The sequence below is a fragment of the Chenopodium album genome, chromosome 5, assembly GCF_948465745.1.
Source record: "Chenopodium album chromosome 5, dcCheAlbu1.1, whole genome shotgun sequence".
Classification (NCBI taxonomy): domain Eukaryota; kingdom Viridiplantae; phylum Streptophyta; class Magnoliopsida; order Caryophyllales; family Amaranthaceae; genus Chenopodium; species Chenopodium album.
In genome coordinates, this window is record NC_137838.1 from 11,183,198 (window position 1) to 11,327,376 (window position 144,179).

At 37.4% G+C, this 144,179-nt stretch overlaps 6 protein-coding genes, 2 long non-coding RNA genes and 1 other non-coding gene across 9 annotated transcripts; 7 read left to right on the forward strand and 2 right to left on the reverse strand.

Moving 5' to 3' along the window:
- Positions 1-8,286: 8,286 nt before the first annotated feature.
- On the forward strand, positions 8,287-16,842 carry LOC145631882 (cysteine synthase, chloroplastic/chromoplastic-like). The gene is made up of 10 exons (XM_081684104.1): positions 8,287-8,609; positions 9,802-9,911; positions 10,246-10,303; positions 11,427-11,690; positions 12,635-12,772; positions 12,952-13,003; positions 13,087-13,166; positions 14,159-14,218; positions 15,044-15,124; positions 16,509-16,842. The coding sequence occupies exons 1-10, from the start codon at positions 8,391-8,393 to the stop codon at positions 16,596-16,598; spliced, it is 1,152 nt and encodes a 383-aa protein (XP_081540230.1). The 5' UTR covers positions 8,287-8,390; the 3' UTR covers positions 16,599-16,842.
- Positions 16,843-20,961: 4,119 nt separating this feature from the next.
- LOC145630431 (short-chain dehydrogenase/reductase 1-like) lies at positions 20,962-27,992 on the forward strand. Its single transcript, XM_081682688.1, has 4 exons — positions 20,962-21,173; positions 21,665-21,929; positions 26,232-26,417; positions 27,477-27,992. Exons 1-4 carry the CDS (start codon positions 21,139-21,141, stop codon positions 27,870-27,872), a joined length of 882 nt encoding a protein of 293 aa, XP_081538814.1. The 5' UTR covers positions 20,962-21,138; the 3' UTR covers positions 27,873-27,992.
- An 11,984-nt stretch (positions 27,993-39,976) lies between these two features.
- On the forward strand, positions 39,977-40,083 carry LOC145633389 (small nucleolar RNA R71). Its single transcript, XR_014112717.1, has one exon. It is a non-coding gene; the product is annotated as a small nucleolar RNA R71 (small nucleolar RNA).
- A 7,396-nt stretch (positions 40,084-47,479) lies between these two features.
- LOC145630432 (uncharacterized) lies at positions 47,480-49,886 on the forward strand. The gene is made up of 2 exons (XR_014112051.1): positions 47,480-47,647; positions 49,332-49,886. It is a non-coding gene; the product is annotated as an uncharacterized LOC145630432 (long non-coding RNA).
- Positions 49,887-50,741: 855 nt separating this feature from the next.
- LOC145630433 (uncharacterized) lies at positions 50,742-53,582 on the reverse strand. The gene is made up of 3 exons (XM_081682689.1): positions 53,347-53,582; positions 53,110-53,247; positions 50,742-51,120 (listed from the first exon to the last, which is right to left on the reverse strand). Exons 1-3 carry the CDS (start codon positions 53,473-53,475, stop codon positions 50,932-50,934), a joined length of 456 nt encoding a protein of 151 aa, XP_081538815.1. The 5' UTR covers positions 53,476-53,582; the 3' UTR covers positions 50,742-50,931.
- A 1,202-nt stretch (positions 53,583-54,784) lies between these two features.
- Positions 54,785-63,855, reverse strand: LOC145631883 (uncharacterized). The gene is made up of 13 exons (XM_081684105.1): positions 63,525-63,855; positions 62,109-62,987; positions 61,594-61,694; positions 61,377-61,491; positions 61,172-61,249; positions 60,886-60,978; positions 59,971-60,054; positions 59,670-59,768; positions 58,489-58,551; positions 58,291-58,321; positions 57,979-58,025; positions 56,368-56,426; positions 54,785-55,215 (listed from the first exon to the last, which is right to left on the reverse strand). The coding sequence occupies exons 1-13, from the start codon at positions 63,567-63,569 to the stop codon at positions 54,981-54,983; spliced, it is 1,929 nt and encodes a 642-aa protein (XP_081540231.1). The 5' UTR covers positions 63,570-63,855; the 3' UTR covers positions 54,785-54,980.
- A 13,484-nt stretch (positions 63,856-77,339) lies between these two features.
- LOC145631884 (T-complex protein 1 subunit beta-like) lies at positions 77,340-86,638 on the forward strand. Its single transcript, XM_081684106.1, has 12 exons — positions 77,340-77,479; positions 77,648-77,712; positions 77,877-77,933; positions 79,922-79,987; positions 80,089-80,200; positions 80,618-80,746; positions 82,541-82,612; positions 82,702-82,817; positions 82,999-83,075; positions 83,416-83,901; positions 85,386-85,701; positions 86,168-86,638. Exons 2-12 carry the CDS (start codon positions 77,707-77,709, stop codon positions 86,312-86,314), a joined length of 1,584 nt encoding a protein of 527 aa, XP_081540232.1. The 5' UTR covers positions 77,340-77,479; positions 77,648-77,706; the 3' UTR covers positions 86,315-86,638.
- Positions 86,639-89,510: 2,872 nt separating this feature from the next.
- Positions 89,511-106,259, forward strand: LOC145631885 (putative phosphoinositide phosphatase SAC9). The gene is made up of 14 exons (XM_081684107.1): positions 89,511-89,816; positions 90,038-90,108; positions 91,272-91,870; positions 93,707-93,839; positions 94,495-95,702; positions 96,658-96,765; positions 96,898-97,068; positions 98,296-98,538; positions 100,207-100,587; positions 101,214-101,999; positions 102,786-102,983; positions 104,072-104,530; positions 104,648-104,881; positions 105,778-106,259. The coding sequence occupies exons 2-14, from the start codon at positions 90,096-90,098 to the stop codon at positions 106,054-106,056; spliced, it is 4,812 nt and encodes a 1,603-aa protein (XP_081540233.1). The 5' UTR covers positions 89,511-89,816; positions 90,038-90,095; the 3' UTR covers positions 106,057-106,259.
- A 617-nt stretch (positions 106,260-106,876) lies between these two features.
- Positions 106,877-108,195, forward strand: LOC145631886 (uncharacterized). Its single transcript, XR_014112427.1, has 2 exons — positions 106,877-107,167; positions 107,826-108,195. It is a non-coding gene; the product is annotated as an uncharacterized LOC145631886 (long non-coding RNA).
- Positions 108,196-144,179: the final 35,984 nt, after the last annotated feature.

Below are 144,179 nucleotides of genomic sequence, written 5' to 3' on the forward strand. Positions count from 1 at the left end.
AAAATTAATGTGGAATATCATAGACTATAATATCACGACTTCACGTATTTACATGAAGCAAAAAAACCAATAATCATACAAAAACACTAGGGCATCTACTTTCTTTCAACGATGAACTAGTTTGAGGCTCGGGCGATGCCCCGGGTCATTTTTTTTATATAATAGTAAATTGTTTTAAAAAATAACTTTAATAAATTAAAGTGAAATCTATTGATGGTTTTATAATTTTTTTTTTTTAAAAATCATATTTTTTAGTAAATTTTATTAAGCATTAACAAAATTCATTATCATATTAGTTTGTTTTATCTGTTAAATGAATGAGCAAACGACAGAATGAGGATTAAAAAATTAGAATTTATGAACATTAATTTTTTGTGAGGAAAAATTAATGATTAGTTTTAATATGACATGAATCACATGACCTCACATCATTTATCAATTCATGACGACACGTGGCAAAAATGATGACAAGTGACATGATTACAATTCTTGCCTTGGGTTTTAATATATATATAGATATGGATTACAATTCTTTCCTTGGGTTTTAATATATATATATATATATAGATTTCTCTTTTAACGGTAAGAGTTTTAACAATTCCTATCTATTAACTAATATTAAAACAGAAGTTGCTGACATCATTACTGTCCACGTGTCGCTTTCTCAATAAAAAATTTCCCGCCTAAATGCAATGATGATGTCATTTTTTTTTTTTGGAAAGCTACCATATTTAACATTTTTGAAATTTAAATATTGGAAGTTTCTCCATTACAATTAAAATTTATCAATTTATCGTAGGAAATTGAAATAATTTTAAAAAGCACACTAATAAATGACCTCCTACATTGAACTATGAATTAAACAATGTTGAGCCGATACTATATCATAATTTTGATTAAAATAAAAAATTTTAAAATTACAAAATATACGTGAATCTTATTTATATTCATGTATAATAACGATTTATTTTTAAAATGTATAAATTAAAAATAGGCTTTATATAAACCGTGCATCGCACGGGCTCTAACCTAGTATACAATATATGTAGTATCTTAATATTAAAATGAGTTGGCTAGATTGGAAAAGAACAAAAAAAAAAAAAAAAAAAAAAAAAAAAAAAAAAAAAAAAAAAAACTGATTTGTTACTACCTATATGCTACATCCACCTAGGATTTCATTTGACTTTACATACGGAGAGCAAGGAGTCAACTTCAAGAACAAGAAATCCAACCATGTGGCCACGTTCATTTCGTACAAATAAATAAAATCCTCGAGATTTTTATGTGATATGACCATTAAAATAGGGCCAATTAACAAGATTGGTAAATAAAAAAGCACCTAGTGACAATTTGGTAAAAAAAACTTAGGCCCTGTTTGATTCACCTTAATTTTGCTGAACTGAAATTATTTTTACTGAACTGAAATTATTTTTACTGAATTGAACTTATTTTTACTGAAATGAACTTAATTTTACTGAACTGAAATTATTTTTACTGAACTTAAATTATTTTTACTGAACTGAAATTATTTTTACTGATTTTCTATTATAATTCTTCTTTAATAAAACTGAATTTTACTGAACTGAACTTATTTTTACTGAACTGAAATTAATTTTACTGGACTGAAATTAATTTTACTGAACTGAACTTATTTTTACTGAACTGAAATTATTTTTACTTAATATTATTTTTTTAAGGTGAATCAAACAGGGCCTTACTCTGGCGATAATTTGGTAAAAAAAAAAAAAAACTTAATTTGACGATAATTTGGTAAAAAAAAACTAACCTTAAGCGACAATTAGATAAAGAGAAGGTATTGCGTTAGTCTCGACTAAAGAAATGCGAATTTTTGATATGCTCATTGGCGGATATCCTTATTGGCTAGATGATATCCTCTACTAACTGGATGATATTCTTTATTAGTTATATGATATCCTTTATTGGCTGGAGGATTTTTTTTTTTGTATTTTATCACATAACTAGGTTAAGTCCCTTGCCATGCACGGTAATTTTTAATACTTAATACTTATCATTAGTCTAACACTATTATTTAATTTTAAAAAATTATACCTAATTGCAAAATAGGACGAAAGTTCTGTAATTACAAAAAAAAAAAAAAAAAATTAAAAAATTTATAACACTAAAGAAAACAGAGACAATAATATATGTACGACTAATAAAAATAACTATGAATTACATTACAAAGTTATAAACTATTATTGCATTTATTGTATAAAAAAAAAAATATCTTTGTTTAAATGTGTACAAATATAATATACTTATCAAATAGGAAATGAAATATTATTGCATAGTTTGTATTAAAAACTTCTCTCAGAAGCTTTGGCAAAAAAAAAAAAAAAACTTTTGGAGGGAAAATTTTTAACCAGGGGATGACATGTGTCATTCCTTTGTTTCGCCTTTAGTATAAAGTTATAGATTAAAAAATTTATCACACTAAAGAAAACAGAGACAATAATATATGCACGACTAATAAAAATAACTATGAATTACATTACAAATTTATAAACTATTATTGCATACTATTGTATAAAAAAAAATATATCTTTGTTTAAATGTGTACAAATATAATATACTTATCAAATAGGAAATGAAATATTATTGCATAGTTTGTATTAAAAACTTCTCTAAGAAGCTTTGGCAAAAAAAAAAAAAAAAATTTACACTTTTGGAGGGAAAATTCCTGGTTTCGCCTTTAGTATAAAGTTATAGATTAAAAAATTTATCACACTAAAGAAAACAGAGACAATAATATATGCCCGACTAATAAAAATAACTATGAATTACATTACAAAGTTATAAACTATTATTGCATACTATTGTATAAAAAAAAAAAATATCTTTGTTTAAATGTGTACAAATATAATATACTTATCAAATAGGAAATGAAATATTATTGCATAGTTTGTATTAAAAACTTCTCTAAGAAGCTTTGGCAAAAAAAAAAAAAAAAAAAAAACTTTTGAAAGGAAAATTTTTAACCAGGAGATGACATGTGTCATTCTTGTTTTCGCCTTTAGTATAAAGTTATAGATAGATTTTATATTATAAAACCTCATTTATAATATACATATAATGACTTGGGACATTGCCCGGGCCAAAAACTAGTTGGTGTTTAAAAACACAAACCACAAATCACTCCTATGCCAAATGTCACTACAAAACACTTATATGTCATTTGTCAGCTCTCTTAATCTTTATATTTAACTAGGTTAAGTCCCGTGCCATGCACAGTAATTTTTAATACTTAATATTTATCATTAGTTTAACACTATTATTTAATTATTAAAAATTAAACCTAAAATAGGATGAAAGTTCTGTAATTACAAAAAACAATTTTAAAAATTTATCACACTAAAGAAAACAGAGACAATAATATATGCACGACTCATAAAAATAACTATGAATTACATTACAAAGGGGTGTAGTAGCAAATTAGCCCCAACACTTTTATTGCAGGTGTAAAGTAACCCCATAACTTTTACTTGTAGCAAATTAACCCCACAACTTAATATAATTGTGCAATCAAAACCTATACATCAAATTTGAGCAAAATCACATTAAAATATATAAATTTCATAAAATATACTCTAATAAAAGACAAAAAAAAAGTTAAAAAAAAAAATTAATTACATCCAAAATATTGTGCATATACATTATCATACATATTAAATAAATACTATAAAATATAGAAATTATCGACACTGAAATATGACAAAGGGCGAAAAAATTAACGGAATTTAGCAAACCATCATACTTGATTAATCTCTTCAATTGCTCACATTTAATTGAAATGGTAAGAAATATAACGCATGTATAATACTCTTAATGCTTATTATTAATACAAAAAATTAGCATGTTTTGATGAATTTATTGTTAAATAATGATGCTCAGATGTACGTTGCACGATATGTTAAGTTTTGGGGTCCATTTGCTATAATTAAAAGTTAAGGGAGTAATTTGAACATAGAGTTAAAGTCTTGGTGCTAATTTGCTATATTTTCCCATTACAAAGTTATAAACTATTATTGCATATTATTGTATAAAAAAATAATAACTTTGTTTAAATGAGTACAAATAGAATATACTTATCAAATAGGAAATGAAATATTATTGCATAGTTTGTATTAAAAACTTCTCTAAGAAGCTTTGGCAAAAAAAAAAATAAAAAAATAAAAAAAAATAAAAAAAAAAACTTTTGGAGGGAATTTTTTAACCAAGAAATGACATGTGTCATTTCTGGTTTCGCCTTTAGTATAAAGTTATAGATTATCAATAATTTTAAAAAACTATGGGTTAAAATATAACATGAAAATTTTGTAAATAAAGAGATTTTTTAAAAATAAATTTATTTTTAAATTACCACCTACAATTATTGTTGTTTTAGCAATTACCACCTACTTTACTTTTTTTTTTTTTTTTTTTTTTTTTTTGAACTTTACCACCTACTATGTTTTAAAACATGAAAACTTCCCCCCTGACTCTGAACTGAAGTGTGATGTTATGTAGGGCCCACTAACTACCTTCTCACCCTATTTATGATAATTTGGGGCTTCCTCGTAAATAAGTATGAGACCCAATTACCCAACTGTAGAAAAAGGTGATCTGAAATACTCCCTCCGTTTTTTAATTGTAAAGGCATCACTTTGATTTTTGCATTATTCACATATCATGGTTGACTTAATTTTTGCACGTCTATAAAATAAATAAATTAAATGTTATCGTTAGATTCGTCATAATGTCTAGTTTCATAATATAATTTTGTTATAATTTTTTTACTAATCAGTAATTAAATATATTAATGGTCAAAGTTGAGTCTCGGCAAATGTGCTAGTCAAACTGATGCAAATTAAAAAAAAAAAAAAAGGGAGTCAATAGTATAAAGAGTACAATGTATTTTAATGCGAAAATTTATCAAACTATATTAGGACGAGGGATCAAGAAAAACTTGACTCAATTAGAGCAAGTTTAGCCCCAAGTCTTATTGGGGTGACATCATCATTTTAATTCTTAAGACTTATAGTTAAGACTTTTCCCATTTTTCTTCAAAAATCCCAAACAAGTCTCAAATTGAGTCTTGAAATTTCAAGACTCAACTTAAGACTTGAGATTGGGGCCCACCACTCCCACCTCACTTTTATTTTTATTATCCCTTTTTTTTTCTTACACTATTCTATATATAATATGTCAAATATTTAAGTCTCAGGGCTAAGTTGATAAATTTGTATAAGTCTTAGTGAGTCTTAACAAGAATTTGATGACATCATTTTCAATGGGGACCACCAAAAATAATGTCACATCCAAGTCTTAACACTTGGGGCTAAAATAGTAAGAGTCTTACCTCGGTTGATGAGTGTACTTGGAGGTGGAGATCCTTTTACCTCAATGCTACTCCAAATTAAATTATAGTTATAATAACTAATACTACGTATTTTTCCAAAAAAAAAAAAAAAAAAAAAAACTAATACTCCGTACTACGTATAATAAGTTCACATAAAAATAGATGAATATGAAGTATCCGAGTGAATGAACACATTACCCAACCCTTCATACTCATGCCTAATTTCATCGCCACCACCAAGCTTATTATAACATGTCGTGTCTGTTAGGGTTTGGTGAGTCCGACTCACCGCGGAAACAAACCCAAAAACAAGACCGCACTCGCAATAAATAAAACCATAAACATAATTAAATTAATCACAAGATTAAGATAAGCTAATTACCTTTGACGCGTGCTTCGCTCTAAAATGAGCTCTTACTTGAAAGCTTCAAGTCCCGCTCACACGGAGACCTCCAACGAAGTCCACCCGCACCAACAAAACCGACTAGGTCCAATGTCTTGGGGTTAGCAAGACCCGACCAATAAAACCCGAGTAATTATATTGAGTTCAAAGGTTTTCACTAATTGTGATGCCTTTTTCAACTCTTACTCAAGCATCATTCCCAATGCCCATACTTGGGTATTTATAGGAAATGATGGGAGTATCATTTACTCTCCCATCAATGTGGGATAGTATGATTTTTCCATTTTATTTTAAAGCTAAAATAAAATTAATAATCAAGCTAGTAATAAATCAACAAGTGGCAAGCTCATGTGAGTGGTTAGGTGAGGACCACTTGGAGAAGGGGGGGACCAAACTTGCTCCCCACTCCCTCTCCCATAACCGGCCACCTCACTCCACACACACTCAAGGACCACAAGCCACATGGCACCCACCCTTGGGCACCAAGGCAGCCAAGGTGGGCTGCCATGTGCTGCTGTCCGTGGCAGCCACGCCCAGCAAGCCCAGCAGGCCCAGCACTCGCATGCGGGCTGCCAGGCGCTGCTGGCCAGCAAGCCCAGCATGCTTGTGCGGGCTGCTGCTGGCCTTGTGCCTTGGCCAGCGCTGCTAGGCAGCAAGCAATGGCCTAGACATGCTGCTGCTAGCTGTGGCGAGCTGGCGCGCCTAGCGTGCTAGCTGCTGCAGCTTGTTGCGGCATGGCTTGCTAGCCATTGCGCGCACAAGGCTGTGCCTAGCATGCTAGCACGCACTAGGCAGCGCCTAGCCTTGCGATGCTAGCATGGGTGCGCTAGCACGCACCAGCCAGCCTAGGCTCGACTTGGTGCGCATGCTAGCCACCATGCTAGGCCATACGCCCTTAGCACTCGGTTTTCTTGGGCATTCCGATGCTAGGGGTATTTTGGTCTTTTGTTGATTTATTACTATTTCTCGTCTCGTCTTTCACTATTTTTCGACTCGACTTCCGACGCTCGGTTTCGACGCTCTAAGCTCGAATTTCCGACGTCTAAATAAATATTACTCGGTCGACTCATTAATTCCTTCCGAATTAATTCGTCGTTTCGGTTTGTTGAATGCTTGGGTGTGACCCGAAGGGTTCAGTCAAGATTAAGCTGTATTATTAATTATTCATTAATATTACTGATCGGAAGCGGCCTCCACCCAGGCATTCCGATCACTTGACCTCACTGAATATATTAGCTTTCTAATAATTCTGAACCCACTAACGGAATAGTACACTTGTTCGAAGGACACCATTCCTTTCAGTGTCTCGTCAGCTCAATTTTTTTACTAGGCCTAATGCCTAAATACTACCTCCGTTAACTTTTGTTTACAACTATGGGGTATTATTTGTGAGATATAAAATAGGAAAAATTAGAAATAATAATCTCAACTTTGCCGAATTTCGTTTCAATAATCCCAACTTTGGATTATTCTGAAATAATCCGAACTTTGGGGGTTGTTGATTTTCTTCAGTCCCTAACCGGTCAACAAAAGTCATTGACCTATTATATCAGGTCACTTGACACGTGTCAAGTCCTGATTGGTCCAAATTTTTTTTAATATATATATATTTTAAAAAATCAGCTAGCTTTCCCCACCGATCAACCCAAACGTCCACCATCACAACCAAGCCCACCGCCCCTCCCCTCGCCGGACCGTCACGTTTCCCACACCTCTTGCGTCGCCGGTTTCTCCTTCCCTGAAACCCCCTCCCGTTCCTCCACGCAGCCACCGAAACCCCAAAATGTCAGCCACGAAACCCCAATGTCGCAGCCATGAAAGTGACAAAACCCCAAAATTGCAGCCACCAACCACGAAAACGGAGGTTTAACGGGTGGTTTAGGTGTTTTCGGGAGTAGGGGAGAGGTTTTAGGGAAGATTCGCGACCGGTCGGCGTACAAGTGGTCGGATTTGTGGTTGGGGGCAATTGAGAGGAGTGAGAAAATGCAAAAGGGGTTTCGTGGCTGGGGGCAATTAGCCGGCGGGAGGAGGAGAATGGATTGGCGACATTGGGAGTGGTTTTCCAGGGGAAACCCGACGAATTTGGGCGGCCGACCAGTGTCATTGGGAGGCTGGCCGGATTCCTTGGTGGTGGCCGACGTCAAGAGTTTTCTGTTTTTTTTTAAATTTTTTTAGCGAATTAACTTGTGACACGTGTCACTTTTTTTTTTTTAAAAAAAAAAACCATTCAACCGGTCACTGGTTTATGGGATTGAAGAAAATTAACAACCCCCAAAGTTCAGATTATTTCAAAATAATCCAAAATTGGAATTATTGAAACAAAATCCGACAAAGTTGGGATTATTATTTCTAATTTTTCCTATAAAATATTCCAAAGTTGCAAATAAAAGTTAACGGAGGTAATAAGTAAATAGTCTATGCGTTAGTCCGACTTGATCCATGCCCAACTCACGCCACTAACTCTACAAGATTAGGACCACATCGCGGTCTACAGATTATGTAATTTGCGACGACAGTGAATATAGACTGAAAGCGAGGCATATATTCGAAGGACAACCACCATTTCCAAAGAGTGGAACACAATCGAGATTAGACAATAGAAAGAGAAACAAGAGAGAGAAATCAACCATGGCTTCTTTGGTCAACAACGCTTACGCTGCGCTTAGCACTTCCAAATTGGAGCTTCGAGATGTTAACAGCCTCACCAATTTCCGAGTTGGTCTTCCATCATCGCTCAGTTGCAAGAATTTCAGGAAGGTTTCTTCTTCTTCAATCACCTGTAAAGCTGTTTCTGTTGCGCCTCAATCCACCATTGAAGGCCTTAACATTGCTGAAGATGTTTCTCAGGTGAATCTCTGGTTTTCATTTTCAATTGGGTTTTTGTTTTTCTGTACATTTGTTGTGGTTTTTGATTGAAATTTTGAAGTGGGTTTCTTGTTTTTTTGATTTCTGATTGCTGTTTTGAGTTGGGTTTTTGATTTTATTTGCGAATTTGTGGTGGGGTTTTGGGATTTCTCGAAGATTTGGATAGTTTAAGGATTTGTAGACTGTTATAATGGCAGATAATGGTTGTGTTTTGATAAATTGAAGAAATTCTGTAGGAAATTTCTGAAGTTACCAGGTCATTGTCTTATCAACTTACCAAATTAACTAGGGTTGATTTGAAATAATGAATGAATTTCAGAAGCTCTAAATTACTAGGATTGTTGTAATGAAATAAAGAAATGCTGGGAATTTTTTCGTTTCTGTGAAGTTTTGGTGGTATTTACACAGATTCTGAATCAGTAAAAACTCGAGTTGAATCTGTTTGTTTAAGATAAGAATATTACTCGCTCCTTCCTCGACGGAGGTAAATTAAAAATGGCTATTGTGACAAGAAAAACTCTTCATATAGCTTCATAGTAATGCACATCTATCAGATACTCATAGTCATAATCTTATTTTGAATATCCATTTCATCATTCTTCCCGTCAATCATCTTTGCATTAGCCCATCGGACAGGCTAGTGGCAGCCTGAGAATTGCTGCTCATAAAAAGTCAACAGCATGTTCTACCTCAAACATCTTGTTATGACGTAACAACTTTACACATGTCTATCAGCTCTCATTAATTCATTATAACCTTTTCACCAATTCTACCTATAACTATTTTGTTATGACGTAATATTAATTGTTGGCAAATCTATGTTACCTCAAACATCTTGTAAACATTTGGATTCTTTTCTTATTCTTGTCATGAGCTTTTAGACGGACTTTCAACCAATACATTCATGTCTAAGACATTTTTTATTTGAAGTCTAGCGTTTAGTAGCAAACGTCACCAAAAATTCCCTCAAAATGTTTTATTTGAAGTATTAGATATTCATATTAGGTACGCTACACTGGTAAGTTATGTGTTTTTTCTTGGTGAACTGATAAGCATTCCCTTTATCTCTGCGGCATCAAAGAAAAATCTTGTTTTTTTTTTTCCTTTTATTTTTTTCGTTAGAACTCATCTGTTGAAGCTTAAAGTAATATTATTTTTCTTAATTATGTGGTAGCTAATTGGAAAAACTCCAATGGTGTATCTCAACAATGTATCAAATGGATCAGTTGCAAACATTGCTGCTAAGCTTGAGAGCATGGAACCCTGCTGCAGTGTGAAGGACAGGTAAAGAAGATCCATGGCACATCTTGTATTTGTGAAATGAGTTCAAGAGGGTTTATATGGTTTAACAGGAGACATAATCTTTGCAGGTTTTTTTCCCCCAAATAAAATTTGTACATTACTTTGCTAAAGGTGGATAAAATTTCTAAAAGAATACAGTCTTTTGGTTTTCCATAAATCCTTTTCAGCATGCAACATATTGTCAATTCTTTATAGTGTAGTTGAACAGTTATATGTCAAGAGAAGGCTGATTTTATGAGTTTGTACATTGGGAACATAGCGACTAAACTTTCTTTTTCTGCAATGTTCTTATTCTTTCTTTTTCTGCCCACATCAGGATTGGTTACAGTATGATTGATGATGCTGAGCAGAAAGGAGTTATCACAGCTGGAAAGGTATTGCTTTTAAGGCTAGACATTACTTGGAGTTCCTGGACATCTATATGCTTGAAGAATGATGTATTCTTGTTGAACATTAGGTTCTTGCTTTGTCTAGACACTAAGTTAAATTTTAAGAGACCCATTATCAATTTTATCTATCCCCCTTTTTGTTGCCTAGTTGCCTTCCTGTCACACTCGCTGATTTAAACGAGAAGTACATTAGTAACTTGGCTTTTCCAGTTATTAGTTCAAAGTCTGCCATTTAGGCATAAAGTTTCTGCTTTTTAGTCCATGCAAGTTTCCATTTGGATGATGTGTATGTGCAACACCTTCATTCTATTATAATTCAAGCGACAGAAATGTTAGAATCTTTGTATCTCACTTGTATATTTAATGGGCCAAATGAGTGGAGTATAAAAATCTGCAATTTTCCCTTATCACTGAAGTAAATTGTCTTATGCCTCTCCATATTATACTTTCTTATATGATAGCTAGTTAATTGAAGTAAATTGTCTTATGCCTCTCCATATTATACTTTCTTATATGACAACTACCATGCTTCTTTCAATTCATCAATTGAATAACCTGGTATATATTGGTGTTGGGTTTGGCTACCATTTTGTCTTCAGCATCTTTAGTTCATCTTCCTGAATTTAGAGGTTGCATGTATTTGAATCCCTCTCTAAATTTGTAACATATAATTTTAAGTGTGTTTGAAAAGTGTGCATGAGGATTTGGTATTTCATTGTGTAAATTGTCTTTTCAATCTTGGGGGATTAAATAGTTATGGCCTACTTGTCAATGCCATGGCAGATAGGCATGTCATTTATATCCTTAAGCTAATAGAATGAGTATAATTTTAGTAGCCATTGCCTGTGCACACTTCTGTATCCTGAAACTGCACCTTGAATTGCTTATATATCATTCGTGAACCATTAGTAGTTTGAAATTTTGATTACATTCACAATCAATTGTTTTTGTTTATATCATGAGGGTAGAAACACTATGGGAGCAATTAGAGCTTTAATTACTCAATCAATAAATATCATGTGGTATATCATGCACTAACAAATGCTTGTCTATTTTGTTGGGTGTTTTATGTATATGACTGATGGTATATTGTTTTCTTACCATCCAGACTACTCTGGTGGAGCCTACAAGTGGGAATACTGGAATAGGACTTGCATTTATAGCTGCTGCAAGAGGATACAAGATTATCTTGACAATGCCATCATCCATGAGTATGGAAAGGAGAGTTATCTTGAAGGCATTCGGAGCTGAGTTGGTCTTGACTGATCCAGCTAAGGGTATGAAGGGTGCAGTTGAGAAGGCTGAAGAGATTTTGAAGAATACTCCTGACTCCTACATGCTTCAGCAGTTTGACAATCCTGCAAATCCCAAGGTATGACTCATTCTGATTTTGTTCGCCATCATCTGAAAGGGTGCCATTGCATATCGATGTTTAGTTGTTACTAATATGAAAGCCCTTTGCTTCTACCTTGGCCTTCAATCAGTACATTTCCTTCTTTTTTTTTTCTCTTCTCCTTTTTGGTTTTTCTGCTTTGTTTGACACCTAATTTTGGACTCCTACTTAAACCCAAATATCTGTTACTCAAGTTATACTATTTGACGCTAGATTTGACACGATGCAAAGGGAGGAATCTGCTTCCTAAAAATCTGTAAACTTCCCTGAGTATATCACATGACATGTATATAATGTATCTGCTAGGCATTAGCATGGTTTCCAGCAGTAATAATGACAGAAAATTAGGAAGAAAAAGACTGATTATAGTATTAAGATGAGAATTACAACTAATTGAACGATAATTCCACTTTTGAGAGGTGGATTCTCTCCTAACATGAGCTTTCGAGAGGCTCACTCTCTCCCAATAAGAATCCTCACAATATTCAACATGATCATTATTCCTCCTAATGAGGCCTATTTATAAAAGAACTCTCATAACAAACTCTAACTTATTCCCCAATTCCTTGCAGTATCTTCAAAATGAACAGTTCATCACTTTGTCTATCACATGACATGGATTTAAACATATTTTCTCTGTTTGTTCTTACTTGCAATACTTCTCATTTCATGCTTACATCTTACCAATGCATAATTTCAATCACTAATATATCTGATTATCCATAACTAAAAATTATGAAAATTCAATGTTATGAGTATAGATTGAGGCAATCTAACAAGATCTTACATTAAGTTTCATTAATTATAAATCATCAAAGCTAGCCAAAATAAGTATGTGAATAGTGCATAAGTCAAAGTGTTGCAAGTAAAAAGAATAGAGGAAGTATATAGTGTGAACGTTTCTTTTCCCATGTTTTCTGCAGATACATTATGAGACAACAGGTCCCGAGATCTGGGAAGACACTAAAGGCAAAGTGGACATTTTTGTTGCGGGCATTGGAACTGGAGGGACAATTTCTGGAGTTGGGCGGTACCTCAAAGAACGCAACCCTGGTGTCCAGGTATAGGCATCCTTGCAGCACACTATTAGCAGATATTCTCCTGTCGAGAATTCCTTTTGGTCCTGTATATTATGTGGACAAGTTGCTCATTGCTCAACACGTAACAGCCTTCTTCCCAGATGTATATCCCAGATGTATGTTGTTCTATATTGTTGACACATTCTTATTTAATTTTCTAGGTCATTGGTATAGAACCTACAGAAAGCAACATACTTTCGGGTGGCAAGCCTGGTAAGATAAAGTTTTCTGTGTCTTCATAGTTAAAAGTTTCCAGGCTTCATATGTATAATTGAACTTCATCTTGTTGGGTGAAGGTCCACACAAGATTCAAGGACTTGGAGCTGGTTTTGTTCCCAGCAATTTGGATTTGGGTGTGATGGATGAAGTTATAGAGGTGAATATTCTTTTGCTTCATTGCTTGCTTATGACATCTTATAATTTGCTCGCAGAGCGCTGCTTATTGCATAGATCGATTTAATATGGACCAATGTTAGTATTTCAGATTTAAAGCTTGTTTGGTTGTATTTTAAAAGTATGGAACAATGCCTTTCCACCTTTAATGAAGATTGCTTAGGGATATCACATCACATATGCTCCTTAAGATATGAACCATTGTCAATATTTGGGTATAAATTGCAATCCTTGGTGAGAAAATGCCACTCCATGATTATTAATTATCAGAAGATATAGGGTTATGTAGGTTGTACTAAAATGTTTCCATGCACTTTGATGAACTACCTGAAACCATTCAAATTATAGCAATAAGTTCATCTACAAACCATATGCAGTTTGTAGGCTCTTGCAGATTTTTGTTTTGTTTATGGAGATCAAATTTTTTTGACTTTTACCTGAGTTTTTCATCAGTGAAACCAATGTGTTAAAATTATTAAGATTTTCACTTGAGTTTTTCATCAGTGAATCCAATGTTTCTTGTAACCATTCATTTTACCTCAAGTACATGTGTCAGACCAACGACACTCGGACATGGACAGGTCACTTTGACCCTTCATTTTGGGCCAAAGTTATTGGACAGTTTCACCAAATAGACGATCCAACACTTGGACACATACCCAAGTTTGAGTTTCAACCATTTATTAGCAGGAGCTGATATAATTGGTTCTGAGTTATGATTGGGGTTATGATTTTTCTGTCTTCCATTTCTTTCAAGCTTGGGGTGCAAATACTTAAATAAACTATTCTTGGTCATAACATCCATCAACAAGGCATGGTTTATATTCCTTTAAGAATAAAACTTCAACCAGATAATATCTGTGGTTGTATGTTATGTATATATACGATAATATTTCTTCTGCAAGGGTCTCTTTGCCTTTTGAAGAAGTTCAGTGCTTGAACCTTTCTTGTATTCTGAAATTTTATCTTTCTCAGGTATCCAGTGAAGAAGCTATTGAAACTGCAAAGCAATTAGCAATGAAAGAAGGCTTGCTGGTTAGTAGTCATAACATTGTTTCATTGATCGTTAAAGTTGTTCTATTTAAAAAAATTAGAACAAGTAGACCATGGTTAGACTCTGGACAGTAGCTACTACTTCATCAATTTTGGTATTAACTAATTATGAAAAATTAATATTTGGGACGTACTTATTAATACATATCTTATGACTTCTCTTTTGATTATTTTTTTGTTCCTTAAGGGTTAGTGGACAAATAAGGTCGAAGTTTGTTGAATTATGATATCAGATCAGATCATGAAGCGTAGCCTTAGTTTAAAGCAACCTAATTTGTGGGGAAGTACTCAATGTATAATTAATATTTGGGACGTACTTATTAATACGTATCTTATGACTTCTCATTTGATTATTTTTTTGTTCCTTACGGGTTAGTGGACAAATATGGTCGAAGTTTTGTTGAATTATGATATCAGATCAGATCATGAAGCGTGGCCTTAGTTTAAAGCAACCTAATTTGTGGGGAAGTACTCAATATATTATGACTACTTGTTACTATATCCAATCTTTTTAACTTTTACTTTATTTTCTTAATATGTTTTGCAGCTGATAAATATATCATATTTTCTCATTGTCAAAAAGTTAATAATTAATAAGTTGCTGTAGAGGTTCTTTCTAAAAAAAAAGTTTCTGTAGAGGTTTGCATTAAGCACCATCTACTGTAGAATTATGTATGAAGCATATTATTTGGCAACTTTTTAAGCAGCACTACTTATTTGTTCTGTAGATCTAATTACATTGTGGAGGGTATTATGCTGATTGCTATTTACTAGATTGAATTTCTGATTAATCTTTTCTGGCTCCAGGTTGGCATTTCCTCTGGAGCGGCAGCAGCTGCTGCAGTCAAGGTTGGTAAAAGACCTGAAAATGCAGGAAAACTTATAGCTGTAAGACCTTCACTTATCACTCTCTTAATTTACACACTTAAATTTTATTCTTAGATTTAAAATTTAATCACTCTCTGTTTCACATGCTTGCTTCCCTTTGCATCTTGATTGGGTGGTAGAGTATTCCTTAATTTCCTTTGAATTGAGAAAGCTACATTAGAACCTCTCAAGAGTCATTTCTAGTTAGGCTTGCATTTTGATTGTTAGGTTCACTTCTTATAAATCTACTTTTTTTTTTCTTGTTATTTTTATTTTGTTCATTGTTTGAAGCTTAGTGTCCATTCTAGCATCTTAGTGACCCATAACTTCAACTATTTGCTAGTCTTTTAGGGTCTGTTCTGTAATAATTTCCTGAATTCTTTCCAACATATCTGAACTTGTTTGTACATTTCTCAACTTAAAAAAAGTAAAGCTAGGGTTGTAGTAACCATCAAAACCTTTAGAAAAAAAAAGGGTTGATGTGCAGGGCCTTAATCAGAACAGGGGTCAAATTTTCACACCAACTTCAATGAAGAATTTTAGTGCTCAGGATTGTTAAATCACCTTGTAGTCGGGAATTGGGATAACTTCTCATAGGTGAACTGAAGAATGATGATGAGCAATCTATTGCCTGTTATAGGTTTCAAAAGATTACTTTGTAGTAAAAAAAATTGGGATAACTTCTCCTAGGTGAACTGGAGTCATGATGAGCAATCTGTTGCTTGCTATAGGTTTCCTAAGCATTACTTACCTCTTAGATGAAACAAATACTTCTTGCATAGTTTTCTATGACTCTACTTATAGACTAGGTTGTTTATGAGGAATCGAGGATATGTGCACATGGTAGTGTACTTAATTGGCCAGCCATCTTAGGCTGTGTTCTCATCACCTATAATTAAGTATTAGGTCCGAATTTCTTGAGGTCTCCTGTGATCCTAATTTTTCTGCTGTGAATTTATTTGTATGTGTATAAAATATGAAAAAACACTATCAATTGGGATCTTGTTAAAAAACTTACAGAGCATTTGTTTTAATTCTATAAAATATGAAAAAACACTATCAATTCGTGAAATTAGTTCAAGTGTACATAGCCTTAATGCCCACATCCTGTCTGAAAAAACAACCTTTATCAAGATTTGGGATATAGACAGTCTAAGATGTTTGCATTTGGCTCTGTATCTGATGCCTCAGAGCCCATAAATATGCCTTTCTCATTAATTTTGAGCAATTGCTTCCCTCCCTTGTGATAGCAATGCGGCATCATTAATCAAGATCATATACATACCACATTATTTACTACTACCAATTTATTACTGTGATAGATGGGTTCATGATAATTTAAAAACTTGTCTCACCTGTACTTGACACATCGTCCATAACTCGGTCAATATTTCTGCTGTTCCAGGTTGTGTTTCCAAGTTTTGGTGAGCGATATCTGTCATCCATTTTGTTCCAGTCTATTCGTGAAGAGTGTGAAAACATGAAGCCAGAATAATGAGGAGTCATTTCTTAATTGAAATTGCAGCCTATTGTTAGAATGTTCGCTTAATTTCCAGGTTCTAGCCTCGTGCTTGCTTGTTGCATTCTTTTGATCCAATTGGGTATTTGCCTATTTGGAACCCAGAATTGTTTGTGTTTTCTCTTATTATTAGTTGACATAAAATGAGTAATAAAAGTATGTAAATCAGAACAGCAGATGATGGTTTAGTTTCAAAAGCCAACAATTTTTTTCCCTCTTATTTTGCCTCCTTAAACTGGTTGCCCTTTATACCGTCCTTTTTCCTGGCTTCATTGTTTTTGCTTAACTTATTTATTCTTTTGAAGAAAATTGCTATAGTTCTCGGTCTTGCTTGTTCAATTGTTCTTGCATTTGATAGCTTTTTATACCGAATTTGGTTGACAGTGGAAGTTATGCCACGCCAGCACGGCCTAGCAGACTGCTACCTTTTAGCAGCCTATCAAACCTCCTCCATGCCACCTTATGCATCTTCTGATCATAGACACGGATTGGTCATGAGTCGTGTCATGTCATGCTTGGGTGGCCCAACGCCACCTTTTAATCTGTTTGGTACTCCGCATTAAGTCTTCCAATGAGTACATAGTAGCAACACTAACAAGTAAACATGCTTTGTTGGTGTATGGCCAACATGTTCTAATACTTACTTTGTCACATAATTAATATGCAATTAGTCAATAATTACTAACTACCACCAAGTATAATTCTAATAAAATAGAAGAAATTCAGTGAGGAACACACAACTAGCTTAGTGGTCCATACAAGATACAAGTGCTTTATTTGTTGCACTGTGTGTAAGCAATCATCACTAAAAATACTTTATCATGCAAATATGGGAGGAAAATGAACCACTAGCCATCACCAAAAAAGTATGATTCCAATTAATGTACGAGAGGTCATAAGTCTTCCCATGTGAATCAATAACATAATAAAATATTCGTCTTTCTATTCAATCTCTCTAACTCTACCTAACATGTGTTCTCCTTCTATACGTTTTAATAATCACGAGATAATATATAAAATGAAACTAAGTGTGAGCTAAACGTTAAGAGTTTCAACCAACCAAAGCTCTTAGAGATCTCGATTACAAGTTATGATTGTTAACTTTGTGATTTTCTGCTTGATTAAACATCGAAATACAAGCCTTATTAATCAGAATAACTATATGCGCGACTATCTACTTTATTTCCACTACCCTTTAAAATTGTTATATTTATATATTTCAATCAACTTTTCTATATCCACGTTGTACTCCCCCTTGTGACATTTTGTATCCAAAAATTTAAATATCATTAGAAAGTCTTTAACCTTTGACCTCTAACCTACCAAAAAGCAACACAAAGAGTTGATTATTTCCTAACAACTTCTTCGTAAGTCTTAACATATAATCAATATCTTTACATGTTTTAATTAATTTAAATCAATGGTTAACTCTTAAAGAAAAAAAAAAATAGCACAATTAGTCAACTAGTCAACAACCACTCGTGTGTTAGATGCACATGGAAGCCATATTTGATTAGGCTATCCAATTAATAAATAGTTCCTACTAGCTAAGAATGGTATTTTATATATATAGGACGGCATGCTTTATTTTTCTTTGTCCCAAAATAAAGAATTTTTAATTGTAGATAGACTCTTTTGATCTTTTGTCTATTTGATTCACTTAAAATTTAGAATAGATTTAATGGCTTAATACATTCTATTATAACACCCCTTCGTTCTTTATAGGTTTAATATTAAACAATTCGCACTCCTTTATCATCCAAATGAAAGAGTTAGACCTTGTTCTTTTGATCAGAGCATTGCAAATTTTAACAGACTTGAACAGATTTAAGTAGAATAAGACTCTTGTCAAAAAAAAAAAAAAAAGAAAGTAGAATAAGACTCAGCAAAACAGAACAGAGTAGATTTCAACATAGCAAAGTAGATGTCAGTAGAGCATATTGAGTCAGCAAAGTACGGCTCAATACAACAGAGCAGAACAGGACATAGTTGATTTTAGCAAAACAGAGCAACCATAAAACAACAGGTCCTTACGTTTTTGAACTTTTGCCAAGAGTTAACGTCAATGATTTCTCTTTAATTAAAAGATGTGTAGAATGAATTTTTTTAGAAACATGCATGACGTATTGCATAGCCCGCATGTATCATGCAAGTAAGTGTGAAAACTATAACATATTAATCTCCAAGTAGACTCATAGTCTAGTTACTATTAAAACTCGATAAAAATTTAAAACAATATTTTTTTATAAAAAAATAAATAAATAAATTCTTGAGCATTATTTCTTACCTCATCTAATATTTAACTTCGTTTTAATTATAATTATAGTATATGTTTATGATTTTTTATTATTCAATAAAAATGAAGTGAGAATAGATGCTTCCATTGGCTAATATATCACATAGTGTAGACTAAGAAATAAGCCAATCATGCTAATTAAAAACAATCTAATTTAATCCATTTGACCAACATTTTAATTCAATCACACGTGATTAATGATCATATAAGCTAATTTAATTTAATTGAAATAAATTTGACAAGCAAAATAAATGACGTACGAATATGAACTTCGAATTAATTTTTTAAGAATTGAGTATAAAAATCATTTAGTAGACGTCTTATCTTAATTACCAAGTCAAGGGATCCTTGATTGGTTCATGTCAACGTCAAGTTGATTTTTATAACATAATTAACCGGAAATACTATGTATTTGACCCCTTATTTCTAACCTAACGTACATAAAAGTAGCTTTAAAAAATGGTCCATATTTTTCGTTTCTTGGTCTGAAAATGATTTGTATTTTTTGCAAAACAATGGGGCTTAAGTAGAGGAGTAGTAATATGGACAATGAAAATGTCAAAGTGTTACAATTTTATCCGAAAAGGGATGAATATTTAAATCGAAAAGTAATGAATATATTCATTGAATGAGGGAAATTGTGAGACCTGGTTGTATGAAATGAGATTATACAATATTCATCAATTCGTACAATAAAAAGAAGTGTAATGATCAAATTAGGAAAACTGCACGTAAAATAAAAGTATGATGATAAAATCAGACGGAAGGAGTACTACAAACAATAGCATTACATTAGAATCAACATGTGTGTATAAATCATGTGTTAAATAAAATTCAACCATTATTAGTAAAACCAACTATATTCTCAAAGTTGAAGCTATTTTTCTTACAAAATAGTTTTCATAATCATTTCATTAAGATGAGTACCAATGTAATGGTTAATTGGTTTTTAAACACATTTCTAGGTTCAGGTCACAAAATTTGGTTTAAAATTCGTTATTTTCATGTCAGTTTCTTATCGTATCGGGTTTAAGGTGGATTAAATTTTTAAAACTCTAATGTGACACACTGACACCTATTAAATTAGACTATGTACCGTGGACTCGTGGAGTGATCAATTGGCAATTTTTTAATTTATTCTATTATTTTTTTTTATAAGGGAGGTGCCCAATTGGCATATATAAATACACTATTAAGACAGATCCCTACTTACTTTGCTAGCTAGTATGAATGCATTTTTAAATTGATATGAAAAAATTGTTGACTTAAACTACATATCAAACGACAGAAGATCCACTGATCCAGCAGTGATAATGTTGATTTTAAGTAATTTCTATATTATCAGAAATTATAAAGATCATAATTTTTGATAAAAAAAATTGTCAACTTGCCTAGACCCAATAGTATCAGAAATTACTACTTTAATAAGTTTTTGATTGAATTAGTCCTTTACATGATATTAAGATTCGATATGATAAGAAGGTTATGGGTTTGAACCTCATCCACCCCTCACTGTAAAGTGAAATATTTTGCGTAGATATGAAGAGACTCATATTGTATCCCTATTTCAAGCTAAAAAAACTCTTATATATGTGAGGGAGCATGATATAACATACATATTGACTTTGAGATTCAACCATCAACTTTTTTTTAATAGCATATTCAACTATCAACATAAATCAACTGAAAGAGTCGAAAAATAAATTTTGTAATTATCTACATGTTGTTTATACAAAATCTACATATATTAAAAAAAAAAAAAAATCAAAACCGAAGTCAATTATTATGTTATAAGATGAACAATTCAAATTACACTATCATCGTGATAATAGACTACAACAATCAGACTATGTAATGCGAGGATAATTATTTTAATTAAAAAAAATGTAAGGTGTGAATTTTTCAAAGTCATGTGCATAATCTCACATATGAACTGTACAACACAATACTTTATGTTTATATACACTCCAAAAAAGCTGGTCCTGGTCTGGTACAATCAACAATAATCTTAAATTGCTAGTGCATGCAGTATGCACCCTATCTTATTATATATCCTTTAAAAAAAAAAAAAAAATATTCTGATTATATATTGTTCTATAAATGCTAATTTAGCATCTTCTTATTGTTCATTTCTTTTCCACATTTCTTCATAGTTTCTTAGACCACTGCTTTCTTAGTTAACCCCATCATCAGATCTTATTATCTTCCTTGATTACAAATATGGAGCTTAGACAAGATCCCTCTTCTTCCACCAGGTAACTTCTATACTAAATTGCTTATTAGTTTGCGAAAAATGACCATCATGAAAATATAACTATCTTGTGCGGACTAGGTTCACAATCATTTTTTTTTCAAATGGTAATTGGTTAACGCATATATTTTAGTTCCCTGGATTATAATAAACATATTTATCAATCTTATATATATTAGTATGTTTATGACATGACATTAATTGGTTAGTATTTGAGACAAAATGCAAGTCTTTTTTTTATTTTTTATTTTTTAATTTTTGTAAAAAAAAAATTTGTTGTCAATGATTGTCTCTAAGTAAAAGTATAAAAACTTGACATTTTAAAACTATACCTGAGACGAATCTAGCAAGACACACACTACAAAGTTAAATAAGTGATGAATTATATCATAAGTCAATATGATACATACGCATAAAAAAATAGAGCAAATATGTTTCGTGATCAATAAAAATGAACTCGATCTAATTACAACGATTGATTCTACGACTATGTAGATGGTGGGGAAAAGAGACAAGAGCAATAGTAACAGGAGGAAACAGAGGGATTGGATTAGCAATTGGAAAGAGATTAGCAGAATTAGGAGTGACAGTAATATTAACAGCAAGAGATGCAAAAAAAGGCAAAGAAGCTTTGGAATTGCTAAGGAATGAAGGACTTGGTGATTTTATTCATTTCTCTGTTCTTGATGTCTCTGATCCTCATTCTATTTCTGCTTTTGCTACTTGGTTCAACCATAACTTTGGCGTTCTTGACATTCTTGTAAGTTCGCGCATTATCTTATCCTATCTTATCTTATTTTATTTTAATGTTTCTATATTTACTTAAGTCATGGGTAAATTTTTTCTTAGTATCAAATTAAGAAGATTGCTAAGAACGTTATAGTCAATTTTCGTTGAACTATAATAATTGATAATGTTAATAATACTTCATAATTTTGCATAAAATCACCTTTTAATTAATTTATTTATTTATTTATTTTTGTATATAACCACCTTTTTAAATAATGTTGTAAAAGACTGCCAATTTTAAAATTTTATATTGCAACTTACCACTTTTTTTAACCAAATTTATTAACTATTCTACATTGAAGTGTTGAACTGGTGATAAGTTGCAACAAAATTTTTAAAATTGGTGGTTTTTTGTAATTTTTTTTTACAGGTGGTTATATGCACCACAAAAAAAAAAGGTGGTTTCATGCAAAATTTCTTAATAATAATAATGGAGTGTGAATAAGAGAGAGGATACTTCCCGTGATTGTGTGAATGTATATGAATGGTGCATGCCATTTTATTTGAACAAAAATATATAACCAAACATTATTCCTAGCAAATAATATTATGTGCTAATTTATTTTGGTTGCGAAATCTATACCTATATATTAGCGTTTTTAAAAATGTCGATATGTTAAGTGTACCCATTCTCACACTAATATTTGTTTCATGTTATATATGTTGACTAAAAATGCATACAAACAATAATCTTCATTTCATGTTATTCTTGACTAAAAATGCAAACAAACTTGTTTCATGTTATGGTTGACTAACAATGCAATAACAATTGCTTATACATTGGAGTTTTTTTTTTTTTTTTCGTAGTAGTTAATATGAATTGCTAGCATTGTATTCTTGAAAGCTAGGTTTAATTTGGATTTTTATGGCCATAAGATAGTTAATACGGCTAAATATTGATTATGTTTAGAAATTGCTATAAAAGACTAGCTTTTCAACAAAATATACACGATTTCGTTTTATTAACTAACAAGTTTTGATTATTGGCATTTGGCACTATGCCACCATCAACATATTCTCATTTGCTCGTCTTTTGTTATGTACACATAACACATTAACACATACATAAGAAAGAAAATGTATGCTTATGCAAATTCTTACTATATTCTTTTCATCAATGTATATTTTTATAATATCAAACATTTATATTTCAATATTGTGCCGCCGCTACACACATAAAGTTGGTGGGTCAATGGGTGAATATTTTGATGATGACTCCACTAATGTTGCGGAGTACCTTTATGTGAATATTTCATGAAAAAACGTTTAAAAAAAAAAAAAAAAGAATTCGAAAATTGGAGTAGTTTAGGTGAGCCATTTTGCTTATATATCATTTTAAAATTTTTATTACTAATTTTCATTTTTTAAAAATTGATAGTTTGATGGTATGCGTTAACAATATTACTCGGGTAATCAACTTTTTATATGTTAAACCTAGCATACATTTTAATGCTATAAAAATTAAAGTGTTATAATTTTTATAAAAGCGGCGAAAACATTTATAATACATGTATTTCAGCATTATATAGATACTCCTTTTCTACTTTTAATTCTTGAACACCTTCGCATGGCTGGAATTAATTAAAGGCATCCCTAATTGAATCCCATGATTACTGATAAACGGGCCTAGGCCACACCCGTCACAACTGTCCACTTTATACGACCAAGGAGGTTCCACCTCAAAACCATATGGCAATGAGGGGAGTAGCCCCTTAGCCTTATAAAGTGGACACGACTTTCTCTTTTTCTTCAATGTGGGATACACATCCCAATATTTCTCTTCACTTTTATATTCTTTCAATGTGGGACAACACTTTCACTCACATGTGGGTTTCTCATGGGCTCGACAATTACACTGGAGTGTTGCAATAATTGTGTGTTGCATGTTATGAGCCCGCCTCATACAAAATCCCCCTCCGGTCTATTCTAGGGCTGAGCAAAACTACTCGAAAAATCGAAAATCCGTTGCGTAACCGTTTCGAAAATTAAGGCACCTGATCCAATAACCATAACGGTTCAGGTACCCATTCCGATAATTTAATTTGTTATCGGGTGATTATTGGGCATCCTTTTAAAGTTAACGATTACCCGATCCGATTCGATAAGCAATTTTTCGTTCTTTTTTTCCTACTTAAATCTATTTTTTCAAATTCTAAACTCTTACTTTACTTCATAATCACTTTATAATATCGATGATTAGTAATATTATTAATAATTTGATCAAGATCATGTGGTATTGTTGTTAATTAGTATTAAAAGATATCATAATAACTAAATTATTAAGTATAATTATCATTATTGGATACCTTATTGGGTATCCGAAGTCCGGATACCCGAACTTATCGGTTCGGTTTATGGATATCACGTTTCGGTTATCGAGTCCGAATCGTTAGTACTAATGGTACGGGTACCCGTCCCATGCTCACGCCTAGTCTATTCATCAAAATCCAATTGTTGACAAAACGGGTTAGCAAATGTTGTTGCCAAAAAAAGAAGGTTAATAATCCCGGCTCCCTGCCATATAATGATATAAGTATACAAGACAATGCAAAGTGCTTCATTTAAGCCTTAGCAAAGAAAGTTGGGGTTGCCTGCTGACAACTACCTAACATGACTTGCTTCCTAAATTAGTGCGCCCCCATTATGCAGCGCAAGTGCGCATTTGTGCATTCGTACGTACTACTTTTGGCAAAAGTTGGGGGGCTCCATTTAGCATGAGATATACTATTATTATTATTATTATTTTTTTTTTTTTTTTTTTTAAGGCAGATATACTACTCCGTATCTTATTACTCATGTAATTGGTTGTTATTTTAAATTTGAAGCTACAAACTATCAACTAACAAGACCAGAGAAATCGGTTAATTAGTTTGAATTACATAAATTTGTAAATTAAGGAGTAGCATAGTCCTTGTATTAATATTTGATAAAATTTGAAAGTAAAGATAGTGCACCCAGCGCATGGTGCACCCATAAGGCGGAAAGAATATATTGTCGTTTGATAAAGATCATATCGTGTTTGACAAATAACATACTTAGGGTCTGTTCTCATACGTTGAAATTCAGTTCAGTTCAGTTCAGCTCCTAATTTCCTTCTCTTATAAAATATTCAATTCAGTTCAGTTCAGTTCAACTCAGCTCAGTTCAGTTCAGTTCAGTTCAGTTTAGTTCGGTTCAGTTCAGCTGAGTTCAGTCAATGAGAACAGACCCTTATGTTTGACAAAGAACTTACTTATAAATGTTTGATAATATGTTCTTTAACATATGTTGATTAAACATTTTTTTTTTTGGTTTTAATAATACAAAGTATATTCTTTGAATTTGGCTCGTATGTTTTTTGAGGTAATGAGTGATGTACAAATTCTATTTATTTATTTTTTTAATTATCATATATTATATTTAAAAAATTTAAATTATCGTATGTTCATTGAGTTTGATTAGTGTGTTCTTTGGGTATGAATTATATGTTATTTACATTATAACTTATGTAATTTTAACATATGTTATGTTGAATTTTGAAATTTAATTTGAAAATGAATTCTTAAATTATTTTTAATTGAAAATAATTTTAGAGAGAGAAAACTAAAATTAGTATGGAAAGTCGAAATTTTGGAGAGATAGAAAACTATTTTTGGGGAAACGATATATTTGGTAAAGATTTTTTCCGTTAATGTGTAATTTTTCATAAATTTTGTTTCACGTTCTTTTTGTAATGTCTTTGTGTTCTTCAATAATGCATGTTCCTTTTCAAATACTTGAGTGTTGTTTCTGCCTTTTTTTGTTTAACCGGGTGCACCATACGCATGGTGCACAAATCGGAAAAAGAAGGCTAATTTACAAAAATATTGTAACTCAATTGATTGATTAGATGTCCCTCAAATAATACTAAGTTTGCATCAAGAAACCAATAAAAAAAAAAAAAAAAGTGACATACAAATGGTTCACAAATTAGGAGAGAAAGGATTTGCGACCCTAAATTACTTAATCTAATTCGTTGCTATTTAACAAAAAGAAAATAAAAAAACATTATTTAAGTGATTAGGTGTTTTTTTTTTTTGGTGTTTTCGTCCGGCTCACCCTTTAGACTAATTTGGATTTTAGACTCGGTTTTGAGTGATTAAATTTCAATCCCCTTTTCAATTGTTATTGTTAGGGATCAAACATGCACACTTTTCTACCAACTGTAGCTTCAATCACCACTGCACCAAGAATCAATTCGTATAGCTGAAAGCTTTCTCAAACCATAAAGTAAAAACAAAATTGTTAATTTCAGGTGAATAATGCTGCGGTGTCATTTAATGGGCTATATGAAAACTCAGTAAAGCATGCGGAAATAGTGATCAAGACAAACTTTTATGGTCCAAAGTTGTTGATAGAAGCTTTATTGCCGTTCTTCCGATGCTCATCAACTCATAAAAGCCGCATCCTCAACTTCAGTTCAAGGCTTGGCCTAATTCATGTTCGTTATCGTTAACTTTTCTACTGTTTTTGAATATTTATTTGATTCTCTAAACTTATTGCAAAGCATGACTAACTACCTCCGTTAATCTTTAATTAGAACGTTTCTATTTTGGAAAATTTGTGAGGAAGGAGTGAACGACCTTTTAAGAGGTCGACTTAGGTGAATAAGGACCTTTTAAGACAAAATTTGTGAGAAAAAACCTTATAAATTGTGTGAGGTTGCGGAGAAGAATTTTGGTTGGTTTTCCAGCTAGTCAACGCGTGGCTCCGACATTGACTATCATGTTCCTAGCACATGACAAATATAAAAAGCCCTTTCGTATTTTTTTTCCCCATATTTTTCCTTCATTTCAAACAATCCCGTGCTAGGCACATGAGAGAAAACATTGGAAAAATAGTGATTGGAGGTCTTTTTTCAGTGTCATTTGTCATATGCTAGGCACGCGACGTAAAAGACATTGCTAGCTAGAATTAGGCGTTGACTAGCCGGGAAACCAACTAATGTCCCTCTTCACAACCTCACACAACTTATAACTTTATAAGGTCCTTTCTCACAACTTTTATCTTAAAAGGTCCTTTCTCACAAAATCGCTTTCTTAAAAGGTCATTTTTTCACAAATTTCTCTTCTATTTTTCATAGTTGTCATTATATAACTTTTGAGCATAAAATAAATGTTTGCGTATTTTCCCATATTAATGTTGATTGCTGACATGCCACAAGTCCAAAGTCTCCAAACCAAAACAATTCTCAGGTATGGCTAGTTAAAGCGCGCGTATCGCATATGTTAACCGCCCTAGTAATATAAAAGTTGAAACATTGCAACTTACAATTTGAGGAAGAATATAGTCAAGTACATTCTAAAGTTGATTATAGCTTAGGGCCAATTGGGTTAAGAGACAAAATATATTAGAGTAACAATCAAAAACTCCATCTTATATTGAAGTTGATGCAAATTGTAAGTGTAAAGAACTTTCAGGAACTAGAAATCATAACTCAATACTCTGATCACACATTATTTCATCTCCCTTAATCAATTTTTTTTTTTTTGAAAAGCAGACTGTTAAAAACAAGAACATAAGAGCAATACTCGAAGACGAGGAAAATCTAAGCGAGGAGAAAATTGATGGAGTAATAAAATTGTTTTTAGAGCAAGTAAAAGAAGGGAAATGGGAAAACGAAGGATGGCCAAAAGAATGGACAGATTATGCTGTGTCAAAACTAGCATTAAACGCGTACTCAAGGATATTAGCAAGAAGATTAAGAGATTCAAATATAAGTGTAAATTGTTTTTGCCCTGGTTTTACTCAAACTGGTATGACTGGTGGTAAAGGCAGTCGTACTGCTGATATTGCTGCTAATATTGGAGCTCAACTTGCTCTTCTTCCTCCTCAATCTCTTCAAACTGGCAAATTTAGTATGGGCCAAAGTTTCTTCTTACATTCAAGGTTTTGAAACGGATTTGTTGTAACAATGTCCAATTGTTAAATGTTACGATTGTTAATTAGCACGTGTGCGCAACCTTATTCCGTGTTATTTTTATATCGAGCTAAATGTATATTTTTTTTTTTATAATGTGTTATGTGTAATGTTGTATATTCTTTTAATTTATGTTCTTTTTGTTTTGATTGACTATTATTTAGGAAGAGCATTACGCACTTGCAGCTTGCTCGATCTTAGTTAAAATCATATTTAATTTGAATTGACAATAATCACAATCGCAACAGCTTAAATTTTGTACCATCTATATATTTATTTTGATCGATTAGATCACAATAGTTTGACTTTTGCATTACGTTTAATAAATAAATAAATTGCGCAACTAATATTTGACTAACTTTAGAAGTGTTTCCTCTAAATAAAAATAAATGAAGTATCTCATAAAATAGTAATCTCCTCATCATATTTGGGGAGACAAGTAAACATTTAATTTGTTTTATTATGAACTACAAATCGATTTCGATACCAATGAGATATTGATCTAGTGACTATGATGACTGAGGGCTTGTGATAGGTAATTCGGATAATATAAAAACCGAAATCCAATCAAATCCAAACTTTAAATCGGATCGGATTGAAATATTTTGAAAATTTGGATTTTCGAATCGGATTGACTTTGTTTAGATAAAAAAAACCAAATTAACCAAAATATGAAATCATGCTTTTACAAATAGGAAAAATGGAAAAGAAAAATCCAACCTTTGCACTTTTTCCTTACAAAAATCCAACCTTTAGTTTATTCCTCAAAAATCCAACCTTTATATCCCTCCTTCCCCAACAGGTCCATTACCTTTTAAAACAGGTAAAATACCTACTTTTCTTAATCTAGCCGGTTTCCCTCCATTTAATACCGTTGCAGGGTAGTTAATACTCCCATTAATTCCCAAGTATCCTCCCTCTTTAAAAGCTCTGCCCTCCTCTCTGTTTTCTCCATCTCCTGCAATTCCATTTTAGGCAAATTGAAATCGTGAAATATTTTCCACAAAAATGGCAAGTCATCTTTCAGTTGGCTCTGGTTCTTCGAGGTCAAGGTCGAAGGGAAATTCTTCCTCCCCTGCAAAACTGGTATGCTACCACAATGAGTTAGCGCCATTGAGGACTGTTCGCTACGATGGTCCTACGAAGGGTAAACAGTTCTATGGCTGTTCGTACTGGCCTATAAGTGTGTGAATTGTCTTTTATTTTTTAGATTAATTTTTTTGTGCATTTTCAGTTTGGGGTTTTAATTTAATTAATTTGTAGGAGCAGAGGACATGTGGGTTCTTCAAATGGACTGATGAGGTTGATGATGTACGTGAATTGCAAAACATTGTTGTTGAGAAGGAGGAAACAATTTCCGACCTTGAGCATCAGGTTGAAATGTTGAAGCAAGATATGGATCTTATGAGGGATAAAGTGAAGAAATTGAAAGCAAAAAAGGAGAAGTTGGTAGAGGAGGTTGAAGAGATGGGCATTGCTACTACCGAGACAATGTTCGAGCTGAAGGAGAATAACACTAACAAGAGGCTCATGATTACTGTGGTTTTTTCTTGGGCTTTTTTCACTCTAGTGCTTATGTTTAAGTAGGTGAAGGGGTTGTGTGTGGGGGGGGGGGGGGGGTTTGGATGTTGTTGCAGGTTTTTGTGTAGGTGTTAGGTAATAGTGCTGACTTTTGGGGATGTTTAAGGTGTAGGTGTTAGTGCTAACTTTTGGGGATGTATATGCAACAAGTAGTAGTACTAGGTTAATGGTTCTGTTTAGATGTCTGCAGTAGTTGTAGCAGACAATACTTGGCAAAAAAAAAAGTTTCCTTGTTAGTATGGTCAATGTGGACCTATAAGGTGTTAATAATTGTAAATTTTGGGCAACTGATTTTAATGGAATGAACTCATGTTGTTGCTTTATTTGATGTTTTTTTTGTTTTTTTTTGTATGCAAAATTTGAAAGAAAAGAAAGGCATAATGAACATTAACTGATAATAGATTAATGTTGCAAAACACTTACATAAAGTAATCCAAATTCATACATGTGGACATCAAAATCAAAAGCAAATTGTCTCCCAAAACAGACTATAACTACTACTATTACAACTTAAAATCTGTTGAACTAGAGGAAGCTATGAAGTTGAGCCTTGGCTGAAGTTGTATGTAAAGGTTGTGGTTGTTATGCTGGCATCCTGTGCTTGTGATTTTCCATGAACCTGTAAATCAAAAGCATCATGCCCAATGTTAATAAAATAGTCCTTGACACAGAACCTAAAAAAAATTAAAGATACAGATAGGTAGCTTACATAAGAGCTTCCATCTTGTGTAACAAAGTTCCCATAGCCCTTAGGAATACTTTGTCCCTTTCCTCTTCCACCTATTGAACCCCTGCCACCCCTTCCACCTCTACCACCCCTTCCCCTTGTACTGTGAACTTCCACACTGGCAGCAGGATCACTTTCCTTGCCAGCATCTTTTCTTGGCCTCCCCCTTCCCCTAGGTGCTCCACTTGGAGTTGCTCCTGTGGTTGCTCCCTTGGTGCCTCCCCTACCTATTACCCTGCCACCTCTACCTATCCTTGAAGGCTCTGCAGTAGCAGTGAGGTGGGAAGGTGCAACAGTCTGTGCTGGTTGGGTAGCCTGAACCACAAGCTCTTTTCTAGGCCTACCTCTTGGTTTCTTTGCTGGGGGTTCTTGTGGCAATAATGTACCTTTATTAGGGCAGCTTCTCTTATTATGCCCCTTTGAGTTACAAACACCACAGGTCATTTCCATTCCATGCCTAGTTAGCTTCCCTGGTTTCTTAGGGTCTTCAAAGGGGTCTTTCCTACTATTTTTCCTAGGTCTACCTGGGCCTATCTTGATTGGAGGGGGGTCCAAAATTAAGTCAGACATGGGCCAATGCCTTTCACCCTCTAATGGTGGTATGGAGTTTTCATATGCTTTCAGGTAAGTGTCTTTCTTGTAGCATTGATCCACATAATCCTCCGCATTCTTGTGCAAAAAGAAAATGGCAGCAACAGCATGGCAACAAGGATAGCCACACATGTTCCATTTTCTACATGTGCATGACTTCTGTTCTAAGTCAACAACACATGTGTCCAACCTGTAGCTCACTTGGAATTTTGTGTTTGTTGATGGCAGGACTTCACAGAAGGCAGCCTCCTCCTTTTCCTTGTCCAATTTTTTCTGAATTCTTGGGCACAGAACAGTCTTCCATTTCAACATCTCTTCTTTCTTCAATGCTAACCTCCTCATCAGGGCACCTCTTATATCCTCCAACATGTAAATCAAATGTTTAGCCCTTGCATGTATTATGTATCCATTGAAAGTTTCCGCCATGTTGCTTGTAACTACATCAGCCTTCACCTCAGTCTTCAAGAAGTCCCTACAAAACACCTAAGGGTTGTATGACTTGAAGGCTTCTGCTGCAAGGGGGTCTGCCACTGCTAACTTACCCATTGCATCCTTGTAATCAGCTTCACTGTAAGACTTCACACAGTTCTAAAACAACAACTTCATGTCATCACCCCTAAATTTCTTGTGCCAATGAGCAAAGATGTGCATTGCACAATGCCTATGCTCTAAATTTGGAAGAACCTCTTTCACTCCTGCCAAAATGGACTGAGAAAAAACATCCAGAACAGAGAATTACACATATAATCTTCAAAACAAACATACTACAACAAATAGATCAAAATAGTAAGGAGTAAGGAAATTGAAGTTACCTGATGCTCATCTAAAATAATAACTGTGCCACCACCATCACCAAGCTCAAGGCTTTTCTTCAAGTTGTTCAAAAACCACTCCCATGAATTGTTATTCTCTCCCTCTACAACAGCCCAGGCAATAGGATACATCTGACCATTGCCATCTCTCCCAACTGCTGACATTAACTGCCCTCCCAAAAAGGTTTTCAAAAAACATGCATCCACACAAATCACTTTCCTACATCCTTCTTTCCAACCCTTCTGCACTCTCTCAAAACAAATATACAACCTTTTAAATATCTCTGGGGGTTTCTTCTTCTCCATGTAAGTCATTAAATCTAAATGAATTTGGGGACTTGTATTTTTTAGAGCCTCTAAATACCTCCCAAGTTTCCCATAGTGTTCTTTCATAGAACCATGTAACTTTTTATGGGCTTGATATTTCACTTTGTAAGCAAAATCTTTCTTCACAATCACTCTGTAAGCCCTCCTCACTGTCTCAACTATCTCTTTTGCTGGCCAGTGTGGCCTTGCCTTGAACACATCAAGCAACTGTTCAGCCAACCAAGTACATTTTAGTTGCTTATTTTTCTCCATATTTCTTAAGCATGTGTGTTCCTCCATGGCAGTCTTCACTACAAATGAACCCCTCCTAGAATCCCAGGAAGCATACAACCTAAATGGACACCCTACTGAACACTTCACTACAATTCTTTGTTGATTGGGCCTATTCCCTGACACTATACTGAGGTTTCTACCCTGAAATACAGCATACTTAGCCACAGCCTCCTTAAATGCTTCTCTATTGCCAAACCTTTGTCCTGCTGACAGGGTAAAGTCGTATCCCCTAATAAAAAATAATTACTTAAATCTCTAACTAAAGTAGATAGGGAAGTAGGGTCGAACTCCACAGGGAAACAGGTCTTTTTAATTCTAATTCATTATTATAATATAAATTATTTAAGTAACCAATATTTATAATTAAGTAAGAAACTAAACTACTAAGGTTGAGAATAGGAAGATAACAATATATGAAAGGATCTAGGGCATAGGTTCACCAATAAATAATACTCCAGGGTAAAACATAGTAATCAATCATTGACATTGCATAAATAACATGATTAACAGGCTCTCGCAATTTATTAATCAACATAGATCTAACAGGCTCTCGCAATTTACTAGATCTAAGTTCTTATTGAAAATAGCCTTTAATATCAAATTAACATCTGCTCGATTCATCAATTTAATATTGCTATACTTTTACAAGCCGCAATTGTAAAACATTAAAACAATCCAATAAGAAATTATCATGCAATACCAATAATCAATAATAGTCAATCATCAATGCATCAATTAACCAGATTGTAAAGGGCTCTCGCTACGTATTACAATCACACAATTAATTTACCGGTATTAAATCTCATCTCTCGAATCTTGACTTAACCATTTATAAATTAACTTGCCTATTGAAACTAGACCTAAACATTAATTCTCATCTCTCGATTCTTGAATCAATATTGTCAAACTCATGCATAAAAGATAGGCCTAATCTAGTCACAGAGCATTAAATCAATCAATAGGAAATCAATCTAGCATTGATAATTAACAACAATAAATTACCCCTTCATATTATTTATTAGATCCCCATAAACCCTAGAAATTAACCTACTCACAAATCATCATGACTAAACTAATCAAATAAATAAATAAAAGCATAATCAAGGGAGTAAATAAAATAACTGAAATTAAAGGGGAAGAAATTGTTACCAAAAGTAATCTGGAATTAATGGAAGAATTAAGGACAAAAGTTTAGAGAAAGAATTCTAAGAGAAATAATTAAGAGAGTAAAGAAAGAGTAAAGAGAAGAAGAGGAGAGAAAAAAGTAGTGATCCTAAAAACGTATTACGGAGGAGTATTTATACTCCGTACAAAAATCCTAAGCTAAAACAAATTAAAACTACGTTAAACATCAACTAATAAAACACGCGCCCGATCGGGCGAGGCACCGCCCGATCGGGCGCGCCTTTTTTTGTCTCTAATAGCAATCTCGCGCCCGGCCGGGCGAGTCACCAGGCGCCAGACTAAGCTTCTCCCGCCCGGCCGGGCGCGCCTCCGGGTGCCAGCCTTTTTGGCCGGGCGGCTCATTTGGGCCACTATTTGGACTTCGATTGGGCTTCAATTCTTTGGGCCAATCTGGGTTTCCTCTTTAAGTCTTGAATACTCGGTCCAAATGCCCCGGTATCACCTATACCGGGCCCTTAATCACCGGTTCGATGGCTCTAACCGGCCCTGGGCTATAAAATCTGGTCGTGTTTCTCCAATGCTCGTGATTGCTCCAAAATATCTCGGGAAAATACTCCAAAAGCATAAATCCCTGCAAAAGTCAACCAAATCTACGAAAACACTAGAAAACACCAATTAGTAATAAAAGTGGCTCTAAAGAGCCAAAAACACTACTAATTATGACCAAGGGACGGGGGTAAAATAATATATAAAATAGACACATCAAACTCCCCCAATCCAAACCTTTGCTTGTCCCTAAGCAAAGATCTCATCAATGAATCAATAAATATACTTCACCCCAAAAAGTAAAAATCAAGCACAAACGATCCAGGGTAAATCAAATAAACATGCTTCAAAATCAACCAATCAAATCCCTCTAATTACCAATCCTCCCTAACAATTGTCAAACAGAGCAAACCACAAGAGCATATAGAATTCAAGACTAGTGCTTACACACTCAACTCTCATTTATGTGGCGAGTAAAAGATGTTCTCGATCGCTCTCCATCCAACCCCTTTATGTGAACAATGCCCTCCCAACTCACACTCTCGTGTGTATAAAACAATGAACGCTCAATCCTACTAGTCGACTCGAAATATGTCAAATCATAACTTGCATTGATAAGCAACACTTTCACACTCATACAATTCTATGCACAAAGGTCGGAAGGTCTTTAAAGCTTGTAATGTAAGGCTAGGGTAAAGGGTTGGATAAATTTGGGAATAAGTGAGAGAAAAGCTATGCTTAAAGGAGCTATATCCTAATAAAACCCATGATCAAAATAAATAGTGATCATACATCTCCTACATAACCAACTCTAACATCAACCAAATATACTCCATCATAATAAACAATCCCAACCCTTACAATTTCACTCATAAAAATATAATAATGAAGAAATAGAGTGAATAAACAAACTTTATTTTCCAACTTGAATTTTTTCAATGAAGCTCTTTTTTTTTTTTTGATCAACCTCCAAATAGAACATTTGAACATTTTTTTTCTTTTTTTTCTATTGAAGTTCACTTAATTTTTTTCACATTTTTTTCCTTTGAACTTCTATTTTTTTCATAACATCATGCTTTATTTTTTTTCAAGAAAATATAACTCTCAATTCATCAAAAATAAACATGATTAAAAACAAAATAACTTCTCAAAAGCCCACCCAAGTTGTGCTAATAATAAGCACACTACAAACTCCCTCACCTCACTCACTAATAGCTCCCCCAAGCCAAGCTTGGGACTAGTAACCAATGGGGCAAAATAAACTTGTAATATGGCTAATAAACAACAAGAAGTCAAGGCAACAACATGGGTAGCAAGAAGGGAACAAATGTATCTACAATATCTGGAGGCTACCTAAAAGAACAAATGCCTTCGTCCTCCTCAATGTGCATAATAACGAATCATATAAATATTACTAATAGTAGCAAACCAATACTCAAATTCATTGACATACCAGGAATTATGGAACTATCACACATTTCCTTACCAAATCAACTAGTCAAGCACTATATTCACAAGTAGTTGGACAAAATTGACGCATGTAAAGGTTTCAAGGCAATCAAACATCAAATCATGATCAACTAATCCACAATGCCTATCATCAAATACCAGGAATCAAAACAATTTTCTCAAATAAGGGGCACAGGGAAGCATAATTTATAATTCATTGGAACGTATTTTTGGATTTTTTATTTTTCAATTTTTTTGTATTTTTATATATAAGAAAGCAATAAAACTAACCTAGAAAGCCAAATAAAATCTAACCTAATAAAACACACCAAAAATAAAAGAAAAGAGAAAAAGAAAAATACCAAACCAAAATCTCCCCCAAGCCAAAATCAGACAATGTCCTCATTGGCTCGGAAACTAGCCCAGCATAGCTAGTCCTCATCATCCTCGTCCATCGAGCCGAAACCCGCACCTCCACTGCCACCTGCACCACCTGCACCAGAAGAGCTACCACCAAAATAATCAGCGTGAAAAGTCCCCCCCCGCCGGTCCCCCGAAAGGAATGTCCTGCCCGTACCCGAAGAAAGAAGAATAGTCAGTGTAAATACCACGGGCAGTGGGATCCCTATCGTATCCCTGGGGTGGTGGCTGAAACCAGTCAGGGTGAATAGCGTCGTCGGGAATGTTGCCCCGACGAGCATAATCATCGTACATAGGGTAGAGAGCTCTACCCTGGTTCCTCTCTAGATACCCTAACCTCTGGTCTAAGGAGCCTACCATCCTCCTAAGGTCAGTATGTGAATGCTCGATACGTCCTAGGGCCTGAACTATACTCTGGAGATCCCAAACTGGGTCAGAGTCAACATGAGGGACGGAATGGGACATACGAGGTGGAGAGAAAGCCACCTCGGGCTGAGGCTGGGGTGGTGGAACTGGTGGTGGTGGTGCCGGCTGTGGCATGCCTACTCAAATGGTGAACTATAAACCTGCCTATGTTCAATTTCCCGAACCCGTACACATAGTGTCCTATGACAGCTAGTTCGTTAGTTTGAGCGTTATGAGGCTCGGCCCTACCTAAAAAACACAAACCCTCAAATCTTTGCCAGATTTTTGGGACAGGGTGGTGAATAGGTTTGGTACTAGCATGTTGGGGGTCGGGGGCAGGTAAACCAGTCAAAGCATAATATAAGTCACCCATTTTATAGTCTGCATGCCACTGGTGAGATAATTCAGAATTTAATTCAAAAATTTTACAAAATTCAACAAAAGTTAAACTAATATTTCTATTATTTAACCTGAAAAATAAATTAGGCCCATTCCTACTACTAACAACATGAAAAGTGGACAGGAATTCACAGGTAAGTTCTCGGTATGTAGGATAGTGCATGTCAACAAATTTTCTCATGCCAATATCATTCAAAAATCGTTTAACAAAACCATACAAACCAAAAGATTCTAAGGTAGGGCGGTGTAACCACCGAGAAGGAATTACCTCACGACCGACCAAATGCTCCAATCGTTCCTTTTGTTCCCGGCTGACAATCCGGATCGTCGACCAATACGGGAGCTGCAAGTCTGGGTCGTACTCCTCCCTCGAACTGGAGCTCCTACCAAAAATGGACCTAGCCCTCTTTGATGCCATGTTCAAGAAATGGGTTGAAAATTTGTTGAATTAAAACTGAAAAATTTTTATGTGAAAGTGAAGAGGGTGAAGAGAGGATCACAAATATGTAAAGAGTTATGAATTTGGGTTGGTAATGGAGGAGAAATCTTAGAGAAAAGGTAGAGAAAATTTGAGTTTTTAGAGAGAGAAAGTAATGGAGGAAAGAAGAAATGGAGAAAGAAAGAAGAAAAGGGAGAAGAAAAAGGGCGGCTAAGCTCGCGCCCGGTCGGGTCCCAGCTCGCCCGGCCGGGCGATCTAATTAGTCTGTATGCTGAAGCTCGCGCCCGGTCGGGCGGCAGTCGCCCGATCGGGCGATCTGATGTGCTTTATGTTCGCGCCCGGTCGGGCGCCACTCGCCCGGTCGGGCGATCTGCAGGCCCGAATTTCTTCTAGCTCTCGCGCCCGGTCGGGCGCCATTCGCCCGATCGGGCGATCTTTAGGCAAAAATTTCGCCCTTATCGCACCCGGTCGGGCGAGGCTTGCCCGATCGGGCGGACAATTTAGTTCGTAAACGTCAAGTTTCGCGCCCGATCCGGCGCCACTCGCCCGGTCGGGCGAAATTTCTTATTTTCAGACCCTTGCTCTCGCGCCCGATCGGGCGGGTTTCGCCCGGTCGGGCCCGAGACTAAATCGGCGAAATTTATTTTTCTTCTTATCTCCAAAATTTGGCTAACTCTTTTCCTTCAAACCTGTACAAACACTCACAGAACTGATTAAATTCCCTCATCTCTCCTCTCATAAGAAAAAGAAAAGAAAAACTAGACTAAAAAAAAAACATTAAGAATACGGGTTGCCTCCCGCAAAGCGCTGGTTTATCTAGGTCCCGCACGACCTTCTTACCAAGTACAGTTTCTAGAACCCTTGGCCTAACGCTTGATCGGGTGGTTTCTCACCCGGTCTAGCGATGTTTAGGCTGCGATGCGGCTTCCTGGCATAACCTGTGGGACGCCAAGTCGCCTTATCTGGTGGATCCTCCTTGACTTGGACTGGGGGATCTTCAATGCTACGCACTAAAAACCCTTCTTCGATCGAATGTTGCTTCAAATTGTCATTGCGTTCAACACTTGCAACTCGATCTGGCGGAACACTTACCGTAGGCTCGATTCGCACAACTTGCTCGATCGGTTCCACTTGTTCATCCTCGAAACCAAGACCAACATTGTAGAGTGCTCTTTCTATTGCATCAACTTCCTTCTGCCATTTGTCTATCTCATCTGAAAAGGATGCAACACAAGATACCGCCTCCAAGGGATCTTTTTCAAGAGCTTGGGGCTTGTTAGAATAATTTACAACCACATTAACACTAAAACATTTCTCCTCAGTCATGGAGCTTTTAGGGGCATTATTCAGATTAAAAACAACTTTATCGTCCCCTACTGATAGTGTTAGCTTACCACTTCTTACATCTATGACTGCTCCTGCAGTGTTAAGGAATGGTCTACCCAAAATAATTGGGGTTTGCATATCCTCAGCCATATCAAGAACAACAAAATCTACAGGTATATAAAATTTACCTACTCTAACGGGGACATCCTCTAAAACACCTAAGGGGTATTTGAAAGTACGGTCGGCCATTTGTAGAGTTATATTGGTAGCTTTTAACTTACCCATATTCAACTTGGAGCACACAGATAATGGCATGACGCTAACACTAGCACCCAAATCACATAATGCATTATCAATCAAGAGATTGCCAATATGACAAGGGATAGAAAAACTACCCGGATCTTTTAATTTAGGTGGAGACTTATTTTGAAGTACGGCACTACACTCTGCAGTGAAAGCTACTGTCTCTACCTCACTAATAGACCTTTTTCTCGTCAATATTTCTTTCATAAATTTTTCATAAGAGGGGATTTGTGTAATCAATTCAGTAAAGGGAACTGTTACCTTCAAATCTTTAACCACCTCCAGGAACTTACCAAACTGCTTATCCAAGTTTGTCTTCAATTGACGATTGGGGAAAGGAAGTTTGATGATTGGCTTTGGAGCATTCTTATTCTTGTCTGGAGTAGCCACCTTCTCTGGAGTTGAACCCTGCAATGTAGAATTAGATATGTTAGTATTATCCTTTAGCCCTGCAGGGCTATCAACTACATTGTTTGGTTTAATGGAATCAAGATTAGCATTATTTGATAAAACAGGTTCATCAACTCTGGGCATAGAGGGCCCTTCATAGTTCGAACCACTCCTTAGAGTAATTGCAAATGCTTGATCCGTAGGCCTTGTAGGCTGTGCCGGCAAGGCTCCCTGTTGGCGGGCTTGTAGAGTAGCGGAGAGTTGCGCAATTTGATTATCTACAATTTTATTATGCGCTAAAATTTGATCAATTGTCGCATCTCTGCTCTACATGTGCTTTTGCATATTGACCAACATTGCTCTAATTTCCGCCAGAGAGAGGTCGGAAGATGAGGAGGGTTGTTGTGGTTGGTTCTTCTAGCTGGCATTGGGATGATAATATTTTTGTTGCTGTTGCTGTGGCGCCTGTGGTTCTTGTGGTGGTGGATTTTGAACATTAGTGCTCCGGTAGGAAAGGTATGGATGATTCCGATACCCAGGATTGTAAGTGTTGGAGTATGGGTTATTCTGCCTATAAGCTTGGAAGGCATTAACTTGCTCCACATAACTCCTGCAATCCTGCTCCCAATGACCTACAATACCACAATTTTCACAGAAAGCCTCATTAGAATTATTATTAATCGCAGAAACATTGGCTACATTAGCAGTGCTCAGATTATCTAATTTTTGGCAAATAGAGGTTAGTTGAGCTTGCAAAAAGGATACAGAGTCGACACTATGCTTCCCCTTGTTAGCAAATCCTCTGGGATTCCCATATTGGGAATTGTGTATCGCCATATCTTCAATAACCTGACCTGCATCATCAACATTAAGATTCATAAATCTCCCACTAGCTGCAGAGTCTAAAATTATTCTAGAGGAATTTCCAATGCCGTTATAAAAGGCTTGGATTAACTGCCATTGTGCTAAATTATGGTGAGGGCATTCTCTTTGTAAGTCCTTGAACCTCTCCCAAGCCTCATATAAAGACTCATCGGCTTCTTGGGCAAAGTTCTGAATCGCACTCCGTAGTACTGCTGTTCTCTCTGTAGGATAATACTTGTTATAGAAATTCAAAAAAAGAGTTTCCCAATCAGTTATACCAAGTGTAGTTCTATTTAAGCCATTAGACCACAATTTAGCTTTTCCAGTTAAAGAGAAGGGAAAGAGAATCTCCCTGATTTGGTCTTGAGTGACCCCGGCTTGCCTGATGGTGTTGCAATATTGACAATAGTCGGCAATGTGAAGATTCGGGTCTTCACCCTTGGCTCCACTGAATTGCTTCCTCTCTATCATCGTTATAAATTGAGGTTTGATTTCAAATTGAACCCCATCAAGAGCCGGAGTAGGGGTGAGATGTGGAAAATCCGTAAGCTTTGGTTGTGAATAATCACTAAGCTTCTTTGGAGCCGTCATCTCTGATTCTGCGTCTGATGATGCCTCTAAATCGCTGGAATCAGTTGGAGGATCGCGGTGATTATTGTTATTATCACCAGAATCCGCCAGGATTTGCTTGTAGAATTTTTTCTGTCTATAGAAGGAACGTTCGATCTCAGGATCGAATGGGATATAACCTGATCTGGAACACCTGGGCATAAACAAAAACTAGAAGCAAATATGAGATTTGTCTCAGAGAACTAACGCTCTCTGAGCCAAAAGAGAAATAATCTAGACTACAAAAACAATCAGAAATAAAAATAAAACCGTTTCCCCGGCAACGGCGCCAAATTTTGACAGGGTAAAGTCGTATCCCCTAATAAAAAATAATTACCTAAATCTCTAACTAAAGTAGATAGGGAAGTAGGGTCGAACTCCACAGGGAAACAAGTCTTTTTAATTCTAATTCATTATTATAATCTAAATTATTTAAGTAACCAATATTTATAATTAAGTAAGAAACTAAACTACTAAGGTTGAGAATAGGAAGATAACAATATATGAAAGGATCTAGGGCATAGGTTCACCAATAAATAATACTCCAGGGTAAAACATAGTAATCAATCATTGACATTGCATAAATAACATGATTAACAGGCTCTCGCAATTTATTAATCAACATAGATCTAACAGGCTCTCGCAATTTACTAGATCTAAGTTCTTATTGAAAATAGCCTTTAATATCAAATTAACATCTGCTCGATTCATCAATTTAATATTGCTATACTTTTACAAGCCGCAATTGTAAAACATTAAAACAATCCAATAAGAAATTATCATGCAATACCAATAATCAATAATAGTCAATCATCAATGCATCAATTAACCAGATTGTAAAGGGCTCTCGCTACGTATTACAATCACACAATTAATTTACCGGTATTAAATCTCATCTCTCTAATCTTGACTTAACCATTTATAAATTAACTTGCCTATTGAAACTAGACCTAAACATTAATTCTCATCTCTCGATTCTTGAATCAATATTGTCAAACTCATGCATAAAAGATAGGCCTAATCTAGTCACAGAGCATTAAATCAATCAATAGGAAATCAATCTAGCATTGATAATTAACAACAATAAATTACCCCTTCATATTATTTATTAGATCCCCATAAACCCTAGAAATTAACCTACTCACAAATCATCATGACTAAACTAATCAAATAAATAAATAAAAGCATAATCAAGGGAGTAAATAAAATAACTGAAATTAAAGGGGAAGAAATTGTTACCAAAAGTAATCTGGAATTAATGGAAGAATTAAGGACAAAAGCTTAGAGAAAGAATTATAAGAGAAATAATTAAGAGAGTAAAGAAAGAGTAAAGAGAAGAAGAGGAGAGAAAAAAGTAGTGATCCTAAAAACGTATTACGGAGGAGTATTTATACTCCGTACAAAAATCCTAAGCTAAAACAAATTAAAACTACGTTAAACATCAACTAATAAAACACGCGCCCGATCGGGCGAGGCACCGCCCGATCGAGCGCGCCTTTTTTTGTCTCTAATAGCAATCTCGCGCCCGGCCGGGCGCGTCACCGGGCGCTAGACTAAGCTTCTCCCGCCCGGCCGGGCGCGCCTCCGGGCGCCAGCCTTTTTGGCCGGGCGGCTCATTTGGGCCACTATTTGGACTTCGATTGGGCTTCAATTCTTCGGGCCAATCTGGGTTTCCTCTTTAAGTCTTGAATACTCGGTCCAAATGCCCCGGTATCACCTATACCGGGCCCTTAATCACCGGTTCGATGGCTCTAACCGGCCCTGGGCTATAAAATCTGGTCGTGTTTCTCCAATGCTCGTGATTGCTCCAAAATATCTCGGGAAAATACTCCAAAAGCATAAATCCCTGCAAAAGTCAACCAAATCTACGAAAACACTAGAAAACACCAATTAGTAATAAAAGTGGCTCTAAAGAGCCAAAAACACTACTAATTATGACCAAGGGACGGGGGTAAAATAATACATAAAATAGACACATCACCTGCCTTCCACTTGAATTGTTTAAAGTCTGTGTCAACCCCTACTAACAAACTCCTCCTGTTTTGCCTATCCTCATTTGTTTCCTCATCCTCACGACCCCTAGGTGTATGAATATCATCTTCTGAATCCTCATATTCAGAAACAAAACCACCCTGTTGCCTGTCCTCTATTACTTCACCCCCTCCTTCCTTTTGTGCATAAAGTTTTCCATTCCCAACTTCTTCTTGCAGCTTCTGTGCTAATTGAACAACAGAAGTGTTAAATCCCCTAACTCTCTCCCTAGCTACCTCATGCTCATCATCACTGGTGTCCAAATCAAACACCTCTGGGTCTTTCAAAAACTCAAGATCATTGGGCTCACCATCCACCCCACCAGACCCAAAGTTTGCATCATAAATCTTATAGTCACCAAGCCAATCCTCCTCTTCACAGTCAACCAATTTTTCCTTGTTTAGATAATCTTCCTCACACTCTTCTTCACAATCAGTATCCCATCCAGGCTCATTCTCCACTACAAAATCACCATCCCTCTCATCATCACCATCATCCTCATCATCATATTGTTCACCCCAGAGGAAGGTGTCTAAAGGGATTGGACTGTCTGGTCTGTTGTCTTCCCAGTCATAGTCATCAGGCACAGCAGACCTAATGAATTTTGATGGAGTTGAAGGTGGTTTTTTGGCTTCAAATTGGGGATCTGGTTTTTCAATAGGGTTTTCTTGTGTTTCAGAAGGGATTGGGGTAGATTCACAGGGGACAAGAATGCTTTTAGAAGCCGTTAGGTTGTTGACTGTTGGAGTGGGGACCATGTGAAATTCTGATTCTTTATTGCAAGTGGGGGAAGGAATCTTATCTCCCACTGCAATTGACTCCTGGGTCAATGTACTAGCCCTCCTGGGAATCATTTTTCTGGGCCTACTGGACTTGGTTGACTTTAGTTTGGGCTGGTTTTTGTTAGTGGATCCAGTTTGGGATTGGACTAACACATCAGGTTCAACATCATCATGCACCACATACATGTCTAATTCTCTACTGTTCACAATCAGTTCAGCCATTGTCCTGAACTCATCATCATTACAGACATTCCTCAACCCTTCCCCAAAGTCACACCCAGGAAGTAAATAGTAAAGCAAGTACTTTTCAGCATAATCACCACATTTAGCAATTAACTCTTCCATATAAAACCAACAAAACTCATCAGGATCAACATCAAAAGTATTATACTGCCCTCCCAAATAACCCCACACACCATTGTGGTTCAATTTAAACTTGCCCCCATGATAAATTTTCAGGCAAACATCAACCATATTCGCAATTATATCAACCAAAACTAACTTTAAACTACAATAAATAACTAAACAAGCACTTAAATCACTCCAATTAAGCAAATTCTCCAAAATGCAGAATTAGGGTTCGACGATTTACCTTAACAATTGCAATGTCGATAATCTTTTCCAAATTACACTTCCGCAGGCAAAGACACAACCTTTGAGGACTTCCAAATGAAAATAAATTAGGGAAAGCCTGGATTTTTTCAAGCTTTCGAAAGAATGAAAATGGAGTTTGATTTTTGCTGGGAAAATTCGTTAAGGAGAGAGATGAATACGATTAAGGAAGAAAGGGTGAAGGAGGGAAAAATAAAAGGTTTACCAGTTAATCAGGTAATAGGTAAAATGGACCTGTTGGGGAAGGAGGGGTATAAAGGTTGGATTTTTGAGGAATAAACTAAAGGTTGGATTTTTGTAAGGAAAAAGTGCAAAGGTTGGATTTTTCTTTTCCCTTTTTCCTTACAAATAAGGATACTTTATATTAATCATGTAAAATTATGTTGATAATTACATTTATATAAATAATGTAAAATTATGTTTTTAATATTTGTATTAATCTTGTACAACTATGTATTTAAGACTAAGCTTTTTATAATTACATTTTTATTTTTATAATCACTTTAGTCCCTAAAAATTTACAATGTATTTAAACTCGGATTTTTGGATCGAATCAAAATAACCGAATTTTAATTCGGATTGGATATATTGGATTGGATTCATGAGAAATTCGGATCGGACTTATTTTCTCATATCCTAGAGGATTTGAGGCTTGAATCTTGCCAATTGAGGATGTTTAATAGTGAGAATCCTCTTACATATTCCCGGCTAACCCTTAGCGCATAACTCCTATTTGTTAGCAAATATATAGGATGGAAAAATGTATCACTACACATGCATAATAGGTGACATGTGGTAAATATTTTAGGCGAAAATATTCAAACTATAGGATGGTAAAAAGTACCACTACATGCATAATAATACACAAAAAAAATTATTAAGACAACTTATATTTTAATGGTCCATTATACACGCATAATAGTACATTATAATGTACTCCCTCCGTTTTTAAATACTTGCTCCATTTCTATTTTTTGCACTATTCATTTATCCTACTTTGACTAATGTTTGTGATTTATACATAAGAAAAAATATAGTCGTGTGGGTACTTGTTGGAATCATCTCAATGAATAGATTATTAATTTTCAACTGTTAAAAGTTATACCTATTGATAATTAAAGATATTAGTGATCAAAGATTAGCATCGGCATGCGTGTCCAAGAGAAATGGAGCAAGTATTTAAAAACGGAGGGAGTATCAATGTAGAGTCAGCTTTTTTCCAAAAGCTTGCCAAATTTACATTTTTGCCATCCTATATGCTTTGTAAATACATAACAGTTATGTGTTGAGATGCACTCATTTTCCCTCTAGTCTCAAATCTTAGCTACGCGGCTCTTTATTATATTCCATACTAGGTTAATTAGATCCCGTGTCATGCACGGTGATCTATAGTTATAACGGAAATTTCACCAAATGCCACTGAGCAATTTAAAAATTCACCAAATGCCATCGGACTTTTCAGAATTCACCAAATGTCATTCAGTTTTTAAAAAATTCACCCAGTGCCATTAATGACCAACGGCCGTTAACTCCGTTAGTAATTAGGGGTTAATCATGACACGTGTCATGATATAATTGGACTATTTATTTTAATTCATAAAAATTAAAAAAAAAATACAAAAAAGTTAAAAAAAAATACAAAAAATTTTTTAAAAAAACCCCAAAATTTTCCCAGCCACCCCGACCACCGCCAAACCCTAACCCCTCCCCTCAACTCGCCGGAAAACGGCCGGTCACCACCGGAACCACCAACAATCGGCCGGCCGACCATGTAGCTCCCCACCTGACCCACCGCTGACCCCCAAAACCACCCACGCTGCTCGTCCCGACCCCAAAAACCCTGCTCCCTCACTGCCACCACAACAACTCCACCTCCAAGCACCACACTGCCCCCTTTGCTACACCCACACGCACCACCACATCAACCACGATTAGCACCACCCAGCTCCCTTCGCTGCTCCCACGCCCACCAATTGGTCTAAATCCTCAACCCCGATGCACCGCCACTTCACCGCCACCACTACAGAACCCATTTGGGTTTCAGGTTCAACCCAGAAAATCCCATTTTCTAGGGTTTCAGGTTTTCTGGGTTAAGTCGATTTTTGGTGGTTTAAGGTGAGGGACTGGGGTTTATAGGAGCCGGAAAACAGGGGAGGGGGTGGTTTCGAGGCTGCGGTGGTCGGGAAGGGGTTGAATCAGAACCGTTGCTCGTGAAGGTGGAGGTTGGTTGTGGTTTTCCCGGGTTAAGGTTAGATTGGATGGGTGGCGCGTCAAGTAGGGAAGGTCAGAGTAACAATGGGTGGGGGTCGGCGACAGCGGGTGATCCCGACTCCGGCAAGTCGGTTTCTGGGACTGGGGAGAGGTGAGTTGCGTGAAGGGAGGGGGAGAGGGATAGGGAATGGTGGTGAAGGTGGTTCCGGTGGTGACTGGCCGTTTTCCGGCGAGATGAGGGGAGGGGCTAGGGTTTGGCGGTGGTGGGGGTGGGGGTGGCTGGGAAAATTTTGGGGTTTTTTTTATTTTATTTTTTGTATTTTTTTTTTAACTTTTTTTGTTTTTTTTTTTAATTTTTATGAATTAAGATAAATGGTCCAATTATATCATGACACGTGTCATGATTAACCCCTAATTACTAACGGAGTTAACAGCCGTTGGTCATTAATGGCACTGGGTGAATTTTTTAAAAACTGGGGTGGCATTTGGTGAATTCTGAAAAGTCCGATGGCATTTGGTGAATTTTTAAATTGCTCAGTGGCATTTGGTGAAATAGCCGTAGTTATAAACTAAATTAACCCCGTGCGATACACGACATAAAAAATTTCTTTGAAATAAATATGTTTTATATATGTACCTCATATGATAACCATTAACTGCAATGGTATTTAGATCTAAATACTTTTGAAGATAGTAAAAATGCAACCAAATTATACAATATCGAGTACTCTTTAGCTGAGAGTAATTACATTTGGAATCCAGATAATTTTTTTTTATTTTTATTTTTTTTTATAATTATAAATCCATAGTAATGTTAAAAAAAAATAGAAATAACATATTATAATAATTGTCTTCAACAAAATGTACTCCGTATATATAATTTAAGGTAAAAAAATATGAAGGTTTCAAAAAATAAGTACAAATAAAAATAAAAATATGATGTCAGCAATTGATTTAGGCAGGAAATTTTTTTACCACAACTTGACATCTGTACAATTTAAATAGGGGATGATGTCAGCGGTTGTTACTTTAGTTATATTTATAGATAGATTCTAAAGTTGGCCACAGTTAAATCTTGTACTCCCTCCATCCCCAAAAGTTCGACCTTTTGGTCTAATTTTAGTCCCAAAATGATCGTTCAATTTGCATTAAAATACACAACAATTTTACAACAATTTGTGCAAAATTAGGTTCTCATCTAAAATTTTGTTTTATATTCTACTTTTAATACTTTCTCAATCTAATTTTTTTTTAAAAACCCCATATAAATTTATATTTTAATTATACTTTTACTTCTTTTTATTTAACTTTCTTAATACACTCTAAATCAATTTAAAAGGGTCGTTACAAAGGGAGTACGAAATACTTCCTCCATAGTCCATCCCTTATTAATTATTATCGTTGCACAAAAAATAAGCGGAGAAAGTATAAGACACGACTCGAGAAATTGACGCCTGAAACTTTTATTTGGTTTATTGAAAGCTCAATTCACTTTCTTCTCTGCTGCCGCCTTTACCACCGCTAATCTGGTAATTTTTCTCTTCTCCGATTACAACCATGTTCATGGCATACATTTCTTGTTTTTATTTTTTTCGCAACTTTTTCATGATTAAATAATTTGCATTTTGAATTATTACTCTAATTTATCAGCTGAACCTTAAGGTTATTTGATTCTATATATATTTTATTTTGTATTTCTGTAATTTGATCGACATGTTGTTGGATAATAATGGCTTGAAATTTTGATGAGTTATTTGGGGGTTTGATGGGGTTTCTGAAATAGCAAAAGGGGTTTACAGGAATTCATTATAATGTTGATTATGCTTCTGATTCTAATTTTGAGTATTTATAGTTGGTGTGTTGCGCAAGATTTGTTTTTTATTCGTTGATTTAGAATTATGTGGTTGGAAATGGAGGTGGTATTGGGAAATTAAAATTGGGGATTGTTTTTGAGACAATTTTGATTTGGGGAACTTTGGAATATATAGTTTCGGATGTGTTCAGCTGCTCAATCTACTTTTGGACCCAACACATTAGTGCAAGTCCGGGTTGATTTAGGCCAGGCCACTGTTCTGTTTATTTTATGTAATCTGTGACTATGGCAATGCTCGCGTCTTTGCCAATACACCCTTTTGTTGACACCGTAAACCCTTTGTTGAGCCATAGAAGTGATGCTATAGTGTTGAATGTTTTTTTTTTGGAGGGGAAGAGGTGGAGTGGGGTATGAAGTTTCTTTTAGAAATGCTACCCTTATAGGCAAATCAAACCTATCTTATCTACTCTTGTGTTTCTGTATACAATGTATGGTCAATTTTTGTACGTATTTGGCCTTTTCCTGCAAATTTATTATCACGGCCAATCATGGGAACTTATCCCCCACCCACACAATCAAGTGAGAACTAGAGTAATGGAGGGTTTTAGCTTGGTTGTATCTGCCATGGAGTAGGTTTGGAGTGGTATCCATTTGGTTTTCCACATTTTCATTAAGTACGAAATGTTGATTTGAACCTGTGGGCTGTGGTTATGTTTCATATGCCTCACCTTGGCATTTGCTACTGTTGTGCCTACTTCGGATGGATTAAAGTTATATATGCAGTCACTTGATGTATGGAAGCTCATAAGTAATTGACAACCCTTAGTGAAAAATCAATTGTATCACATGTATATCTTTCTAAGTCCACTGATTACCAACCCTTTATTCACCAGTATGTGCTCAAGCTTGTAGTCAAGCTAGTTTTCTTTTGTTCGTGTGCTGTTAAGAATAGTGTGCTACTGATGAAGGAAATTGGTTGTTCATATGGTGCTGGGGCAGCTGTGGGAATAGGTTGTCCAAATGGCTAGTGAATACTGAATAGTGATGGGATATATGGTGATGGAAATTTTCTAGGCAGATGTTGTATGTTGATCCTTCTGCTGCATCTGCTTGCCCTATCACCACTGTACAGGGTTGTGCTGATATTCTGTGCTACTTATGATTCCAGGTCTATCTGTCTGGTTGAATATATTGGGAAAATTCTTTTTCAACTCCAATGCCTGATTTGACTTAGCATCAATTTGCATCTGCTATCAACGTCATTAGATAATTTAGACGTGGCAAGGCTCAGTTCTTGAAGGACTTTGAACTGATTTGTTTTGTTTTGTGGGTGCCAAATTGCAATATCTTATTTCATTATATCTCTACTGGGTTAATAACTTAATATGGGTGATTTGCAGGTCTGGAAGCTTCTCTAAGAAGTAGATTACTCTCAAGATGTCTGGGATTTCAGGATTTGGTGCTCTTGCACCCAAAACAAAAAATATTATTGTTGCTGGGGGGCTGACATCATTTGTTTTTGGAGTGTACTTCTACACCATGCGAGCTGTTGGTGGTACTGATGAACTTCAGGTAGCCATCGACAAGTTTGAAGACAAGAAGCACCAAGATGAGGCCAAAGCAAACTAGGCATAGATCTCGATCATGCAAAGGAACTTGAGTTGCATCAATAATCTGACTGTTCTGTGCCTCATCTGCAGCTGAATGGATGTCTAGACATTGTATAGTTTACATATGGTGTGACATTTGTCGGCCTTGAAAATTTTGAATGTTTTGTAGCACAAGTTTCATCTGGATTTTAGATATGGTGTCAAACACACAGCTAATTGAGCTCTACAAGTATTTAGGTGAGTCGGATTGGGTGCAGCTTATTGTTGAGCTCATCAGCTCAAATGATTAACAAACAGAATGTTTGAAATAATACACAGTGAGACTAAGCACCATTAAATTGTGCAGTTGCTTGTTTCTGTACTAGATGTAAGCTTTTTTTTTGCTGTCTAAAGTTTCGAGTTGACCTGTGGTTTTTGGCAGCAGGAGAGTGCCTCCCACCTCCGAATTTTGGGATTATGTGTTGGCTTCTTGCCCCTATCATAAAGGAGACAATTTTATGTTATGGAAAAATGTGAAGGTTTTTATGATCACACGATGATATACCACATTCAGCAGCAACCTATAAATGACCTCAATAGTTCAAATTGTGTGAAATGCCAAAATTGACAGGATGCACTTCTATTTTGTCTTTCAGATTTTCTTTTTTGTTATGCACTTTAAATTACATATATTGCTACTCGTCATAACCTCTCCATCGCTCTCCTCTAGTCCTCTCACATGACTCAAGAAAATCGAACCCTATTGCTCTCCGCTTACAACCCAAGAAATTAAGGTGAGCGATGGATGATTAAACCATATACCCTAATAACCCCTTCCTCATCATTTCATCATAGTCGTGCATTTGTATCGTCATGTAGAGTATAATACTAGGCCTGTAGTCTGTTCAACAGATGAGATTTGAACAATAAACAGGTCAAGGCATATAGGTCTAGAAAATTTCACTACCATACATATCAACATGGATGATCAATCTTCTCTCCCTTCACATCAAGAAGAGGATCCAATACTCTGAATCTCTGATGTTTCAGATATCCAAATATTTCCGTCAGATCCGAAAACTTGATATAGTAAATATGAAACTTGAAACACGCCATTTACAATAAGCCATGGATTTGACAAAATTGGCTGTCTTATCTGAATTTGGCTGAAAGAAAGTGTAAACATCTAATGCTTTTTCATCTTGGAAGTACTCAACTAAGTATAAGAAAATCAAACAATGCACTATTCGATTGCTAAAGATGCCAATGTGCAACATGGCCAACTTAATGATGTAAATGTATACCATCCTCCTCAGCTAAGCTAGAAATGCAAAGCTATATATTCGACACTTTGAAAGGTATTCTTGATTTATTTCAAAGCAAAATGTAAAACGAACTCTTCATAGCAACCTCAACTGCTGTCATACATGCCAAGGCTAGTCTTCAATCTTTCCACCAGGGATGGAAGATTCTTGACACTATCGTCAATCGTCTGACCAACACAGGACTCGAGGTCATTCATGGAATTCGATTGCCCGGGTTGCAGTTTCGCAGTCTCATATCTGTCTTGGCACACCAGTAACTCTCTTTGCATCTTTTCCTACAAACAATAACCAGAACAATGAAGTGACTATCAATTATCTGAGCATAACATGATTGCAGGTCTAAAGCTTTAAGAAAGACAGAAGTCCCGATGGATGGTAAATAAAACATATGTACACATCAAAGATCTAATTAATTAGTTTAGAGACTTGGCAGTGATGGAATGAGTTTTACTAGTACTTGCTGCTTGAAAAACATCAACACTTCAACAAGCTTTGACCATATTTTATTCCTGGTTCCTCAACTTCCAGAAGGTGCAGGTTTTGGTTGCAGTTAGTGCTTACTGCTTAGGGCTCAGTGGAAAGATTAGGTATCTCTTTGGTTTTTATTACTTCTGGCTTTTTAAAGCAAAAGGACGGATACGTCACCAAAACAGACAAGAGGGGCCGCTTCTTGTCATTCAAAGCAAATATAAGTAAATAAACAGGGGGGGGGGGGGGGGACCTTCAGTAGTACGTATGAAACCGACATAGAAAATGTTAAACTGAAAAGGGAAAGACTACGTAACCTTCAGTAGAACGTATGAAACCAACATAGAAGATGTTAAACTGAGAAGGGAAAGACTACACCTACGTATAACCTGAAGGCCATTAGAGCTCATTCAGTAAAACAAAACAAAAGAACTTTAAACATCAACTTCATTAACAAGGAAGCCAAACTTGATTATTACAGGGTTATGTACTTATGTTGCTTGGATTTTCATGGTATTCGTGATAAAGACCAACTCCATAGTCACATGGGAAATTTTTTTAAGAAGTTAGCCGATCTAGTTTTTTATGTCAAGTGTATATACTGCAACCAGTGGCTATAAAAGCCAAGTACAAAATAGGTTTTTTTTATAGTCTATTCCTACTTTTATCCATGTCAAATTCTCTGTAAAATAAAGTTGGTCCTGCTAGAAATCACCAGCACTGAAATTGAAAGTTAGCAATACTGATATGATACGGACTGCAACAAGTTAAGAAGCACAACAGCACCTATTAATTACAGAATTCATGCTAATTGCAGTCAAAGATACATATTATTATTGGCTACTTCAATAACTTTTGAGCTTTTTAACAACTAACAAAATGTAAAGCATTTAGCACCCAGGGCTACAATGAAGAATAATAACTTCGTATATGGAGTTGGTGTCACATGAAAGATTTTCCCCTTCTCCAGGTGGAAGGGTTGAGTAACTACACAAATAACAAAACAGCTAAATATGTAATAGAACGTTCAAGCAAACCTAGAGCAAAAACATAGACCGAAATTATGAGTCACACAAGTAATTTAAATGCCTCAATTCTATCATACATATGCAAGTAGAATATTAACAATTCCACGGAATAACACACAAAAATTATGCCCCTGAAATAACAAAGAGCTCATTCCACCAAGCATATTCTACGCTACCACGTATAATGGTTTGTCCAACAAATTTTGTCTAATCACATATGGTAAATTCAAGCTCCATTCTTAACAAACTACTACCATCATTACTAACATTTAAATTAACGCTATCCTCGTTACAAACATCTAAGAGCTCATCCCACCAAGCATATTCTACGCTACCACGAAGAATGGTTTGTCCAACAATTTTTGACTAATCACATATGGTAAATTCAAGCTCCATTCTTAACAAACTACTACGATCATTACTAACATTTAAATTAACACTATCATCATTACAAACGTCTAAAAATAATTAAACAGGTCAACATAACACATTCTTCAGCAGCCAAAATGCAGCCAAGAAAAACAACTTTCTTCAACAAGATTGATGCATTCCAAATTATGCTTGAATTTTTTTCAGTGTATAATGCAGATTTTTTTTTTTTTTTTAAATGCATATAAACAATAAAAAAAATACCCAAGAAATTTAAACATTAGAAATTCTGAAATTTCAATTCAGTAAACATAAGAAATCAATACTCCAAAAATAACAATTACCCACAAAATAAATTAAATAATTAGAAAGAAAAATAAATTAAAGAAATTAAATTACCTGAAACTTAGCCATTTCCCCTTCAATAAGATTCTGAGCTTGCACAACAGGAAAAGTACAATGCTCAACACAATTGCCTATCTCTTCTTGGGATCGACGCCTATCAAAGCAATTATACGCACAATTGAAGTACGCTTTCTGAAAATCACATGATTTCAAATAATTAACACAAATTTTTCTGAATATTAATTTTACAATCGAAAAAAAAAACCCAGAAATTAGGGAAGAAATGAATACCTGGAGATTGAAATTGATGTGATCTTGAATACCATCAAGTTGGGATTGTGCAGATGAATTGACTTCATTGAGTTTTCTTTTCAATCTGTCGGTAACAATTCGTTCTTCAGCATTAGAAATGTGGTTCATTTTTTTTCTCTGCTATTTGTTCTGTTTCTTTCTGTGCAAGAAGGGGTTTAGGGTTTTTGAGAAGAAATACTTGCCTTTTATAGTTTTATGCCTTTTTTTTCTTTCTTTTTTTTGAGCTTTGTGGCTTGGTGTATAATACGGGAAAATACAAGTTTTTAACTGTGCTAAATATACCAAGTTTAGCACGAGAAAATCCTCGTTCATAAGCCGTATAAACAAGCTGTGTTTATAAGAGGGTATGCGCGTCATTTTGCCATGTATAGTAAGGGTAAAGTTGTCAAAATGAAATATGGTTGTTAACTTCAGACTGGCAGCGTTAGTCTTAGCAATTTAAACGTCCGTTTTTGAATTGTTACATCTCGTTGCTCACCCCTTCCTACTTCAGTAAGATTCCCCCAATTAGCTTCTGCAACTAAGGGAAGTCGTTGATGACTTTAACTAAAATTTAATGGGCTTTACACATCGTTGTACACGAATGATAAATTGTTGAGAAGGTGGTGGTGGCGGCGTCGACTTGGCGGGGACTAAAATCTCGGTAAATTATTGCATTTACCTTTTTCTTCACTGAATTCCAATTACAACCATGTTCAGTTCAAGCAATAAAAAATTAAAAACCAAATTAACACCCCAAGCAATTGCCTTTCTCGATTAAGTACAACAACATTCAATAAAAACAACCTTAATTTACCCACACATTAACCCATTACATGCATTTCTTTAGCAATTGCAACAAACGAGATCACCAGTGTCACAAATTAAACTAATTACTTTTATTTTCTTACAGCTTATGTACCAATTTCATTTTTTTTTTTCTGGTAAAGAGAAAGAAAGACCCTGATCGAACCTCAACCCTCACGATTATTTTTTTTTTGTCCGGATTGCGGATCAGATACTTTGAGAGTTGGGGGGGAAGGGTTAGGGATCCCCCACACTCAAAGTGCCTCTAGTGGGGATTAAACCCCCAAAGGTGCAATCCTTACCAGTAGACCAAGCTTAGCTTGGTACAACTTATGTACTACTTGTATGACACTATATACTACTTTTATTAGTTTTACTACATATTTTTTTATTTTAAGTGTCCGATTAAATTTTTTGGACACTTTATACAGTAACCGTATCATAAATATTAGTCAAGACACTCCCTTGACCTTGTCGAAGTGTCGACCAAAAAATAGGACTGAGGTGTCGGACACGACACTTAAAGACGAGTCCGAGTTACATTGGTTGGTATCAATGCAGTATATGAGAATAATATTTGACTATATTAATTTATTGTTTTTACGGAACTATATTAATCATATACGGAGTATGTATCAAACCCAAAATCTTGCCTTATTTCTCATGACATAGTAATATCTACAAAGTGTTTGTAACTTGCGGTACAAGTGAATGAATGTGCAATTGACAAACACAAATTGATACGATGGAAGAGCTCATGTAATTTTCGGCATGGTGATCCAAGCTCTCATTTGTACAAGATACAATCGTTCAGAGAAACGTAACAGTTATGCCTCTGACTGGCCTATATTTTCATCGACTGCAGTGGTAGAGTTAAGGAGTGAGTCTTGAGATTCATCTGTGTCAAAAGGTTGGGATTCGTGTTTAGCTGCAGCTTGCAACACCCGATTTTGGATATCTAATGATGAAGGTGAGACTGGAAGTCCATTGCCGTTAGTTTCTAGCTTTCCAGTAGCCCGTGAGATGGCCTGCGCTCCAAGTTTCACCGGAGAAAGCAGCAAACTTCACAGAAGCATCAAAATCAAATGGAACATCGTTAATAGAAAAAGTTGACACACACTAAAACATACGTGGTAGTGATAAGCTAAACTTCCAAGTTACATGGGATGACAAGCCTTTGCATACTTCTAAAATATTGTGAAATGCTAGTGAAAACATCCAAGGTTGAGCACTGTTTTATGTATACTATTTAAGAAGGATTATCTTCTTCCTAGTTCCTACCCAGCTCTTGGAGGAAGTACAGTTACCCACGTTGAATTGAATTGAAGGAAATATTTTCAAAGAAGCGAATTAAATGAACCAGATAAATCTATTGAAGAAGGCAATTTCAGAGTGAAATGAACCAGAAAAGGCAGGCAACATATTCAATCAATGACATATCTAGTAACCAAGTGTGAATCTAAGTAAAACAGCAGTACTCTTAAACACTGTTAATTGCATTGTTGATATATCTAGGCAAGCATTTACATACTGCAATAGTGGCTGCTTTATCTTAGCTTTTGATGAACTCCGACATGAACAGTACTCTAATGTGCCTTAAGAGTCTCACCTTTTGAGCAAGGTAAAGAAGGATCATATGTACGCAGCCTTAACCCTAAAGCCCTATGGTGTAGAGAGGCTGATTTCAATGGTCTAAATCTACTATATGCAAGAAGGGCCATCTGCTACTGCACAGCAAAAATACGAATGCAACTGGTTTTCACAAGGCATTTCAAGTCCTTTTGAGCCTTCTAAGTCATTTCAACTGGTTTTCTTATAAGATCACATAGGAATAATTCACAATGGTTTATGGAACCTCTCATCGAGATAATTATGGAATATGGAATTACCAAAGCTTGAACAACACCCTAAGCTATCCATCATCTAATCTATTTTGATGCCAAGGAGAAAAATACTAGATCAGTCAGCAGCCTACAATTATACAAAGTATTTTGAACATGTAAGTATTATCTCCAGAGAGGCTGCTTATAGCATCAGTCAATATCTTATCCCTTTTTCCCAAAAAAAAAAAAGAAAAAAAAAGAAAAAAAAAGAAAGAGAGAGAGAGAGAGATGAATACATAATCACTCAAAGAATAAAGCATACCAGAAAATACAATCAAGTTGCAACTGATTAAACCTTTCATTAGGTAATGTAAAGTATAGAAGACATTACCTGACATCATTCTTGAAATCTTCAGAGTCCTCATAAGAAGTCACTCGACGATATATGGTCTATTATGTTGGAGAAAAAACGAGGAGAAATATAATAAGTATATAAACTGAAGTAGAGGTAACAGCCATTAGGGCAATAAAAATTCCTTAAAACATCACTAACATCACAAGAACATCATTAATAAAAGTATACACACTTAAACATTACCATAGTTGGTATTTTTCTAGGGAAACCATTATTATACACACACCCATATTATACTATTATAGTATAGGCGAATTAGGTGCCTGCCTCAATTAGTTCCTCAATGGCACATTGAAAAACAGAGTTAGTGCCAGCAAAAGTTCACACAACACGAACCGGACACGCAAATAACAAAGAGTCCAGAGTTTTCAGATCCAATTTATTAAATGAGTCACACGATACGACAAATTTAACTAAGGACTTGTTTGGCATCATTTTTGGCTTTCTGTTTCCTTTTTTTTTAAAACTAAAAACCAATAACAAGAAACAAGAAAAAGGTGTTTCCACTTTTTTGTTGTCAGTTTTCATATTTGTTATGATTCTAACAAGTTTAAATAATTTTTTATTAATTATGTGACATATATCATATACTTTTATACAACAAAAAACCAAAAAACAGAAAACCACAGCAATGCCAAACGAACCCTAAACAGATCGGGTTAGTGTTGAGATTCCTAACCAAAAACCAACATGATTCAACCCGCCTGAGAAAAATAACTAATAATTACAGATTAATGATAAATCTTTAAAATGAGGCTAACTTTTTTTCTAATATGACACAAACCGGACATGGAAAAAGAAAGTTACTGTCAAGGGTTTCGGATACATTTAATCAAACACGACACAACTCATTAGGGTTTGAGTTAGTGTAGAGGTTCCCCAATCCATTTATCTTCGAACACAAACAAGGCATGGCAAGATATGACACGTTTGCAAGCTCTAGATGAAGTATAATCTCATCATGATCAGCATCTCAGTAGCACAAAGATTGATTGATTGATTATTCCATTAGCTACTTTGATGCACCACTTGGAAAAAGAACGTGCATATAACTGGAACATTTTGCTTTGCACAGGGCCACTGGTCATCCAAATAAATTGAAACAGTTACAATGACATGTGAGATCCATATGGGATATGCATCAGCAGACCCCTAATCCCAAACTCAAAGCTAGTCTTGCCACCTAGCTAGGCAGACTGGATGAGGGGGGTATTTGGGTTGTTAATTACGAAGTACTAGCTAGGCAGCTTGTAGATACTTTGTTGTACCACTTGAAGGCAAAATGATTATTATCTTCCAATAAAAATAAAAAATTCGTTGCTTGCATTGTCAAGAGTCAAAAGCGCAAATAGTCATTTTTTTTTGGCAAAATTAACCCAAATTCTAACATCAAAATTTACACAAGCTTCTGAAAAATTGAACAAAGATACATATCCCTCAATCAAATTTCTATCACCAAGAAAAACATGCATGAGTCCTCATTCAATGTTCGTACGTTAAGATTATTTATCCAAAACAAGTTATACTAATTCTAACATTGTACTGTTATAGATAATGATAGTTCTATCCAAAGTTATGAAAATTTACCTGACCAAGGCCAATAATACCAATGAGTTGTAGAGTTTTCTCCCACTCTGAAACCACATAATGTCCTCTTAGCAAATTACAAAGCAAATTGATAACAGTGTTAACAGTTATATATGCTAAAAGAAACAGTGGTTACACCTCAATATATATATTCAGAAAACAGAGAAATCAAATAAAGCTAATTTTGTTACATAAAAAGCAGCAATATAAAAAGAAACTTGTTTTTTTGTTTCATTTATAGAGATGACTTCTCATGTATGTGGTATTACAAACTTTACTAGTCTAATATAAGGGAAGATGAAGAAAACAAACCTAGCAACGCATAGAATGAAGCAACAGAACCCTGCATCAAAGCAAATGATATCATATTAATTGTGCATACAAGGTACAATAAGAAAAAAATGCCAGAAAAATTTGGGAGATGTATAGATGTATTACTTGCATACTCAAAAACTTTAATGGCAACTGAATCTTATATGGTTTTATTCAATGGAAATAACCTTAACTTACCACAATAACCCCCAAGACTTGCACAGGAGTAGGATTCAATTCTTCAAGGATTGCCTCAGCTTCCTGAAAAAGGTTAGAATAGCATGGTCATAAACTCATAAATCATATGAAATGGTGTTCTTGAAGAGGGCACATACACTCATACATCTATATATTTATAAACAACAGAAATAGTCACACACTGAATAAACCAACACCGAACACCCACCACCCTCTCCCCCAAAAATATCTAACAACATAAAATTTTAAACCATAATACCACCATTAATAATTGACTCAAATCCATAATTGAGAGACTCAGTCCAGCTCAGAGATGTGGAGCATCCTCGCAATTATAAGCACTTTTACATGATTCGGCTTAGTGATTTGGTAGAATTTGCTGAGGGACAAAGAAAAAGATATGATTTGACTTAGTGATTAGGTAAAATTTGCAACGGGACAAAGAAATATTAGCCTTGGGCTTCAATCAGCTTTGAACCAGCCTAGATAGTACCAAATTACGATGTGTGATTATAATCATAAGGGAATATGATTCGAATTTAGTCTTCATGGATCGCTTGGTGACAAGTAATTGCATGAGCGAACGTTACTCTTAATCACCCAGAAGTAAAGACACATGCTCATATATTTATCACTCTTTTCTCCAGCACACATCACACTGTATAGCAATAAATACTTTTCTCCGAAATCTTCTGCATTTACCCATCCCAATTCAAAATAGTCAACCTTAAAATGCCATAGAAATCCTTCATTCCCTCTTTCATCCCTCCATACGCATTTTTCATTCATAGAACAGATAGATGAAACAGCAGTACTTGACCAAGTGACCTGCCATCTATCATCGTGTTGATTTCTTAGAAAGCCAGTCAAATAAAGATTTTGAATATAGTATTTTAATTTCCATACTAAAAAAGACAGTAGATGCTTGTTGGATTATTAATATGTAGGGACTTCAAGAAGGATAAGTAATACATATATTAATATTGGCAGATGGCAAAAAAGCAGTCTGATAATACAAAAGTTCTAGTACTGCAGCAAATTAAACACACAGAAAAAATTTCAGAAGACTACAAAAATTGACAAAACACTATCGCTTTTAAGAAAATGGATCCAGTGATTCCACTCCCATAGTCAATAGTCCTACGGAAAACGTTAATAATTTAGGAACTGCACAAGACTACCTCATTGAGGATAGAAATTGCTGTCTCAGGTTTCAGCTCCTTAGCACGAAGGCCATTTTTAACCCAGGACTTGAAACCACCTTGGAGGACATATGGTCTCTGGTACATATAAAACAGATAAGACTGATGAGATCAAAATATTCACAGTCAGGAGATGGTTAACAAAACAAAGAACATACAGAGACAACCATCTCCAAAGTTAATTGATATATGGGAGAGAGATCTTATTTGTAGGGGTTTTATCACACAAAAAATGCATCACAGTAAAGATTTGTATACCCAAGAAATACAAAGAACTTACCTTAACCCCGAGTTTCCTTAAGGATCTGGCAATGCCTTTTGCATGACTTCCATCAGCATCCATAACTATGATCTTTGATCTGTCCTATAGGTAACACAAGACTTAATTTGAGATGCAATAATAGCCATGAAGAGATGTTATAAGAGAATCTAAGGATGTAGGGGTGAGCCATCAAGCTTTTTAAAAAGAACAAAATATTTACCCCAAAAGGGATCAACAGATTTACTCAAGTTGGTTTAATGTTTGTTTCAGTAAGATGCAAATCAACAGCAAAACAAGCAAAACCATCTTTTGTATGATTTTTGCATCAAACTCCTATGTAATCATGAAAAGAAGGGAAAATTTTGACATTTCATTGATATGTATTGCACAAATAGAAAAACAGATGTGCATGGCTAGGGGTTGAAAAAGAAAAGGCAAAATAAAAAAATGACTGATCTAAATCTTTATGATAACCATTCTAGATGAGGTAAAACCATCGCAATTGCCTTTTTTTCCTCAATGTTCTTAAAATGTCGAAAGGTATCATTAGCTGTTGCAATTTGGTACAACTATACCAAGGCATTTGCTGGGAAGACAACAGGCTACAGCACATCCAAGAAGAGGACAACAATTAATTGTTAACCCCAAAATTTTCAGACAGCGTCATTACTCTCAGGAGCATAGCAACCAAATAATAAGTTTGTAGAGAAAACAACTTCTCAAAATTCTCCAAAAAACAAATAAGAAAAGAAAAGGTGTACAGAACATAATGTCACCAACGAAGACTTGTATCATGCAGAATTCAATATGTTGAAACAGAGTTTAGGGCATTTTGGGCCTTTGGGTTAAAGAGGATTGGTAAAGGTTTTTTTGCAGTAAATTATCAATAAATGGCTCTGGTAAATAAGAAAAAATACAAGGGTAAAAGCATACTTTAACATTCTTCAGATCCCGAATCACCACTGCCGTCAAAGTGTCATCAAGGTCTCTGCTGCTCTTCATTAATTTCCTTAGAGAACTATCAATCTGAATGTACAGAAATTTAAATGCATTTAGAATTTATCTGCCACATAGTAAACTATACTTACTTAACTTACTAAGTTAAGTAAGTATAGTAAACTATACAGCATATCTCTTGATTTTGCAGCAAGAACCAATATTTTGCATGTATAAAAAGCAATATTGTATGAAATCTTCAACAAAATACTGTAAATCAAACCTTGGGCATGGATACATCTGCATATCGAGATCGAGCAGATCGTCTAAGATCAGGGATTCCATCTTGTTGCCTCAGATCCTTCATACAAAAAGTACACCAATAATTACATAAACCTCAATATAAAAAAATTAATAATAAATAAAAAAAAAATGGTGCTAATCACTTCTGTAGAATATGATAAGGCTAGAAAAAAACGGTTTCTTGCCTCAGGCCTGGTATCTACAAGAACAGCACTTTCCTTCCCTGATACGAGCTCAAAAGCCAATTCAGGAGACAAATCTCCAGCATAACCACTGTAGGTGACCAGCCAATATACAGCCCTGCACAAATCTGGTAAACAGCATAAATTTCCTGTAAAAGCATGGAATGACCCCAGGCTACACCGAGAGAAAATATCAGAGTCGGGAGTGCAACATCAATACCATAAAGTAGACGTGGTGCCAACGAAAAGAATGAATGGGACAATAGGATCTGAGGGGTCCAGGCCTAAGCTTCTCTCTAATCCTTCAATGGCAGAATAAACCTGCTCATAAGATCCATGTTTTCAGAGTGAGAAGTATAATCGGCAATGACTAGAGTGATAAATACGAAGTAATAAATAATGTAATTGCACATTCAAGTGAGTCAGTCCATGAAAAATTTAGTACTAATGCTGTATATATGATTGCCGCAGGGTGGTAATTGTATTTAGATGGAAAAGAATCACCCACACAACAAAAAGCACTTAATTGACAGTTGGATCCAAACCTATGTTTGTATAGAAAAAGGATACATATATAGCCTATCATAATAGTTAGGCATGAAGAACACACTGTATCATATTCTTATTATCATGATGAAACAATTGACCAGTAAAAAATTATCAACAAAAAACTTGGCTCAAGTCTCACAAATAGATCGAGAGAGACTTGAAGAGGAAGTAATGACTTAACATCACCTGTAAGAAAACCATTCCCACTGGCCTTGAAATTTGACTAGTTTTCTCCTCGAATAATTTAAGTGCATCCTGGATCTCCAGCGGCAGAAGCTCTTTGGAAGTCTCATACGAATAATAGACAAATTTACTCCCCTTAACCAAAGAATCTTCAACCACAAAAATTGTCTTTCTTAACAACTCAAGAGCTACAACGCCAGCTTTACTGCAGGATTCCTTAAGGTTACTTGGAAGGCTGCTCAATTTAGAACTAGTAAGTTCACCAGCTTGATCAAAAGAAGAGAGCACTTTTGTGGTTAGATTTTCAATTACTTGGTTGCCATCCTTGACAATGTCTGATATCGTCGAATTAATCTTATCCACAGAGCTATTCAAGGCATTCTCCCCCTCACCAAATGAAGCTCTTATTGATTCATTTGTTTGAGAGAGAATATTCTCAAAACTACTGCTGGAAGATGGCAATGGCTCACCAGTGATGCCTGAAGTGTCAGGCACGTTACTAATGCTGTCAGCAACACGATCCAAAATCGAGACAGGCCCTTCACTAGAAGGTTCTAGCAAGATTTCAGCACTATTCACCAAGTTGTCTCCTAGTTGTTCTTGTGACACAAAGGCAGAAGAGTCCTCCACATAAGTTAAATGTTGTCCACCTCTAAAAAATGAAGCACTCATCCCTCCGGTAGTGTAATTCCATCCATCCAATAATGTCTTATGTCCTGCATGAAAGTCATAACTGAGAGAACTTGCAGCTTCTTTCTGAAGGCATGCTCCTGGACAAACACCACCTGACAAGCTAGGAATTGTTGTGTCTACCGAAACACATTGAATACCAAACGCCTTTTGCGTTCGAGTGAGGCATCTCATTCCATCATTTAACAAGATCTGCACAACCAATATGATTGATCAATAATAAACTGCTTCAACCTTTAATTTGCATTTGCAATCCTAGAGAGCAAAATGCCTAATGATGTTCATTGTTAAAAAAGTTAAAACCCCAACCATCTTTTAAATTTTTAGACCATTCTTTGGAGCAATTACTCTGCAGTTCTTTATATATGTCAACTAGCTTAGTTGTTTAAAATCCCGGGAATAATAGTGATGATACACAAGACCTAATACCAAATCCCGTCTACATCATTGTGCTTTATAGCCCCATATATATGCATTTCCTAAGAGGCATCAAAAGATTTGAACTTTTAATAATTCCTAATAATCACATCCCAAGAAGCATATACACAGCATAAGATGATTAAGCATGCTAATCAACCTAAACAAACAGCTTCAAAACTAATTAGCAATTTTTGAGCTAATTAATAGTGATAATAATCCAAATCAACTACATCTAAATAGTGCATTAAATATGATCATTCCAAATTCAGCTAAAAAAATAAATATTCTGAAGCATAATGTTATTGTTACCTGTGAGTTAGAAGAACAGCGGGTGGCTGAGCAAACTGGCAACATTTTCTTCCCCAGAAAATAAAAATAACCCAATTCTCAAATTCCTTGAAATTCTGCAAAATTAAGCTAAAATCTTAAGACCCATAAGAAATTTATTCGAATTTGAAATGTTTTTCTGAAAACCCAGATAAAATTAATGGCAGCAGCAGTTGGTTTCAACTGTGAAACATCGGAAAATGACAGAATTTTGAGCCAGAAAATGTGTACTCTAAGTAATGACCAATGAAATTGTAGTGTATGAAATCGTGTGGCGTATCGAGGTGTTTAGGTTCATCTACTGAGATTCTCTCTATCGAGTTGTGGACAAAGTTCAATGCTGGTCGTTGTCTATTTGGCATTATCCTTTTTCTATGTCCGTTTGTGTATCGCTACTCGTATATTAACAAAGTCGCTACTCCCTCCGTTTTTAAATATTTCTCCATTTCTACTTTTTGCACTATTCATTTATCTTACTTTGACTAATGTTTGTGATTTATACATAATAAAAAATATAGTCGTGTGGGTAGTTGTTGGAATCATCTCAATGAATAGATTATTAATATTCAATTGTTAGAAATTATACCTATTGATAATTAAAGATATTAGTGATCAAATATTAGCATCGGCAGGCGTGTCCAAGAGAAATGGAGCAAGTATTTAAAAACGGAGGGAGTATCATTTAACAAGCCTCGTTATTAAGTTTGGTTTAGTAGGAAAGATTGCACCTTCTAACTTTGAGGTTGGGGTTCAATCAGCACTATTGATACTTTGAATGTGGAGATCCCTTTATCCTAAAGTCGTGAGGGTTGAGATTTAGTCGGGGTTCTTCTCCTTACCCCACTAATGGCACTTTGAAGATTAGGATCCCCTAATCCTAAAATCATGAGGGTTGAGGTCTAATCAGGATTCTTCTCCATACCCCAAAATAAGTAATTAATGTAATGGATGTCGGACGACTTTTCAACCAAAACAAATCGCTATCACTTATTCACTTAACCTCGATTCTTCACTTTTACAGTTATACTTCTCCATTTGTTGCATTCTTTGTATATCCCCTATGTTTACCCTACTTTTGCCCCTTTACTTCTTCGTTTGATTTATACTGTGTATATGATGGGATTAAGTGAAAAGTTTCAAATTTAACCAATTAGCACTTTAATTTGGTTTTTAGAGTACAACTTCAAGAAGGTTGGATTGTTGAACTATTCCATGCATACCTTGTTGGTTGTGCAAAAGCACATTTCAAGGTATCAATTTATTCAATTAGAAATATAAAAAAATGTGATTCATTAAATTTAAGGTGTTGGGATTGAATTGTATTTGTGCTATATAGAAATTATTTTCGGCAATAAGCAAGTCTATATACATTGTGGTATGTCCGTTGATTTTTATTTATTATGTATCCTTATTAATTTACGTTTGGGGTAGGGATGTGTAATACCCATTCTTAACCTAATAAAAGGGTTGGTTAATTGTTTTAGAATTCACTATCTTCTTTTTCTTCTTCGAAGCTTGACATCATTTTGGCTATTCTAGAAGACCTTTATTGCACTCTCTTAGAAGAGCTAGTGAAGTGGTTTGACCTCTTGGATTGTGTATGCGGTGTTGAGGTTCAATGGTTGATTGGTGGTGGTTGTACATGTAGCTTGTTTTCCATTATTTGTTTTGGGCCTTTTCCTCTCATTCTAACTAAAAAGTAAAACCTCGGGAAAGAATTATTGACCTCGAAAAATATAAACTTATTGGCTTGACAAAAAGTTGTATCCCTTTGAAAATGACATGTGATGCTTTCATATTGGACGTATGTTTATTAGTGGACATTAACCCAATATCGCATTTATTAGCTAATTTTTCGATAACTAATCTTATAATTATCTTTACACAAATAAAACTAGTGAAAATCAAGTAGTAAAAAGAACTGATTGAAAATCAACTAAGGGCATGTTTAATAAGTTTGATTTATAGAGTAACCACTTTGTACTAGTTAAAAATAGTATATATATATATATATATATATATATATATATATATATATATATATATATATATATATATATATAGTTTTAAGATTAAACTTATCCTTCTCGGAATGTAAAAGGTTTGTAGTTAAAGGCGTCTTTCTAATATGTCTTAGAATGAAGGATGTCTTTATCGTAGTTAAACACGAGGGGAAAAACTTAATTCAACTAAAATTTTGAAAAATAAATGAAAAACTTAGGGCTTGTTTGGCATCAGTTTTGATTTTCAGTTTCCTGCTTTTTTTTAAAAACCAAAAACAGGAAACAAGAAAAAGGTGTTTCCACTTTTCTGTTGTCAGTTTTCAAAATTATCATGATTTTAATAAGTTGAAATAATTTTTGATTCATTATGGGGCATATATCATATACTTTTAAAAAACAAAAAACAAAAAAACAGAAAACCACAGTAATTCCAAACAAACCCTTGGTTCAAGCATATGTCTATGAATGTATTACATGCATAACTTCAAGCATATCACAACAAGCAATACTTTTATTAGAGAAAAAACTTACATTGTAATTAAGTTTGTATACACATCCATTTATAAGAGTATTTACATTGGTTTAACAAAAGGACAAACTGGCAAATAAAACAAAATACTAATCACTTGCTTGCTAGTGTGGAGTGACACATCATAGCTAGGAGAGGAACGTGTTTCCCCAAATGGATATGTAGTTTCACACATTTCATAGCACATTCCAAGATTTCTATGTGGTAACTTGACAATAAATTGTGTATCTTGTATATGTTGGATTCTCTATTGGTTGCAGTATTTTTGCCACTTTTCCCTTTTTTCTACAAATGAAATTCACAAGGTCTTGACTATCTTAAGAGGGGGTTGTAGTTTGAACTAGAACACTTGTAAGTTTGGGAAGTATTATGTGTCACAAAGAGCTATAGGGTTGTAGCTTGTATAGTGGATATGCTTTAATGGTTTTTATTGCCTAAGAGCTAGAAACCTAAGTACGTAGTAAATAATAATTTACATACACACACATTATAATAAACATGTCGAAAACATACGAATCAGTGGAAACATCTTGAAAAGCTAGCTTCACAGGCTATTGGAAGCTTTCCAACAAATTATAGCCCTCGCCTCAACGTTTCTAGTTCCTCACGTGTATAGAATCTTGTATTTTGATTCACAATACTAGTCATCTACTGTGTTGAGTTGTAAATTGTTGTATGTAATAAGAATGTTTTCATCATTATCACTTATGTTAACTTGTTAATTATCCCATTTCAGCAACTTTAACACTCTGTAATATCGCAAATCTAAAACTCAAAAACTAATCTCAAACACTCCCCACCATTCCTGAAAGTTGGACTCACTTTGCATTTGCGCAATCTCCAATGTGCATCTTTAACCATCAATATCTTCGACTATGCATAAGCTAAAATTATTGTATAAATTTTTTATTGAAAAAATTTATTATTAGTTAAATATAATAAAAACATCATTTGCTTTTAAAAAAAAAATCACTTACTAAGGGTTCATTTGGTATCGTTGTGGTTTTGTGTTTTGTACAGCTTTTTGTGTGTTTTAAATCATATGATAAATGTCAGATAATGAATTGAAAATTAGTAACCTTATTAAAATAATGATAATTTTGAAAATTAACCACAGAAATGTGAACACCCTATTCTTGTTTCCTGTTTTTGGTTTTTTTGTTTCCAAAAAATAATAGGAAAGTGAAAACAAAAAACAATGCCAAACATCCCTAATTTTTATTTGTTTATAATTTTTTATTTCAAAAAAAAAAAAAAAATTGTTTTGTTAAAGGCTTATCGATAGGAAGTCTTTTAATCAGTGAAAGGAGAAGTAAAGAAGAAGTAGAAATGGGATGAGTAAATTGTAGTATTGCACCGGCAACATGGCTTATATAGCCAAGAGCTTTACATATAATGACATACAAGTTCACAAGTATTTGGACTTGTGTGAACATTGTGAAATCAAATCAAATAATAGGCATTCACATTTATCTTCTAACACTCCCCCTTCAATGCCCATACTTATTGATATGTCCATTTTATATAGTAATTTACCCCCGTCCCTTGGTCATAATTAGTAGTGTTTTTGGCTCTTTTGAGCCACTTTTATTGCTAATTGGTGTTTTCTAGTGTTTTCGAAGTTTTTGTTGAGTTTTGTAGGAAATTGCACCTTTGGAGCATTTTCTCGGGTTTTTCATGGAGCGACTACGGAAATTAGAAGAGCACGATCATCTTTGAAGCCCAAGGCCGGTTAGAGTCATTGAGCCGGTGATTAAGGGCTCGGTAATCGGGATACCGAGGTATTTGGACCGAGTATTCAAGACTCGAAGAGGAAATCCGGATTGGGCCGAGGAATCAAGCCCAATCGAAGTCCAAGCCTCGAAGAGAAGCAAGGGCCCGATCGGGCAAGCATTAGCTCGATCAGGCGCGGCGTGCAACTTTGGTGCTGGTGCGTGGCCTAAGGCGCGCCCGATCGTGTGAGCATTTAGCTCGATCGAGCGTTGCTGCTGAGAAGAGGCGCGAGGAAAAAGGCGCGCCCGATCGGGCGGCCTCTAGCCCGATCGGGCGCGTGTTTCTGGAAGACTTTGTTAGACGAGCACTTAGTTTCTAATTAGGAGTTGTTTAGTTTGTTGCTTAAGTACGTTTTTGGATGATTATTACGGACTTACCTTCTTTTTTAGATTTTCTCTCTCTACTTAGGATATTTCTCTCTCTTAAATTCTCTCTCAACTTTTGTTCTTAATTACTTTCATTAATCCAGATTCTTTTTGGTAACAATTTCTTCTCTTTTAATTTCAGCTATTTCATTTACTTCTTTGATTATGTTTTGTTTTATTTATTTGATTAGTTTAGTTATGATTATGTCTGAGTAGTTTAATTCTAGGGTTTATGGGGATCCATAATTAATATGAAGGGATAATTTATTATTATTGATTATTGGTATTGCATGATAATTTCTTATTGAATTGTTTTAATTCTTTTCAATTAGATTATGAATCGAGCAGATGTAATTTGATTGTGAATGTTTAGCAATATTGAATTGATGAATCGAGCATATGTTAATTTAATATTAAAGGCTATTTTTAATAGGAACTTAGATCTAGTAAATTGCGAGAGCCTGTTAGATCTATGTTGATTAATAAATTGCGAGAGCCTATTAATCATGTTATTTGTGCAATGTTAATATTTAATTATTATGTTTTATCCCGTAATATTAATTATTGGTGAACCTGTGACCCTAGGCCTTCTTATTATTGTTTTTCTCCCTAAACTTATTCTTCGTAGTATATAATTTATTCCCAAAAATATTGGTTACTTCGATAATTTAGATTATAATAATTAATTAGGAGTAAAAAGACTTGTTTCCCTGTGGAGTTCGACCCTACTTCCCTATCTACTTTAGTTAGAGGACTTAGGTATTTACTTTTGATTAGGGGATACGACTTTACCCTGTCACTTATTATACAGAAAAAGAATATGTTGCCTCATCAAAAACCTTGCTAGGTAAAACCCTAAGGGATAAAAACCATAGCTAGGGAAAAAGAGTACAACGATAGTGTATTATATGTTTTGGTATACTGCCTCGTTAAAAACCTTGTCAGGAAAAACCCAGTGGGATAAAAACCTGATCGAAGGGAAAAAGAGTGCAGTACATATAATACTCCCCCTGATTTCAGCATAGTTCACAGAGATGTCGCATTCCGATTTTGTGAACTAACTGCTCAAATTTCTTCGAAGGAAGTGATTTGGTGAACAGGTCGGCAAGATTGTCACAAGACTGAATTTGCTAGATATTTATTTCCTCGTCCTTTTGCAGATCATGTGTGAAGAACAGTTTTGGGGCAATATGTTTCGTTTTATCTCCCTTAATATATCCTTCAGTTACTTGAGCGATACATGTTGTATTGTCTTCAAAGATGATGGTTGGATTTTTTGTTATTGCGTTCATTCCACACTCCTTTTGGATATTACCGATCATCGACCTCAGCCATACACATTCTCGTCCTGCTTCATAAAGAGCTATTAACTATGCATGATTTGATGATGTCGCGGTCAATGTCTGCTTTGTTGATTTCCATGATATTTCAGTGCCGCCATAAGTGAACACATATCCATTTTGTGACTTGGCATTTTGAGGATCTGATAAGTATCCAGCGTCTGCATACCCAATGAGAGCAGCATCTTGTTTTGGTTGGTAATATAAACCTCAAGGTCTTGTGTCCCTCGTAGGTACCGGAGTAAGTGTCGAACTCCCTTCCAATGCCTATATGTTGGTGCATTGTTGTGCCTGGCTAACAGGTTCACAGAGAAAGCTATGTCGGGTCTAGTATTGTTAGCTAAGTACATTAAGGCTCCAATTGCACTTAAGTATGGTACTTTTGGACCCAAATCTCTTCATTTTCTTCTCGGGGTCTGAATGGATCATTTTTCATATTCAAAGAACGAACAATCATTGGGAAGTTGGTTGGAGTTGCTTTGTCCATGAAGAATCTTTTCAAAACTCTTTCTGTATAGTTTGATTGATGGACAAAAATACCATGACTCAAGTGCTCAATTTGCAGTCCAAGGCAAAATTTAGTTTTCCCAAGGTCTTTCATCTCAAATTCTTTCATCAAGTACTTTGCAGTTTTCTCGAGTTCATTTGGGGTTCCGATGATATTTAAATCATCAACATAAACTGCAATGATAGTGAATCCTGATTGTGATCGCTTTATGAAAACACAGGGACTAACTTGGTTGTTTTTGAATCCTTATGTGGTTGTTTTTGAATCCTTCTCTCATAAGGTATTCACTCAGACGGTTATACCACATCCTTCCAGATTGTTTTAATCCATAAAGTGACCTTTTTAGTTTTATGGAAAGCAATTGTTTAGGCTTGTGGTTTTCTGGTAGTTTTAGTCTTTCGGGGACTTTCATGTAAATGTCCGTATCGAGTGACCCATACAAATACGCAGTCACTACATCCATTAATCGCATTTGCAGTCCTTTTGTGACTGTCAAACTTACCAGAAATCTTAATGTGGTTGCATCAACCACTAGAGAATATGTTTCTTCATAATCAATCCCTGGAATTTGAGAAAACCTTGGGCTACAAGTCTTGCCTTGTATCTAACTATTTCATTTTTCTCATTACGTTTTCTCACAAATACCCATTTGTATCCAACGGGTTTTACACCTGCTGGTGTAAGGGTTATATTTCCAAAAACTTCTCGTTTTTCAAGTGACTTTAACTCAGCCAGCATCGCCTCCTTCCACTTTGGCCAATCACTCCTACGTCGACATTCTTTTACTGTTCTTGGTTCAACATCATTTTCATCAGACACAATGTCGATTGCGATGGAATTTGCAAATGTTTCATCCACGATAACATCTTTCCTATTCCATTGAGTCTTGGTAGAGACGTAATTCATTGAAATCTCATTGTTATCGATGTTTTGAACATCTTGTTCATTTCCCGTAGGGTTGTCTTCTTGTTCGTCCCCTTTTGAATTATCATCATTTTCTTTACTTTCATCCACATTTGGTCTTTCTTGACCTTCTGGCGAGGGAACATCATTAGTCTCATTTTCTATTCCATCCAATCTTTTCAATTTTCTTGGCTTAGAATCTTTTGAACCAAGTGGTCTACCACGCTTTCTGCGTGCTTGAGATTCACTTTCTATGGCCTTATTACCAGTTGGAATTTCGATACATGCAGGAGCATTTTCTGCTGGTATATGTGATTTTGTCACCTTCTTTGTGTCTACAAATGCATCAGGCAATTGATTTGCAACACTTTGTAAATGAACAATTTTCTTGACTTCTTGTTCACACATATTTGTTCGTGGGTCTAACATCAACAGTTGTGTTGCATTCCAAATAAGTTCTATTTCTTTCTCACGTGGGTCCACTTTCTCTCCCCCTAAGACTGGGAATACTGTTTCATTAAAGTGACAGTCCGCAAATCTAGTCGTAAATAAGTCACCAGTCAATGGTTCAAGATATTTAATTATAGAAGGGGGATTCAAACTCGACATAAATTCCCAGTCTTCTTTGTGGACCCATTTTTGTTCGTTGGGGTGGAGCAATGGGAACATATACAGCACAACCAAAGATTTTTAGATGTGAGATACTGATGTGTCTATTTTATATAGTATTTTACCCCCGTCCCTTGGTCATAATTAGTAGTGTTTTTGGCTCTTTAGAGCCACTTTTATTACTAATTGGTGTTTTCTAGTGTTTTCGTATATTTGGTTGACTTTTGCAAGGATTTACACTTTTGGAGTATTTTCCCGAGATATTTTGGAGCAATCACGAGCATTGGAGAAGCACGACCAGAGTTTATAGCCCAGGGCCGGTTAGAGCCATCGAACCGGTGATTAAGGGCTCGGTATGTGTGATACCGGGGCATTTGGACCGAGTAATTAAGACCCGAGGAGGAAACCCAGATTGGCCCGGAGAATCGGAGCCCAATCATAGTCCAAATAGTGGCCCAAGAGAGCCGCCCGACCAAAAAGGCTGGCGCCCGGCCGGGCGGGAGAAGCAAAGGTCGGCGCCCGGTGACGCGCCCGCCCGGGCGCGAGAAGCGTATTGAAGAGCAAAAAGGCGCGCCCGATCGGGCGCGTGTTATTGTTAGGAGACGATTAGCGTCGTTTTAGTTTGTTTTAGTTTAGGATTTGTACGGAGTATAAATACTCCTCCGTAAAACGATTTTAGGATCTATCTCTTTTACTCTTTTCTTTACTCTCTTAATTGTTTTCTTAGATTTTCTCTCTCTTATACTTTTGTGCTTAATCCATTCTTAATTACAGATTTGTTTGGTAACTATTTCTCTTCTCTTAATCTTAGTTGTTTATTTTATTCCTTTGATCATGTCTTGCTTTATTGCTTTGATTAGTTTAGTTTTTATTATGCGTGAGTAGTTTTCTTTCTAGGGTTTATGGGGATCCATAAATAATATGAAGGGGTAATTTATTGTTGTTAATTATCAATGCTAGATTAATTTCCTATTGATTGATTTAATGCTCTGTGACTAGATTAGGCCTGATCTTTTATGCATGAGTTTGACAATATTGATTTGAGATTCGTCAGATGAGAATTGTTGTTTAGGTCTAGTTTTAATAGGCAGGTTAATTTATAAATGGTTAAGTCGAGATTCGAAAGATGAGATTTAATACTGGTAAATTAATTGTGTGATTATAATACGTAGCGAAAGCCCTTTATAATCTGATTAATGTATGCATTGATGAATGATTATTATATTCTACCCTGGAATATTATTTATTGGTGAACCTATACCCTAGATCCTTTTATATATTGTTTTCTCCCTATTCTTAATCTTCGTAGTTTAGCTTTATATTCAAATTTATATATTGGTTACTTCATAATCTAGATTATATTAGTTAATTAGGAATAGAAAGACTCGTTTCTCTGTGGATTCGACCCTACTTCCATATCTACATTAGTTAGAGGATTTAGGAATTACTTTTGATTTGGGGATACGACTTTACCCTATCAGATACTTGGTTCTCGACCACAAACAAGTTGTAGTGGTGAGAATTTATGATAAGTTGTAGGTCTCAATCTAATTATTGTTGCTGCATGTATTATAACATGTCCCCAAGCAGATGATGGCAATTTTGACCTCATTAATAATGGCCTTGCAATCAATTGTAATCTCTTAATTAGTGATTCAGCTAGACCATTTTGTGTATGAACATGAGCTACTGGGTGTTCAACATCAATTCCAATTGACATACAATAATCATTAAATGTTTGGGATGTAAATTCTCCAACATTGTCAAGTCTTATTTTCTTTATTGTATGATCTGGGAATTGTGCTCTTAATTTGATGATTTGTGCAAGTAATTTTGCAAAGGCAACATTTCTACTTGAAAGTAGACTAACATGTGACCATCGTGTAGAAGCATCAACTAAAACCATGAAATATCGAAATGGTCCACATGTTGGATTAATTGGCCCGCATATATCTCCCTGAATTCTTTCCAAGAATTTTGGAGATTCAGTAGCAATTTTGTTCATAGATGGCCTTATTATTAATTTGCCAAGTGAACATGCAGAGCAAGTTAATTCATTTGATCGGGGAATTTTGACATTTCTTATTGAATGTCCAACTGAATGTGCTATTATTCTTTGCATCATCCCAGTTGCTGGATGTCCCAAACGATCATGCCATAAAATAATCAAATGTTTGTTATCTAACTTCTGGTTAGATACCATATTGATTTCCACAGGTCGTATGTTTATACGATATAACCCCGAAGAATATGCTGGCAATTTCTCATATATATGTTTCTTGCCATGTTTTTCTGCCGTGAGGCATATATACTCCCTTTGATCTGTCGTCATTGTTTCTAGGTGATAGCCATTTTGGCGTACATCTTTAAAGCTTATGAGATTTCTTCGAGATTTACTCGAATATAAAGCATTATTTATTATTAATTTTGTTCCATTTGGAAGCATTATACAAGCCTTTCCAGATCCTTCAATTAATTTAGCTGACCCGGAAATGGTGTTTACATTTGCTTGAAACAACTTTAGTTGTGAAAAATATTTTCTATCCTTTAAGATAGTATGTATTGTTCCACTGTCCAAAAGGCATTGATATTCGGAACTAACTTCATGCAGATCCATATCTTCATAAAATAAATTTGAGATTAGTTTAGAATAATATCATACAAACTTTTATTGATGATAGAGATTAAAAGTACATGACTAGAAATTTAAAATACAGGACATAAAGAAAATACATTAAAACATAATATATGTTACATTAGTAGATGGGAAACCTAAGCATTAGTGTTTTCTCCAAGAATGAAATCATTTCCAATTTCAGCATTATCCATGAAATAATCAGACACATCAAGGCTGGGACAAGGAGCATTTTCCTCGCTAACATAATTTGCTTCTGCATTTTTCTCTTTGCCTTTTACAGAAGCATGGTAAAGGTCTACCAAATGTTTGGCCGTACGACAAGTACGTCCCCAATGTCAAGTCATGCCACATCTGTAACATGTGTCTTTTCCTTTCGAAGGGGTTTGTTTGTGGCTTCCAGACGACTGTCCCTTTTGTTTTTCAAAATTTTTGAAATTACTGTTTCTTTGAAAATTGTTTCTACCACGACCACGGCTGCGTCCGCGATAATTTCCACGGCCATTGTAATTTCCACGCCCACCTCTTCGTGTAGCATTTGACTCGGGTGGATAAGAATTTGTTGCATTTGCCTCATGATGAGTAGCCAAAGACCCAGTTGGCCTCAGGTTATGAATTTTCAACAGAATTTCACTATTTTGTTCCGCAACAAGCAATACACTCATTAATTCATTAAACTTTTTGAAACCTCTTTCACGATATTGTTCTTGCAACAGTATGTTACTTGCATGAAAGGTAGTGAATGTTTTTTCAATCATCTGTTCATCCGTAACTGGATGATCACAATATCTCAATATAGACACTATCTCATGTATGGTTGAATTATAATCAATTACAGATTTGAAATCCTGGAACCGTAAATTCGTCCAGTCAAATAGTGCCTTAGGAAGGAGCACCCTTTTGTGGTGTCCGAATCTTTCATTAAGACAATCCCATAATTCTTTGGGATCTTCAACCATCATGTACTCAGTTTTAAGGCCTTCATGTAAATGATGCCTTAACAACACTAAGGCTTTTGCCTTATCTTGTTCAGTGATAGGTTTTTCAACCGTCATTGCAGAAGAGGTAGCATAAGTTGTTTGACTAGAGGGACTTTTATTTTCTTTAACGGTATGCTCCAAGCCTTGAGCTTTCAAATTCATCATTGCATCCACTTTCCATTCCAGAAATTTCTTTCCAGATAAATCTAAGATGTTAAATTGTCTTTTCATAAGGTCTCCCATTTTAGCTACAACAAATTACATGATAATTAGTTTATAATGGCAAATTATATGTACAACTCACATGTTTAGTTCTTACATATTTATAATTAGGTCAATAAAACACGTGATAATTAAATTTAATAATAATAAACCATAAATAATGTAGTCTTTTCTCCCCCTTGGTTTATTATTGTGAGTAATTATATGATTAGGCAAAAATTAATCATGTTAGTTGCAAAAACGACAACAATAACAGTAGTAACAATAATTATAATGATAACGATAATATTATACAATGATGATTAATAACAACAAACAAACATAATAAAACAAAAACAAGCTTTTAATATACTAAAACGACAAAATAAGTGATTTTTACTTATACATAATGACAAAAATTAATATTGCTACTAATAAAACTACAAGCGCCGTAATTAGAAGGAAATATTGTTTTATCTTCTTTAAATCTTCTTCAAAGGTGAAGTTGTGGGTGTTTTGGGTGTTCTGGTTGCCGTCGTCGTGGAACATATCGGAGAAGAAGGGGGTGATAAAATTTTTAGGTGATTTTTGGATAAAAAGTGGGAAGGGATAAGGGACTTATGGTGAAATCGGGGAAAAATCCGCCTTTTATAGAGGTAGGTTTATCCGTTACTGTTCTGTACAACTGTAAAAATATCATATAATAGTCTAATGTACTGGCATAAAATTATGGTCCATATATATATTTATAATTGTAAAAGGTTATCACACTGGGAATGCAAACCATAGTGGTCCGAGAACCCTAATATCTATAAAAGATCATGAGTTCGAAAACGGAAATAAACACAAAAAGTATGTAAAAGTAAGAAAAATAATAAGTATAAAATGCTGCATCTTTTTGTTAATCTAGTTAATAATATGCATGCAAAGTTTCTAATAGGCAATTACAATAACTAAAAAATTTACGTAAAATGAGTATGTAATATCAACATGAATCAAACAAAGAAACATCAACATGAATAAAACAAGAGATGATAAAAATGAATTCACAAGTAAGAGAACTTTCACCGTTGTTTTTGAGGTATATATATATAATACAGTAAATGTTTGAGTTTCTGGTATAGAGGATCTCAAATATGGGCAACTATAGAGCATACTCCTCGAAACATTTAGAAGTAGATAGTATTATTTGTTATAAATTTTTATAAGTAGGTATAAATATACCTGACTGGAAACTGGTGTTGATAACGTGTTAAAGGTTTATCGATAGGAAGTCTTTTAATCAGTGAAAGGAGAAGTAAAGAAGAAGTAAAAATAGGAATAGAGGATCCCAAATATGGGCAACTATAGAGCATACTCCTCGAAACATTTAGAAGTAGATAGTATTATTTGTTATAAATTTTTATAAGTAGGTATAAATATACCTGACTGGAAACTGGTGTTGATAACGTGTTAAATGTTTATCGATTGGAAGTCTTTTAATCAGTGAAAGGAGAAGTAAAGAAGAAGTAAAAATAGGATGAGTAAATTGTAGTATTGCACCGGCAACATGACTTATATAGCCAAGAGCTTTACATATAATGTCATACAAGTTCACAAGTATTTGGACTTGTGTGAACATTGTGAAATCAAATCAAATAATAGGCATTCACGTTTATCTTCTAACATGTTTATAATTTTTATAAATCATAAAATGTGCTCAAAATTATGTACTATGTACTCTGAATGATTATAGTGTATAGAACACTCCAGACTTCACTCAAAGCACTACCCTAAAAAACCTCATTTCAAAATTGCACTCTCACAAATCATCACATACCACACCTCCACCAACAAAACCCTACACCAAACTCAAATCAACCGTTCATTTCATCATACCACTCAAATCAACGGTTAAAACAGCTCGTTCCCACCAAAACAAACGTAAACCCAACTACACCAGATCACCATTTTCAAGCTCTTTCTCAAATCAAACACCAAAAATCGCAAAAACCTGAAAACCCTTCTCATTTCACTCGAAACAGAGAAAACCCAACACACTCTCGAACTTCCCCACTCTCTCTCCTCCGCCGTCGCTTTCTCTCTCCTCTCGTAACCATTTTCTCTCTCTTCATTTCTTCCTTGTTGCTGCGATCTAGCTTCATTATCGTATTTTTGAATCTTATTGTTTTGATTTATATTATATGGTTTTTTAATTTTACTCTGATGTTGATTATGAACTTATTTATGTTGAAATTGTTCGATTTGATTTGTTTTTAGGTTATTAATCAGTTTGTGAGGTTTCAGAGTTGAAGTTTCAGTTCCTTTAGTCTACTATTATGGCGGTATGTTTTTGTTCTTGTAATATGATGCTTTGCTTAGTAAATTGGAGCGTACTAGACTCTGACTAATCTGGATTTGAGTTGCCGGGTTGGCGGTTTATTTAAGTTTTGAGGAAATGGGGTTGAATGTTTTAATGAATTTGTGTATTATTTGGGGTGTTGTGTAGGTTGATAGAATCTTGAAAGATGAAGCTTCTGAGGAGAAGGGAGATCGTGCTAGAATGGTGAGTTTCTTGTTTGCTAGATTGGAGTTTAGCTGATTATAGTGTAATCTGTATGTTGTGTCGCACTCGATAATTGGGATTTTTTTTAAAATTTGTTTATGTTGATGTTGTTTTATGCATTTTATAAGCTTATTGATTTGTGAATATAAAATGGAGAGAAACTCATGGAATAAAATTCTGCTGCCTAAATCTGATGAATATTCTTTACAAGGTTTAGAAGCTTGAATAGACATTTGAATGTGTAGTGAAGGTAGTTAACCTATACTTTGGTATGGCCAAATGGGTGTTAGGTATTGGTAATTTGGTGTGCTTTGGGATGTCTGATTTTTCATAGCTCATTAATTGATACATAGAGGCATCTTCTTAAATTTGGATACAATTGCAGCAATATGCCATTTTTCCCATTAAGCATAAAGATAAAGAAGCATATGGTTTTTTAATTGAAAATCCTAATGGATTAATGAAAGTTTGTGCATAATGTAAGATTTTACCTGATAAAGGGTAAACTAGTGATTGTCTCAACCAATTGTTGCTTTTCATAATTTTCTGTATAGTGAGGAAAGCATGAGTCCTCAATGTGATAAATAATTACTTGATATATAAATCCCTCTTAAGTATGGGATTGTAGATTATGGGAATGTAGATTTACCATACATTATTATAACTAGGCTTTTGTCGCGTCCAACGTCCGGGCTTATTATAGGAATAATATTTTAAGTTTTTTATGCTTTTGAACACATAGTTAAATAGTAGCATGAATACATGGTTGAGTATTGGTTGATAGTTTCTAAGCAGGAATAATTTTGCCTCTCATACAATTAATTTGTATGGAATTCTAAATAATTTAAGTAATTAATTTTTGGAGTATTGAATTCAAATGAGGCTACTAATGAAGGGGGAAGAAGATTGTGGGACTAAAATTGAAGGCAAAATGTATAGTTAATTTTGATAAAAAGGTTGTATTTGAAGAGATGAGATGTAGATGAGTTGCGTGGGAGATGAAGAAGCTCAAGATGCTTCTCTTCTATTGGTTTGGATTTTTGTGGGTTTATCAATATTTATTTTAAGAAAAATGAAAAGTTCTAGAAGCGTAATGAAAGAGTTAAGTAGGAAAGCTTAGTCACGTGACTTATTGGGTTGGAAAAGTGAAGAAGATGGGTGTGTGTTTTTGGTTTGACTTTTTAAATATTAAGTATAGATATAGATTTCTATCTATGATATAATGGGGTTAGAGTATGTCATTTGGGCATAAGGGAGTGCGTTTTTGTGGTCTAGGCAAAGCGATTTTGATGGGCGCGCCACCTTAAGGTGTATTGAGGCGCACAACAGGCTTTACACCTTTTTTTTTGTTTTTGTTTTTGTTTTTTTTTTTTTTTTTTGTTTGTTTTTTTTTTTTTTTGGTTTTTTCTATTTTTTATTTTTCTTTTTACATGCGCCTCACTTCAACTAGGCGCACCTTACTACCTTAGGCACATCGAATTCACTGAGCCTTAAGAGTTTTTATTTTATTTTATTTTTTTTATTTATTTTTTTTATACATTTAATTTCAATACTATTCATGTGTTGGAGATCTATAGATTAAGAGTTTAAGATTTTAATATTGTTCATTTTGAATCATAAAACAATGACATTGAAATAGCGGTACCCATTTATCATTTCAAAGGTCATGTGTTTGATTCTTGGCATCCACAATGTTTATTTTCCGTCAATGAGGGGCTATGATGAAATTAAAGCCCTTGGATGAGATGAAGGTGTTTTGTAGTACATAAACTTTCTTAGGAACGCTTTTTAATACTTCCTACGAAGTATTGCTATAGATTAAACAGGTGCTTTATGGGTGGGAATATTGCACCATTTTAAGTCATCAAAAGAAAAATGTTATAAGTGTTGCTTGAATATGGAACATGTGGCATTGTTTGCTTGTAAAATTATTGACTTTTATTATTTTGTTGACAAAGTTTTATTCTTTTTAACTCTTATTTTATCAGGCTACATTTATTGGCGCACTTGCGATTGTAGACTTAATCAAAACAACTTTGGGACCAAAGGGAATGGTATTGTTCTCATTTCTCATGAATTTAAGCTTTTGTGATCTATTTCATGTATGTGATTGTGCTCCAACTTTGACTTATTACTATTCATTTGTTTGTTATAGGACAAGATTTTGCAGTCAACTGGTCGAGGTCATAATGTTACTGTGACAAATGATGGGGCGACAATCATGAAGTCCCTTCACATTGATAATCCTGCAGCCAAAGTTCTTATTGGTATCCTTTAAAGGTCCCCCCCCCCCCCCCCCCCTCCTCTTCTATTATTTTATGGTCTTTGTTCAGATGGAATGAAAGAATCACATGAATACATCATACACTGTTATTATTTAGCTAATTATTTCTCATGAATCTTGACAACCCAATCTTTCAAAGTAAAGTTTTTTTTTTCAAAAAAATAAATCCCTACTTCATGTTGTTATTGTAGGAACAACAGGTAGTCTTATTTTTAAAATTAGCACACTATAAAGAATGAGATATTCACACTAAGCATGTGCAAAGGGGAAAATTGAGGTGTGTTATATGTTTGTCTGTATTTTTGTAGAAATTGTTGGTGTGTATATTTTAGTTGATTGAAGGATAAGTAGTTTGGACCAGTGAGGTTCTTGTTGCATGTTGTCCTTAACCTAAAGTCAGATATTTCAAAGACACAAGATGATGAAGTTGGTGATGGGACAACATCAGTTGTTGTCTTGGCTGGAGAGCTGTTAAGAGAGGCTGAAAAGCTGGTTGCAATGAAGATTCATCCCATGACCATAATAGCAGGTTAGTAATTTGATCTTTAGAAGTTTTGCTGTTATTGGTATGTGGGTATGCAGATGTTCCTCATGCTGCTAAATTTATTTAATTTTCTTTGATCCTTATCTTCAGTATAGTTTATCCTTTCTTTCTGTTGGTGTATGTTTGCTTGTTTTTCATTAATGAGATTTCTCCTTGGAATTAGATTCCTTGATTTGGTATACCAAGTAGTTCGGTAAGCGCGTTGAACAATGTAGGGATCAGAATAGCATGAAGTTAGTGTTACTCAAGTCTACCTCAGATCGGCCCAACTTAATTGGTTAGACCTGGTGTTGGCGGTCTGGTTCTGAATTGTCGTTGGTGTCGGGTGTGAGGCCCAACTTTCTGTCTTAATGTATTGGACCCAACGTCTTTTAAGGTGCAGTGTGACCCTGCCCCTATGCAGAAGATTCGGACTGAAGCTTTAAAAGGAAGCCCATATATTATAACTGTATAATGTAAGAAGATGAAGTGCGAAGCTTGCAATACATCTTCAAGAAAAGGGATTTGGTAATCATTGGGTGAATTACATGCCCATGTTTTGATGTATGGAAGCATCTTAACCAGCTTGTTACATCTTGCGCTTGTCTTTTTTATATGTTATTTAGACTTTGCTAGTTGCCGTTTGGCTGGAAATTTACCAGCAGTACTAGTCTTCTAAGGAAAAAATTTTGAAGTGCAATATAAACTCTCTAATTTTTCATAATTTTGTGTTTAATCACTTGGTTGAGCATGATAAATAATCAACTCAATTTCAAATTCTTCAGTTTTCAAGATTTAAATATGAGAACTCAGTATCAAGTACTGCCATATTTTGTGTTCTCAGCTTCTCAGTCCTACTACAGAGATTTTTGAAAACTGAGGGAGTTAATCGGTATTTAACTTGCCCCACGGATTTTTTTGCATAAGCATGGGTTTTGGGCGCTTGTATTGTTTTTTGTCTTGGTGAAGTGAAGAGGAAAAAACTTGGAGCAAATGCATATTGGTCATGCTTCTTGTAATGAAGTCACCAGGCTCTGTTCCCTGTGATAATCCATGGTACTTTATCTGTGTGCTGGCCAACAATTGTCAGTATCTACATTGTCTATTGGTAAATTTTTTTCGGCTTTCTGTCTCACGGACATTAAGGGCGCTATGACTAATCTTTGTGAACAGTTTACTTGTTTAGTTTCAGTAGTTATCTGGAGAGACTCATTTGCTATGATTTTGGGTGTAATGAATTGAATCTTTAATCCAATTGCTATTTAGTTACTTATTAGTTTGTACCTTTACTTTTTAAATGGAGAATTGTAGCTGATGGTACCCCAATCTTTCTGTAACCTGCACAAAGACTCACCTGCCAATTAGCTTCCCCTGTATAGAAGTATACCATATTAGGCTATGGTATACTGCTATGGTCCTATGGCTCTGTCTGAAAGAATTGGTCAAACTTAGGCTGCTGGTTATTGGCAATAACTATATGATGGATGGTCTCATATGTCGAAATATAGCTGGCTTTTCCTGATTTTTTTTTTCCCGATTGGTATCAATTTAGTTGAGCAAGTGTCTGTAATATATGTATTGGCTATTTTTTTTTTGTTAATGTTAATTGTGTGCTGTACTTTTTACTACCTAATATAAACATGCTATTTCCAGCAGAATTTTATGTTCTTGATAATAGGAGCCTCTGATTTTATGTTGCTGATAATATGAGCCTCTGATTTTATGTCATAAAGGTTATAGGGGGTGGCTTCTCATATTGCTCTGAGTTCTGACTATTGAGGTTGAAATTTTGTCATCCAGGTTATAGAATGGCTTCTGAATGTGCTCATAATGCATTGCTGAAGAGGGTGATTGACAACAAAGAAGATACAGGTACTGATATTAGCTGTCCTCTTATAAACTTTCTTTCATAATTGCGTTTTGTAATTTCTCATGGATGTATGACCTCCTATACAATGCAGATAAATTCAGGTCAGACTTGATGAACATTGCAATGACTACATTGAGTTCAAAAATATTGTCCCAGGACAAGGAACACTTTGCCAATATGGCAGTGGATGCAGTTATGAGGCTGAAGGTAATAAAATTAAAGCATTATGGCTTCTTATGTACACATTGATGTTAATTTTGACATTTATAGTGCTTCTGCTTAACTCAGCTGTACTGTTGTGTTCATGCAGTATTTTTGCTTGGGTGTATGACAATAGAGTTTATTTTTTTGATCCTCTAATTAATGTGGTGTTCTTGACAATTTGCAGGGCAGCACAAATCTGGAGGCCATCCAGATCATCAAGAAACCCGGAGGTTCCCTGAGAGATTCGTTTTTAGATGAAGGGTATGCCTTATCTCCCAAGCTATTTCATAAATTCACCAGTAGTAGATTTGCAGTAGTTCTCTAGTTACATTTTAGATTTTTATTAGTTATGTGAATTACAAACTGTGTACTGTACTTTTTATTATTAGTTATTTTTTTCAATTACTGAACTGACTTGCATGAATGAGACCTTCGTTTTTGTGAATTTGTTGCCAGAAAAAGTAAATAGAAAATGTTTTTATTTGTTGAATATCACCTATATCAGTATTTTTTTTAAAACTATTATTATTTGTATTTTTTGTTTAAAAATTGTTTTCATCTTCATGGCTTGTGAGCTTATGTGAATTTCTTACTACTACAGATTTATTTTGGACAAAAAGATTGGTGTTGGACAGCCGAAGCGTATAGAAAATGCTAATATTTTAGTGGCAAACACTGCAATGGACACAGACAAAGTTAAGATCTATGGGGCACGTGTACGTGTTGATTCAATGGCTAAGGTGGCTGAGATCGAGGGAGCAGAAAAGGACAAGATGAGGGAGAAAGTGAAGAAGATTATTGGTCATGGAATTAATTGTTTTGTTAACCGGCAGTTAATTTACAATTTCCCAGAGGAACTCTTTGCTGATGCTGGAGTGCTTGCCATCGAGCATGCTGATTTTGATGGTATTGAACGCCTTGCTCTGGTGACTGGTGGGGAGATTGCATCAACCTTTGATAATCCTGAATCTGTTAAACTTGGACATTGCAAACTGATCGAGGAAATTATGATTGGGGAAGACAAGCTAATTCATTTCTCTGGAGTTGAGATGGGACAGGCGTGCACAGTTGTACTGAGAGGTGCAAGGTATGTATTTCTCTATTTGTATTCCTCTCATTTATGCTTTATTTTTTTAGATGCAATGCTTTTCTTATTTTAATGTTTTCAATAGTTGGTACCATTCTGATTTTGGTAAATTCCAAGTGCAGAATTATCCAAAATGCGCTTGTCTGCTTAACCCTATTATCTCTCTTTAACTCTTCACAAATCAAATCCCCACAACCTCTAATCATCGAAACAACATAACCATAGATAACCCCTTCCAACCTATCTATACTTCATTATTACATCATCTACAACTCATTACCACCTTTTTTTTAATATCCTTTTCAATCTCCCATCATTTTTATCTTCTACCCACAAGCTCTCAACTAATCTCATTGTTCATCAAGCCACCTCCCTCATTGCCATATCTTTGCTGATCATCAAAGCCACCTCCCTCACTGCCATATCTTTGCTGATCATCAAAGCCACCACCCATCTTTGTGGCGAAAAACTACTAACAAACACTGCCACATCAACCATCAGATGTTCTCTCTTTTATGTTTCTTGATTTTGTCTTTATTTTCCCTCTTTATCTCATTTCTTATTTTCTCAAGCTTTCAGTGTGGGTGACTTCATTTTTTAGTGGCGGCAATGGTTGATTCTATAAACAACAGAGGAATTAGTATCTTCCTTCTTCTTTCTTAATTATTTCCATTAAAATGAAATAGATGTGATCTTGTGCATGCTGTTCATTTCACTTTTGTATTCCTTTTCTTTTCCTGCTGGAATAAGTTTGTTTACTGCTTGTTAATATAAAAAGGTTGGTGTACTGATCTGCCAGACTTTTTATTGGAACGTCGCTGTGGTGGTGTTTGATTAAGTTGCTATTGCCTTTTTTTTTTTTTTAAGAAGAGACTTACTGTCAGTCTGTCTAGTGTCTGGTAATCAGCTGAAGGAGCTAACAGTAAAGGAAAGTGCTAATAAACAAAGCATTGAGATAATATTGTCATATGTAATTGGCTATGCATGACTGCTTATTACATATTGAAGATGTTCCTCTGATGTTAGCTATTGAAAACGTCATGTGGTTGCTGCTCTTAATTTCTTCTGACAGTTTATTCTGTTTTGAATTTTCCTTGTTGGTTTGAGAGCTGAGCATTATTGTACAGATTAGATGACCAATATTCTTTTTTCGCCTTCACAAATCTATATAGAAATTGGTAGTCTATATCATCTGAATCTGAACTGACTCACTGAGGGAGTCAATATTTACATTATTTCGACGCTTTGCTACTGATATTGCCCTTGTTATGAGCCTTATTGAAGGCATTGACATTGGCCTTAGAATATTTGGAAACCTTATACTACGTATTTGCTGTTAATTGGCTAATTCATCTTTACCTACATGTGTTCGTGAATCATTCTTTTGGTAGATTTATAAATTTGTTGACAGGCATTATTCGTGACTACCTGTTTAATTGCCTGTGTATATCTTGAGTTAAACATATCTTGCTATCTTTATGCAGTGAGCATGTGCTTGATGAGGCTGAAAGGTCTTTACACGATGCCCTGTGTGTGCTGTCGCAGACGGTGAATGATAGCAGGGTTTTGCTTGGGGGTGGTTGGCCTGAAATGGTCATGGCAAAAGAGATAGATGATCTTGCTAGAAAAACTCCTGGAAAGAAGTCTCATGCCATTGAAGCTTTCTCACGGGCACTCCAGGCGATACCGACGATTATTGCTGACAATGCTGGATTAGACAGTGCAGAGTTGATTTCAAAGCTTCGTGCAGAGCACCACAAGGAAGGCAGTACTGCAGGAATAGATGTGATCACTGGAGCTGTAAGTAGACTTCCAATCTTTATTCTAAAACATGCTAATAAGAGTTGTGTTGGCCGCTTTAACTATATGCATTTAATTACTGATGCTAAAGTGGCCATATTTCTCTAGTCTATTTCTTCTTATCAATTGCAGTGTCGTCTACCACAAGTAGATTGTTGTCAGTTAGGCAAGTGCATGTTAGAACATTGGACTGGAAATAGAAAAGTCACGCTCTATGTTACTTTTGGACTGCTAGAGTGCTAGCTACAGTGAACTTTGCCCATTTACTGGATAGATGGGTCGATGGGACATGATTGTCTATTATATTCACATGGATCAATGGTTAAATTGTTGGGAAATCGGTCGTAACTATTTGTGGTTTTGAATCCTGTAAACCCCTCCCCTTGTGTTTTTGAGGTTTGCCTTGATTTTTTTTTTTCCTTCTTATAATCATGTGAGTAATGTTTAAGAAATTGGATTCCTGCAGGTTGGAGATATGTCTGTTCTGGGAATCTCAGAGTCTTTTAAGGTAAAGCAGGCTGTTTTATTATCTGCTATTGAAGCAGCTGAAGGACTCCTTAGGGTTGACGAGATCATCAGATGTGCCCCAAGGAGGAGAGAAGATAGAATGTAAAGCTGAGATTTGGTTTTTGTATCATCGGACCTTAGATTTTGTACTAGTGTTTTTTTTTTCTTGATTTAGAAGGCAGTCTGGGATTTTGCTTTTCTTCCCTGTGCAATATGCTGTTCCGTGGCATATTATGAATTTGTTGCTGCGATGGTGTTGAATGTTCTAGCTGATATTTTGTACATTGAATATTGCAACATTAAAGTTTTGGTGGAAGAACAGCAAGTGTGAATTGGTGTAAGAATAGGATAGTGATGAATTTCTTAAACTTGATATAATTACCACTTTTTGTGACTTAATCAAGTAAAATTGCTTTTGTTTTTAGTGATAGGCAATGGCTTCTTGGAGACAATGGTGACTATTGCTTATTTTCGGATAGCTCTTTTCACCCGTGTATCCCTCCCTCACCCCCCCCCCCCCCCCCCCTTCTAAATCGCTAGCTTTTGATCTCTTTTCAAAAGAAGTATTACGGTTTTGACTGCTGTAAAGCCTGTGGCCGTAGTTTCAAACATCTTGCATTAGTAAAAACTAAGAAACCAAGCAAACCAAAAGGGAAAGACCTTAAAAAGGGGACTAGACTGACGAAGATTTGTATTGGTGATTTTTGCTATCTAGAGCTTCTCATTGCGTATGATACCTTCAAATCTTTAATAAATCAATTAGTACAAGTTACCTATACGACATTACATGAGTACCATATATTCTCAATGCTTTGAGTATAAGGTTTATCTTTACTCCAATTATTCAATACAAACTGTCATACACTAAAAAATACTCACCTCGGTTTTTTATTAGTTGACACGTAATCCTTTTTAGGAAGTTTTTTTATTAGTTGACACGTTTTTTTTTGGGTAAGTTTTATACCTTGCTTTTTAAGTGTACCTCACTTGCTTCATCACTCTCTCTCTCTCCTCTCCTTAACATGTGTGCTTAAATTAAACGCGTCAACTAAATAGAAACGGATGAAGTAAATTTTAACACAAATTTTTACATAGAAAATATGGTTATTGATGTTTGTAATAACTCTAGCCTATTCTTTCTTCTAATAAGTTACGAAATTCCCTTGTGAGAAGGACTTCCTAATATTAATTTCCTTACGTTTATGAAAAAAGAAAAAACAAATTACCACATAGAATATACAATACTATAACGAACTATTTTTTTCATTTAACGCACTCAACTCTTTGTATCACGCAACTACTCAATGCAATTTTTTTCACAATGTAGAGTGATAAGGTTTAATTATATCGTCAATGCTATTTGTACTAAAAAGTATTTAACCCAACTCATTTGATTAGTTTAGGGATAAGGATTGAACATCATTTTAAACAGAGTTAAGTATAATGTTGGGTACTAACATTTTCATTTTTTCACTTTTTGGGTACTCTCACTTTTTTTTTCACCTTTTGGGACCTCTAGTTAAGTTTCAGGCCAATTAACTCAACATAAACTCACCTTAGCAAAAGTGAGTCCCCTATTTCAGTTTTTAGGCAAAAAAAAGTTAGTCCCCTCCTTGGAAAACGTTAGAAATAAGTGAGTACCTTCATTAATTTAAGCATACATATCCAAATGCATATAAATATATTCCAAATATTTTTAACAAAAAAAATAAATTCCCAAAAATTGAAGGTGTGTGTTGCAAATATTCAACTAGCCCTTGAAATTCATCTCCCTCCACCTCCTACAAGTGTTTGAGGCAGCGGCTATTGACACTGCATCTAGTCTTGTGAAAACATGAAAACGGAGGACATCAAGGTGTAGCAAAGGGTGAGCATTCTCAAGTCCGTCCATTTAAATCCTACAATCACCAAACATAATAATTTTTTAAATTTCTAACACTGACACTCTGTTTTCAACTAAACCCTAATCATAACTCACAATAGAGATTAAGGACAACCAACTGAAACAATCAACATACACATAACCTAAATGTACACAACTACCAACACATCCAGCATCTAAATTCAACACTAATTTGCATAATTCAACCAACAACAACAAAAAAAAAATTCAAAACCCTAAACCCTATTTCAACCCAGATCAAAATACATACATTTTCGAAGAAAAAAACTTGCATAGTAACGGAGTATGTTGCTTACCTCAGTATTCTTGCGAAATTCTTGGACAATTGCCAGATTTGGGAGCCACCAAAGATGAAGAATATTCAGAAGAAGAAGAAGAGAGAATTTGCAGAGCAGGGGAATAAATGTGATAAAATGGCGCCTAAATGGACTAAATACCCAGTACATACGAAAGGTTTAATTTTGGACCACTAATTTACGTAACTTGCTGCACAATTTCCCTCTTCCCTGTAGACACGTGTACGTCCCCTAGAGGCCCCCATCCAATCATGGTCGGGTACAATTAATAGGGAACTAACATTTTTTGGGGAATAAATTCTTTAACCCAAGGTACTAACTTATTTAATACAAGGTACTCACTTATCACCGGATTGTACACTTGAGTACCCAAACGGTGAAAAAAAAAGTGGGAGTACCCAAAAGATGAAAAATTGTAAATGTTAGTACCCAAATTTGTACTTAACTCTTTTAAACAAGGCTAACATTGACTATTACTTTTGATTGAGGGAGATAAACATTTATCAAAATACATTCATCTAAACGATAAAAAGAAACCATATAAAAATTAAATTACTTGATAAATATTTTGATCTTCTAATACTCACGATTGTTCCTTTTATCTATGAAGTATTCTTATCTTTAAATATTCACCGTTATTATTAAACAGAGGAAGTAGTGAGGACTAAAATATTAAAAAGCACATGGGGATGAGAGAAAGGAGGAGAGAGATGGGTAAGTGGGGCCATTTTTTAAATGTACCATTGAAAGCTTAGATAGTACCATTGACTATGTAGTGATACTATTTTTACCGTAGTGATACTATTTCTACACATAGTGAGTACCACTGAATGAATATATAATACCACTACATACCTAAATAGTATCACTGAAATGTTCAATGATATCATTTAATCATCTAGTGATACAATTGATCACCCAGTGGTACTATTCTAACTTCAGAAATGCATTTACGTAAAATGACCCCCATGCCCCTCGTTATGCATTTACTCATACATAACTAACCTCCCTTTGGAAGGACTCTATTAAATATTTTGATTTTTCAATATAAAGTCGCTTTTATTTATTTTTTTACGGGAAAATCGCTTGTATTTTAAAAACAAGTTTTGTCCCAAAAAAGAAGAAAAAAAAAAAAGTAAACCGAATGTCATTAATTAGTCCAATCCTGATATCAATATTGAATATTGACAGTAATTCTACATTTTACAAAATTCTAACAATCACGAGAATTCACCAAACTTTGCTTTGAAACACAATCCCTAAAATACAGCTTAATTCTCTCTCCTAATTAATCAAATCTAGAGTTCTTGATCTCCGCAAATGTTTAATTTCTTATTAACTTCCTGACAATTTCAGGTGAAAATAACGCCAATTTAGCTACAATTCGGATGAAAAATTAGCAATCCCAGGTACAATTTTTTTTTTTTTTTTTTTTTGAATTTATTTCATGATTTAAATTAAAGGGTTACGTTATCAAATCAAAGAAATGTGCGATCAAATTTGTGGGTTTGTCAAATTTAGATTGTTTTTTCTGCAAATAAATCTTCATTTGCCCAGAAATGAGATTTTGGGGTTTACTTTTGATTAGTACAATTTATGAATTTAGTGATTAATTGACCGAATTTTTCAGATTGGGAGGTCAAAATTAAATTCAGATTTGGGGGTGGAAGAGCCACTGCAAGTGAGCCATGGCATCATCAGGTCAGCATTTTGCAGAACTTTCGCTTTCTCATCGAATTTGTTAGATTTTTTTTTGTAATAATTGGTATTTATTTTCAGTTATGAACTAGTGAAGGGTACAAGTGTTTTCTTGCTAGTAAATTAGTAATCTTATAACATGGTTTCTTGGAAATTTAAATTAGTAATCTTATAACATGGTTTCTTGGAAATTTGAATACTTCTGCATTTTTGCAACCGCCATTTCCGTTTTTGTTGCATGAGTATATCAATGGCAGTTTGCATTCTACATGGACTAATATCACCTCATAAGCTAAGAAATTTGAAATGCGCAGTTGCATACACCAGTTGCTAGTGGTGGTAGATGGTTGATCCCTAGAAAGTCGAGGTTATGTTGACGGAAGGGATCTTGCCACAAAAATTCTACGAGAGGGGAGGGGAGGTTTTTCTAGAATGAAAAGGGAGAAGGAATTTTTCAGAAAGAATAAGGGAAGGAATTAGTTGCTGGAAAAAAGCCAGGAGGATGCAACAAGCTAAGTGAGAAAGAAAAAGGGAATTACTTCCTCCTTTGTTTTGCTAGAAAACTTTCCCCATACTTAAGATATATCTTTTCAATTATCATACAAGTTGGTGATTTTAGGCATCACGAAGAGTGTCATGTTTTGCGTCATAGTGAGAGCACCGGTGCTATACATCAAGCTAGTGAGTACCATAATAAAACTAGAATGTAAGCCTGAGTATCCTAAATTAGTTAAGAGCGTCAGTGTCTTCATAATAATATTGACCTCATTGAAATGTACACTCTTGTGTATAATAAGTGTCAAGTAATTCCACCCCCCCCCCCCCCCCCCCCCCCCCCCTTTGTATTCTATGCTTTTGGCCTTTTTTAAAGTTGCCCTAGCTATTGCGCAGTAGTTGCCTGCTGGCCTTATCTGTTTTGTCCCTACATGATCCTGTTGCTTTGCTTTTACATACATTGAAATACATTACACTACCTCCGTTTCTTATTATTTGCAACAAAGAGATATTAAATAATACCCCTTTGTTGCAATTAATAAGAAATGGAGGTAGTATGTTTTTATATCTTATAGTTGCCTCATCGAGAAACTGGAATTTGTTTTATTCATCTGTTTATCTGCGGTTCTATGTTTGATGCGTGACATTTCTCTCACCTTTTGTTTTGGTAGGCGGTGGTTTAAGGAATACATCTGTAGTCGTCCTCACTTTGGAATCTGGTGAAGTCTATATTGTTGTGAGCTTGTCCTTGAGGCGTGACACCCAAGTAATTTATGTTGATCCAACAACTGGAGTACTTTGTTATTTTGGAAAGCCTGGGGTTGATATCTTTAAGTCAGAACGTGAAGCTGTAGATTTTGTCACAAATAGTTCTAAATGGCTCTGCAAAAGTACCACATATGCCAGAGCAATTTTAGGTTATGCAGCCCTTGGAAATGTTGGCTTGCTTCTTGTTGCTACAAAGTTGGCTGCCAGTATTCCTGATTTACCTGGAGGAGGTTGTGTTTATACAGTGATGGAGGCTCAATGGATCAAAATTTCATTGCAAAATCCTCAAGTTATTGGAAAAGGAGAAGCAAAGAACATACAAGAATTGATGACACTCGACATTGATGAAAAGCATTTTTTTTGTGAGACAAGGGACATGAGCCGGCCTTTCCCTAGTCAGATGCCCTTGGACCAGCATGATGATGAATTTGTTTGGAATGGATGGTTGTCCTCCCCTTTCAAGATCATAGGCCTTCCTCAACATTGTGTTGTACTTCTGCAGGTTTGAAATAATTTACTTTTGTCATCATCTCTGTTTCACTCTTCCTATAAACTGTACAATGGTTTTGTTACAACGTGGCTAATGAGTGAACACTTTATGTTCTATGCGGCTATGGCTTATATTGCACCTCTGCTCTTAGTTCTAGTGGTCTTATGTGTGTTTTGGTGGTCCTTGGTGATAGATTGGGAAAATAATATCCTGTGCCTAGATTAAGTGTTTTTTAAGTTAAGGATCTGTTCTCTTCACCTGATAAAAGGTGTTTTAATCGAAGAGAAGCATAAGAAGATTTGGTGTGGTTTAGTTTGATTTTAACAGGAAAATAGTTATAAGTTCTTGAAACAAGATAAAGAGAACAAAGCCTATATTGCAATTAGGGAAAACCATATTACACTAATAGGAAAGTTTCTTATAATTCTGTTGTTGAACAAAATATGTCCATCTCCCCTTTTTGATAAACTCCAACAAAACACCTACTTACTAAGGGCTTGTTTGGCATTGTTTTTTGTTTTCAGTTTTCTGTTTTTTTGAAAACTAAAAACCAAAAACAAGAAACAAGAAAAAGGTGTTTCCACTTTTTGGTTGTCAGTTTTCAAAATTATCATAATTTTAATAAATTTGACTAATTTTTTATTCATAACATGATATATATCATATGATTTAAAAAAACAAAAAACCAAAAAACAGAAAACCACAATTGAGCTTTATATTTTAAGAAATAAGATTTTGGATTTCATGTTAACCTTACCTTTTCCTCAAAACTTTATTAATTTTGACTCGTGATATCTCGTACCCATGCAATCCAAATTGAAGTGGTGGTATTTTTGGCGTGAATCTTAAGCATGAAATAATAACTGCCATTTTGTAATGTTTTTTGGAGTTCTCTTTCTGTGATAACTGTCATGTCCATCTTTCTGTGTCTTCTGTTGCATAATGGTGAGTTGGTGACTGGTGACGTCAGGATTTTTTTTTTTTTTCCTTAATCTCCATTACTTCCGTTCTTGCGTCAAAATTGGTCAACTGAATTTTACCAATTATTTATGTAGGTACTGAATCCTTTTATGTTAAAAGTTTATTTATTCACCACATATATAACCACTCATTATGATATGTTTTGTTAAATGTTGTTGAAATTATACATTTTAAACTTTGATGTTTTTGAAAGGAAAATAGTATTTTACACCGCATTGGAGGAATGTGCTCCATTTATCAATAACATTTCAACTGCGATTGTGTCCACAATTTTTTTTATATGCTTGTTTGTAGAAATAAGTCAAAGTAATATTTTCAAATTTTTGAAAAGTCTAATTGGACATTGGTAACTTAAAAATGGAAGTTGGGAGCTTTTTGATACATCCTAAGATGGAATGGTATTCTATTTAGCTGTCCTATAATCAAATTACTCTTTCTGTTTTAAGGTAATAAAATTACATGTTTTTCTCAAATACGTCCTTACAATGGAAAGATAGTTTGGGGGGGGGGGGGGGGGGGAAGAAAAAATGTAGTGTGGGAAACTTAGTTTTAACCAAAAAATAGAAAGAAAGGAGCTTTTTGGGACATTCTAAAATGGAACGCAGGGAGTTACAAATGGGGTGGGAAGAGGTAGCTTGTGTATTCTGTTTCTTGATATGGTCTTTTTATGGATTTGCTCTCAACATGTTATATGCGCTCTCTGTAATACTGTTTATGGTTCTCTTTGTTTATGCTCTTGGTGCTATCCTTTGCCTTCTTTTGTTGTTGACTTCTATATCTCTGTTATTCATCTCTTGTACCCAAAATAATTTACAATATGTATTCATGTTATTTCATTTTATTCTTATTCTTCATGTGAATTCATAGGGATTTGCAGAATGTCGAAGCTTTGGGAGCTTAGGTCAGCAAGAAGGTATCATTGCTCTGATTGCTCGACGCAGCAGACTGCATCCTGGTACCCGATACTTGGCCAGGGGAATAAATTCTTGTTCTGGCACAGGTAGGATAATGTCTATACACTTTTTAGTATCTTTTAATTGTGCTACTTAAGTGTGCAAAAACTCCTTCCTTACTCATGTCTGAGAATGGAGAAAGTATAAAATTTTAATCATGCATCGTGGGCAGATAAACACGATAAGTAAACCCATGTGGTGGGGGTTAGTAAGGGTATATTATGGGATAATTATTTGCCAAAATTAGAATAACATAAATTAGGAAGATTTTTGAGGAATGGGCTTAAAATGGAAATGAGGAAGGTCTTTGAGGAATGGAGGGAGGGCCTTTTTATTTTTATTTTTCATGCGTTCAAAGTTTTTAAGTTTAACCACATTTTTTTTTAATTATGTATTGGGAAGATATCATGTGTAATCATCTTAATTACCTTTTTTTTTTTTTTTGAAACAAAAATTAATTTCTGAATTTTCATTTTTTTTTTACCTATATGTAAAAACCCAACTTGATCTTTTTTTTAGTGCAATGTTATAGAATGGTGTAATGGAGTTGGAGGATTTTCAACTATGTTTCACTCCCCTGGTGCTTAAATGATGGGGATTGGGTGTCAGTGATTTATGATCAGAAATTTCTTTGTGGTCAACATTCCTTACCATTTGCTGTACATTCTTTCTTTTTGCATACTGAGTCATTCAGCTGTGTAGGAAATGAAGTTGAATGTGAACAGCTTGTTTGGGTACCCAAAAGGGCTGGCCAGAGTGTTCCCTTCAATACTTACATCTGGCGAAGGGGCTCTATTCCTATCTGGTGGGGTGCTGATTTAAAGATGAGTGCTGCAGAAGCAGAAATAAAAGTTGCTGAACATGATCCTTACAAGGGAAGTGCAGAATACTACCAAAGATTGAGCAATCGATATGATACTCGAAACTTTAATTTTTCTGGTGGGAACCAGAAAAAAATTCCTTTTGTCCCAATAGGGTGCATTAATTTACTTCGCAGTGCTGAGGGGAAATCTGAATCTATATTGGTTCATCATTTTGAGGAATCTTTAAATTTTATTAGATCATCAGGGAAGCTTCCTTCTACAAAAATTGTTTTAATGAATTACGACTGGCATGCAAGGGTTAAGTTGTATGGTGAGCAGCAAACAATTGAAGGGCTATGGAGACTCCTTAAAGGGCCTACGATAACCATTGGCATCACTGAAGGGGATTACCTACCTTCTCGTCAGCGCATAGGCAATTGCAGAGGTGAAGTGATCTGCACTGATGAGATTGAGGGTGCATATGTCTTAAGATCTCGCCAAAATGGCGTGTTACGATTCAATTGTGCTGATTCTTTGGATAGGACAAATGCTGCTAGTTATTTTGGAGCCCTGCAAGTTTTTGTAGAGCAATGTAGAAGACTGGGTATATCTCTTGACAGTGATATTGGCTATCAATCAGTGGATAACTATAGCGGATATACAGCCCCACTTCCACCTGGCTGGGAAAAGCGCTCTGATGCAGTGACAGGCAAATCATATTTTATTGATCATAATACAAGGACGACTACATGGAGCCATCCTTGCCCAGATAAACCTTGGAAAAGATTTGATATGACGTTTGAGGGGTCTAAGAGGTCAACCATATTATCACCAGTATCTCAACTTGCTGAGTTATTTTTGAATGCTGGGGATATACATGCTACACTTTACACTGGCTCTAAGGCTATGCACAGCCAGATACTCACCATATTTACTGAGCAAGGTGGCAAATTTAAACAGTTAGCTGCTGCACAAAACTTGAAAATAACTATAGAAAGAAGAATTAAAAACACTTTTGTAGATAGTTCTCGCCAGAAGCAGCTGGAGATGTTTCTTGGGATGAGGCTGTTTAAGCATCTTCCGTCAATCCCACTTTTTCCTTTGCATGTATGTCATTTTTAATGGAATTAGTTGTGCTTTGATTATTTGCTTGTGTCTATCAGAATGATGTATTTGCATGGATATGAAGAGACTTTAAAACATATTTACGAACACTGCTGTCTGTTGAATGTTTAACACTTTACAATTAGCTTTAGTTTTGTTTATAGATTTGGCAGCGTTTCCAATTCTTGGAAAAAAAAATTGTATTTCAACAATAAGAGGTCTTCTTACCAGATCTGCAATTTATATAGTTTTAGGCCTTTTAGCCCTCATTTGTTATCACTTGTTGTCAAAAGACTAGTGTGAATCAGATATATGGATCTTGTAAGTAAAGGTATATGTAGTGTCCTGAAACTATCATTAGACTTTATTGCTGAGAGGCAAGTAATAAAGTGGCTCGAAATTTTGTACTCTTCATTTTGTCACTAGTGTGTGCTGCTTAAATCATTATTCAATATGGAAACAGACACTTGAGACTTCATTTAAAGCCATTTGGGTTTTATGTAGAATGGCCGAGTCTGACACCTGACATATACCAGTGACCAGCACTAGTAGCTGGGTAACATACTAACATGTGTAGCAGGTAATAGTTGTCTAGGAATTTACATCATGACGTATTGTTTGTTGGCATTGTTGATAGCGAAATCTTTGAATAAAGTTTAATTTTCTGTGCTTCAATTTGTGATCATTTGAATGTAGATTATAGTTGTTTTCTGGGTCAGTCATCAGCATGACCTGGTTCAGATGAATGCCTTGAATGCGCATTACCCCACAGCTTGCATCTAGTATATGTCTGGGATGCCAAGACAACAGTTGTCCGATTTTTGTGGCATGTTTTCCTGTGTTATTGATTATGTTCTTGAAGGAGTGACATTTCTGCTGTCTGCACAGGCATATATCTGAAATGGTAGATGTTTCTTTGTTTGAATGTGAATTTGATGCACAAAACTGATTGTGTCAGGTGTTGTCTCGACCGCCTGGCTTCTTTCTCAAGCCTGTTCCAAGCATTTTCCCAAATTCTGGTGATGGCTCTGGTCTTCTGAGTTTCAAGAGAAAAGATCTGGTCTGGGTATGTTGAGCTTCCTGCATTTAGGACATTATTTTCTGATTTTTTAGATTAGAAGCTATCTTCCGATTTCTATATTTATATATGAGCTGTATAATCTGTTGATTTTACTTTAACTTAACATTGATGTTACAGGTTTGCCCCCAGGCTGCAGATGTAGTTGAACTTTTCATTTACCTCACTGAGCCATGCCATGTTTGTCAGCTTCTTCTCACTGTCTCACATGGTGCGGATGATTTGACCTTTCCTTCAACAGTTGATGTGAGAACAGGCCGCGACCTGGATGGACTTAAACTGGTTTTGGAGGTTAGTATTATCTCGTATGATAAGTATTTTAAACCATCTGTGCATGACAACTATTCTGTCTTGCAAGAGAAACATGAATCCATAATGTAATTGCACTCTTCTGCAATATATATTTTTTTAATTGCGTTTTGGTGATAGATATATCTGCTGCCTTTTTCCTAGAATGGAATATAATAACTTAATATTTATTGTATGATGAAATGTGAGTAGTTATGTGTAAACCAATGAAAATAGAGAGATTACAAGTATAGTGTCAATTTGCTTCTTATCAATGTCATGTCTGTTCTCAAACGAAAAGAAATGTAAAATTTCCTGATTTTTCTGGATTAAGGGTACTGTATATCTGTATATGAAAGATTAAAAAATTTCTGAGAAGAAATCAGGTCACCAACGGTGGGTTGTTTCAACCTTTCACTTGTCAGGAGTAAGCTGCATTTTTCATTTATCTTAGACCTTGTTTTGCTGACATATATATATATATATATATATATATATAAAAGGCAAGTGCAATGTTTTTACGAAGTAGAAGAATGTGAAGTTGTTGGCTGGCATAAACTTAGTTCATCTCCTAGGAACTACTTTCCACAAAGTGAGGGTAGCTTCTTACCTAACTCCCCCTAGATAAGTCGAACGTTCCATGACCTATCAAACAAAATTTTGCAATTCCTATTTCATGCGAAATGAAATTGTATATGAAAAAAAAATTAGAAAGTTAGAAACTGCCTAGCAAATACTTCTTTTTCTTTCTATGTTCAACCAAAAGACCACATACTTAGATCTTGCTTTTGGCTCTGGCAACACTTTCTCTGGCTTCTTGTTTTGTTCCTGATGGGTTATTCTGTAAATGTACGTCATGATATTCGGCCTTTTCAAAAGTGAATAGCAAATATATAAGATTTTTCAGCTTCTGTATTGTTTATTTGACATGAATTTCCTCTTTAATCTCTGATGTCTTTTAGCAAAGTTACTGTTACTATTCAGATATTTGAATTTAGCTTGTAGTTCTGTTCATGGGAATAGTGTTGGTGATGTAAATAGTCATGAGATACAGTAAGTAAAAAATGGCTGCTCTATATTTTATTTTCCTTGGTGAATATTCAAGTTTCTATTGCCTCTCAATTTTTATGTTGCAATGTTGCGCTTTATATTTCCAAGGTAACTGTAATTCTACTGTAGATATGTTGTAAAAATATAGTCATTTCTCATAATCATTTAAATTCTTCTCAGGGAGCTTCAATACCTCAATGTGGAAATGGGACAAATATTTTAATTCCCTTACCTGGACCTGTCAGTTCTGAAGATATGGCTGTGACTGGAGCTGGTGCACGCCTTAATGGTGCAGATGCTTCTACCCTGTCATTGTTGTATGATTTTGAGGAATTGGAGGGAGAATTAGACTTTCTCACTCGTGTGGTCTCTCTTACTTTCTATCCTGCTGCTTCTGGGAGAACTCCATTAACTCTCGGTGAGGTACAAGGCTGATCTGCTGGGAATTTTGTTCTAGTATCTGCTTTCCATTACTTGATTGTGAAATGTCAAAATATAGTTCTGATTTTTTTACATGTGTGTGATTAATTAAACTTCTTCTTTTAGACCTAAAGCCAAAAAGGAAGACCGGTGGGTTGGTCGTGCACAAATACTCGCTGTCTGACTTGCTTCTCGTGTTGAGACTATTCTGTGTTAGATGTGAGAGACATTGTAGAAGGATGAATCCTTATAATCTGAGTATTAATTATTCATGAATTATGGTATATTGATATGTCTAACTATGAAAATTTGGACAATGCTCCTCATAGATCTTGTAGAGGATGATGTGGAAATATGCAGCACCCTTTTCCCGAACTTAGAAGGCATTTCTCATGTGAAAGTTTTGGCGTCTTCCACTAAATTTCATTTTTACCATTAATATGCTTTATAGCCATTATAGGGCTTAGTTATCTAAGAAGACTTTTGGAGGATTTACTTAGAAACCACTCATCTTTGTATTTGCAAATGCCAAGCAAATCTCCTTGCAGTCTCAGTTACATACGACTACCAAGGACTCCTGGTCTGCATTTGGTCTATAATACTATCAATTTCATTTTAGTATGGGGTGATTGAGTTAATGTTTGCAGTCATCAGGTTCTAGACTGCAATATATAAAATCAAATGTCTCGGGATTGCTTTGGAGTGTGGATTAGTCAAATATATTCTCAATCAATTGTCCAAAGTCTTACTGGAATTTCTGGAGTAAGAGTGCATAAGGATTCCCAATACTTGATTAACATTGAAGGCTTTTTGATAAATGGTGATGGTAGCCATGGTGCATGGTCAGTAGTTTTTTGCATTTTGGAACTTATATTGCTACTTTTGGAAATGTCGTAACAAAGAGCTTTATTGTGTACTGCATCAGCTGAGGGAGAAAACTACCATCTGTTCTTGTTTAGCGCTATAATTTGTGCACTGTAGAATCTGAAAGTTCAGCTTTCTTGTTCAATTTATGTAGGATCTTATCTTAATAGGTTTGTTACTGATGGGGATTGACTTTGATAAAACTTGCTTTGGGATTCTGACTTCTGAGGTTTTCTGTTGTCTTGTGGTATGAAAGAAATTCAAAGTTTTTTCGTAGCAATTTCACTTGCAATTTTCATTAATATGGTTAAAGATCTTTTGCCTCTCTCCCCTTTCTCCCTCTCGCTATTTTCGAGTGGATATACTTCCCAGCAATCACAATACAACCCTAGCATTAATATCTTTTGGCCCCAATTGGAGTACTTCAGTCTGCTAATTTAGTTGCTTCCTCTCCTAGTGGAATGTTAATTGCATTTGTCTCCTAGTGCATAGTTGTCTCCTCCTTTTTCTGAGTTTGCAGTGTTGGTTCATCACCCATCTTTATTTTTGTTTGTAACTCAGGATAAATCCGACCCCTTCCCCTGTTACCACCTACATATATCGGATATTTTAAGATGTCATTAGCCGCATTACTGCCGTGTATATTGTTCTTTCTTTCTTTTTCTTTTTTTTTTATATTTATTTATTTTTTTTTAATTTTTTTTAAATGGTATTATCTATGCATCTCTTTAATTTTGCCTTACTTTTATTGGAATTTAAAAAGGACTTACTACATTACTTGGCTGTGGCATGGTAATATCTTTGTAGGTAGAGGTTCTTGGAGTGTCTCTTCCTTGGAAAGAGATTTTCACTAATGAAGGTCATGGTGCAAGATTGCGTGAGCAGGCAAAAAAATTCCAGAAACAAACAAATACTCTCTTGCCTGGTCCTCATTCCAGTACTGTAGGAGGTGGTGCCTCAGTATCTAGAGAAAATTTTCAACCCAAAACTCTGCCAAATTCTTCATCCAGCGATTGGTTTGACCTTTTGACTGGAGATGGAACTGGTTTAAATCCATTTGCTAACTCTGTGAATGAGCATTGTGATGATCAGACTGGTTCTGAGTCCCCTCCTTTGGTTGAGAAACCATCTGATAATGGTGCTAAGCAGTATGTTAACTGCTTTAAGTCTCTTGCTGGTCCACAAATGGTATGTGTTGATTATTCTATTAATAGTTAAGTAATACAAACATGATATGTGATTGATAATTGATCTATGAATCTGCTTTTGATGGGTCCTGATCTAGAGTTTTAAAAATTGCTGAAGGGCATAGCTAATACATCTCTAAGGGTGTCAAACCCATTTGTAATAATCCAAATTGATCATATAACTATGATTAGGACAGAGGTAGTTTATGTGTGTTATTTCCATGATAGGGTAACAGTTTGGGATTGTTTTGTTGATCACTTTTATACTATTCATTTGGTCACTTAGTGATGTAGGGACATTTCAAAGAAAATTAAATTCAAAGATTTGTGAATTACAAGTCCAAATCATGTTCATTAATAAAGCTACAGTAAGTACAGTTAACCAGATTTCGGTGGTTGGATTCGTGGTCTAAGTTGACCACCAAGTTTTAAATTCAGGGATCTAGACAATTGGCAGTTTTTAGGTGTTTAACATTGATGTTCTCATAATTCTAACTATAAATAAACCACCAGAATTCAGCTAAAGGTATCATTAACCATTATGTAATTGGTTTGAAAGGGTAGTAATTTTCATTCATTTTTTAATGTTTCTTGGGATGAATTCAAGCTTTTATTTACCTATTGCAGAGACAGAAGCTGAATTTCATGGAAGCTATAAAGCTGGAAATCGAACGTTTGCACTTAAATCTTTCTGCTGCTGAGCGAGATAGGGCACTATTGGCAGTTGGCACAGATCCTGCTTCTATAAATCCTAATCTGTTGCTTGACGATGTATACATGGTAAAATTATGCAGAGTTGCCAATAGTCTTGCAATGGCGGGACAAGCAGCTCTTGAAGACAAAATTACCAAATCAATTGGTCTTGAGAAAAGTGATGATGATGCTATTGATTTTTGGAATGTTTCTGGTTTTGGGGAGAGCTGTGTTGGTGGTGTATGTGAGGTACATGCTGAAAATGGGGAGGCAGCTCAAATATCTAATGCGAAATTATCAGCAGATTCCTCAAAGTCTTTTTTGTGTTCTCATTGTGGAAGGCACGTTTGTATAATATGCTGTGCTGGAAGGGGAGCATCTCTGCTTGCAAGCTATAGTACAAGGGGTTCTTTAAGCTGTAATGGTGGACAGGGCCGCATTGGCTCAGATGGGGCTGTATGTAAACAATGCTGCAGCGATGTTGTGCTGAATGCATTAGTACTGGACTATGTCAGGGCCTTGTTGAGCTCCCGGAGAACCACTCGTGTTGGTGCTGCTGCATTTACAGCTTTAGCCAACATCCTTGGATTTTCCTTGAATGATGGAACTGAAGAAAAGTACAAATCTTCTGATGCTCTAGAATCTAGTAAAGTTGTGGGAAAGTTACTTAAGGGGGAAGAATCTTTAGCTGAATTCCCATTTGCCAGCCTTTTGTATTCGGTAAGCTCTCTTTTCTATTTAGGTTAGATTTAGTAGAAGTTGCGGGGTTTGAGGTATTTCACTAACCTGCATACCCTTTATGTGGTACACTTGAATAATTGACAACTTACATCTTTACTCGGTTCATTTTTTGACACATGAACCCCACCCCCGCCTAATCTCAAATGTGATTCAGTGTGTAGAGTTTTTGTCATTAGACTGTTTAGTGTAATAAGTTGATGAAACATTTGTTCTTACCTGTAGTTCTTTTTTCCTGTCAATGCTCGAGGACATTTTGTTCTCGTGATGTAATACTATTGTTACTTGTGCAGTTCTAATATTATTTTTTAAGAGATAACTTAGTTGCATGGGTTAGTTGAAGCGATTTATTCTAGAAAGTGTGTAAATTTGAATGCACTCTATTTTATCTTTTTACCAAACCAAGGTGCCTCCACTTGTTTAAAGAACCTTCTGCGGATTTTTTTTTATCCAAATGTCTTTTTCAAGTTTGGAGTAATGATTTGATAAACAATTGAGAAGCTGAAAAACAGTATGTTAATTTCTTTTTTTCTCTGCTTTTCATGATTTAGATTTATTTTCAAGAAATATTGTATTTTATGGAGATGAACTCTATAAAAGTGGCGTTAGGTATAATAATTACCAATTGAGAAGCTGAAAAAGAGTATGAATTAATTACTTTTTTTAGTTTGTGTGTGTGTGTGTGTGTGCGCCATTTGGTACTTTCATTTTGAGTGGACATGAACTATTATATTTCTGTCTTATTTTTTTTTCCCTTTGTATTGGAAGGTTGAAACAGCTGTAGGAGCAGCTCCCTCCTTGTCATTATTCGCTCCTCTGGATTCAGGGCCCCAACATTCTTATTGGAGAGCTCCTCCAAACAACAATTGCATAGAGTTTGCCATTGCTCTTGGTTCTCTTTCTGATGTCAGTGGAGTAACTCTAGTGGTTAGCCCATGTGGCTACTCAGAAGCTGATGCTCCTACTGTAAGTGTTGTCTCTATAACTTACATGGTGCCTGGCTTGTGAAGTGTACTGATTGAGTTATTCACAATTTATGGTCTGTTGTTTGTTATTCTATATCACGCGGATAGATAGTGAAATATATAGCAATAGTCATGACTCAGGACATTATAGTGACAAAATAAATTCAGTTCTTATGTTCTTTTTCTAGGTTTCCAAATGGATATAAGCATATAACTTGAAAACAAAAGTGGAGACAACTTGCCATAGTAAAGCAGAACGTTAGTGGAGACAGTATCTGTTTAGAAATACAGCTTACCTGTCCATAAAAATAATCTCATATTTTATTATAGGTTTTTGTTAAAACTTGTTGCCTACTGCGTAAAATTTTAATGGTTTATGATTGGATTTCTAAGTCACTACATAAATTAATTGATGGGAAGAGCATAGAGATGGCACAACTATTATAAAGCTTCTTGTACATGTTCTTATTTTTGATTGGTTTGAAGCTTTGAGTAGTATGGGAACTATCTTTGAAGCTGGTGTAATTATTGATGACTACCCTTTTTGTATTAATTTTTCAACTAACATGCTTCATCAGACCTGTCCCTGGATCATTCCTTTTGTTTTTTTCTCAATTCACACCTGACACAAGATCCCCAAACTCTCTTTCATCCTTATGCTTGAATCATAAATAATTAAAGATATTCCCAAAATGGAGTTGTAAACTCTAACCCTATCCTGCTAATGATATCCTGTGAGTCTAGATTATCCTTTCAGCACTTGGTGGGTTAAATAGATAGACCTAGTTCAATTCCAATCTCCTAATGTGTAACTTAATAGCTTCAGCGGTCACAGGAATAGTTGGGGTGAAATTGCTAAGCTTCTCTTCTCACAAATCACCCCTGTAACAACATCACAAAGGGTAAAACCAACTTTGCCAATACTTATATTAACTAGACCAGTTGCTAGTTCTTTCCTGTAAGAAGATGGTAAACCTTGTCTGTTATTCATCCCCTCTTTCTTTTGCACTGACAACTGTTTACATATTTATGCCCATTAGCTTATTGGGGTTGTGCATAACTAGAATTTTCATTTTTATTCTACTATAGGTGCAAATATGGGCGAGCAATAAAATAAGCAAGGAAGAAAGGTCATGTGTGGGAAAGTGGGAAGTGCAATCTATCTTGCAATCTTCGCCAGAGTACTATGGACCGGAAAATTTGGATGCCGTTGGGACTGCTCCCCGGAACATCAAGTTTTCCTTCAGGAATCCTGTTCGGTGCCGCATCATTTGGATCATGCTAAGCCTTCAACGAGCTGGTTCAGCTTCTGTGAATTTTGGGAGTGATTTCAATCTTTTATCACTGGATGAGAATCCTTTTGTTCAACCAACTAGGCGTGCATCTTTCGGGAGCCTAGATGAAAGAGATCCGTGTCTTCATGCTAAACGAATTCTTGTGCTTGGAACTTCATTGAAAAAGGACATGGAGCTCACAGCACCAGAAAGTTCAGAACAGTTAAAATTGCAAAATTGGTTGCAGAAGCCACCTCAGCTAAATAGATTTAAGGTTCATGTGATGCTTATATTTACCTGGCGCTACTAAGACTGCATTATTCTGCTTGTATCACTTTCCACCTGTCAAATTTCATATGTACTGAACAGCAAGTTTGCCTTTGCATTTCAGGTTCCAATTGAGACTGAAAGGTTAATCGAGAATGATTTTGTCTTAGAGCAGTATTTATCACCTGCTTCGCCGTTGTTAGCTGGTTTTCGTCTTGATGCTTTTAGTGCTATTAGACCTCGGACAACTCATTCACCAACATCTGATCTGCATGCTTGGGATCCCTCTGCAGTATTACTTGTAGAAGAAAGGCATATCACACCTGCCGTGTTATTTATTCAAGTATCTGTACTCCAGGTAATCATGGTCACCAATTATGAACACCAGCTTGTTTCTTGCTTCATATATAATCTTGTTGTGAAAATATAATTGTTTGTTTCACTTCACTTGTAGTTGCAAACTTTGACCGGATACTATAATACTCAATATCCAGTTCTGTAGTTACTCATTCAGTGAACAATTTTAAGCCTTATATGGAAGGAAATTATATAGAAGAAATCTGGATCAAGTTCACAAGCCAAATTAACTAACAGCATAGACTCTACATTAACAAGAAATAAATTCTGCAATAAGCTTGAAGAGTTAGATCATGTATAGGGTAAAGCTTTCCACATGATAAAATAAGACTGTATATGTGCAATTGTGTGCTGGACGAGAACTCTAGTAAAAATGCTATTTTCCTCGGTTGCCAATTGTGACTGGTTGTCAGAGCTTCAATTTGGAATGACAAAAACATGCTTTTTTTTTTTTTTTTTTTTAGAAATAACTTTCTTTCATGTGAAACAAACTGAGTTATGTAACTGCTAGATGGTGTGGGTCATTACAGTCTGTTCAGCAGGTGAGCCGCTCCTTTTTTTTAAGGATGGCAAATTGATACTTACATTCTGTCAGAAGCTCTATTAAGGAAAACTCTTCATTTAGTTTTTCAAGGGGGTAAAATGTCTTTGGTTCCTTTTGTTTTCCCCGTCTGGGCTTCTTCAGTAAGACAGTAAGGATGTGTTCTTTTTACACTACAGATGTGGACGTCTGGTGTGAGTTTGTGAGATGCCTTTCCTGATGTGTGTCTGTAATTGGGTTGTTTGTTTTATTTTTGGGTGTTGCGGTTTGATAGAGATACTGTGTACTTGAATCATGCAATTCAATCAAATCCGAAATTTAGAGTTGAGTTGAGTAATTTTGTTGTTATTTTTCAGGATACTAACATGGTAACAGTAGCGGAATATCGATTGCCAGAAACCAGGCCTGGAACTCCAATGTATTTTGATTTGCCAAGACAATTGCAGACTCGTAGAATCACGTTTAGACTTCTCGGGGATGTCGCTGCATATATTGATGACCCTGCAGAGCAAGATGATGCAGAGTACAGAAGCTCACCCTTGGCTGCAGGGCTTTCCCTGGCCAATAGAGTAAAGTTATACTATTATGCTGACCCATATGAACTTGGAAAATGGGCTGGCCTTTCTGCTGTCTAAATACAAGTCATCTATTCAACAAACCGCTTGTTTTTCTCTTTTTTGTGCAATAGTGTGTATAGCACAATGATTGTATTAGTGGCTTTGCCGCCATTTTTTTCCTGCTTATATTCATTGCTGTAATGTTCTGTATCAATTTTGATTCATTGATTAAATATATACCAGGTTTCGGGTAATAAAATTCGTGTTATTAAAATTGAAAAGCGTTTATGTTTTCCTTTTCTTGCTGGTGATTAGTTCAGTTCATAGCAGTAGTCATCCAAAATATGGTGTTACAACTTGTGTATAAAGCCTACCCCTATACATTCAAAATTAAGTGAAGTAAACAATTGAGGCTAAACAAAACTTTTAAACTCAGATTAATGAGCAAGCATAGCTTGAAGGCATTACTCGTTCTGCTTGCATCAATTCGTTATATCTAAAAACAAATTTGGCTTATTCTCTATGTTCCTTTTTGTTTGTCTCATTTAATTTTACGCATATTTTTTTAAAAGCATACATTTGAATTATCTTCAATTATACAGGTGTAATAATTTAAATATATTATAATTACACATAACATAAATCTAGCAAAATGTCACATAAATATATATTTTTTTAATACTAGTATATATTTGTATAAATATACTAAAAATTGAAAGAGAAAAAAAAAAAAAAAAAAAAAAAACCGGAAGAACAAATTAAGACACATAGATCCTAAAAAGGGTCCACGCAATATGAAAACCTTATCAAAAATCAACCAATAGATAACACTCTCTATATACATAACATATCCATTATTTTATTTTATTTTAACATATGCTTTAAATTTTCTATGAACAAAAAATACATGGACCGAAACACAACAACAAAGGGAGAAAAATGTCATCATCCACTTGATTTGAGACCTGAAATTTCAAACCAAACAAAAATAACTATTATTATAGAGTATTGGAAAAATGAGCCAAGCATTAAGCACAGTTTCCAGCTTAATTACAAGATCATCAACACTTAAATTTTCTAAGCCTAACAAAATTCATACACAATGTCTTAATGTTCGTATGATTTCTGTATCTCCTCCTCAAAATGTCTCAGTTGATGCACCAATATCTCTCACTCCTACCCCGCGAAGGTATTTTTTATTTTTCTTATCATAATCTCCGATTTATTTTGAATAATTTATGTGTATATGATACGAAGTATAATGTTATATAGAGTAATGTTATATGTCTAATGTTTTTTCCAGACCTAAATTGGATTGATATTGAATTAAAGATGATGGTAAATTCAATTTATCTTAATGTATGTTATTGAACTGACATAATAATAACTAATGCATGTAATTTAATGAGCTAATAGAGGTTTAGTATTAGTATGGATATTATCACACATTAATTAATGCTAAACAAAGCTTAACTTTGTCCTATACTCGCATATTGTAAATTTCTAACCTATCATTTCAAGCCTTATTTTGTAATTTAAAAGTAAAAAAATGTCTTTTGTATATGTATTAGCTAGATATCTTGTAGCAATGTTTCAATTTTTTAAGCATTATTTAAAAAATGAAAACTTTATCTAGGTAATATTGAAAAAAAAAAAAAACATAAAATGTTGAATATTACTACATCAAGTCATCCGTATCAAAATACTTGTTATGCTTTGGCATTCGTACATTTGCACTATTTATATACTAATTTTTTAAATGAATAACTTAACTAGTATGTTGAATTTGCTTTAATAATATTACCACTTATCAAACGGCCGTTGAATTAGTACTTTCGGGTATGCAGAGATGCTATTATATTGGGAGTTGCATTGGGGGTAGCTGTTGCAGCATTGGGGCTAAATATTAGTGACAAAGCATTGGCAGCAGCAAGAAGACCACCCCCAAAAACAGAAGATCAAGAGAAAAAGGACCCAAATGTAAGTGGAGTCCTAGCCAAAGTTCTAGCTAGTAAAAAGAGGAAGGAAGCCATGAAACAAGCCATGGCTCAGCAAAGAGAGAGGGGAAAGAAAATTGAGGAACCACCCTCTAATTCATCCCCTCCTTCCCAAGAGTCCCCACCTTCTTAATTTTTGTATCTAAAGTGATTATATATGTGTAAACATACATAATTAGTTTTTTAAATATATACTCTAATTTCAATAATCTTTCATTAATTCTTTCTACAAGTTCATATATATTTCGGGTCTGTTCTCATACGTTTATTTTCAGTTCAGTTCAGTTCAATTCAGCTCCTAATTTCCTTCTCTTATAAAATTAAATATTCAGTTCAGTTCAGCTCGGTTCAGTTCAGCTGAATTCAGTCTATGAGAACAGACCCTTAAAGTTCAAGTCAATCATGTGGAATGTACTAATTGTGTTAATAATTAGCATGAAGTCTTTATACTTTAAAGAGATCCGAAAGTATGTCTTGAGTTGTGTATGCTAATACATTTAACAATGTGATATATGCTGTTACAAGGTATACTGCCATCTAATTAAATATTGCACTCTCACCCCTCTTGCGAAGTTTTAGCTCCAACTAAGGCCGTGTTCTATTCATCTTGAAATATTAGTTGAAATAAGAGTTATACTTTATTAATTTGACGACACATGTGCTAATATCCAAGTTTGACCATAAATATATGAAACTATGTATTACTCTTTAGAATTATGAAAAAAAAAAATATAATATTTGATAATACAAGTTGAATACCAAGATATCAGTCGGTGTGTTTTCTCCGCCCCTCCTCTTTTCTCTCAATCCCAAGCCACCATTAGTAAATTCTAGAGGGGCTTCCATTAGTTTTACTCGTAGGAATCTTTATTATTTTTGTGGTTTATTGATATATCCAATTTATATAGTGTTTTACCCCCGTCCCACGGTCATAATTAGTAGTGTTTTTGGCTCTTTAGGGCCACTTTTATTACTAATTTGTGTTGTCTAGTGTTTTTGTAGTTTTAGTTGAGTTTTACAGGAAATTGCACTTTTGGAGCATTTTCCCGGGTTTTCATGGATCGACTACGGAAGCTAGAAGGACACGACCATTCTTGAAGCCCAGGATCGGTGAGAGCCGGTGATTAAGGGCTCGGTATGAGATACCGGGGCTATTGGATCGATTAATCAAGACCCGATGAGGAAATCCAGATTGGGCCGAGGAATTGAGCCCAATCGAAATCCAAGCCTTGAAGAAGAAGACCGGGCCCGATCGCGCAAGCATACGCCCGATCGGGCGGATGTGCGCAAAAGACCCCTCAAGGAAGAGGCGCGCCCGATCGGGTGAGCGTAAGCTCGATCGGGCGCGGCATACCAGCAGTGGGCAAGTAAAAAGGCTGGCCCGATCGGGCGGCCCTTCGCCCGATCGGGCACGTGTTTTTCTTAGTAGACGATTAGATTTGTTTTAATTTTTGTTTTGAGGAATGTTTAAGTACGAATTATATACGTAAATTCTAATTACCCTCTTCTTTAGATTTTCTCTCTCTACTTAGGATACTTCTCTCTCTTAATTTCTCTCTCAACTTTGTTCTTAATTACTTTCATTAATCCAGATTTCTTTTGGTAACAATTTCTTCTCTTTTAATTTCATTTATTTTATTTACTTCTTTGATTATGTTTAATTTGCTTTATTCATTTAATTAGTTTAGTTATGATGATGCTTGAGTAGTTTTATTTCTAGGGTTTATGGGGATCTAATAAATAATTTGAAGGGGTAAATTTGTGATTGTTGATTATCAATGCTTGGTTAATTTCCTATTGATTGATTTAATGCTATGCAATTAGGTTTGACCAGATTTAATTGTATGAGTTTAGCAATATTAATTCGAGATTCGACAGATGAGAATTGATGTTTAGGCTTAGTTTCAATAGGCGGACTAATTTATAAATGGTTAAGTCGAGATTCGACAGATGAGATTTAATACCGGTAAATTAACTCTGTGATTATAATACGTAGCGAAAGCCCTTTATAATCTGATTAATCAATGCTTGATGATTGCTTATTATGATTCGCCCTGGAATATTGTTTATTAGTGAACCTATGCCCTAGGTCTTTTAATATTTGATTTCTTCCTACTTTATTTCCTTCGATCTTATTCTTCATAGTATAGACTTTATTTACAATAATATTGGTTACTTTGATAATTTAAGTTATAATAATTAATTAGGAGTAGAAAGACTTGTTTCCCTGTGGAGTTCGACCCTACTTCCCTATCTACTTTAGTTAGAGGACTTAGGTAATTATTTTTGGAAAATTTTTAATTTACCACCCAAAAATATACCTAATTTCTAACTTACCACCCAATTTTTTTTTTATTTTAAATTACCACCCAATAATTTAATTATTCACTTAGATTACCACCCAATTTGAATTTCCGGTGGAATTTAGTCACGTGGGCCCCACTATAGTTACTCCCCTTCAATTTTTTTTTTCTTTTTCTTCGACTTCCTTCTCTTTCCTATTCAATTCTCCCAACCAACTCCATTTCTTATTCATTTTTAGCCCTTAATTCACACAAAAATCCCCTTTTCTTCTTAATTCTCAACATATCATCACATTGGAACCCTAATTTTGGTTTTAAAAATCTAATTGTTCTGCAAAATATTAATTCGAGGGTAGCTGGGTTTACTGGAGAAGTTACGCTGAAGAAAAGTCAGCATCTTGGAGGATTTTGTTGGGGACCAGCTGCTTAGGTCAGTCAGAAGGCACTAGAGTACTGCTTAGCCCTAATTAATTCCCCAATTAAACTGACAACAATTTCCCCCAATTTTATTCAGACAAGAACCCTAATTTGAAGCGAATTGATTTTCTGTTGCAAATTAGGGCTGCTACTGCTGTTACAATTCACCTCCAATTTGTGGAATTTTTGAAGAAATTTAACATGGGTTGGCAATTTCAATTAGGGGAAGTGTTTTATAGGAAAAATCGGGGAGGGAAAATTGTTAGAAAGAAAAAAATAGTCGTTTATAGCCGTTGACTGGGGCCCACGTGACTAAATTCCACCGGAAATTCAAATTGGGTGGTAATATGAGTGAATAATTAAATTATTGGGTGGTAATTTAAAATAAAAAAATTTTTGGGTGGTAAGTTAGAAATTAGGTCTATTTTTAGGTGGTAAATTAAAAATTTTCCTTATTTTTGATTAGGGGATACGACTTTACCCTGTTGTTTTGGGTGTTTTTGTCCCTTGGGAGAGTTACGTCACGAAGTCTGATCCGGCTGAGCTGCACCTGCAAAATAACGGAGACTCCGGGTGGTTGGAGCTCCGCCTCCGACGGTCAAGTTAGTAACTTGTAACGGAATAAAGAGAACAGAAATTTAGGTGGGTATCTGCTCGGATTCCAAGCTCATGTCTTTCTCTGATGTAAGAGAATAAAGGTGTAATAAATGATTCAATCTGTCCCCAAAATAGGGAAATATCTCCCTATTTATAGGGTCGTTGGAGAATGTGCCCCTATCTAGGTCACTTGACCTAGATTTTAGTGGGCTGCGTCGTTTTACGGCGCTCCTTGGGATTTGGGTCCTTGAAGGCCGCCATTTCAGAGGCGTATCTGAGGGCGCCAAGTGTCAAGAGGATGTTGAGCCACATGGGCCATCCTGAGCTCGACACGTGGCGACCTCTCATTGGTCCACGTGTCTAGGGTAAAAATACCCTAAACATTTGCCCATCACAGGTCGCGCGTGTATATCACGTGGGGCCTGTGACACGTGTCCACCTTTCATAGGTGAACAGTAACGGGTAAAATTCTGAATTTCAAATCAAAAATTTTCCCCCCACTTTCACTTTCTATAAATAAAAAGTTACCCCCCTCCTTTTCACACCTCACGTTCACATTGACTTTTTAGAGAGAGAAAAAAGAGAGATTCTAGAGAGAGATTCTCTGCTCTCGCCTGCATCAACACCTTACGTTCAAGCTTCCGAGTGCTAGCAGTTCAACACCCGGTTCACCGGCTGTAGCGGTTTTCAGATTTTTCCAGAGTAAAAGCGAGGTAACCGCCTGTACCATTTTAGCTTTTCTCCCTTTCAATTTGTATACCATTTTTTCCGCCTGTATACCCGGCTTTTTTAAGAGAATATAAATGAGTTCCCAATCCACCCACTCGGCACTGCCTAGGACACTTAGCCGATCCCCCGGAACGGCTGAGTCTAGAACAGGGGGTGCCTCTTCTGGACTGTCGGAACCAATATGCTCATCTCCGAATTCCACCCTCTCTGTGTCTGTGTAGGACACAATGGCCAGAACGAAACAGACGACCAGGCGGTCTAAAAGCCGGCGCACTATGAGAGTGCCAGCCGATGAGGTTTTCCTGGAAGGGGAACAGAGGGATTGGGAGGAGAGCGGATCTGACGAAGAGGCTCCCTCTACCTCCGGGAGCTCTGGAATAAGAGAGGTAGACGGCGAGGGAGCCGCCTCCTCTAATGAAGCCGGCGATGCTGAGGCCGGCCAAGGATCAAGAGCGGAATCTTCCGGCTCCGACCAGGGTGATTTTGCGGCTGACTATCAGCAGCCGCCTAAGGTTGCTGACAATCCCAACCCCAAAAGGACCCGGATGCTGCCGAGTAACATTGCCCTTCTTAATAGCGGGTTCAGGGCCTTTAAAGAGAAACATCCCTTTGGAAGGGGTTGGGAGGTTATTGTCCCTCCGGCTGATGCTGTGATGGCCTGGAGTGACGACATTGACCATGCAGATGATTACTTCATCTGCTATGAGGCGGTTATCGAAGCCGGCCTCCGGTTCCCCCTCCACCCCGGGATTAGGAAAATCCTCAAGGGGTATGATCTGGGGGTTTGGCAGCTCACCCCTAACTCTGCCTGCCTAGAATTTGAACCCCAGTTTCTCTGCCTTCGCTCACATGCACTATTTGAGCAAGGCTCCAGGCGGCCATAGGGCATGGTATACGCTGACTACCTTGCCCCAATACTTAATGACTTTGGAAAAAGTGTCCAAATGGTCCGGGTGGAAGGACAAGTTTTATTTGATTTCCTCCCCCACCCTAAGACACAACCGGACACTGCGCTGGTACAACACCGAGCCGGCTCTTCTAGGCCGAAAATGCCCTCTCCCGGTGCTATCTACTAAGGCCCGGGAGCAAATAATAGAGCCGGGATTTTTTGAGACAACAACTGAGCCCATGGGGGATGGGACTCACATCATAGTTCCCAAGAACTGGATTCCCCATCCGGACTTCTTCAAGGACGAGTGCTTCTTGTCCGCTTGCGGGCTGAGTACAATGTTTCCCAGGGGTAGAATACTTCTCATCCGGAATGATTGTTATTTCATTTTTATTGCAAACTTGCCTTAATTTTTTCTAACTTGAAATTCTTGTTTTTGCAGACGAAGCCTTGAGGATGGTTGACCAGGGTAAAACTCCCGCTAAGTCTGCGGCGCTGCTGCGCAAGGAGGCGGCACTTGCCAAAAAGGCAGCCGTCGAGGCTAAGGATACGAAGAAAGGCGGGGTAAGACCGCCTGACTTTATATGTTTTTTTTTTATTTTTTTATTTTTTTTATATATATATATACCGGTTGGGTATGCTTACATTTTGCTTCTTTCTCAGGAGTCCGTCAAGAGGATTCCACGATCATTTTCCAAGTTGCTCAAAAGGCAGGGAGATGATCTGGAGAAGGCTCCGGCTGCCAAAGCCGCCAGGAAGGATCCCCCCCAGAAACAAACATCTGCCCAATCCGGTCGTCCAACGACTGGGGGCAAATCCCCGGCTGTTCTGAAAAAACTCAGCGAAAGCTTAGAACAGCAGAAAGCGCCGGATGTCTCAACGGCATCGAAGGGTGGCGAGCCACCTGAGGTTGCAGGCGGTGCGACAACCACTGGGGAGGAGTGTAAGCCGGAGACCCATCCGGAAGCTCAAGGTAAGGAACAAACTAAAATACATTGGCTACTGGATTTTATGAGAGTCAAGACCAAGGTTGATCCTTCAAAAGGGTCAGTCAGCAGCCGGCAACGGAGGAATGTTGACTACGCTGCTTCTATCTCACAAAGCACTATTTTTGATGCAGATCTGACTTCTGACCAGCCGGATCTTGCAAGCTTCGCAAAGCGGATGGTGAGGACCCTCACCCGGTCTGAGAAGAATTCCATACCTGATCTGCAGGTCGTGGACTTCGATCGGATAATGGGTTCTCAAGCTGAGGTAAAAATCCCTTTACCCTGATATCTTTTATCTTTAATTTGGCTAAGTAACTCACCAATCGACTGTTATTGTCTCAGGCCATGGTGAGAGTGGACAATCTCCGGGGCCCCTTCAGGCGGAAGCAAGAAGAGGTAAATGACGCCAAACGGAGGGCCCTAGAAAACCTCAACTTTGCTGAACATTCTGATTATATGTGTAATTTAAAGATTAAAGCAGTAGAGTTGAAACAGGAGGAGCTGATCCGGAGTTTGACGGCTGCAAACGATGAAGCTAACAGCCGGGCTGATGACCTTGACAAGAAGCTGAAAGATGCCAAATCAGATCTCAAGGCATTGGAGGATGCTGACAAGGAAAATGCCCAACTCCGGATAGACAATGACCGCCTGAAGGCCGAGCTTATGAATCTGTGCAACAAGCAGTCGGATGAGCTGGCCCAGGAGCAGACCTGGCTGACTGAGGAGAATGAACGGGACAACTTAGCCCGGCTGAAGATCACCTGGGGCCTCCTTTACCCAGAGATAGACTTTGAGGTCTATAAGCTGAGGTATGATTACGCCACTGCGGTGTATGATGCCCAGCAACTGGGTGATGCTCCACCGCCTCGCTTCAAAGACTGGGCTGCTGAGCAGGGATATGAAGTCTCTGATGATGAGGAGGCGGCGGATGATCATCACGAGGGCCAAGCCAGCCAGACTCAGCCGGAGAAGACTCCACCTCAGCCTTAGGCGGGCCTCCCCACTTTCTGCGGCAGTATGCCATTCTGTTTCTTTACCGGCTTGTATGCCGTGTATTATTGTATCTTTACCAACTTTGGAGTTGGGTTAACATTTTATCTTTCTTTCTTCACCGGATGTGTCCGGTTAACACTTACTCTGGCCCTTGTGCCATTTTAAATATTAATGAAGTATTCCGACTCAGTCGGTGTTTATATATATTTGTGTTTTGAGTTTTTTATTTTGAATTTTGCCTCTGTTTGCAATTCTTTAATATTTTGCCTAACTTAAAAAAAAGCATGCGGCAATTTGCAATCCGGGTGCTCTTGCCACTGGGCGGCTGTGTGGTTGGTTTAATGTCAAGCTGATTGATTGGCTTGAAAACACTTGATACTAGGAGAAGTATGGAGTGTTTTTAGGCCAATCAATCACAATGGCGATTGCCCCAAACCAAGTGCACAGCCGGTCATAATAGCGGGTGCTTTGAGCTTCTTACCCAGGCGGTCAATTCCGTTTGGGGTTAACGCGTAGCCATTTCACCACCTTTTGCCCCAATAGGGGAAGTGAGTGCAACTTTGGAATAAATAACCCAAGTAAGAATTTCAACCAATGACCGACTGATGCCTTAGGGCATCCGGTACTTGGTTACTTAATTGTTCTTCATAGATTATTCTGGTCAGACAACTATGAGTTGACCAATTTGGTCGTTCAATTTTCGCAGTTTGCATGGATACGTAGAACCGACAAATAGTCTGTTCTCTGCGACGATTGCACCCGGAGGGGTGTCGCCGGACGCCCTTGTCCATGTTGGGACAGACGATTTTATAAAATAAGCAACCATCTGGCCATATTGGCCTTTGGTCTTTTTTGAGACCGGTTGTATATAGCTACTAAGCGTTTTTGTGCTTAGTTTTTAATCGGATCATTTGGCCGAGCATAATTACAACATTGAATTTACACTAAATATCGAACTTAGCTTGTTGAACGAATAGTCCGTCTGAGTATTACCCAGGCGGTCCAGAAATTATTAAATTACACTATCAAACGTAATTTAAATAAATAAAGAGTCCGTCTGGGTTTTACCCAGGCGGACAAACAAAAAAAATGGTAAACATGGCAAAAATAATGTTCAACCAAACTAAGTATCAAACTTAGTAAGTTAAACACTGGGTCCGTCTGGGTATTACCCCGGCGGACGAATGATAAAAATGGCAAAAATAATTCTGCAAACAAAGCCTGAATTTTCATTAATTGACTTACTGTTTACAAAAATTATACTTTCTCAGAAGTAGTACTTTTTTAGATTGTCTACATTCCAAGTTCTAGGCAGGCGGCGACCGTCCGGAGTTTCCAGACGGTAGGTGCCGTTCCTGACTTCTTCATAAATCCGGTAGGGGCCTTCCCTATTAGGGGTTAACTTCCCAGCCCCATTGGCCCTACCGGTTGCCTCCATTTTTCGTAACACGAAGTCGTCCATTTTCAGGGGATGCTTGTGCACTCTCTTGTTATAAGCTCTGGTCATTCTCAGACGGTATATCTCATGGCGCAGGGCAGCGTTGCCCCTGCGTTCCGGGAGGGAGTCCAATGCCAGCCGCATGACCTCCCAATTTGCCTCTTCATCATAGAGCATAACTCTAAGAGTCGGCTCATAATGCTCAATGGGCAAGACGACTTCAGCACCGTATACCATAAGAAATGGGGTTTCTCCGGTTGCCCCTTTAGCAGTAGTCCGGATGGCCCACAGGACATGAATTAATTCCTCTGCCCATAAACCACCGGCTCTTTCGATTTTCTTTTTTATGCCGTCTGAGATGAGTTTGTTGAAGGCTTCAACTTGGCCGTTTGCTTGGGTTCGGCCGACTGATGCAAAACAATGTGAGATACCCTGATCTCCCAACCAAGTCTTGAGCTGGGGGGTCTCAAACTGAGGGCAATTATCAAACACCATAGACATAGGTACCCTAAACCGGGCGATGATGTTCTTCCAGATGAAGAAGATGACATCCTTTGTCTTAATGTTCTTAACCGGCTCAGCTTCTACCCATTTGGTGAAATAATCCACAGCCACCAAAATGTAGCGCTTTCCGCCTGGTGCAGGCGTATATGGACCCAAGATATCCATGCCCCATTTGGCAAATGGGACTGGGCTGTGGATTGCCGTCAGATCAGTAGCCGGGCGGCGAATCGGTGGGCCAAACCTTTGGCACTTGTCGCATCTTTTGACTAACTCTTTGGCGTCTGCTTCAAGAGTAGGCCAAAAGTATTGCCGCCTGGCTCTGACGGCTAAAGACCTGCCGTCTATATGAGAGGCGCAGTATCCGACATGCAATTCTTCGAGAATTTCTTTCCTTTTTTCTGGGGTAACACACTTCAATAAGGGTTTGAGGAAACCTGCCTTGAAGAGTTCTCCATTTCTCAACTCGAAGTTTGCTGCTCGCTTTTTCAGGACGGCTGCCTCCTGTGATGAATCAGGAAGCGTGCCGTCTGCTAAATATGCCCGGATGCCATCCATCCAGGTAGAGCTTCGGTCTAAGGTTCCAATGGGCTCTTCATGTATGCTTCTCTTTTCAAGAACCTCCCAAAAGACCGACCGAGGAGTATCACAGCAGGCGGAAGAAGCCAATTTAGACAATGCATCCGCCTGGTTGTTATTTGACCTAGGCACTTGATTCAGACGGAATTCCTGAAGTGCCCCAGTCTCTTCTTTGACTGCCTGAAGATATTTGATCATAGCCGGATGAGTTGCCTCATATGCTCCCTCATACTGGCTAACGACCAATTGTGAATCAGAATAGGCGTCAATTTTAGTTGCCCCTGCTGCCTTACACATGCGGATTCCGGCTAGCAGGGCTTCATATTCCGCCTCGTTATTTGAGGCTTGAAACTTAAACCGCAGTGCATATTCAATTTTGTCCCCCTCAGGGGACTCATATATAATTCTTGCACCGCAGCCGTTCTTTGTTGAGCTTCCGTCCACATACACTTTCCAAACCTGGTCAACATTATCCGGTTGCACCGGTCGTGTCATTTCAACAATGAAGTCGGCAAACGCCTGACCTTTCACTGCCTTTCTAGGTTCAAAAGTGATTTCAAGACTTTGCATTTCAATATCCCATTTCAACATTCTGCCGGATGACTCCAAAGTAGACATTGGCCGCTTGAGGGGCTGGTCGGTGTAGATTACCACCGATGAGCCAGGAAGTAAGGTTTCAATTTCTTGAAAGCCATATACAGGGCAAGGCCAAATTTTTCTACCATGGGGTACCAGAGCTCAGCATTTTTTAAGACATGGCTAATGAATTAGACCGGAAGCTGAACACCGTCTCTCTCAGCAAGGAGAACGGCACTGAGGGCATGATCTGAGACGGCTAAGTACATGTATAACACCTCCCTAGGCAGTGGACTAACAAGTCTTGGCAAAGAGTGGAGGTGTTCTTTCAGCCGTTGAAAGACCGCCTCAGCCTCATCCCCCCATTCAAATCTGGTCTTATCCTGATTGCTTGGAAGAAGTAAAGGCATTTGTCACCTGACCGGCTGAGGAATCTCCCCAGAGCAGCCAGGCAACCGGTTAGTCTCTGTGCTTCCTTGACAGTGCGGGGTGACTTCATGTCAATCACCGCCTGTATCTTCTCAGGGTTAGCCTCTATCCCCCTTTGATCAATCAGGAATCCGAGAAACTTCCCAGACTCAACACCATAGACGCATTTCTTAGGATTCAACATGACCTTATGCCGCCTGAGTGTGGTGAAGGTTTCTCGGAGATCAGCAAGGTGATCCGCCTGCTGTTTGGATTTGACTATCATGTCGTCAATGTATGCCTCTACATTCCTCCCAATCTGATTAATAAAGACAGTATTAATCATCCGTTGGAACGTAGCCGGCGCATTTTTCAAGCCAAACAGCATCACCGTGTAACAGAATAGCCCCTGATCAATGACGAAGGCCGTCTTTTCTTGATCTTTCTTCCACAGGGGTATCTGATGGAAGCCAGAGTAGGCATCCATAAAACTCATCAAGGCATGCCCGGCTGTTGAATCGACCAGACTATCGATCTTAGGAAGCGGATAACTGTCCTTGGGACATGCCTTGTTGAGATCTGTGTAATCAACACACATCCGCCAGGTACCATTCGGCTTCTTTACAAGCACAACATTCGCCACCCAGTCGGGGAAATTACATGGCCGAATGAACCCAGCATCCAACAACTTTTTTACTTCGGCAGCTGCCGCCTGACTTCTTTCCTCGCCGTGATTTCTTTTCTTTTGCCGGATGGGCTTCTTTTTAGGGTCCTCGGCGAGTTTGTGGACAACAAGATCCGGGCTGACGCCTGGCATCTCTTCCACTTCAAAGGCAAAAATGTCCTTGAATTCTTTCAGCAGAAGGTGCAAGTCTGCACCTAACTTAGCAAAGGCAACCGTCCCAACCTTCACAGTATGCTCCGGACGGTTGTCGTCCAGAGGTATGCCAATATGTTCACCAGCCGGTTGGGGACGGAGCTCATCTGACCGTTCACCGGTCAGTGATTACTATTTTTTCTCCTTCTTCACCTCCACCAGCATAAGTGCCTTTTTTTTTTCTTTCCGGCGGCTGGTGGGGCAGGCGTTTGGTCAGCATCCTTGACATTGTCAAGGTCTATTGGTTCCTGGCCGCCTGGGGTTACAGTATCTCTGACGGCTGAAAGATAGCACTCTCGAGCCGTCTTCTGATCCCCATTCAGGGAACCAACAGTGCCATCATCCCTCTCATACTTGATGATCATGAGAGATGGGATGATTACTGCCTTGGCTACGTTGAGGGTTGGCCTGCCAAGGATAATGTTGTAGGCGGTCAACTCCTCAATGACCAAGAATCTGACGACAATGTGTCGTCCTTGGCCCTTCTCTTCCAGCCGGATGGGTAAGTCAATTCTTCCGGCTTGATAGACCATCCCACCCCCAAAACCAACCAAGGGGTGGGTGACCGGATGCATGCTACTGACATTGTATTTCAGCTTTTGCAAGCACCGGAGGCTGATGATGTCTGATGAGCTGCCGGTGTCAATAAGGATTCTTCCAACCAGGTTGTTGGCAACCTTACATTCAATGACGACCGGGTCATCATGCGAACGGCGGACGCTGCCCCTGTCCTTCTCAGTGATCAAGACGTCTGGGAAGGAGGTGCTTGCATACGCCTGCTCATCATCATCCTTTTCCATCTTTCGAAGATGGCTCTTGGTGCCCCGGATGGTAGGGCCACCACAGGAAAACCCGCCTGCTATTGTGTAGACCGGCTCCTTGTCGGTATCCGAGCTACTAGCAGGCTGGGGGGTAGTCTTAGAGGACTGACCCTTATTCTTCTTCTTTGCCCCGGCTGGGGACTTAGAAATATAGGACTTCAGCATTCCTTTGTCAGCCAGACGGTCCAGCGCCCTTTGAAGGCTGAAACAGTCGTTGGTGTCATGGCCAACTTCCTCATGGTATTGGCAAAATTTATTTTTGTTCCTTGATTGAATGGAACTTTTCATTGGATTCGGCTTCTCTAGGGACAGCCGGTCCTTAATTTCCATGAGGATGGAATTGCAGTCCTTGTTAAACTCGTACTTGGGGACATACGGTTTAAACTCTTTCTTCTTCTTCTGGGACGGCTGGTCAGAATCACTAACCGCCCAGATTTCTTTTCTCTTTTTGCTCTCTTCTTTCTTTTTAGCCGGCTGAGCAGGCCGGTTGTCTTTCTGCTTGTCGGACTTTTTAGAGTCCGACTGGCTACCAGGCGAGCAGAGGTCGGTAGCTTGAATGTAGCTTTCCGCCTCCCTCAGGGCCGCCTGTAGGGTGAAAGCCCCTTTTCTGACTAAGTCGAACTTAAAGGTCGACCCGTCTCTCAGACCTTTGAAAAAGTCTGTAAAAGCTACCTCATCAGACAGTCCCTGAATCTGAATTCTGATCAGATTGAACCGCCTGACATATGAGCGCAACCCTTCTCTTTTCCCTGCTTAACAGTGCTCAAATCAAGGCTTGTTTTCTTAGCAGGGATGTTCATTGAGAAGTTAGAAGCAAACAGGAAGGCTAGCTTCCTGAAGCTATCGATGGACCCGGCTGACAGATTACCAAACCATTGTTGGGCAATGCCCTTCAATGTAGCCGGGAAACATCGACACCAAGTGGCATCATCCAACCCCTGCAGATACATGAGGTTGGTGTAAGCCATGAGGTGGTCTTCCGGATTGGTGGTACCATCATAGGTACCAACCAATACATTCTTAACCTTGGCCGGCTGGGCCGCCTCGGTTATCTCCCGGGTGAACGCAGAAGGCTGTTCACCCAGGCGCAGCAGACGAAGCTGTCAGTCCAATGGCTTGACATTTAGATATGCCGCCTGACCTCCAAAGAAGGCCGGCTGCATGAAGTGAGGAGGATACTGTCCGTAAGCCTGAGTAGGCACATACGGTACAGCTCCAATCATGTGAGGGCCAGAATGGACGGTATTACCGCCTGTCTGGCTCTCATGCAAGGAGGGTGCACTCCCTGCAGAAATATTGTTGAAGCTGTCTGGAAAGTTTGACGTTGAAGCCGACTCAGACAGCGATTGGTTTCTCTTCCGGTTAATGATCTCTCGGGCATCAAGAGTTGATTTTTTACTTCTCACCGGCTGCTGAGTTCGGCGAGTGTTATTGGTGTTCTTCCCAGGAAGGAGAATTTTTGACCAATCAATGGTCCCGGCTGCCTTTTCCTTTGGATGAGGAGTGGGCTGCCGGTCTCTGACTGACTTCCCCTTCTCTGGAGGAGTCTTCTTCGCCGACTGACCTTTACTTGGGCCAGCCCGGCTTTTGGTGATCAGCTTTTTAATTTCACCCTTGAAACTTGTCATGAATCTCATTAGTTCGTCTCGGGTGACAGGGGCTGATCCAGCGGCCGTTTGGGTTTCCCCTTCCGGCTGCCCAGTGGGTTTGCTCGGACCCGCCTAGGAGGCACCCCGCTCCAGAATATCTCTGGGCCGGATGCTCTTGATTCTGAGCGAGCCATCCTCGGCTGTAAAGGTTTCGAGCTGAGGATCCTCATCCTCCTTGTCTGTAAAAACTTCTGGGTCATCGCCCAGACGGTTAGGGGGTGGTACAGACTCTTAAACCATCTTCGAGGTACTCTCCCCACAGACGGCGCCAAATGTTTTGGGTGTTTTTGTCCCTTGGGAGAGTTACGTCACGAAGTCTGATCCGGCTGAGCTGCACCTGCAAAATAACGGAGACTCCGGGTGGTTGGAGCTCCGCCTCCGACGGTCAAGTTAGTAACTTGGAACGGAATAAAGAGAATGGAAATTTAGGTGGGTATCTGCTCGGATTCCAAGCTCAGGTCTTTCTCTGATGTAAGAGAATAAAGGTGTAATAAATGATTCAATCTGTCCCCAAAATGGGGAAATATCTCCCTATTTATAGGGTTGTTGGAGAATGTCCCCCTATCTAGGTCACTTGACCTAGATTTTAGTGGGCTGCGCCGTTTTACGACGCTCCTTGGGATTTGGGCCCTTGAAGGCCGCCATTTCAGAGACGTATCTGAGGGCGCCAAGTGTCAAGAGGATGTTGAGCCACATGGGCCATCCTGAGCTCGACACGTGGTGACCTCTCATTGGTCCACGTGTCTAGGGTAAAAATACCCTAAACACCTGTCATTTATTTATTTAATTTTGATTTGTTTTAAGGTTTTAGTAATTCCTCCTCCTTTATGAGATATTTCTCCCTCAAAGACAAGTTTTTTTTTTCTTTTATCCTAGCAAGATAAAATTATAAAAATAAAGTAAATTAAGCGCACTAAAAAATAAACATAAATTCTCTAAAAGGGAGGTGTACGCTAATTTATTATAAGACAAATTAACGTTATCTTAAAAGTATTTAAAGTTACCCTTTATACTACAAAAATTATTATTTTTCTAATAATAAATTTTGTTTCGGGTGAAAACAATGGGACCTTGCCGAAGGTCCGAAGATGTGGACGAAGACTGACTCGGTCCAAATGATGCTGGGCCGAGGGTTTCCTGCACAGCAAACACACGTAAACTGGCCTCGGGGGTTGTGCCGAGGAAGACTTTTCCGATGCCGAAGTCAAACAGTGTTTAGAGAGAGAAAGCTATGCAAGAGTATTAATTGCTTGAGGCTTGAATGTGAATGAATGATAAATGATGTAATTGAAGGCTTTTATACCTTAGCATGACAAGGAGAAGAGATGGGCTTGAGGTCATATGGGCTGACCATGATGACTTGGGCCGTTGACTTGAGATTGACTTAGCAGGATTGGAGGCTTGGGCCTTAACCTTGACTTGGATTGAATCATTTATGGACCGGGCCCAATCAGGAATAATTGGACCCAAACAACTTGCCCCCCAGACCCGATTTGGAAGGATGACGGGTCGGGTTTAAATTTAATAAAAATGGAGGGAAGTAAATGATTTAATTAAATCAAAAGATTTAAATTTTAAACAGTCATTAACGAAATAACTGTAATTAGGATAATTAATGGGAAGTTGGATGGATAATGGGCGGTTAGTTGAAGAGTAGTGTGATTAACGGTTACTTAATGAGGGATTAAAGGGAAATTAAGAGCGCAACTCCTCAAATTCCATTTTCTGGGAACATAAACGGCGTTGCACTTTCCTCTTTCCTCATTTCTTCACCAATTCGCACTCTCACTTGAACCAGAACCTCTCCGATTTCGCTCCAAATTCCACTAAAACCCTGAGATTAAAGCTGCTAACCAGAATTCGTCGCTCCGACTAGACAAATCGGTGAATTCCGCTTCAGACTAAGGTAAATTTCTTTGAATTTCCTTCGACTTTCTTGAATTTTTTGAAAGAATCCCCCTTTTTCGACTTTTCTCTTCGCAAATCTGACAATGGTTAGAGGCAGAGGACGCTAAACCTGACGGCAAGGTCAAGCTCGGGATTCGAGGGACCGCGCCGACGTATGGAACGGGGAGAGAGTTAGGGATGACCCGGAGGAGGGTATTCCGACCACCAAACTGAATGTAGTGCCCCCTCAAGGAGAGGCCGGGGCTGGCGGCGCTGAGCAGGAAGAGATTCTGCCGGCTGCACCATGGAATCTGCTCCCTGGGCACGCTGAATGGCAGAATGACGGAGCTATTGCAGCCATGATGAGAAACGCGCCCTATAATTGGTGGGTCAGGAACGCTGAAGCCTATCGGTTTGCCGAACAGATAGAGTTACATTATGGCATTTTTGAAGAGGATGGGTACTGGTGCCGAATGCCCGCGCCTAATGACAGGATTCATCGTCCACCCCCTAGGTATGTGGGGGTGTACACTCGTCAGCTAAAGTACAGGCTTTGGTTCCCTTTGAATCCCATCATCAGGGATATTTTGATAAAGTAAGTACAGGATCTCCCTGTGCCAATTGACACCCGTCAATATTCGGCGAGTGATGACATATCTCTGGGTCTGCCGGTTCTTTTCTGTTGAGCCGAACCTGCACTGCTTCCGAAAGTTGCACAAGTTAGTGCTGAACACCCAGGGCCAATACGGCCAGCATGGCTCTGGCTGGTGGCGCATTGAGAGCCATCCGCAATATTTGACTATGTGGCCGAACGATTCTTCGGATAAGGATTGGAAAGGCCAGTGGATCTGGGTAAGGGCTCCAGCGGATCCGGAGCACCCCCACTTCTTCAGGGCTCCCCGCTACCTCTCCAGACCTGACCCAAACATGCAAGATTTGGGTCCTAAAGACCCTGATGCCATTCGTCACCCCAGCTACGAGCAGATTCACTTCTTCGGGAAGCAAGAAAATCCCGGGGGGACTGGCCGAATGAAGTTCATCCCGACGAGATGGCTTCCAGACAACCATTATGTCTTCCAAGAGAAGATGTTGGCGGTTGTCGGCCTCAGCCGAAAGCACAAAGGCGGTAAGTACCTTCGGCTGGGGCAGAGGACTTGCTTTATTTGCTTCCTTTTCGCTTTATTTTTAATGTCTGCTTCATTAAGCTAACTCTTTCACTCTGCCCTTTCAGAGCTGAGCGAGGCCACTTCAGGGATCAACTACGATCGACTAGGAGTGAACGCTGAAAGGGTCATCTTAGACCGGGCTCCCGCAATCACTGACCCGAAGGACCGTCCACTGCACCTGCATTCGACAAGCCTTTAGATTAAGGCTGCTGCAGATTATCTGAAGCAGAAACCTTGGTGGGCAAAGCAAGATCCTTTGAGGCGTTTGCTACCTGAAGAAGAACAAGTTGCTCGGACAGCTGAAGACGTTACTAGGGCGATTGAAGCCTTAGAAGGAGTTGAAGGGACCTCTGGTGCTGCCGAGCAAGGGACTTCTGCAGTCGAGGCTTAGCCGAGGACTTTGGTAAGTTCTTTAGCATTTTGCTTTCGTTGTTGTTTTTTTTTTATTACTCAAGCCCTTCCTGTCCCCCACTTCTGCAGTCTGAAGAAGGAATCAGAAGGAGAGAAGGGAAAGCTCCTGCTCGTCCTGAAGACTTGCCACCGTCTGAATCTGAAGAATCCGATATGGACGAGCAGCCTCTCACCAAGAGAAGGAGGATGAGGATAGCAGTACTAGGTCCCCGTCAGTTTCAGACGAGGCCGATGCCCACTGAAGGCATCAACATAAGGGAGCCTGATGAAGGTAGAGGCTCGCCGAGGGCTCCCCCTCCGCCAGTAAACCCTCCTCCCCGAACCCCTCCACCACCTCCCGAAACTCGAGAAATGGAGGTGGATCAAAGAACTCCTGGCCTGAAATGGGGGGTTTACGGGGAATTTCTGAACCAAGAGAATGTTGTAAGGCACTCTGCTGAAGCAGCTGAGAAACCTGCTGCTGAGGGTTTCTCGGCTGATATTGAAAGAGAGGTTGACGCGCTGATCCGTTAACCTGAAACAGGAGAAGAAGATGAGGTCGTGGTTGTTGACTTGGGTGGAGATAAGCTGGGCTCCACTGATGAGGAAAAGAAGGATGCTGAGCCAAATAAGGTTCAGGAGGTTCCCTCGTCTTCCTTTCCTTCATTCCAGACACTGCATTATGGAGATATGGGTTTCTCGACCCCCCGCATTTCAATCCCCGACAACGTTTGGGAACTTATATGGGGTCAGAACCGAGAAGGAGCTGCGGCCTACTTCGGCGACCTTACTGGTATGTCGGAGGTAGATCGGGCAAGGGCGTGGTCACTTAAGGCCACTGCTGGAATGGGAGAGTCCAGCCGAAGGGTCCCCGATAATCAGCGACTGCTGATGCAGGTGCTTTGCTGTTTATTTTCTTTTTTCGCAAGTTCAACTCTTCAGTTCAATTTCTTTTTTTTTTTTTTTTTTTTACTGACGTGTCCCTGCATTCAGGTTGTGCACAATCAGACTCTCACTGTAGAGCTAATAGACACTCTCCAGGATAAACTGGAGAATGCCTGGGAGGACGCGAAGATTGCCCAAGAGGAGGCAAAGCTGGCAATGCTGAAGCAGCTGGCTGCTGAAGAAAAGTAGGCTGATATGTCCATTTTATATAGTAATTTACCCCCGTCCCTTGGTCATAATTAGTAGTGTTTTTGGCTCTTTCAAGCCACTTTTATTACTAATTGGTGTTTTGTAGTGTTTTTGTAGATTTGGTTGACTTTTGTAGGGATTTATGCTTTTGGAGTATTTTCCCGAGATATTTTGGAGCAATCACGAACATTGGAGAAGCACGACCAGATTCTATAGCCCAATGCCGGTTAGAGCCATCGAACCGGTGATTAATGGCTCGGTATAGGTGATACCGGGGCATTTGGACCGAGTATTCAAGACCGGAAGAGGAAACCTTGATTGGCCCGAAGAATTGGGGCCCAATCGTAGTCCAAATAGTGGCCCAAATGAGCTGCCCGGCCAAAGAGGCTGGCGCCCGGAGGCGCGCCCGGCCGGGCGGGAGAAGCTAAGGTTGGCGCCCGGTGACGCGCCCGATCGGGCGGTGCCTCGCCCGATCGGGCGCGTGTATTTATTAGGAGACGATTAGCGTCGTTTTAGTTTGTTTTAGTTTAGGATTTGTACAGAGTATAAATACTCCTCCGTAATACGATTTTACTCTCTCTCTCTTTCCTTTTACTCTTTCTTTACTCTCTTAATTGTTTTCTTAGATTTTCTCCCTCTTAAACCTTTGTTCTTAATCTACTCTTAATTCCATATTTATTTTGGTAATGATTTCTCTACTCTTAATCTTAGTTGTTTATTTCATTCCTTTAATCATGTCTTGCTTTATTGCTTTGATTAGTTTAGTTTATATTATGTGTGAGTAGTTTTATTTCTATGGTTTATGGGGATCCTTAAATAATATGAAGGGGTAATTTATTGTTGTTGATTATCAATGCTAGATTAATTTCCTATTGATTGATTGATTTAATGCTCTGTGACTAGATTAGGCCTGATCTTTTATGCATGAGTTTGACAATATTGATTCGAGATTCGATAGATGAGAATTGATGTTTAGGTCTAGTTTCAATAGGCAGATTAATTTATAAATGGTTAATTCGAGAGATGAGATTTAATACCGGTAGATTAATTATGTGATTGTAATACGTAGCGAAAGCCCTTTACGATCTGGTTAATTGATGCATTGATGATTGACTATTATTGATTTTTTATATTGCATGATAATTTCTTATTGAATTGTTTTAACGCTTTACAATTATGGCTTGTAAAAGTATAGCAATATTGAATTGATGAATCGAGCAGATGTTAAAATTTGATATTAAAGGCTATTTTCAATAGGAACTTAGATCTAGTAAATTGCGAGAGCCTGTTAATCATGTTATTTATGCAATGTCAATGATTGATTATTATGTTTTACCCTGGAGTATTATTTATTGGTGAACCTATCCCCTAGATCCTTTTATATTTTGTTTTCCCCTTATTCTCATTCTTCGTAGTTTAGTTTCATATTCAACTTATATATTGGTTACTTCATAATCTAGATTATACTCCGTATTAGTTAATTAGGAAAAGAAAGATTTGTTTCCCTGTGGAGTTCGACCCTACTTCCCTATCTACTTTAGTTAGAGGACTTAGGTAATTATTTTTTATTAGGGGATACAACTTTACCCTGTCATAGGCCGAGGCTGAGAAGTACGAGAAGCAGGCTGCCCAAGCCCTCCAGAACTTCTGCCATGCCATGGAGACTGAGATCTTCCCAACTCTAATGGCTGGAGAGAAGATCATCAAGGAGTGCGGGGCCTTCGACATTCCTAGTTTCAAAGCGGCCATTGCGCCCCGAGTGGCTGATGAGGCAGCTGAGCAAATCCAAGAGATGCAGTTGAGGATGGAGGCTCTGGAAGCAGGTAGGATGGCTGCTGAAAAGGCACTCCAGGCTAGGGATGCTCAGCTTTCCGAGGCTTGAGCTGCTGCTGAGGCCCAGGACCAGAAACTGCAAGATCTGGAGGGTCAGCTGAAGGTTAAGGAGGACGATCTGTCCGAAGCTAAGGCCGAAGCTTCAAGGGTTCAGTTGGAGCTAAATGAACAAAAGACTTCTTCCTCCAAACTCACTGATGAGTTGGAAAAATCCAAGAAAGACTTGGAGGAGAGTCAAAAGAAGCTGGCTGATGCTGAAGCCTTGCTCCAAGTTCACCTCTATACCTAGGAAGAGTATGAGATGGGTTACATGAACGGGTTTAGAGTGGCTAGAAGGGTAGCTCTCCATGCTGAGCCTTCTCTGGATTGGGCTAAGTGTGCTATCTAGGTCTAGGATCCCGAAGATCCCCATATACAGTTCCCTACTCCTGTTGAGCTCAAAATTATGAAGGCTGAAGAAGCCGAAGAGGAAGCCGAGCTGAGAGAGATAGAGGCTGAGTAGAGATAGATGGAAGCCCAGATGAAGGCCAAGACTGCCTCCTCCGCTGTCGGAGCTGAGTTTGCCCAGGGGCCAGGCAATGCTGATCAGCCAGACCCTTCGGCTGAAGCATAGGAACTCGGGCAGTCGTCTTCAGAATCTTGCGGATCAACGTGTTCTTAACTTTAGACTTGTCGCTTTCTGAATATTTCTTTTTGCCTTGTTTTTTGCTTCAGCTTGCCTTGATGTACAAACAGTTTAATTTTTGTTTTTGTACGTACTTCGGCAGCTGTTATTTTCCGCTTGTGGGCGGCTGCCGATGCTATCTTTTAATTCTGAACATTTGAACTCGTAGCTCGTTGTAGACACCTAAAAATGTCTCCCCAAAACCAAACCCGATGATGAACAACCTTTCACCGCCACTATTGGTCGGGTTTAATATTTAATCCCGAGAGTGCTTAAAAAATCGTATTTTATTAAAGTCATATTTTTGAACAGTCCATGGATTAGTCTTGATGTTTGGTAAAAGCATAGTTTTAATTTCAGCCCAAACTTATTAATTAATTTTAAGCCCAAACCTTTTTTATTTTATTGTTTTATTATTTATTTTTGGCCCAAACCTTTTATTTATTTTTATTTAATTGTTTTCTTATTTTAGCCCGAATAATAAAAGCCAGAAAAGGCCTGAAATTATCAATCGGCACTTAAAAAGCCGAAAGAAATTAGGGTTAAAAATGAATTTAGACGAAAAATGGACTGGAAATTCCCGCGCCACGGCAGACTGCCACCGTGTCACGGGAATCCTTCCCGTCTGACGTTGGGACTTCCCGTGACACGGGAGGTCTGCCGTGACACGGGACATTCCGTGTCTTTTCCGCGTAAACCCTTAACGCGTTTTTTATCCCGTTTTCTGAAAAATTCCCGTGTCACACCAAAAATGTACCGTGTCACGGGAAAGTGTACCGTCTGACGGTGAAGCTTCCCGTGTCACGGTACAGTTTGACCGTGTCACGGGATACTTTTTTAGGGTTTTTATCATTTTAGGGTTCCGTGTGCTCCCTCAGCACATTTTCCCTATAAATACCCCCCTCATTTCTGATGAACGGGGACCGAGTAATTTTCTGATTTTATTTTCTGTCTTCCAAGCTATTAGCCTAAACACTAGCCTACCCTTTTCACTTCAAAATTCCTTCTTCAAGCTCTCAAAGGAGTCCATATTTTACTCGAGGTTCTGTCCTTAAACAAAGGCGTGAAAGGTAGAACTGTTTGAGGGTTTGGCCCCAAAATCAACTTTATTTTATTTAATTTAATTTAGTTATTGTTTTATTTATTTCCTTGAAGTTACTAACTCGTTTATTATTTTGTAGTTGCAAACAAACAGAATCAAAGTAAGGATCATGCTCCTTTTATTTTTATTATTTTTCTAACGATTTTATGTTGTTGGAATTGTGATTAAATTGGTTTTAATATTAATGTTGTTTTATTATATTTATGATCACCATATTGCATGTTTAAAGGGAATATGTAATTGAAAATCACGCCTAATAAGATAATTTGGACAACCGATTTAGGATCCTTTTTAATCTTATTATTAATTGAAGTGATCACCAATATTTTAGAATTATGTGTGCATTAATGTTAAACCAATTTAGTTAAATAATAGTTTGGAGCAAATTGAATATTTTATTTGTATGCCTTTGAGATCGCAGGAATCATTTTTCACTATAAGAATCGAGTAGAGGCCAATACGGGCGAATGTGACTCCATGACTCACTTCGTACCATCATCCCCGATCCTCCTTTCGTGGTTCCAAACCATGTGGAGTTAGTAATCTCATGGATTATGAATGGGGTGTAACCTTCACGGGTCAATCGTTGTTGCCTATCGTTGTCCCTTATCGTGGTTGCCTTTTATGATCCGTGAACGGTTTACAAGTTCCTTAAAAAATTGTTGGCGGCTCCCTACTTTATTTGTCCCTAATCGTTGTCCCTAATCATAATGTCAATTCCCACTTCCTATGAGTGTCAAGCATATTCACAACATGCTTTTCACGTAGGCGCACTTCGAGCGACGCCTACAATTTGGCGACTCCACTGGGGAGGATTCTTAATTATTTATCGATTTGAGTGATCGGTATTTAATTAAGATGAGTGGATGAGACTTGAAAGATTCTTGAAAAAATATTCCTGTGATTAATTTGGCATTTTTGCATCTGCATAGACGTTTTAACGTCGCATTCAGGTCTGTCCCGTAGGAAAAATTGGATAACTTGGTTGCGCGCAAAGGAAAACAGGGCACCAGCCAGATTTTCTGACTGACGTACCACGACAGAATCTGCCGTGTCACGGTACAGTGCACCGTCTGACGGTGCACAATACCGTGACACGGGAATTTCTGCCGTGTCACGACAGTCCTAAAATCAGTCCGGTGGCTTATTTTCTTTCCTCACAGTCGACTTCCTTCGATTTTTCTGAAAAAACGTATGTGTTCTACATGCGTCTTAGCCCCGGGGAATTTAAGCTCTATCGACCCAAAAACGCTCATGGCAATAAGGGTTCATGCGAGTTATTAAATCCACCCAAACCATGGAGTCGAGTTCGATTTCATCACGAACTCGCGGAGCCGCCCGTTGGCATACACCCTCAAGGGAGGCTGCCTTGCTAACGCGTCCAAACTCTTAACCATGGTACCCTTTTGACACCCAAAGCTTGACCAATAGTTGAACATAGATCTCGACTCTAGGTTGCGAACTTTTTTTTTTACATAATCGTGCCTAAATGCTATGTGGTTGTTTGGTGCTAACCTTTATGTGTTTGCTCTTTTGTTTAACCCATGACCGAGGGTTTTTATTCTCACATAGTAATTAGTACGGACCTAAAATCGGTTAAAATCTGGAAAAATCACAAAATTAACCTGGAACTGCGCACCGTGTCACGGCATTTTCTGCCGTGACACGGGGCTGTCTGCCGTCTGACGGTAGACTACACCGTGTCACGACAATCTGTACCGTGACACGGTGCCCAGGAAAGTGTCCTGTCAGTCTTTTTTTCGATTTTTGTGCGAATGATGTGTCCAGTTTTGTGTCGTGTCTAGCTATACGGTCAAAACACGCGTCTATAACCTCACTTAATCACTCACACATTATGTTCACACACTTTTTTTTAAGTCGCGCACCACCTTTTGACCGTATTTTAGGGAAGTCTCGTTTTTGTGTCGTTTTTTTTTTCGGATTAAGTCGGATGGTATCCTCCCATGTTTTTTTTAAAAAAAAATAATAAGTAGAGTTTCAAAATTATAGATTTTTAATAAAAAAAAATTCTTTTTAATCCGGATAGGTTAAGGTTAAGTTTGGTCATTAAAGGTGTGTTTGTTTCGGTGTCACAGCACTTGGACAAGAAGCAGGGGTAGATTGTTACGGTTCGAGTCCATACCTCAACAACCTCTTATACCAAAGAGGCGTACAAGGAAACCACCTCAATCATCTCCACAAGATCCATCTCCAGTCTACTTTCAACTAATGGCCACTAAGGAAGACATTGAGAACCTCAACAGGACAATCGAAAGATTGTCTGACATGATGCAGACACTCACCACTCGAGTCAGCACTGTAGAGCAAGACAATAAAAACAATGTCACTACTGCTGCAATGGACAAGATTAAGGAACAGATGAGCAAGATTTCTGAAGAGTTCACTTATGTGGAACAGCCTGTCACCTCTTCGTCCATAAGAGAGAAGCTTCCTGAGAAGTTTTCCACTGCTGACATTCCCAAATTCAAGCCTACTGATAATCCGCTTTTCCATTTGAAGGCTTTTTCTGCAACTATGGCTCTTAAGGGAGTAGATGTGACACTCTTCCCTACGGTGTTTCCTCTTTCCTTAGAGCATGCCTGTCAACAGTGGTTCTATTCTTTGGAATCCAAGCATGTCGCAACCTGGGAGGATGTTGCTGAAAGCTTTATGAATCGGTACAAGTGTAACATCCAGGCCAAGACTTCTGAACGTGAACTCTCCATTCTCAAACAGAAAGAGAATGAAGGCTTCACCACTTACTTAAGCAGGTGGAGAGAAACAGCTGCGCTCCTGGTGGATCCTCCCAAGGAGAAGGAAATGGTTCGCTTGTTCATTGCAAATATGACTCATAAGTACAAGCAACACTTGAAGTTTCTGCCTCTAAGTACCTTTGAAGCTGTATACGATATTGGAATCAATATCGAAGATAAACTGATGAAGTCTGTTGGTAGCAACAATAACAACAGCACTTGGAAAAACAAGAAGAACGACACTCCTTCTTCTTCGTCTTCTAAGCCCAATAATGCTACCAACAATATCAACATCAACGATGTGCTGGCCCTTAATGCTCCTCCTCAAAGATTCCAAAGGTAAAGGAGGGTTTATACGCCTTTGGGAATGACTTATGATGCTGCTTATGACCGTTTGCATGGTCAGGGACTGATTATGCCAATCGGACCATTTCCAGAACCTCGACCTAAGAATAGGACCGCTAGCTATGACCCCAATGCTTATTGCAAGTTTCATCAAGGCAAGGGTCATAACATTGAGAAGTGTTAGAGGCTGAAAGATGCAATCCAAGACCTGATTGATGCTAACCAACTTCCTGTCCCTCCAGGGGGCAAGAAGCCTAACATTCAAACATGTCCTCTTTCTGATGCTTTGGCTATCATGGGAGATGAAGTCTCCTTTGATCCGTCAATACTCATTCAACCTGTGAATGAACCTCTGCCGGAAGTTGTATTTATCTCAAGTACTGAAGAAGTGAATGGGATCTGGGATAGTGATGATAAAGACGTCTATCTCAAAGACATAGCATGTTCATCTCTTGGCACCAGTGAAGATGTTTGGGGGGACTTTGAGGTCAAGGTTCTCACCAGAAGTGGACGGTTGCAACAACCTAACCCACTTTCACCTCCACCTCCACCACAATCACATCCGATAGTTGATCCCATCGACCCTGTGAACAGCGATGTGGTCAAACAACTGCAAAAGACCAAGGTAGAGATGAATGTATGGAAGCTTTTGGCCACTTCCCACGAGCATCGAAAGGCTGTGATGAATGCTCTGGTGAAAATAGGAGTCGATGATGACATGACTCCTCAAGGATCGGTCAACTTTCTTACTACTGAGCTGCCAAGTACTAGCAATCTGATTTCCTTTTCTGATAAGGATCTACCCCCGGAAGGGGACCAACATAATAAGGCCTTACACCTCACTGTAGTGTGTAGGCAGATGAATGTTCCCATGAGCCTGGTTGATAATGGCTCTACAATCAATGTGTGCCCACTCCGTACTACAAAGAAGTTGGGTATAAATAATGAAGAATTGACTCCCTCCACTCAAGGGATTCGAGCTTATGATAATACTCGCCGTCAAGCCGTGGGTACTATCATACTGAATATAACTACTGGGGCCATTGAACGTCGCACCAAATTTCAGGTGGTGGACATTAAGGCCTCTTTCAATCTGTTGTTAGGACGCCCTTGGCTTCATGAGCTAAAGGCGATTCCGTCATCGCTTCACCAGAAAGTGAAAGCCATAGTTGGAGGGGTTCCGATTACTATCGATGCTTCTCCTATGCGCATTCAAGTTATTGATACTCCTATCGTCCATGTTGAACATGACGAAGAAGATGAAGATCTTTGGGGGTTTTCACTAGATGATGTTCTCGTGATCAAAGAGGAGGAAAAGTGTCATCTCGACTTCGATCCCTATTCAAACACTAGTATCAATGCCATTCTGAAGAAGCAAGGTCATTTCCCTGGAATGACCCTTGGACTCAAGAAGAAAATGGCTGAATCTTGGGGCCATCCTGGTGCGCTCAAGAAGGATACTTTCGGCTTGGGATTCAAGCCAACAAAAGAAGATCTGAAACGATCTGCATTGAAGATGAAGGCTCGCAATAACGCTCGAATCACGAAGACGGAAATGGCCATGGATCCGTATCCGTTCACCCTCAATGGCCAGTACATCAAAGAATAGGAAGACTTCCCATGCTATGAATTCCCTGAGCCATTTGTCCATGATGGGATCCGTGAACCAGGATTCGAGGTGTTCCTCGATTGTGACTTCATTGACGAAGACGAAGAGCTCTTCACAAACGAGGAGCCAGCTAGCCTGAACTCTGATGATCTAGGAATCAACCTTCTTTTTGGAATGGAGAAAAATGAGTCCAAGACGGTCCGCAATGATAACTCCGAGCTCGTTCAAGCTGTCATAGCGAACAAGGATTTTGACCCCTCCGAGTTAATCGTCCAAGCTGACAACATTTCAAGAGGATGGCGCAAGACATTGAGGATCACTACGTCGAGTGGAGAGAAGTTGGAAATAACCGTTGGCGAGGGTCCTATGTTTGATGAGTCTGAGTCGTCTGGGTCCGAGTCCGAGTCTGAGTCTAAGTCTGTAGACGAGTCCTTAGGGTCTGAGGCCAACCCTCTTTATGTTATAGAGTTCAACCCTAAGTCTCTTGTTGAGTCCTCTCTTTCTAGTCCTAATAATTCTGGTGAGGTCGCAGCCGACCTTGCCTCTCTTGATGTATTAGCCAGTGAATTCAATAAAATGAGTACCTTTGCTTACGATGCGTGCCATTCCCCTAGCCCTGATCAATATTGCTTTGCTAATGATAAAAATGACAAAGAAATAATAGAAGCAATGGAAGAACACGAAAATAAAACAGCAGTTATTGAAGATACAGAAACAGTTAACATTTCCAATGATACGACTGTTAAAGAAGTAAAAATTGGATTAACACTAAGTCAAGATGAACACAAAGAGCTAATTAACTTGCTTAGTGAATTTGTTGATGTATTTGCTTGGTCATACCAAGATATGCCAGGAATTGACAGGGATATAGCTCAGCATACGATACCACTCATTCCAGGTATGAAGCCTGTCAAACAAAAGCTGCGCCGAATGAAACCAGATGTGGCTCTCAAAATCAAGGAAGAAATCAGGAAGCAATTGGCCGCAGGTTTCATCAGAGTATCCAAGTATCCGGAATGGATAGCAAATGTGGTTGCAGTTCCAAAAAAGGATGGAAGGGTCAGAATGTGTGTTGATTACAAGGATCTCAATAAAGCAAGCCCAAAAGATGGGTTCCCTCTACCTCACATTGACATTCTGGTCGATAATACAGCAAACCATGCACTCCTGTCATTCATGGATGGTTACGCCAGATATAATCAGGTATTGATGGCCGAAGAAGACATGGAGAAAACCACATTCATCACGCAATGGGGTACATATTGCTATACGGTAATGCCATTCGGGTTGAAAAACGCGGGTGCCACCTACCAAAGAGTAGCTACAGCATTGTTACATGACATGATGCACAAAGAGGTGGAGGTCTATGTCGATGATATGATCGTTAAGTCTAAAGATCGCCCAGGCCATATTATTGCCCTTCGCAAGTTTTTTGAAAGACTCCGCAAGTACAACATGAGTTTAAATCCAACAAAATGTGCATTCGGAGTCACGTCAGGCAAATTACTTGGATACGTGATCAGTTCTCGAGGGATTGAAATAGATCCTACAAAAGTAAAAGCGATCATGGCCATGCCACCACCTAAAAATGAGAAGGAGATTCGAGGCTTCATTGGAAGGTTGCAGTATATAAGTAGGTTCATATCAAAGCTCACAGCGATATGTGAACCTATATTCAAGAAGCTTAAGAAGAATGTCCCAGTCACATGGGATGATGACTGCCAAAAGGCTTTCGACAAGATCAAAGAGTATTTAGCAAACCCACCCGTGCTAGCGCCAGCAATACCTGACTTTCCTCTTTGACTCTACCTTACGGTCACAAGAGAAACGATGGGGGCAATGCTAGCACAAGAAATCGAAAGCAAGGAGAATGCAATCTATTACTTGAGCAAGAAACTTCAAGGATATGAGACGCGATACACACCACTTGAGAAGTTGTGTCTCGCACTTGTATGGGCCGCACAGAAACTAAGACATTACATGCTCACTCATACAGTGCATGTCGTGTCCAAGATGGATCCTCTCAAATACTTGTTCGAGAAAACAACACTCAACGGCAGATTATCAAGGTGGATAGTCAATCTGGCTCAATTTGACTTGAGATTTGTGCCACAAAAAGCCATCAAAGGTTCTGCAGTTTCTGACTTCTTAGCAAACTTTCCGCTAGAAGAAGCTGAAAAAGAAGAAGATGAGTACGATTTCCCTGACGAAGATTTACTCATGACCGAAGATGATAGTTGGACGCTCTATTTCGATGGAGCTTCAAACTAAAAGGGATGTGGTGTAGGAGTCTTGCTCGTATCACCCAATGAAGAGCACATCCCAATTTCCATGAAGCTCGACTTTGATGTCACCAACAATGCCGCAGAATATGAAGCATGCATTTTGGGGTTAGAAACAACTGTCGCCTTGGGAATTAAGAAACTCAGAATCTACGGTGATTCTTCACTAATTTAATCATTAACCAAATCTCCAAGAGATGGAAAGTGAGAAGTGAAAGTCTCGCTACGTATCAAGCTCATTTAGAAACTCTCACGGAGCAACTAGATGAAGTGGAGTATACGTATTTTCCAAGATAAGAAAACCAATTCGCCGACGCACTAGCTAAATTAGCATCAATGGTGCGAATTCCAACTGATACAATCAGAATGCCATTGACCATAGAAAGAAGATATGAGTCGGCTTATGTTCATGCACTTGACGATGAACAAGAACCACAAGACGAAGATGAAGAGCCATGGTATACGGACATCCTTAATTATGTGACAAGAGGAGAATACCCTCCTAATACTGATAAAAGGGCACGCCGTGCTTTGAGGCTCCTGGCCTCACAGTATGTGCTCATTAGGGGAGAACTCCACAAGAGAACTGCAATGGGAAGAAATCTCTTATGCATAGCAAAGAAAGAAGCACATAAAACCATGGAAAACCTTCATGCTGGTATATGTGGAACACACATGAATGCAAAGATGTTAGTCCAAAAGATTCAACGACAAGGTTACTATTGGACTACTATGGAGAGAGATTGTCACGAATACGTCAATAAATGTATGAAGTGTCAAGTCTATGCAAACTTACAGCATGTTCCACCTTCGCTTCTCTACACGTATACTTCTCCATGGCCTTTCTCCACTTGGGGCATTGACATCATTGGAAAAATAACACCACCAGGACAAGGGGGGCATGAATTCATTCTCATAGCAATCGACTACTTCACCAAATGGGTCGAGGCTGCCTCATATGCCAAGCTGACGGCAAAACACGTAGATCAATTCATTGAGAAAAATATCATATGCCGCTATGGGGTACCACATGAGATGATCAGTGATAATGGAACACATTTCCAAGCCGAATGTGCGGAATTATTACAAAAATATCATATCAAGCATCACCGATCATCACCTTACAGACCACAAACAAACGGAGCAGTCGAATCGGCCAACAAAAATGTGAAAACTATCATCGAAAAGATGACAGAAAATTACAAGGATTGGCCAAGTAAGCTACATTTCGCCCTTTGGGGTTATCGAACCTCTGTTCGTACATCAACAGGGGCTACCCCTTTCTCTTTGGTCTATGGAGTTGAAGCTGTACAACCAATCGAGCTTGAAATCCCTTCTCTTCGAATCGCATTGGAAAGCCAACTAGATGAAGTCGACTGGATTAGAGCAAGATACGACGAACTGGTCTTGCTTGATGAAAAACGCTTGGCAGCTTTGCATCATGTCCAAACCTACCAACAGCGTATGGCATGACATTTTAATAAAAAAGTCAAGACCAGAAATATCAAAGAGGTTGACCTAGGGCTTAAGGCACTTCGTAAAAATGTGTTAGATCCAAGAGGAAAATTCAGACCGAACTGGTCAGGCCCGTACATTGTTAAAGCCATCCTGTGCGGAGCAGCACAATTGGTAGACATGGACGGTAACGGCTTCCATAATTTAACCAACTTGGATCAACTCAAGAAATTCTATGCCTAGTCGCATGGGTTCATGACCCAATAGAGCTACGTTTGGCCTGATTCCTTTTTAGGATACGTAGGCAACCCCTCAAGGGGGCCCGACCACTTTAAAATAAAAAATCCTCCCTCTGTTGATCAAATATGCGCGTCAGTTCAGCATTGCGTCACGGCCAAAAAAAAAAGAAGGAAAATTGCCGCGACACGGGACATCCCACCGTGTCACGGTACTGTTCCCCGTGACACGGTGGGCCTGAACGAAAAAAAAGGAAGGGAAATTCCCGTGACACGGGATTTTATCCCGTCTGACGGGAGAAGTTCCCGTGCCATGTCACCTTTTGTCGGCCAAAAAAAAAAAAAAAAAAAAAAAGGGGAAAATTGCCGTGACGCGGGAATTTGTACCGTGTCAAGGGACCCTTTCACCGTGACACGGTGGAATTTCAGTTTTTCCGTTTTATTTTTAGAATAGTGGCGCATTCGTTGCAGATTCATTGTTCGAGTTTTTATTTTCGTTCTTCCATTGCGTCCGACTCCTTGACTCGGATAAATAAATAATAAATAAAAGTCATTGTAATTTTTATTTTTAAGGCTGAAATAAATGTGCTATTATTATTAAAATAAATGCGACTACAAGTATTGGCATCATATGCCTTATTTTAAATAAAAATTAAATCATAAAAAGCAAAGCACTATTGATCTAATCTCTCTTCTCTTTAGGAACATCCTTCTCTTGGTCAATTAGGTCGGCCTTCACCATTAATGTGTCTTTCGTAGCCCGAACCGTCACACCCCTAGTCGAACTTTCACCCCTTTCACCTTTCTTGAATTTTTTCGGTTGTTTATCCCTATAGACCATCTTTTCTTTACCCTTCCCTTTCACATAATTCTTCTTTCTTGGCATTATAGGAGTCTTAAACTCAATCCCTTGTGTTCTCGGACCTAGACGATCTTTAGGAGGAGCTTTCTTATTTCCAAGACGACTCTTCACATTAGACTTGCGTGATCCGAATCGTTCCCTCCTACTTCTAGGGTTCAACCATGCCTTGTATGCACTAGATAAAGGAGGAGGAGCTTGGTCACTTGCAGAAACGGTCCACAAAGGTCTTCCAATCCAATAAGCCTCGTACTTGTGAACGTTACTTTCATGCAACGATACTTCACGAGGACTATCGTTATAACGTGGAATTACTTGTTCAAGTCCATACTGCCGCATCAGTCGAGAGGGACAATAAAAGGTCAGTTTGGAGATACTAGGAACACGGCAATATGGAGTTTCATTCGTGCCAACCATCCTGGTAAGCCTCCACCAAGGCACCACCCAACGAATGGAAAATTCCCTCTTTGCAAAGAATTTTTTCCAATCTTCATACGACATGTTCGCAGAGTAATTCTTTTTCCTGCGGACTAGGTCATTAGGGCCATATTTTTCAATATCGTCGGGGGCTTCAAATAATTCCAAACGTTCCATCAACCAAATCTGCAAAAAAAAAAAAAAAAAAAAAAAAAAAAAAAAAAAATTGCAGATTCCCGTGACACGGCAGGGTTAACCGTGTCACGGCAAACACCCACCGTGACACGGTGCCTGTTTTGTGTCACGGGGGCTATTCGGAGCATGTTTTTACCTGCAGTAGTACCAGAGAGCCCTTCATGATTGCTTTCCGGTCAGCTTTTGCCTCGTCAAGACCACGAAATGTTTCTCCAAGGCACGTCGGCATAGGAGATCTTCCGGATTCGACATACTCAAGCACAGACAGCATGTCCTACCCTACCGTTTGCAAATAGAAACTTGCTAAACATGCAAAAAATATATGCCCTTCTACGATACACATGATAAGACTCAGAGATAGGGCGATTAAAATATAAATTAGCAAGTTTTTCTAAGTCTACTTCATTACCACAAACAATTCTATTTAAATCTGGATCTGTTAGATTCAGATGGCGTTCAAAATCTTGGTAATAATATTCACGTAGGGTAGGCATGGCAATAAGATTTCTAGCAGGAAATCCAAAGATTGCACCAAATTCCTCCGGCAGAGGACAGATTTCATCATAATCAAATTTGAAACAGTGTGTTTCTGGACTCCAATAATCTAATGCTGCCCTAAGAAAATCATGTTCAATAGCTACGTGTCGCAGGGCTAGCAGACCCCTGACATGAAATAATTCTAACTCTCTTTTTTCAGCATTGGTCAAAGAATAAGACCAATCGCGCAATGTATTATCAAAATTCTTAGACATGATTATTGAAATATGAAATTCTAAATTATTTTGTGTTTCGTAATTATGCATATCATGAATAAACTGGTCTTATTTTATAGTAAAAGCACTCGAAACTGCCCACAATTTATCTTTTCATACGCATAAAACACACCGCTGAGTAATACGCGTCCCGTGACACGGGAACTTTTGTCGTGACACGGCAAGTTCTGCCGTGACACGGCAAGTTCTGCCGTGACACGGTACACAGTGCCGTGTCACAGCACTTCACGCGTTTTCTTTTTTCATCTTTTCCCGTATCTATCCGGATTTTTATAGTATTTTATCTTCACCGTCTATTTTTCAGTTTTTCTAAGAGTTTTATTTCTAATAAAATTCTCATTTTTTTTTATCTATATTCTTGTTATTATTATTATCTTTATTTTATTTATTCATCACTTTAAGATTTTATTTCTTTATTACTTTTTTTTTTTGTCTTTTTATTTCTTTTTATTTTGGGGAAGGTAATTTCATTTATTTTTATTTCTTTATCATTTTATTTTTTGTCTTGGGGAAGGTAATTTCATTTATTTTATTTCTTTATCATTTTATTTTTATTTCTTTTTCTTTTGGGGAAGGTAATTTTTATTTTTATTTTTTGTCTTGGACTCAAGGTAATTTCATTTATTTTATTTCTTTTTCTTTTGGGGAAGGTCGGTACCCTCCATTACTCCACTTATGTTTTTTCGTCGCGTCGTTAATAAATACACAATCACACACAAGGAGTTTCAAGCGCACACTAACACACAATAATAAATACATAAACTGTGAATAATGTACAAAGAGTCGTAATAAATAAACATGTCAAGTGTCATCATAGTATGTACAAATAAAAACCCCCGGTCAAAAGTCTCTAGAGCCAGAGTCAGTATCATCTCCACCCTGCGCATATGGGAACGGTGAGCCGAAGAGTCCCTCCACCATCCGAGTACGGGGAGTAGTGTCCCTACTAGTCCCTGTAACCCCAGCAGTAGTCAAGCTCAAGGCAGGACCCGTCTAGCCGGAAAACGGTGTAGACTGGCCCAAAGACACTGGAATCGTCGGTGAAGGCATCGTCCCATACATTGGAACTGAGAACAAGCCCGACACCGGTGGAGGAATCCCGGACAATGGAGCTGAAAATGAACCAGGATCCAAGGGAGTCAAAACAGACCCAAGCTCAGGCTGCGGAGGCTGTTAAAACGATTATCGCTGCCCCTGACTCTGGCCCGGAAAGCGCTGGGAAGACTGAGGCTGCTGCCACTGAGCCTCCTGAAATGGCTGAGTAGTCTGAGGCTCTCGCTGAGAATGAGAACGCCGGCGAATCTCAGGAGATCGTCTACCACAACCAAGCTCCTCCTCGTCCGAGCCTCTAGACCTCGAGCGCGAGCGGGACCTCCGTCGCTCCTGAAAGATACAAAATCAAAAGGTGTCAACAATGCAAAATAAAACAAATGGTAGAAGTGAAAAAATGAATGATACCTCAAGAACGTCGCTAGAGCTCCGACAACTCGTACCACGCCGAAGCTTGATGATGCAATACTTCCGGGCGTCAACCAGCTTCATGAATCCCATCATCTCCGGGCGGTTAGGCTGAGGATAAAACAAAGAAAAGTCAGTGACAAGCGGCGTTAAAAAGATGAATAACGCATCAAAGAAAACTCACCGGCTCAAAGACCTCGGGCAGAGACTCCTACGCTTGTCTGTAACCCTTTGGCGCGTCAGCAATATGATCCTCGGTGATACCAATCGGCCCTGGATAGCGGACATACTGAGGAGGAATCTCGATCCTCCCCACAGGGCGGATGGTCGTCTGAAAATATGATCGAATAATCAAGTTATTCGACTATTTAAAACAAAGACTAGTAAAGAAGATCGTCAAAAGAAATCATACCTCAGGAAGACTGGGTGGAGGAGCCAAAGAGGGAAGCAAGTCCCGCGCATAGTCACTCTCCATGTGAACAAGCTCCTGCCATGGAAAAGTATAGCGCCCTCCCCTGTTGATCAACTCTCTGATCAAGCGGGAGTCCAACATCGACTCTGGTGGATATGAGGGCACCACAAAACGATCGCCGCTATGCTGACGGACGACTCGCTCCCCCAAATACCAGACAAAGCGTCCGGTACCAACCAAAATGGTACGGTACGCTGAAAGACGCAGGGCCTCAGGTAGATCAGTCATCCCGGCCCAAGGACGATACTGGACATCAATGGCAACCTGAAAACCATAAAAAGTTGGCGTGAAACAACGGAAACAACGTCAGAAGGAAAAGCGCAACAAAACTAATCCTTACGCCAACAGAAGAGGTTCCTCAGCGTAGTAGCCCACGCAGTGCAGGGACGGACTCCACCCGAGACTCTCCTCGATCACGCCAACTGGCCCCGACAGGGAAATCATGGACCGCTCCACGACGCCGGCGAGGAGCCAAGCCTGGGAAGTACTCGTAGAACCATAACTGCAATGAAAAGTAATCTTTAGAACATGAGTCGAACAAGCTAAGGTGAAATAAAAAGGAAAAGATCATCACCTCTACGACTCTCCACAGACCATAGACGGTGATGGGAGACTCGTCATTAGCCTGCCGACAGCCATGACGTAGCGATAAGAGGAGATCGGCGTATCCAAGGCTGGCCCAGCTATAGGATCCTATCTCATGGATCCTGACCAGAGCGGGGAGGTAGCAAAGGAGTACACGTGAACTCCTATCGGGAGAAAGGGTCATAGAGATCAGGATGAAGATCCGCACTCGCTGCTCAGCCGTCGTATCCTCCATGTCGAAGCCACGAGCTAAAACTGAAGCCAGCTCCGATCGTCCGCTCCTAGGACCACCTCGAGACACTGGTCGGGTCCTGATGTGCTGAACGATCGGACCCAACAAATCAGTTGTCTAAGCCGATCCCCAAGACAGATCAGACATCTGAGCTACAGCCCGGTCGGTGAAGCGCAACCCGCTAATCATACTGAAGTCTAGGGGGGTCACCGTCATCTCCCCCCAAGCAAAATGAAAAGTGTTGGTAGTATCCCAGAAATACTCCAACAATGCGCGAACGACCGTCGCACCGCAACCCCGGGGGCTGCGAAACCCTACAACCGCCGTATAGAAATCTACTAAACCAGCCGATTCCCATAGGGCGCTCGTAGCAGGATCCCTCTTAATGATCTGGTGAAGTCGAGGGATCAAATCGCCTGCTCCAGAACCGTGGTGCCGAAGCGTGCCATCGACTATGCCGGAGAGTGGGCGATGAGAGACATGGTTTTCACGGCAGAAAACCAACTGGTCTGGAGTCCACGGAGGTGGAACCCACCTACCTCTACTCGCGGATGCCCGAGGCTCGGACTCTAAAGCATCGTCGTCCATGCC

Bases quoted from the DNA above. Each gene is read 5' to 3' on its own strand.
- LOC145631884 (XM_081684106.1), top strand. The intron at 80,747-82,540 runs GTTAGTAATTTG...TTTGTCATCCAG, and splicing joins TCCCATGACCATAATAGCAG to GTTATAGAATGGCTTCTGAA. The intron at 83,902-85,385 runs GTATGTATTTCT...ATCTTTATGCAG, and splicing joins GTTGTACTGAGAGGTGCAAG to TGAGCATGTGCTTGATGAGG.
- LOC145630431 (XM_081682688.1), top strand. From the start codon at position 21,139: ATGGAGCTTAGACAAGATCCCTCTTCTTCCACCAG. The intron at 21,174-21,664 runs GTAACTTCTATA...ACGACTATGTAG, and splicing joins GATCCCTCTTCTTCCACCAG to ATGGTGGGGAAAAGAGACAA. The intron at 26,418-27,476 runs GTTCGTTATCGT...TTTGAAAAGCAG, and splicing joins CAAGGCTTGGCCTAATTCAT to ACTGTTAAAAACAAGAACAT.
- LOC145631885 (XM_081684107.1), top strand. The intron at 97,069-98,295 runs GTTAGTATTATC...AATTCTTCTCAG, and splicing joins GACTTAAACTGGTTTTGGAG to GGAGCTTCAATACCTCAATG. The intron at 102,000-102,785 runs GTAAGCTCTCTT...TTGTATTGGAAG, and splicing joins TTGCCAGCCTTTTGTATTCG to GTTGAAACAGCTGTAGGAGC.
- LOC145631882 (XM_081684104.1), top strand. From the start codon at position 8,391: ATGGCTTCTTTGGTCAACAACGCTTACGCTGCGCTTAGCACTTCCAAA. The intron at 13,167-14,158 runs GTGAATATTCTT...TATCTTTCTCAG, and splicing joins TGATGGATGAAGTTATAGAG to GTATCCAGTGAAGAAGCTAT. The intron at 14,219-15,043 runs GTTAGTAGTCAT...TTCTGGCTCCAG, and splicing joins CAATGAAAGAAGGCTTGCTG to GTTGGCATTTCCTCTGGAGC.
- LOC145631883 (XM_081684105.1), bottom strand. From the start codon at position 63,569: ATGTTGCCAGTTTGCTCAGCCACCCGCTGTTCTTCTAACTCACAG. The intron at 62,988-63,524 runs GTAACAATAACA...TTGGTTGTGCAG, and splicing joins GCTGTTCTTCTAACTCACAG to ATCTTGTTAAATGATGGAAT. The intron at 56,427-57,978 runs GTAAATTTTCAT...CCAACATAATAG, and splicing joins GTATTATTGGCCTTGGTCAG to ACCATATATCGTCGAGTGAC.
- LOC145630433 (XM_081682689.1), bottom strand. From the start codon at position 53,475: ATGAACCACATTTCTAATGCTGAAGAACGAATTGTTACCGACAGATTG. The intron at 53,248-53,346 runs GTATTCATTTCT...TGTGATTTTCAG, and splicing joins ACATCAATTTCAATCTCCAG to AAAGCGTACTTCAATTGTGC. The intron at 51,121-53,109 runs GTAATTTAATTT...TATTGTTTGTAG, and splicing joins GGGAAATGGCTAAGTTTCAG to GAAAAGATGCAAAGAGAGTT.